General features: G+C 38.6%; 3 protein-coding genes and 3 long non-coding RNA genes across 10 annotated transcripts; 3 read left to right on the top strand and 3 right to left on the bottom strand.

Annotated features, from left to right (window-relative positions):
- Positions 1-1,593: 1,593 nt before the first annotated feature.
- tle2c (TLE family member 2, transcriptional corepressor c) lies at positions 1,594-30,544 on the top strand. Of its 3 annotated transcripts, none has more exons than XM_082173184.1 (14): positions 1,594-1,942; positions 11,307-11,407; positions 11,968-12,031; positions 12,479-12,523; positions 14,460-14,522; positions 15,005-15,079; positions 17,475-17,646; positions 18,710-18,726; positions 19,916-20,065; positions 22,187-22,237; positions 24,268-24,435; positions 26,812-26,922; positions 27,089-27,365; positions 28,458-30,544. In XM_082173184.1, exons 1-12 carry the CDS (start codon positions 1,904-1,906, stop codon positions 26,920-26,922), a joined length of 1,056 nt encoding a protein of 351 aa, XP_082029310.1. In that variant the 5' UTR covers positions 1,594-1,903; the 3' UTR covers positions 27,089-27,365; positions 28,458-30,544. The 3 variants fall into 3 exon arrangements, with proteins under 3 accessions (XP_082029310.1, XP_082029309.1, XP_082029311.1); XM_082173183.1 differs by having other exon boundaries at positions 1,596-1,942; positions 17,469-17,646; XM_082173185.1 differs by having other exon boundaries at positions 1,597-1,942; positions 17,469-17,646; positions 24,283-24,435.
- On the top strand, positions 12,531-14,118 carry LOC309501246. The gene is made up of 2 exons (XR_014206811.1): positions 12,531-13,731; positions 13,808-14,118. It is a non-coding gene; the product is annotated as an uncharacterized lncRNA (long non-coding RNA).
- Positions 30,545-34,176: 3,632 nt separating the features above from the next.
- On the bottom strand, positions 34,177-72,017 carry plpp2a (phospholipid phosphatase 2a). The gene is made up of 6 exons (XM_082173221.1): positions 71,728-72,017; positions 43,768-43,919; positions 40,982-41,244; positions 38,918-38,975; positions 37,174-37,350; positions 34,177-36,439 (listed from the first exon to the last, which is right to left on the bottom strand). Exons 1-6 carry the CDS (start codon positions 71,795-71,797, stop codon positions 36,290-36,292), a joined length of 870 nt encoding a protein of 289 aa, XP_082029347.1. The 5' UTR covers positions 71,798-72,017; the 3' UTR covers positions 34,177-36,289.
- LOC309501243 lies at positions 43,926-51,116 on the top strand. Its single transcript, XR_014206808.1, has 2 exons — positions 43,926-47,803; positions 47,899-51,116. It is a non-coding gene; the product is annotated as an uncharacterized lncRNA (long non-coding RNA).
- Positions 54,259-56,354, bottom strand: LOC309501232. The gene is made up of 2 exons (XR_014206796.1): positions 55,754-56,354; positions 54,259-55,429 (listed from the first exon to the last, which is right to left on the bottom strand). It is a non-coding gene; the product is annotated as an uncharacterized lncRNA (long non-coding RNA).
- A 4,666-nt stretch (positions 72,018-76,683) lies between the features above and the next one.
- Positions 76,684-113,514, bottom strand: LOC309501061 (interleukin-6 receptor subunit beta). 3 transcript variants are annotated; one of them, XM_082173016.1, is made up of 15 exons: positions 113,294-113,508; positions 108,163-108,259; positions 106,925-107,051; positions 102,207-102,385; positions 101,130-101,266; positions 90,200-90,359; positions 85,982-86,064; positions 83,557-83,779; positions 82,789-82,974; positions 82,424-82,522; positions 80,592-80,729; positions 80,365-80,493; positions 80,182-80,272; positions 79,849-79,930; positions 76,684-79,025 (listed from the first exon to the last, which is right to left on the bottom strand). In XM_082173016.1, the coding sequence occupies exons 2-15, from the start codon at positions 108,233-108,235 to the stop codon at positions 78,588-78,590; spliced, it is 2,145 nt and encodes a 714-aa protein (XP_082029142.1). In that variant the 5' UTR covers positions 108,236-108,259; positions 113,294-113,508; the 3' UTR covers positions 76,684-78,587. The 3 variants fall into 3 exon arrangements, 2 of the variants coding, with proteins under 2 accessions (XP_082029142.1, XP_082029143.1); XM_082173017.1 differs by having other exon boundaries at positions 106,925-107,048; XR_014206760.1 differs by lacking the exon at positions 76,684-79,025 and having other exon boundaries at positions 80,369-80,493; positions 113,294-113,514.
- Positions 113,515-121,896: the final 8,382 nt, after the last annotated feature.

Raw genomic sequence — 121,896 nt, 5'->3', positions numbered from 1 at the left:
ATATTCCCAAGAAAATATTTTGTAATTGACAGTCTTTCATTGTAAAAATTACATCCACTCAATATATATTTTTTAAGGAAAATACTTATTCTAATTTAAAATGAATATATGTTTTATTGTATTGTAATGATGTTAATTAATTGTAATTATTTGCCTTTAAGTGTGTTGTGATAAAAGAAAACGAATTATGATTTGCATAATTTAATCTGTGAGTTTAATACTTTATCCAATATATTAAAATATGTATGATGGGTCATTTATAATGGACAGCCTATATGATATGGCCGAGACATTTTATTACATGGCATACGTCATAATGAGTTTGGTCAGTTTATGTCATCACTTCCGTTTTCCATTTCTAAATATTATGTGCATGTGTCGGTTTGCGCATAATACCTCTTTTGTACGGATTGTCAGTGGGGATCATTGTCTCATAATCTCATAAATATTCACATTTGTCAACTCGCCTCTTTCACGCTGATTGGCTTTCCGTCTTAATTATGCGGAGATTGAGAACATAAATGACTGCATTACCCACAATGCAACACTGTCTGGCTACTCAAACGCGCATGCGCTGGAGTCCTGCTTCACGATTGGTTTAGATCAAAGTGCATGTCATGACACAACGTGGGCATTTGGTTCACTTATTGGCCTTGACTTTAATCTTGTTAGCCAATCAGGGTCCAGTCTTGAAAAGAGACGTTAAGGCTGCAATGTTTGTACATTATGTTCTGTGTTATGATAATAGCGGCTTGCGGCTTTGTTCTCTTTCAAATAGTATTTCATTTTAAACAGATGAGTTTATAATAGTATAATAAATGTCAATGGAATTTGGTTTCAACTGTCTTCTCACTTGCGATTGTTACATGTGTATCCTATTTATGTAATCTTCATAAACAAATGTAAGCGGTCGACCTTAAAGGCAGCTTTTGCTCTCCGCACTTAAAGTCAATATCTCTCAGGCTGCACCGCTGAGAAGAGCTGCTGTGCGTTTTCTTTTCTCTTCTGATCTTTCACCCCTTTCTCTCTCCGACTCAGTCTCTCATATATTTATTTTAGATTTTCAGAAATCCAATACACCCCTCGCTGACTGCAGTTTGGCTCGTTGACAGCCGATTCGCGAACGAATCATTCTTTTGAACCGGTTCTTTTTAGTGATTCGGTCGAGCCGATTCTCAGAACTTTCTAAAATTAACTAACCTCTTACAGAATTTCACCATGTTAACAACTTTCCTTAAATAAATAAATAAATAAATAAACAAAACCGTATTAAATCTTCGAAAAATTCATATTACAAACAAAATGTGATTACATTGATTTGCGTGTAAAACGGGGACTGTGGGTAACATTATTAAAGATACTTTCACGGTTTGCTCTAACATAGCCTTCCTAAAACAAGAATTCATTCGGTTAATTTATTTCTACGAGGACAATGGTAACACATACCTCCAAATCCCGTAGTAAAATAAGCATAGTATTTTGGCGGAAACCGTGATTACTATTGTACATTTTAAGGAGACTCAAATGAATCAGTGAATCGTTCAAACGAACCGATTATCTTAGATTATTCAGACCGCGTGTGCGCGCAGGTCAGCGCTGTTTATGTTCCTCTGATCTCCGACGCGCGCTCTGCGTGCACGCGCCCCGCACAGGATGATCTTGTTACATTGTAGCGCGCCGTAACTGTGCGTCATAAAGAGGAAGAGCGTTCGATCCAGGCGAATAGAACGTTTTTAAACTTTTCATCGGATACCTCGAAATTCTAAGGTTACTCGAGAACGCGTGGAGCGCGGGGAGCGGAGGAGAGATCCGGGTTTACGCAGCGCGAGCGCACGGGGGGGGGGGGGCGTTCGGTGTCGGACGGTGATTCCGGATTCGATCCTGACCATCGAGATCCCCGTGGATGACCTCCAGAACCATGTATCCGCACGGAAGACCCCAGGTACCGCAGCCTAATGAACTCCTTTACAGATCGTTTCTAGCGGATCGTTGAGTTGCGCGAGGCGGCCCGTTTTAACGTGCATTATGTTTAGTGTTAGGGTCAGGGTAAAGGTCACGATGAAGAGTTAATTACAGCGTTATGGGTTCAGTTGATGCACGGGCTGAGAAAACAGTTACAGTCACAGAACCTATAAATGAGCCTATTATTAAATATAGCCTACTTTTAGATTGTACATGAATTTGCATCCAGAGTTTTATTTTACTTTTGATATTTGTAATTATTTATTTATGAAGAAGTATTGATATTTTGTATCACACACATATATGTATTTTTACTATACTAATACTATTATTGTTTGTTTTTATGAAACTCTACATTAATCTACTTTCAAGAAACCTTAAGCCTAGAGGAACCAAAACTCAGTTTGGGAAGCCCTCCACCTCAAGCTGACACACATTTAAACACAATTATATAAAGCTCACATGCACAAATATTCATTTGAACAGGGGTAATTCAGCCGTATTCTTGTCTACAGTATTGCCTGTTCAGCAGTCATGGCAATAAAACTCTTTGAATTGAGAGAGAGATGGGCAGATGTTCATGTGCAGAAGAAGAGAAATGATTCAAGGCAGAAATGCTGCAGAATGACATTCATGAACGAGAGATTTGTGAGTTTGCTGTGTGTGGAGGAGGGATGGACAGATGGATGGATGGATGGATGGGTGAATGAATGGTTTGTTCGAGTTATTGCTGCATGTTGCTACATATGGATCCAGGCCACCCCACTCTCTGCTGCAAATGTCATGTTCCATCATCATCACTGGGCAACACGATACCACACACACACACACACACACACACACACACACTGAGCTGCACTTCAAAGCTACCTTTGCTATGATGGCATGTTATTACAGGCCCATGGAGACCCAGTTTCTGTGGTAGCTTGCATTAGCTTTTAAAGTGAGGAGTTTCAGTGTGCATAATGAATGACCTTTAGAGAGTGTGCAAATGTGGTTAGGTTTGTTAGCGTGTGCTGTTTTTATCCGTGTGTTTAGCGGACAGTATGTGGTGATATATTATGACTGTGTGTGCTGTTGCTACAGTGGATGCCTGCTGGGCCGCTGATGATCTGTCTGCTCTCGAAACCCCGTCGGATCTGATACAGGACGCTCATGACTGCTTTACACCTGGGATTAACCTCTGCCTCTGTGATCACATCCACCGTTATTTTAGTATCTTTGAGATACTATTATAGTTTTTATAAATATATGGAATTGATCTGATCCGATCACAAGTGGACAACTGAGAATTGTTTCCTATTTTTTTCCTGATCAAACTGCTTAATACACTTGTTTTAAGCATTACAGATGATTGACAGTTCAATATGCAGGTCTTTGCTGTTGGTAGTTACTCTGTGTTTTAAAGGTAGGGTAGGCAATTTCTGAGAGGCTAGCATTAGCAAGCTAGCTTTGAAAGCATAAGATCCCACCCTCCCTTTAGAGCGTCTCCAAAGCCACGCCTCCTTCAAAACACATGAACACACACAGCAGAGAGCAAACATAAGAGTCACGAGAAACTACCTCATGTCTCAAAGAACATAACATTATAATAATAATGAACATAAACAACTTAAAGAGCGCTGACCTGTACCACCTGACTGCTGCAGATTCATTTCAGCGTTGATGGTGTTGCCACTGAAACACATAAAATTCGCGTCATGAAACGCTCTGATTATAACGTCACAGGTTTCCATCTCTTGCAAATGACAGTAGTTATGGCGTGAATGCAGCATAAGCTGGTTGTTTTGGTTCAGGAGGAGCTGTAAAAGGTCCTGCTGTTTGTTTGTGGCGCTCGGAGACTGGCGTCTGTCTAACTCTGAGCATGAAACGCGCTGATGACGTGTGATGTTTGCGTGAGGTATGGAAATGCATAAGTTGACAGGTAGGAAGGACATCGTATCATTGCATTCGAAGTTCGAACCGAATTCAATGATTGGACGAACATTTTATGTTCCTGCTTCTTCCACACGCGAGATATATACATATAAATACATTTACATCACTGAACTTAGTGATTTACTTTACTTTACTTTACTTTATACTTTATTAGTCCCATCGCTGGAAAATTTGTCTTGGACACCGTGCAAAGTCCGTACATACAAAACAACATACGTTAAAAGCGAATAGAAATAAGTGAAATGAAATACATAAAAACACAATGACAGTTAATACATACAATACAACATACATTAAAAACAAATAGAAAATAAGTGAAGTTAAATACATAGAAGACACAATGGCAGTTCACAATATTTGATCTCTGTTTAACGATTGCTACCAGGAGTCTGTCTCCCAGTGAAAAACTGCTCAGACTACAACTTATACAGTTACAATATAAAAACAATATTTTAGTTTATTGAAAATACTTAGATATGCTAATATATTTATGTATAGGTGTATTTAAAGTGCAGGGAGACTGGATCCCGCCATTCTCAATGTTTCTCGGGAAAGGACGGCGCCGCTGAGCTCTTTTACTTTTGTTGGATTTCATATTTTATTATAATCAATTTCTGGAAAATGAATGAGATTTTTAGAACCGTACTGTTGCACTCTGTTTAGATCATCTGTGATCGGATCACTCTCGAGTGTGACGTTAATACCAGATGTAAGCGGCCTCAGACATTGAAGCAGTGCAGTGTGAATATGTGTGTGAATGACAGATATGCGCATGTAAATGTGTGTGAGGATGCCTGTATCTTTCACCATCTGTGCTGTATTTACTGTTTTATGTTGATGGTGTTAATGATCAGATATGTCTATAACACACTCTTCTAACACTGAACATATATAAAACTGCACACACACCGGGTTTAACATCTCTCAAAGGCCTACCCTGTCGGTTTTACATGCACATTTAAACTATTAATTAGCGTTAACTATGATTTGCTGGTTAATTCATTGAATTAATGATAATTTACTTTTTACATTTATGCTTTTAGCGGATGCTTTTATCCAAAGCAAAACTTACAAAAGAGGACCATTAGCACACTGTAGAAAAATGGATATTTACAGATATTTTCTTAAAGGGCTCATCGGATGCAAAATTCACTTTTATATGGTGTTTGGATATAAATGTGTCTTTGCGATGTGTGGACACACAACCACCGTACAATGAGAAAAATACATTCCTTTTTTTTTTATCCACAAAAAGCCTAAACGCTCTCAATAATCAAGCCGTTTAGATTTTCTGAGCAATATGATGTCATATTGCTCATGCTCCGCCCACGACAGCTGACGGACTGTCCCGTATTAGCATATTTCCCGTATTAGCATATTTCGCCCTCAGCCATTTGTATACTGTCCGCCAAGGCATCACTTTACATGTCTTGTGTCGACGCCCCACGGAAGAGAGGGGGAGGGGGGATGAGCAGTTGCTCATTATCATTTAAAGAGACATGCACTGAAACGGGTCGCTGTGAACAGAGCTGTTTTTGAGGAGGTAAAAAGGGTTTTGTTTTACACAACCATTGAGGAATTTTAACTAAAGTATGTTACACACTTTACATGAAGACCCTAAAGAATCATACCAACTTGTGGAAAATGGGCATCCGATGACCCCTTTAAGCCTAAATCACGTGTTAATGCATAATTCAAAATACGGGTAAAATACCTGTGAAAAATCAATACAGAAAATTCCTTTATATTAACACCGTACCCTATTTTTACAGACGTTTCTAAGAGTTCAGTTCCTCACAATCACATACCTGTACATGGTTGTCAAAAGTACTGGTACTTTGGTACCAAGTCGGTACTGAAATTTAAAACAAATTGATGATACCAGCATTTCTGCAGTACAGGTAATACCAGGAGTATTTGATACCCGCTGATTCTGTGAAGTCCGTCAAAGGTTTCTGTTTACGTGTTTTTGAAGCGTTGATCATTGTAGCCAATCACAGAAGTATCTGTTGAACTCGTGAATGCAATGTCCAATCAGAGGTGTTTGAGTTAGTCAGAATCTGCTCATCCGCGCTCAAAACACCAGTTTTGGTTCACAGCGAGCTTTAGAGCTCTGCACTCTCACGAATCCTTTAATTTTTTACCAACAAAGTGTAAAAACGATGTAAATAAAGCCCTGTGTACACCTGGTATTAAGATGCGTTTCGGTCGATCGGATCACAAGTGGACGACGCTAAATACAGGTGTGAACGGGGTCTAAAATGTTTTAAGCTTGTCCACTTTTGACCACTTCCAGAGGTAGTTGAAAACACATTCGGCCGGATTGCTTTTGTAGTGTAAATGCTCATGTGGTCAAATGTGTTTTAACAGCCACAGAAGACCGTTTACTGAACTAATACGTAACCATTATGTGAAGCGCTCTAGCCAGACGAGATTTAAACTGTCGACTGAAGACCCAAGTTTAGTTTGAAGATGAAAAACGTCCCAAGCACAATGTTCTCTCATCATTCCTGATTTCTAACACACACTCACAGCGTTCGGCTGGTCTTGTGTCTGTCAGAGCAGAAACTAAAGCTGTGTTTTTCAGTCGTCTCCAGGCACGTTCATATGTAAATTGCGTGAGCTTATTTTGTCCATTAGATCGAAAGATATTGAAAAACCCATATATTTACCCGCCCATAGACCCTCTCCTCGAAGAAATCAGGACAGAAGTGTTTGAAAGTGGACAAAATGAAAGTGTTTGAAAGTGGACATGTATGTGTCTCCCTCGTCTACTTGTGATCCGATCGACTGAAACGCATCTTAATACCAGCTGTAAACAGGCCTAAGTGATTCATTGTGAAGTGTAGACAGCTTTGTTTATTATAGATGGAGTTTTCGCATGAGTGTAAATCTCAATGAGTGAGTTGCTAACAACACTAATAACATATTTCCAATATTTACTGAGGAAAGCCCACAAATAGAGATCATTCGAGACATCATTGACCTACAATACATTTTTCACTATTGAGATGTCAAATATCAGAGAGGAACTGTTTGCACAGGATGTGTTTTTGCGTTCAGTCTGCGCTATTATTTGTACGTGTGTGTGAATTCAATGTCAGACAGATGGATTTGGCACTGACTGCAGAACATGCATAAATACGCTGTACATTTAGCTTGCATTTCACAGATGGTAAGAAAATTCCTGATGTATTGCATAAATGTGCATTCATTTTGCATTACTTTTTATTGCTATTTTTTTTAAATAATTAACGGCACCAAATTAGGATCTAAAGTGAACATCCCTGATAAAGTCAGCGGTTGCATGCGTGTGTGTGTGTGTGTTGGTGTCAGTTCTCATCAGAGTAGTATTGTGTATCGAGGCTTTAACAAGCCGCTCATCAGAGCTGATGTACAGTACGGATGCAGTCTTCTGGAATGAGACGATCGCTCCCAACAGATGTGCTTGTTTTTTCCCTCCCGAACTCTTCTGTTTTCGCCAATAGCAGTGATCGGCACAGGAAGCATGGATTGGGAACGCAGCAGGTTCATGTGTCGTTTGCACACACACACACGGCTGTTACTGCTCTTGTGTTTGTGCCACATGTGCTGAATATTTCAGCAGCCTACGGTTATTCACGGCTCTGTGATTCCTCCCCCTCTCCGTGTCTATCTCTGGTCTGAAAGTGCCCTGCACAGTAAACAGTGTGAGATAGATGACTGCGTTCTTTCAGGGCTGGTGTGAGAGGAACAGTGTGTGTGACAATTCATGGCTCTGTCACGCTGTACTCGGCTCTCTGTACAACACCCTCTCTTGTTTCCTGAGCAAAGCCTCTGAGTCCTATTGATATATCTGGTTTATACTATAGGGGTGGTAGTGGCGCAATGGATAAGACACATGCCTTTGGTGTGAGAGACCCGGGTTCGAATCCACTGTGAGACACCAATGTGTCCCTGAGCAAGACACTTAACCCCTAGTTGCTCCAGAGGCGTGCGACCTCTGACATATATAGCAATTGTAAGTCGCTTTGTATAAAAGCGTCAGCTAAATGAATAAATGTAAATGTAAATGTAAATGTAAAATCTGCTCTTCACCATATCCCAGCATGCACTGAATACTGTATATAGAAGTGCCTGCTAACAGACAAACAGACACACAGTTATTTTAATGCAAAAGGTATAGTGCAAGATTACAGAATAATTTGCTTCCATTATCTAACAAACAAAATTGTATTTTATTTAATTTTTTATTCATTTTTATTTTATTTTAATGCAAAAAGCGTAGTACAATTCCATACAGCATTTGTTGGTGTTTGTCTAACAGACAAAATATTTTTTATTTTAATGCAAACGGTATAGTGCAAGAATACAGAATAATTTGCTTTCATTATCTAACAAACTAAATTTAATTAAATTTTAGATTTTTTTTTATTTTAATTTTTTTATATATATATATATAGCCTATATTTTTTTATTATTATTATTATTTATTATTATTTTTTTAATGCAAAAAGCGTAGTACAATTCCACACAGAATCATTTGTTGCCATTATCTAACAGACACATTTTTTTTTTTTTTTATGCTAAAAGCATTGTACAATTCCATACAGCATAATTTGTTGGTGGTAATTTGGTGTTTTTCTAACAGACAAAATTCTATTTTATTTGATTATTTTATTTTAGTAGAAAAAAGTTCCATGCAGAATAATTTGTTGGCATTATCTAACAGATTTATTTTTTTTATTGCAAAAGGTATAGTGCTGTGCAACTCGATACATCATCATTTGTTTGCTGTCTTAAAGACAAAATGTTATTAGTTTATTTAATTGTAGCTTCGAGCTTCATTTATTGGTGTGATCTAACAAACCAGTTTTTATAGTTTGTATAGTTTGTAAGAAGTGCTGTTAGGTGACGGCCTGGCTTCTATCACGGGTCATATCAAGGTCAATATTGAATATGTGCCTGCAGTCAGTCTTGTGTTTTTGATAAAGTTGACAAAATAAAGCGTTTATTGTCAATGGCAGGACAGTAAATGATCTCTTTACCCATGCAGTGAAGCCCCCTTTGTATGGTCAGAGAGTGTGTATCAGAGGATTTGATTGTGTATTCCCACTTACCCTTAAGGTATTTTTAATGTTTAAGTTTATAATTTCACATGATTAATTCTGTCTGGGATGGATTCAGCCACAGGATTTTCCCACAATCCTTTTCTTCTCGTTTTAAACTCTTAATGGCATCACCTGTATTCAATACAGTATGAGAGTGCGGTATCAGAATGTAACTAAAGCATGATAAGCAATCCTGCAATGTTAGTTTAGATTAAGTGTGAGCGGTTGAACTTTATTGTCTGGGTCACAGCTCTGTGGTTGGCTTGTGTCAGTGTGTTCTGATGGTTTAGTCATATGTAATGCATTACTATAATCAGATTAGGTTTTGTTAAGGGCCTGCTCTCTCTCTTCTTCCTGTTAATTGCATGTTCACATGTTCATTGCACCTTCTTTCTTTTGGTTAACACTAGAGATGCACAGATGTGTCAGTTGCCGATATTTATCTGCCTATTTTTAATCAGTTTAAAACCATCGACTATAGCATGAAAAAGCCCAATAAAACAAACCGATGGTTTATAAAATAAGACAGGCACATTCACTCTGTGAACTATTAGAAATTTATGTGTGACAATGTCATTAATTGCTCATTTCCGGTTAAGGCCGTACTAACATAAAGGGACCCCAGTATCTCTATGGATTTCTGGCCATGATTCAATGCTAATTTGCTAACAGATATGTGTTGGGCTTTTTAAAATATTTTTGGGACATTTACCAAAGTATGTCTTTGTTGGTGAAAGTGAAAATACAAAAACTGAATTTAAAATCTTTAAAATTACTATTTATATGAATATGCTAATTAGCCCCGCCTCCACTTACTCCAGCTCACAGATCCACTCGGCCAACTTACTGAGGTAAACGTTGCACAATGATATCGCTCTTTACAACGTTGGACACATAAGGGTAATTAATATGATTAACCTTAGGCTTGACTATGTTACAGCTAATAATGTGTTGCTAATATTACATGAACCATGTTCCCATTGTTCCCATTCGTCACCTCAGAGTCAGACAGCTGCCTTCTAACAATCAACAGAGCGTCAGTGGAGAAAGGCATATAGTTCATCATCATAACATCGTATACATCATACACCCGCTATATTGCTAAATCTACACGATTTTTCATATCAACAGAAAAATATATACCGGGATAACCTGGCATCTCTCGAGACTCCCTGCTAGTTTGCTGTTAATGATATGCTAAAGCCCGCCGGTTCGCTGACCTGATTGGTTACAAGGTAGTTTGTGACGTCAGAAACACCAGCGAATTCAAACCGTGAGACTGTTTTTGATTCACTGCAGTTTTAAGGAGAAAATACTCAGTAATGGTGCTGACTTTGTCTTAAAGCATATTAAAAACACCACATAGACATTAAAAACTTGATTTTCAAGTTTGACATGGTCATTATTGCAGTGATTATTATGTTTGGCAACAGTTCTTCTAACCCTAAACTTTCATTGAAAGTCTTTGGGATGTGCTGGAGGAGACTTTACAGGGGTCTGGACTCTTGCACTGTAAATACAAGATCTTGATGGAAATATATGTTGTGATGTTATCTTCCCCTCCGGCATAGCTCTCAAACTTCATTCAGGCATGTGCACATCAAACATCTTGCCTGAAGATATGCGGAGGGTAAGATGTGCTGGAGGAGACTTTACAAGATATTGACCAAAACTGAATGCACCTCTTGATGGAAATAGCATCACAACATGTATTTCCATCAAGAGGTGCATACATTTGTGGTCCAGATCTTGTTTTGGCAATGCAAGAGTCCAGCACTCTGAAGTCTCCTCCAGCACATCCCAGAGACGTCACTGAATTTAAGCTCTGGACTCAGAGGAGCATCAATTCATGTGTGGAAATGATTCTTCATGCTCCTCCCAACTATTCTTTCACAGTTTGATCCTGATGAATCTTAACATTATCATCCTGGAATATGGCCATGATGTGTCTTCCTACATGGGTGTTTAAGAAATGAAATCTACACACTCCATCAGTTAGGGCTGTTGCCAAACATATAACATGCTAGAATCACTGCAATAATGATCCAATCATAGACTCTTAAACATTTGCCTGTTTAAATCCAAACAGTGACTTGTTATTTTGGCCAGGCAGTGTGTATGCACAGTATCATGTACGGTAAATAAACAGAATTGAAAGTACAATTTGTCATCTATCCTGGCATTGTTCTCCTGAGATTGCCTAACATGATTAATCTATACAGAGTAATTAGCAAAGGTAATCCCATTACGATGTAGAAATGGTAATTAATAGTCTGTTTTGGAGTGACGCCCCTCACACTGCTCATGTGTTTCCAGGCTCAGCTGGTGTCAGGCCACGCCGGCATGAAGTTCACAGTGCTGGAAACACTCGACCACATAAAAGAGGAGTTTCAGCTGTTCCAGGCCCAGTATCACAGGTACACAACACAGGATTCATCACCATATTCACACTAACTCTCCAAATGTGAGGCCAACTGAAGCCTGAAAACAAAGCAAAAGTATAAAGCTCCCCATGTTTGCTTGATGTTTACTTCATTTTCTATAATTGCATGTGCATTTTATTCAGTTATGTTGTGATCTACTTCCTCTCTGAACTGCATTTGGGATCACCTGTGCAAAGCTAATGAGATTATCAAACTGTAATGCTCTAAAATCACTCCAGCGACTAGAGACGCCAGTATTAGCTGATACAGACTATTAGCCAGCCATCCAGTTAGCCTAATCCAGATAGTCTCATTAGGAGCAATTTCAAAAGCTACTAAAAGTCTTTCTTTAGAATAGTGAACATCAATGTACATTACAAATCAGCTTTAAGAATAAAATGTAAGTTTATAGTTGAAAAACAAATATTTAATGTAGAGGTTATGTATTATGTTATGTAGATATTGTGGTGTCCTTAACTGACCAATGAGAGCTGGACGAGAACGTGTCACATGACTTTGAACTCAGATGAACTGAGTCGTTTTCTGTCTTTCAGTCTAAAGCTGGAATGTGAGAAGTTGGCGAGTGAGAAAACAGAGATGCACAGACATTATATCATGGTAAGAGGGATTTCCAACAACATTACCCATAATCCCAAGATGTGATGAGCTAATATAGTGGTTGATTAAGTGGTTAGTTTATGCACAGAAAAGTTTGAATGTCCTTTTTTCCAGATTTTCTTGCTTCACTGAAGCTCAAGATGCTCTTTGCAACATTTCATTCAAAGCATAACAAGATGCTGATAACATCATTTGTAAAAACAGTACAACGCCAAGGTCATGGGTTCAATTCTCAGGGAACGTATAGATAAATGTATAAAGGCAGCTGCCGAATGCATTGATACTAATGATGCTCGACATCAATTAATATGGTCTTTAACTGGGAATATGGGTCATTTCTGGCCTCTGGGAACACATGTACAGCATTGCTGTCATTTAGCGCGATGTGATTGTGATTTATGTCATGTAATTTAAATGTAATTGAGCTGGCTTTGCTTTCTTCCACAGTATTATGAAATGTCTTACGGGCTGAACATTGAAATGCAGAAGCAGGTGAGTGACTGATGTGTCATTTACAGCCTGATTTCATTACAGATCCGCATGATCTCTGTGTAATGAGATTTACAGTACGAGGTGTCCTTGTGTGGGCGAGTGATGGGGTCTGGTCGGCACTAGATCTAACACTAATTGCAGGACCATCATCCCTGAAACCACATGATCAAGGGCTTGGTAGAGATGGAACCGGGTTTTCTTTTTTGAAAGAACTCTCGTTTGCTCACCGAGGCTGCAATTATTTGATCATAAATACAGTAAAAACAGGAATATTGTGAAATATTATTACGATTTAAAATAGCGGTTTTCTATGTGAATATATGTTAAAATGTAATTTATTCCTGTGATCAAAGCTGAATTTTTAGACATCTTCAGTGTCACATGATCCTTCAGAAATTACTCTAATATTACGATTTGCTGCTCAAGAAACATTTCTGATTATTATCAATGTTGAAAACAGTTGCACTGATTTATATTTTTGGTGGAAACCTTGATGTATTTATTCAGGATTCTTTGATGAATAGAAAGTTCAACAGAACAGCATTTTGAATAGAATTTTTGTAACATTATAAATGCATTTACTGTCACTTTTGATCAAGTTAATGCATTGATTCATTTCTTTAAAAAAAAAAATTCTGAACCCAAAATTTAAGGTTTAAGTAAACATGCATCAACATGATTTCAATATGGTTTTAAACGTTTTTAACACTTTAGTGGCTTTTTAACTGTTGGCATTGCCGACAATAAAGAATAAATATCATGTTAGCATAACTATATGTGTGAAATGTATAGATTAAATATATAGTATTAATACTTTTACTTATTGTATATACATATACATATGATATTTTACTGCGGCTTTGAACGTGGCTCATCCAGTCAGATATTTATGTAACATAAAGCTCTAGGTTGTTCTGTTTGCATGTGTTAGTTATTTTGAAGAGGGATGTCTATACATCTGATGTGCATGATTCAGTGTTTTGTTGGGTATTTACTCTGAAGCAGGATTTAATCCTGACTACTTGATATGAGCAAATACACACGCTAGAGTGGGCTAATCCAGATAAGACCCCTGCATCTCCTCGTTTCCAGGCCATCTGTTGGAAATGCCTGGATTTGAGAGTGTATGTGGGTCAGAGTGAGTGGGATCAGCCCTGAATGAAGTGTGTACACATATGAGCTGTGTGTGTGTGTGTGTGTGTGTGTGTGTGTGTGTGTGTGTGTGTGTGTGTGTGTGTGTGTGTGTGTGTGTGTGTGTGTGTGTGTGTGTGTGTGCACGCGCAGTGTATTAAAAGCACCTCGGGTGGTCAGGAAAGTATCTATCTATCTATCTATCTATCTATCTGTCTATCTATCTGTCTATCTATCTATCTATCTATCTATCTATCTATCTATCTATCTATCTATCTATCTATCTATCTATCTATCTATCTATCTATCTATCTATCTATCTATCTGTCTATCTGTCTGTCTACCGTTCTGTCTATCGATAATTTTTTTAAATGATTTTTTCTTTATTTTATTTTATTTTAAATTTAGGTACATATTTTACATTTAGTAAATATGTTATCATTTAATATTCATTCATTTTACTCTCAATAAAATGGCATGCAATTTAAAAATATATATATATTGTTTTACTATTTTAGTTAATAAATTGCAAAATGATGTCAAACTATAACGGACCAGACTTTTTTGAAAAATGTATAAACATTTATTAATTCATCGGTCAAACACATAAAAGATTTATCAACACATAATAAAATAAAATATGTGAAATCATCCTGGACTAACAGCACATATAGAGTGCTGAGTTATCATCTCCTGTAGAAGCTGCTGTTGTGAATTCTATTAAAGCAATAAAGTGCATTTAGCCTGACTCTCTTTAGGATGTTGTCTGTTGTGTGATGGGAGTTTGTTTGTGTTGTTTCTGCAGGCGGAGATTGTAAAGCGGCTCAGTGCTATATGCACTCAGATCATTCCACTGCTGTCCCAAGAGGTGAGCGAACACACACACACACACACACGCGCGCGCTCATCCTCTCCCCCCGCCGGCTATTTACACATGAATTATTTGCAGCAGAGGTGGTCATCAACAGAGAGTTTCCAATCGCCCACCTCTTTCCTGGATCAATATTTCATATTGTTCTTTTATAAGCCACGCTGAGTGGATTTGGCTATTTTGTAATCGTAACGCCCTGTGGGAACACCAAAGCTGCCACAGAGACAACAACAACTCTTTTCAGTTGACCTGCTGTTTGTGGCTCATGCACATCTGCTTTCTTTGTGGTTTTTCACAGTGAAAGGTGTTGTCGTGTAGCAGGTTTTGCATGCTTGATCTTGATCTTGATCTTGATCTTGATCTTGATCTTGATCATCTTGATCTTGATCTTGATCTTGATCTTTAAATATCTTCTCTGGTTTGTGTTTTATTCATGCTTCATGTGTGATGTTGCATTTTGAATCTGTGTGTCTATGCAGCATCAGCATCAAGTTGCACAAGCAGTGGAAAGATCCAAACACGTCAGCATGGCCGAGCTCAATGCTATCATCGGGGTGAGTCCATTTTCCTTTTTGTTCTCCTATTAACTCTTTCTCCGCCAACGTTTTAAAAAAAAGAAAAAAAAGTTGCCAGCCACTGCCAGCATTTTTGATCATCTTCACAAAACTTCATGGCCCCCAGAATATTTTGTTGTGAATATCTGTACACAATATATATCAAAAGAAAAAGAACAGAGCCTCTGCTTTTAAACAAAATAGTTTTATCCTAGCTCCATGCATTCTTTTTTGAATGTGGGTAAGTTTCATAAAAAAGCAACGTTTTGAACAAAAAGCTAAGAAAATCGTGTTTTTGTCGAAGACTACAACATGCATTAGCAAAGCTTTAATCACTTGTTTCTGCTTCTTTTAAGCCTGTGTTTTGATTCGGAGATTCTGTACTCTTTCAGAAGATGTGTAATAGCGCCCCCTACCGTATAACAGTGAAAACACAGGAAGCCGGAAAATTCCATCAATGTCGGGGAAAGAGTTAATCAATCAAGTATCAGTACAGTTGTCTGCCTGACCAATGACATGCCGGCCCTTTACCAGCCTTCATAAAGTAGATTTTCTGATGTGGACATCTTTAGACATTTAGGGCCCTATTTTAACGATCTAAGCGCAGGGAGCAAGTGCACTTAGTGATTCCGAATCCACTTTTGCTAGTTTAATGACGGGAAAAATGGTCTAAAAGTTGGTTGTCCCTATTCTCTTAATGAGTAATGGGTGTGTTTTGGGATTTATGTGCGTTAAACCAATCAGAGTCTCATCTCCCATTCCCTTTAAATGCCAGTTGCGCTCGCGCCATGGCGGATTCGCTATTTATATGACGGGTAAAAGTGCGCAAGCAGAACATCTATGGGACAAGTAGACCATCCATATCTTTATGTACACAGTAATAATCTTTTACATTGTAATCCTTTTATTTTAAATATTTGGCATGTTTGTGTGCTGCTGTGCGTCCCTGTGTGTGTAATAAGCAGAGTGTACGCGCGTTGTGGACCCGCCTATAGGCGCACATTACTAACGCACTCTTTAAATTACAAAAAAAATATTGCGCCATTGACTTTAGACCAGGGTTCAGTTGGTCAATGGCTCTGTCTATTTCTGTTCCTCAACATAGCAACGCTCCAACAATGCGCTAGAACACACCTCGTTTTCAGACCAGCACGCCCATGGCGCAGGACGTGAAAATGATAACTGCGTCAGGCTGAAACTAATAAAAAACACTTGTGTCGCGCTTGCCGCTGCATTGCGCTGGGTGTAAGATATAGGGCCCAAAGGCTTTTATGAAATGTGTATCAGGGGCGTTTCCTCCGAGGAGGCAAGGGAGGCAGTGCCTCTTATAAAAAATTGGATGAGAAAATAATTCATATAACAAATATAAAACAATGCAAATGTTACAAAATGTGACATACATTTTTTCTAAAGTAACACTATCCAACAGTAACCCGCCTTGGTAAAGTTACAGCGGGAGTCCACGTCTATCTTGCCTCCCCTGATCCCAGTGACTTCTAACAGACCCCCTAAAGCGTGCGCTGGGTTTAGTGGGGGGTCATTGAGAGTAAATGGGGGAAAGTGTGGCGTTAATGGGAAAACGAATTAAAAAGTCAACAACTTACCCACTTAGATATCACCGCTTAACGTCACATCAAAATCAAACTTGAAATGGCCTGAAAACATGACGACTGTGGGGTTTTAGCGAGTGATCAAAGTAAAGGTTGATCTTCGTGTGTTTACCGAGCTTGATGACTGATAAACCGAAAATAAGTGTACTATTAAAAAGAACAGCTGAACATCAGTTCACAAATAAAATGTGTTTAAATTGTCACTGCCTTTAGTTATTATTTTGATGAGATTTATAATTGGCTTAAAACAATAGAACATTAATAACTTTGCTAATGTTTATTTACCTGGAAAATGTGACAACAATAACCATAACTGGGACATGAATTTACATTTGATAAAAAAAAAATTTTAAACTGAGGAATTTGCCTCCTCATTTCAGAACACCACTGCACACAACTGATGTGTGTGTGTGTGTGTGTGTGTGTGTGTGTGTGTGTGTGTGTGTGTGTGTGTGTGTGTGTGTGTGTGTGTGTGTGTGTGTGTGTGTGTGTGTGTGTATTTATATTTATATTTATATTTTTATATATATATATATATATATATACACAGTATATCAAGAATGATTTCCTATTATTAACAATGTTGAATGTTGTTGTTTTATTAAATTGTAAATTATAATGTTACAAAAGTTTTCTATTTTAAATAAAAGCATTCTATTCAACAAAGAATTGTGAAAAAGTGAATCATGGATTCCACAAAAATAAAAAACAGGCTGTTCCAAAATGAAAATGTCACGTTTTACATTAGCTTGTCGTTCTCCTCTCCCCTCCCCGTCTAGCAACAGCAGTTCCAGCATCTATCCCATCATGCCCCGGGCTTCCCTCTGACGCCACACCCCTCGGGACTGACCCTGGGAGCGGGTGCCAGCCTCATGGCTCTTCCCGGGGCCTTCCCGTTCCCCCCGCACCTGGCGCCTAAAGATGACATCACTCACCCCGAGCACCTGGACCCCAGAGGTGCGTGAGAATCCTGTCTCATGTAGAAATGCACTGAAGAACAATTTGATGAAATCAGAATAAGAATATTCTGGGTGATTTTCATTAGTGCATTATGATAAAAGTAATGTTTTATTATTATAATAGTAGTAGTTATAGTAGTATTTTTTACTTCATTTTTTTATGCAGAATTACTGTTACAACTATCCCATGAGGCCTCACCACTTTTTTCTTACTATATAATAAGAAATTATGTATAATCAGACATGGACACTGTTTACATGGAGCAAATTTTTCTCCACCTCAAAAAGGATAATTTAGAAAACATTTTGCAGAATAATTCATGTAAAAATTTAAAGGGCTCATCGGATGCAGAATTCACTTTTATATGGTGTTTGCATATAAATGTGTCTTTGCAGTGTGTGGACACACAACCACCATACAATGAGAAAAATACATTCACTCCTTTTTTAATCCTCAAAAAGCCTAAACACTCTGAATAATCAAGCCGTTTGGATTTTCTGAGCAATATGATGTCATATTGCTCATGCTCTGCCCACGATCGCTGACGAACTGTCCCGTATTAGCATATTTTCCACATTAGCATATTTCCCGTATTAGCATATTTCCCATATTAGCATATTTCCTGCATTAGCATATTTCCTGTATTAGCATATTTCCTCCTGTATTAGCATATTTCTGCCCTCAGTCATTTGTATTCTGGGGGGGGGGGGGGCGGTAAAAAGGGTTTTGTTTTACACAACCATTGAGGAATTTTAACTAAAGTATGTTACAAACTTTACATGAAGACCCTAAAGAATCATACCAACTTGTGGAAAATGGGCATCCGATGACCCCTTGAAACCTTCTGGAAAGCCCCACAGACTTCCATTGTACATGCGATACTGTAAATGTGATTTTTGCGTGTGTTTTTGAATGTCCGTTGTAAGCGACAGCATGCCACAGATTTGATCCATAGACATTAGGTTGAAATTAATCTGGAATATTCCTGTAATGTATTGCAAATGTTCAATATAACAGGATCATCTTATCTCAATGAGCCTGTGTCTCTTTATTTCTGTAGATGGAGCCCCAAACAGGGTGAGTATTAAAGCCTGAGTTGTCATCCTCCTCCCATTGGTCCTTCCACTAGTGTGTTTGCATGGTCTTGTTTTCTGTCAGGATTGCACCACTGATTGGATTTCATATGTTGGATTGGATTTTTGTATATATAGCATCTATGAATAGAAGTAAAAATGATTAAATCCATGCGTTAGATGTGATCATCATGGAAGTCGTTTTTTTTATTGTTTTTCATTATTATTATGTTTACCGGTAATTTGCTTCTAGAACTGAGTGTTATAATAGTATATACCATCCAACAGTAAAAACATATTATCAACGGATAATAAAATGGTGGTGTTTTCCATTTTCACAGAAGTCGTGCATAAATGATTATCCATAAACTTACAGATAACATTTTACTTTTCACTTGTCAGGTTACAAAAACAAAAAACAGGCCTAGGATTTTTTTTGCATTTGAGCTTCAAATTAAATATGATTTTTAATGATTTCAATGGTCAAAAAACTGTCTAGGACCAAACAACCCCTTCCATTTATTGTAATTCAGAAAAAATAATGGTTATTCATGCATATATATTATTTATGAAATTGACTAAACTCATGTGATACAGTATAAATATTCAAAATATCCATATATTAATATACGAAATCACTCATAATATCCATAAAAAATGGTTTATGTAAATCTTTTAACAGGTAGAGATTTTGCTATAATGTGTTTATGCAAATGTTTCATATTGTGAGGTATAGGGTCATAAGAAAATCTTATTTCACGCTAATGATATAAATCACAATATACATATTTTTTTGTCGTTTTATTTTATTTGAGCTATTAAAAAATAAGCTAATTACAAACAACAGGACAAATCCAATTTAACAAAAATACGAATTAAACAAGTTACATTTTCCAGGCACAATATGTTTAGTTAACATGTAGTTAGAAATAGTACAGAAATGAATAAAGAATAAAACAGTGCATATATGAATAAAATATAAATGTATTAGTTTTTAATGTATTTTCTGTGTTTAATTCATTCATCAATTTTTGTTTACTTTTTATTTTATTTTATTTTTTTAGTTGATATGTATTGAAATGATGTATTCGTGTGGTCCTGATGAGAAGCAGGGTTGATACGTCACGTTCATGTTAGACTGAGGTTATATTCAGCACATACAGCAGTGTGTGATTACGGTGTGTGTATTTCAGAGTGGCAGTGGCTCTCCGGTGGGCCATCGCTCTGCAGGACTGCGTCTGGGTCTTCCTCCTCCTCCTTCCTCCTCCTCCTCCTCCTCTCACGCTGATGTGGACAGCAAACGGGGCGGCTCAGACCAGACCGGCGCGGGACGAACACGGCGGGTGAGTCGAGCCAAGGCCAAACATGCTACTTCCTCGGTTTGCAGTTTTTTAAGATGCATTTGAGTTCATCCTGAAGTCTGTGTGATTTTCGCTTGTACTTACATATTCAGCTAAATGACATGCCGACTGCGATTGAATATTAATGCTCATCATTTATTCAACGTGATATCATTTTATCCCTGAACACTGACTTGTGCATTCACTCACCAAACCAGAGGAATGTTGCTCTTTTATAGCAACATAAATGCAGGCATAATGCTCTTTTATAGCAACATAAATGCAGGCAAAATGCAGCTTTCAGACACAAATGAGTCAATAGCTGTTGTACAGTAAGAGTGTAGAGTTATTAAGATCTGTAATTCAGTTTTGAAATTTGATGAGAAATGTTTGAATACCAATTGAGATCAGTCTTATTATTATTAAGACTAGTAGTCTAATGCTGGGTACACACCAAAAGATAATCGGGCTGATTTTGGGCCGATTTCCCCCCTTCCGACAATCCTAGCTATGTCCCGATTATCTTGATGGTTCAACAGATTATTTTATCAGATTTTCCCTTGGTGTGAGGTGTGTTAAGAGTGTCCGAACCTGCTCGGAAGAACGTCGGAGCCGCTCCAATCGCGAATCGTAAATATTAAACATGTTTAATATTTACGATCAGAAATCCTGATGTGTGGGGGGAACTCCGAGGACAAACACGCGCACGCTCTGGAGATTATCACGTGAAACGAAACAATATCCAATCAGAAAGCGAGATGATGGAAGACACGGTCATTCTCACACACACACACACACACACACTTGCAGGAAGCTTAATGTTAAGATTTAGTATTCATAAGTGTAAATTTCGAGGAAACAAGCCTTTGTTTTTCATTTTAAGAGCAGAAATTTTACAATACCTAAACACAATATTGGGTTTGAAAAATAAGAAAGCTGCAAAGTGCGTTTCAATCTGTAAACATTTTCAAATTTTTGTTTAACTTTTAAGTTTGTCACTGTTTATGTATATGTCTTTTTATGTTTGTTTATCGGCTTTACTCTTTGTACCCCCCTGACTGTAATTGTATAATTCTTAAAATCAATAAAAAAATTTTTTTTAAAAAATAAAAAAAACGCTGAGTGTTAAGGGTTCAGTGAGGTTCTATAGACTAGAGGGATTAAATAACTTTTTCTAAAGAGACAATAAATCCAATAAAGAATAAATAAAGACAATACAGAATGAATATATTTCTGTATAAAAGGTTATATATAATGGTAGGAACAATGGTTTTTTCACGTGAATTTTCTGTGAAAATCATTCCAAACACTATCGCAATTTCTTCCTGCATATCGTCCGTCATGCTTATTCTGAAGTCTCACGATATTTTGCGAGATTTCCTGTGTTCATAGTCGAGACTCTGGTTGAAAATCTGTTTGTGTGTGGTGTGCTGTCTTTGTCACATCATGGCACACCACACACTTTAGGAGCAAAACGCTTAAATCTAGGATTTTTTGTCCTCATGTTTGTGGTCTGTCACATTTTGAAAATCTTATAAGATGTAAAAAATCTTTTGGTGTGTACCCAGCATTAGTACTATTTAGTACAAGTATTTAGTATTATTTATATTCTAATATAGTTTTTATTCATATTTTGAATTAGCTTTGATTTTTATATTTTCAGTTTTCTTTTTACTTAATTTTTTTTAAAAAAAGAAGTAATTTTTGTAATGTGCGTTTGTCATTGTTATTCTTTTTTGAATTACTATTTATTTTATTTATTTTATTTTGTAGTTAATTGTTTCAGTGCATCAGCTTAAACTTATTTCAGATAGTTGCCAAGTTATTAATCTATGTTTTAAATTGTATTTTATTTTAGCTTTATTTCAGTTAACAAAGATGCTTTTAATAGTTTTAGCTCTATTTTACAATAATAAGGGATTGAAATCTTTGGTATCAAATCTTAGTCACAGTTGTAAAAAATTCTTCTGAAACTCTAGAGACACACGTGAGCACGTCTTAACTCAGGAGAAACATCTAAGAGATTTGAGCAAAGTCTCAATTTGAGACGATTGAGATATTACAGTGATTTTTATTATTAGGAGCTCGTGATTGGGTGGGTCTGATCATGTGTCTTTCCTGCAGGAGAGTGGCGGTAAAAATGAAGACGGTCTCAGACGAGACAGCACTAAAGAGGTGTGAATACACTTACTTTCTTTCTCATTCTTGCAATATACAATGTCTACAATGGATGTCAACGGTGCACCAACATTTTCTCCTAGTAAAGCTGGATATGTAGTAGTGATGCTCCGATTGATCGGCCGCCGATCATGATCGGCCGATATTGGCCAAAAATAGCTTGATCGGCAACCCCCAAAAGCGCCGATCAAAAAAGCCGATCACGTGACGTAAATAACTCGCGCAACTTTTCCGCATGCGCGGCAACACAACAGCAGAGCTTGCTTAACAGTGGCAAAATGAGTTCTCCTATGACGGCAATTCAATGGCAATTATAAACGAGCGCACAACTGATGCTGGCGGGCGCGGTAAATGACATTCGCGAGAGGATAACAGATCTACGCGCGAGGAAACGGGAACTCGCGAGCTCATTCAAACCCTGCGCGGGCGCATGACATCTCTGCCCTCGCGCGCGCGCATGATCATTCCCCACACTCTCGCGCTTGATCTCCTCTCGCCTGCTGATTTTGCTCGCTCGAACACTTTTATTTTTGGCAGTCGAGGGGCGGGACTTACTGTTTTAATAACCTCAAATGTCATTGTCATTATTTTATTTTTTGGATCTGATGTAGTTAGTTCCTCAACTACATCCATTGTAGTCTGCCTGACCCCTCTTTGTTTTGAAAAATTATACTGTGCCTTATTTGGAAAAGGTGGCCTACAGTAGCCTTATGTTATCTTGTTTTCTAACTACAATTAAATAAATATTGGTGGTTCTTCAAGATTTTCTTGACTCTAGCATATTTCCATTCTGTGATCGGCAGTGATCGGCAATCGGCAGATCATGATTTTGGTGATCGGTAATCGGTGATCGGCCCCAAAAATGCTGATCGGAGCATCACTAATATGTAGTTATTCACTCTATTCAGTTGCTGAAGAGCAGCCTCCTGCTGATTGGTCAATGTTAATAAACATTCCGAGGCACGACACGTCATTGGTCACTTCCAGTATTTCTGTGACCTCATCAGAGTTCATGATGTTGATATTTAAAAAAAATGTAAGCCTTTATGAGTTTTTGATTTATGTACCTGGTATCTTTCTTTAGAAACATTAACAAACTTTATTACATCATATAATATTTGATAGATCATTAGTTCAATACTTTAAAAAGTTAGAAATGTCATGACGCTTTGATTCATGTATTTTTGTGCACTTTCTTATTTGAAAGTACAAAAACCATTGATCAAACTGATTTAATGAATTATTAATGACTGTTGTGATACAATGTAACCACGCTCATAAATCATAGATTTGAGTCATAAAGGCTTCGTTTGGCATAGGAATCAGATTTGTTAAAATAGCCCAGATCAGCTGTCGTAAGTTTGCAGCTTTAATCGGTTTTAAATCACTTTATATTAGTTCTTCCTAAATGAAAAAGTACAATTAATTAGTATTGCAAAGTTAGTCATTCATCAAAATAATCTAACCAAGAGTATTATACATGCTTATTGCATCAAATGCCTGCCACATACTATAAATAGAAAACTCCCTTCAATAATTATAATATTATTTTATTATTTTATCTTTAAAACAACATAAACTTTACATTAGCAGAAAAGGATGAGTTCACAGTCTTTTTACCTGGTGAACAGCATCATCAAAAATGTAAATAAAAAATGTAATTAACCAATAAAGTAAAAGTAAAATATATATTTTTTTATATATCAAAAAAGCCTTGGCTCCAAATCTTCTAAAGACTTGCCAAACTTTAACATGAAACTAATAAAATAAAATAAATGATCAGAATTTATGTTTGTTAGTGTAAGCATCTCTAAACTGTTCATACAAGTGGTTTGTATTTAACCAACAATTTAAGAAACCATTTCGGCACATAAATTGCCCTGCATCATTTGTCTGTTTAAGCTTTAAATTATACTATGTCAATATAATCCTATTAAAGGAGTCATATCTAGATGACATTTGCATGAGCAAACAGTTCGTATTGCTTTTGTGTGATGTGATTTGACGTCTGTGATGACATCTCGTAGCGTCTGTGTTTGCAGAAAAGTGTGTCACCCGCTGGAGTCTCTCCCAGGTCGACCGAAGGGAACGGGCTGAACATCTCTCCTGTCCTCCGGAAGAACCCGTCCAGGGAAGCCTCCTCTTCACCGCGATCTCAGCCACGCTCACCTGGACTCTGCAAGAGCCCCACTCAGGTACTGGATCATGACGAATCCTCTCATACTAACACTCAGCATTTCCCACAAGATAGGGGCTGACGGGTTTGATGTTTAACTAGGTCCTTTTTTAATGTAAATTATAGTTTTTCAAGCATATCTATGGCCCTGTGAAAAAGCAAATTTACTGCGGAATGTCATGGAATTTGGTAGAGCCGTACACTTCAAATCAAATTGCGATATGGACTAGTGACTGTGAATATTAAAGGGATAGTTCACTTATTACTTAATAATTGACCGTTCGCAAAGACCCGCCCCCTTTAGTTACTGTTGCTATGTCCGACAAGCCACGCCTCTCTCACGCCACAACATGTTTTCACTCAGTGAAAAATACATCGCAGAGCAGAGAGGACACTGACAACACATTGACAGACAGGACAGACCCGGTTACTTTTGATATGAAACAAAGTGTCAACTTTAAAATTTGGTCATTTTTTAACGAGATTTAAACAATAAAAACCGTTTTGTGGCTCTTTAATGTGTCTGACAGATCACTGTAGAGCCTCAGTTAAAGCTGCTCGTGAACCGATCATCTCTTCCTTCTAGTTCATTTATAGCATCGAATAAACATGAAAGAACATAAGAAGGAATGTTGTTTTAACCACGGAAAGACGTCAGTACACTCAAGTTTTTCAAGTTCTAATCCACCGACGTTAATCTACTAACTCTCCTGACTGCTTTGTCGGACAAAAATGGCGGATTCAGCGGATTATGATTGGTCAGATCGCCTGTCAATCAAACTCCCTGCGAAGGGTCAGTTACTCACCCTCATGTCTTCCAAACACGGAAGACTTTCGTTCATCGTCAGAACACAAATGAAGATCTTTTTGATGAAATCTGAGAGATTTCTGTCCCTCTATTGACAGCTACACAACTACCACTTTGACGCTTCAAAAAGTTAATAAAGAGATCGTAAAACTAATCTAGATGAATTGAGCGGTTTAGTTCAAATTTTCTCTTTAGAGACACGAGTCGCTTTATATGATAAACAGATTGAATTAAGGCTTTAAACTAACCCTTTAAACCACAAAAAGAAGTCTGAAGTCTGTATGTTCTGCATGTCTGTGTGTGTATGAGTGCTGCAGTGCGGTCGACTACACATAATCAAGCACGCGGTGTTTTCAGGACATGAACGCATGAACTTCACCTCCAGAGCCGCTCTGAGAGTCACTTCACATGCATTTCACCGTTTCATTTGAGAAAAAACTATTTTTCAAATACACACAGAAATTCAAAAGGTCTTCACGACAACCCGTCAAAATAAAAGTTCGGTTTAACTTATTAAAAAGACAGAAATGTGTGACTATTGTATTGAATGTACTTCTCAAAATAATAATAATAAATAACAAAACTTATTTTTTTTAAGGAATATCACACAATATCACAATTTGTCATTCGTGTTTTATTTTAAAATGCATTTGTTGTGCAGCTCTTTGTTTGCCAAAATAATGTAAGTAATTGCTCAAATTTAATTAATAAAATTTTAAAAGATTAATTAAATTGTTAAAGTTTCATTCATTTGAATTATCTCTTTTTTGGATAATAAATTTGTATTAAATCATGAAACACAGAATCCAGAAAAATTTTAACAGACAATACAGAATTTCTGATGAAGAAAAAAACTTTTAATAGGGCCCTATTGTTTTTAAATTTTTTGATGTTAATGTTGTATGAATTCCATTGATTAGACTTTTTTTTTTTTGATTAATACAATTTAGTCAAATCATTAAAAACTTAAAATGGAAAACATAGAATTTGGGAAACAGAATTTTTTAAACAACAAAACACATTTCATAGGGCCCTATTATTGTTTAAATTGTTAATAATTTTTACATTGTTAATTGAACATTAAACATTCAATTGATTAGATGTCCTTTTTGATTAATACAATTAATTAAACCATTAAAGATGTAATCCAGAAAAAGTAAGGTAACACTTTACAATACGGTTTCATTGGTTAACATGAACTAATAATTAACTGCACTAGTATTTATTAACATGTGATAATGTTAATTTCAGCATTTACTAATACATTATTAAAATCTAAAGTTGTATTTGTTAACATTGATGCACTGTGATCTAACATGAACAAACAATGAACAGCTTGATTTTTAATAACTAACATTAACAAAGATTAATAAATACTGTAACAAATGTATTGCTCATTGTAAGTTCATGTTAGTTAATACATGAATCAATGTTAACAAATGAGACCTTTTTGTAAAGTGTTGCCAAAATTGAAACAGAAAACAGAATTTGGAAAAATAAAGGGCCCTACATATATAATGTTAGTTCCTCTAAAATAAACAGTAAAGAGAAGTTTGTGGCTCAGCTCTTTTACTCTGTGTGTTTCAGGAGAAAGTGAGATCTCCTTCTCCTTCAGCGTCCCATGAATCACTCTCTCCTGGCTCTCCCGCACCCCTGTCCTCCTCTGCCCGCGGCCCGTCTCCCGTTCTCAAACACTAGGTAAGTCCTGACTCACGCTTACAGTAAACGTGGGCGGCCGGGGGATGGTTTTCCACTCGTCTGTGATCTCATCTCTCTCTCAGCTCCAAATTGTTTTTCCAATTCCTGCAATTCATTTTTAGCGATGAATCTTTATATACACCTTGACGTCTGGTTTCCCTCACAGGACCCACTCCTTCCCATGGAGTGAGACTAGTGAAAGACTGCCGCTACCCCTCCCCAGCCCGCCCTTCCCAGAATGCACAGGGCCAGTCCCAGAATGCACCGGGTCGGCCCCTGAACGCTGGGCCTGGGCATCAGGTGCCTTGTCAGAAGCCCTTCATCCGTCCTCGTGGCCCTCGAGCCGAACTCTGAGCATCTGTTCTTTCACACGCCGGGCGTAATCAGCCAATCAGCTGTCTGACAGCTCTCTCAGCCAATTAGAAAGCAAGCTGAATATTCTGGTGAGCTGCCACTCAAACTTCACAATTACAAACTATATATATATATATATATATATATATATATATATATATATATATATATATATATATATATATATATATATATATATATATATGTGTGTGTGTGTTTGTGTAGTATATATTACTTATCTTTTTATTTATTTCAAATATATATAAATACACATTTTTATATATTACCATATTTTAAATTGTTTTATTTTATAATTGTTTTACTTTTATTTCATATAATATACTTATAGATTAATGTATTTTATTTTATTTTTTACATATTTTAATAATATATACTTTGATGCATTTAAGAATTTAACACTTTTTAGCATTTTTTGTTAATTTGTCCAACAACTTGTCCAAAAAATAAATACATTTGATAAATCTTATTATTACTAATCTTTTTATTTCAAATATATATAAATACAATTTTAAATATTTTTTTAAAACTTTTATATAATATAACATACTTATAGATTTATTTTTTACGTATATTTTTAATAATATATACTTTTTTGGTGCATTTAAGAATTTAAAACTCAAACTTTAACATTTTTTATGGTGTCCAACAACTCATTAAAAAAAGTACTTTTTTTATAAAACTCAAGGGGGGGGGGGTAATCCATCAGGAATTAATGGGATCAATATATGGGATCAATATATATTACTCTTTAATCAAATATTGAAAAGCCAAAAAATATATATATTTAAAAAAAAGTGAACAATTTCAGTACATTTTGATTAAATGCTATTTGGTCGTTATTATGAAATAGAATATAATGCATTTGCTATATGTGCAGTTGTGCACTTTAAGAAATTTGCTTCTTAAAAAATATGTTTACTTGTTGTAACATCCTAAAAATTCCATGTTTATGATTTTAGGTGCTATTAATTTGGATGTTTCCTAAAAGCATGGTAACTGTAAAATATTGCAGAAAATCAAATCGCATAAATCCAACCAGAATCATCACTTGTGTCCGCAGTCTTCCTCTTAACATGCCCAGCCATGCTAAAGTGCACAATAACTTAAGATAATATTCTCTTTCTGTTGTGTAATCCTCCTCTGCTTATTTTGTCTTTCAGCGTGACAGGCACATGGAGTCAAGATACGAGTTTCTCCGTATCATCTCCCACACTGAAATGGACTGAGATGCTTTTACTGCCAATTTTGTCAAAACGAGTTCAACAACAAAGACATGGAAACTTCTAGACAAGTGGACATTAAGGTGTTCCTGTTTTACCACCATTTCACTTTCCCCCCCAAAAGCTTTTAACCGTCAGTACACCCTAAAGTCATTGCATTGTTTCCCCTGACTTTAATAAAACTGTCATTTTGAGTGAATATAGCATTAGTTTCACACAGTGTTCAAAGAGGAATAATGCTGTTTTTGCTTGTAATATACCAGCTTCTGTTGTTCATACATGAAAACTCACTTTATGACACTGAATTAAGCAATAAGGTTTGTGAGGCTGTGCTGTATTGTGAATGTAATATAACATGGTTGAAGGATGTTGTTAGTGTGTTTATATTCACAATACAGCACGACATCGAGTGCCTTATTGCTTTTTAATATGGATAATTAACACGTAATACAGAAATATTATGGACACAAAGTTAGATTAAAATATCATTTTATTAAACAAATGCATTTGTGTCATCCTTCCACTGGGAGACTTAGTTGTTGTCAAGTAAAGATCAATGATATTTTTTAACCCTTATTTAAATGTAACAGCCAGGACATTTCAGACTTTGCATTTTAAAGAAAATCGATTATGCTTTTTCACATTTTCAGCTTTCTTTAGTGTGTAATGGATAAAATGATCGTATTTTATGCTAATGTTGCTGTTCGAGCATGAAAAAGGTCTTCAAAGTTACAAAGTTACTCCCTAAAACGACTCCCTACTGACCTAAAAAGACATTGTAGTCTTGAGTTTTCTTCCGGGAATGAACACGTCACAATATTCCTCATTTAAATAATTCCCGCCCCAAGGTAAAATACGCTAAATAAAGGGGCGTGGCCTGGTTTAGTTAGTTAGTCTATGTCTACATTAATTCGGATACATTTGAAAATGACATTTTCATTTCAAAACGCTCTCCGTCCACACTAGAGTTTTCCAAAAGTTTCACATCCACACTGAAATGTCGGAAAACGCCAAATTAACCGTATTGAGTGAAAAACATAAATACTTTCTTAGATTATACAGACGGACATAATACAGTTCTCATGCTATTCTTCTAGCAGGAACATTTTATTTAGCAAAATATCTCACCATTCACTATAAGCGTCCAGGTCGCTCTCACTCAGCATTATATAAAACGCATATCTAAAACGCAGGACAGCAAATGCGAGTGAATTTTCTGTCATCTTTGCAGGACTCTGATAAGAAGTGTGTACAAAGAAACATATTTTTAAGCAACAGTGTTAAAGTAAAAAGCACATAACAGGCACAATACCAGCATATATACATAGAGATCTATCAGTACAATATGAGCCACATGACTAAAAATGCATTGTTTTCGATTACCTCTGTTATCACAGTCCACACTACAACGTGAAAACGCCGGATCAGTGTGGACGAAAGGCCAAAACGGAGAGAAAAAGATGCGTTTTCTACGTATTAGTGTGGACAAGGCCATCTAGTGTGTTTGATGTTGAAACTCGTGGTTATGGTAAGGGGAAGAACATTTCCAAAAACATGCTTGAAGCGGTTGACCAATCACAACACACTAGTCCAGCCAACCAATCAGAGCACATTGTGCTTTTCAGAAGGAGGGGCTTCAATGAGACAGCCAGGAGCGTTACTGACAGACTTGGAAGAGAGGAGCTGCAACAATGTCAAATATCGGAAAAATTATGTTTTTTGAACATTCAAACATGAAATACTATTCTAGTAGAGCCCAAAAACTAAATCAAGACTTTGTAAAAGGGCGAAATATGGCCTCTTTATAGGACACTGCGTTCAGTCTGTTCATGTACTGCTTGATTTAACCACTAGGTTGTGCTATAATCAAACAAATCAGATCAGGTTTACACTTGAAATTGTTTGCTACATGTGGAACTAGTAATGGGATCTTTACCCCCCAGACAAATATAATGGATTGACTATCTTTTCCAAAATGCCATTGACAAATTGTGAAAAACAAATCAATTAAACATGTGAAAGCTGAAGTGTTGCTCAGTTGACGTCAAACACTGATAGATTTAGTGCTTCTAAAATCATTTAACAGATGAGCAAATGTTTTGGATGAAGTGGCCAAACAGTCTTATCTGACTGATGCAAGACAGCAACATGAAATATCGCCGGTCAAACACGGGTCATACAGCCCAGAATGCTTTGAGAATGAAGCACTGGAAACATTTTGGGTCATGTCCTCATACTGATTCTTGAATATCGGACAGAAGTGCAAAATTAAAGGCTTATGTATCATAGGACTGTTCTGGATTAACATGTTAACATTTGCATTTTGGTAGAACCTGCTTCAGTTTTCTCAAATTCTTCTTGTCAGTCACTCGATGTGTGTCAACAATAAACGTCCATACAAATATTCATGGAGAAATCTAGCATATTTGCTTGAGTTTACGGATTATGCTTCTGTATTACATGCAAGAGACATTTAGTTTTTCTGCTGTTATACTAACAGGATCCTCTTAAAATGAGGGCTGATATCTAAACATGTCTTTCAGGATGAAAGTTGTGATTTAAAATATAGGCTATATATATTTGTGTGTAGGCCTATAGGCTTATATATAATTTATATTTTTTTCTATAAATCATGATTTTGGTGGATTGTGAAATAACATTTCCCACAATACTTAATACAAAACAAAAGGAATATGTTTTTTAGTTCTATAAATATTCAGAAAACAAGACCGGTTCTTAAAAGTCTAAACCTAAAAGTGAAGTAATTACTTAAGCTAATGCTAATGCTAATGCAATTTGTACAACAAAGGAGTTTGTAGGTATAGTGTGTGTGTGTGTGTGTGTGTGTGTGTGTGTGTGTGTGTGTGTGTGTGTGTGTGTGTGTGTGTGTGTGTGTGTGTGTGTGTGTGTGTATATATATATACATATTGAATTTCTGAGGACAGTTAGTATTAGGGATAGGCTACTGAGTGACAAGTGACAACGACACAATTTTGATGAAATAAAGAGAATCTAATTGAATGGTAGCCTACGTTTGTCTTAATGTATAGGCTAGTGATCATCTCTGATTCATTTCAAAGTGGAAATCTTGCTTTAAAAACAAAACGAAAACAATGTGGGGTGTTTTGTCCTATTTCTCAAGAAGAATCAGTGTGATGGGTGGAATCAGTGTGCTTTTGTTGTATCACATGACCTGCAAATAAAGCGTCGTGTCCACGACACATGAATGAAAACAGGCAAACGAGCCTGAAACCATGTCAGACCTATTCATAGACGCAACGTGAAAGAGGATTTAAAACTTACGCATACAATGAACACTTTGCCTTGAGGACATTAAATGTGTATTTAGCGTTTGTTAGAAGTTTCAAGCCAGAGAAACATGCAGTTACTGAAGCTGAAGAGAAGTCAACAGATGCCTTCGCTGTCCTTGAGCACGATTCTGATGAAAACCAGCTGGATATGACTGTGACACTTTCGGCTGCTTAAATTCCCATGAATCCCTTGAATCTCTGTGTTAGATAAGGACGAGTTTTTGGCTGAACGGCATCTGACTGAATTTCACAAAAGTTCATCAAATCAAAGACACATGCAAAAATATGAAATCAAATTCTTAATGTATTTACAGCATGTTCATATGAGTTTTATTATTTGGAAAAGTTGCTTTACTGCACGTATGTTAGTGATTTGAACAAACCCTTAACACTAAGTGAAAGCAGCCAGGAGTAGTATTGATACTTGGCCAAGCAAACCGATAACATGGACGTTAAAATATAGTGTTTTCAACTGATAAGATAAAAGTATTGAAGACATCTGCTGTGTGAACTTTGAGCAGTTTTTAAAACTTTTCATAAGTTTCTGTTTTGAACTTATTTACAGTGAGAGCAGAAAGATGATTTTTAAATTTTTTTATTTTGAACGTTGAAGGTATAAACAAATATAAAACATACCAAGAAAAAAAAAAATTATAAGTGCAACATTCATGCTATACAATCAAAACTTCTTATAAAGTCACTGATACCAATCATTACAAAATAATAATTGGACGAGATAATTGGTTCATATAAAACAAATTTTTTGAGCTCTAAGCATAAGTGGTTTACAATTATTCATTTTCAGGAAAAGAATAAAAAGTTCAGTAGCTTTAATTTAACCAATTAGACTTTTTTTTTCTCCCAATGTGAAAATCAAACTCTTTTGGTTTTGACATGAAGACACTGTGTTCATGAACATTAGTTGATATGCTCTCATGTATTACACGTCCAACCAATTTTGAAAACAACAATGTATTATTCTTATCTGATACACTGTTCAAATGTTTGGGGTCAGTAACATTAATGTAACATTTTTGAAAGAAATAAATACAAATAATAATAATAATAATATATATATATATATATATATATTTATTTATTTTTTCAGCAAGGATGCATATGCAGATATGCAGCACAACTGTTTTCAACATTGATAATAATAGTAAATGTTGATATTGAGCAGCAAATCATCATATTAGAATGATTTCTGAAGGATCATGTGACACTGAAGACTGGAGTAATGATGCTGAAAATTCAGTTTTGCATCACAGGAATACATTACATTTTAACAAATATTCACATAAAAACAGTTCTTTATTTTTTTTATTTTAACAGTTATTAGTTTTTACTGTATTTCTGATCAATAAATGCAGCCTTGGTGAGCATAACTTCTTTCAAAAACATAAAAAAAATATTACTGACCCCAGACTTTTAGACAGTAGTGTATATGCACAAACTTACAACAATCCTGCAAAAATACTCAACATTGCTCTGGGACATTCAACTAAACCATAGTTGCATTTTACATATATAGGCAAAAGTGTAAACATGAGGCACAATCTTCTTCACATTCATTGTGTAAGTCATTATGAGCTCAGTCCTCATTTATTTTAAGGCTGTCTGGTTTTCGGTGACTAAACCAGAGTCACAGAGAGTCTTGTGTTCCTCAGAAGAAAAATGAGGGACACATCATTCATATTCACTAAATATAGAGTCCATAAAAAATTGCAGCATTAGAAGCTCACAGTAGACAGCAGGTTCTGTTGTACAGGGTTTATATGATTGATTGTCAACAAAAAAAAAAAAAAAAAAAAGAACAGGTAAGAGGGGATGAAATTGTTTAAATAAAATAGGAATTGTTTTTCCTCTATAAATAACATGGGTGAGATAAAAGGTAAAAAAAAAAAAGAGATTTCTTCTTTCAACCATTATTAATAACATACCTATGGCAAGCCCTTTTAACATTTAAAAGCTATCCAGAATTACCATTGTAGATATCAACAACGTCTTTCTGACTAGTCGTAATTACATTTTGGATAGTTGGAATTGTCATTCAAGATATCGTAACGTGATAGAGATATCTGTCATTATGTCTAGTGCAAATTATTGTGCATGACGTTGCTCTACAGTCTCTCAAATATTAGCAACATGCAAGGTTTGCCATGCATTTCTATGTTTATGATCATGCTTAAAATTACCGTAGGTTATTGTTGACCTAAGATTTATGCGTGAGAGAGATGCACACTAATTCACTTTAATAAAGATGCTGACATGCATGCTTTTCTTGCCATGGAAGTGCAATAACAATAACTTCCTTAGATGAGAAAAATAGTTCTTAGTTCAGATTAGTTCTTTTTTTTCTTTACAGTAAAAAGCCCTGATAGCCTGTAGGTATTGATTTCAGGTTGAAACAGTATAGCTAACAGCATTAAAAACTCCTTCGCCCTCTGGCTGCTCCGACATGGTGCTAATCAGTGCTAATAACAAGTTAACAGTTAACAGATGCTGTGTGATTTTGATGATTTGAACAACAACACGCTCTGTTCCCGCCTAAAGTGTGATGCGGGCCTAATTTGCATACAAATATCTGCAACGTCATTTCGCCTAGTCAAAACTTAATTTAAGATATCTGAAAAGGAACATGTACAGTAGATATCTTGAATTGAAGTGGATTAAAGATATCTTGAACTGGAGTTATGACTAGTCAGAATCAAATTGTCGATATCTCAAACTAGAATTACAGATATCTACAATTCAGTTGCAGATATCCGTAATTCACATGAACTGAATTGTAAATATCTGTAATGATAAACCCCATACAAATGAATGGCAAAAGTGACGCCATTTGTCCTAGGAAGAATGTCTTTGTGGATATCTGAAATGTTCTTTTTGACTAGGCAAAACTGAATTACAGATATCTGCAACACCCAGTCAAGCTGTTAAATGTAAAAATGGCTTGCCATACATGCCAGAAGCTTATAGATATATACACATCTATGGTGGAAACATTCAGCATGATGATGCACAACATGGCGCAAATCCATTTGAATGGTCAGTTTGTTTTGTTTTTGGTTAGCCCCGCCCCTTAGTGAAACCTCATTGGTTTAGAATCTGCGTACAGCTTTATGATTGGCTGTGATTTTAACACTACGAGCAGCGTTTCACGTCGAGACAGACGGCTGGTAATATACAGCTATTGATATTTTTGTTACCTATTGTGGACAGGTTGGTTAGTAAGATTAATTCCCCCCCCCCCAAAAAAGTATATATAGCCTATATATATATATATATACACATACACACACACACACACACACACATACACACATGTGCCTCGGTTAGCTAGTGGTAATTATAAACGGCGTCCTTATGAGAGATTGCTAAATTGTCATGGATTAAGACTTTAGTAAATAAAACATTAAAATAAAGTAGTATTTTATAAAAATAAAAATAAATCATGCTATGCAGATGTGTCTGGATATAACACCAAATTGTTGTCATGGCTATCATGGTTATAAAAAGCTATAAAGTCCCTAAACCTACCGCCACAGGAAAACATTTCTTTACATAAAAAAATAAAGTCACTATAATCCAGTTATATATATATATATATATATATATATATATATATATATATGAAGAATCCAGATGCAAAAGCCTCTAAGTCCGTCTAACGGTTTTCTTTAATATTAACATTTTTATCAGGCTCTTATGTATAGGTTTCTACCCAAGTACCGACATTTCTGAATGGGCTGAGGCTGGGATTTAGTGAGTTTGAAGGGAAATTATTTGATGAACGTATACTATGTGCGGAGAGCAATTCACTCGATATTATCATCTCATTTTTGACAAAGGTGGCTTTTGCATCGAGGGCTTCATATATATACTTATATATATCATCTAATTACCAATGTGAGAAAGACCTTTTTTTGGCATCTGTTCCATGTTCATACTTTTCTTCCTGGATTTCTTACTCAGGGAACCACAAACTCTTGTCTTCTGATGACTTAGAAAAGTTCACTTTCTTTCCCATGCCGAAAGAATCGCTTCCAACAGCGATGTACATCTAGTCAGTAAATGTCAACCGGTGGTTTTGCGGTTGTCATGGAAACGTCCAGTTCCCCTTGAAAAAGTTCGTCTTTGTGCTCCGATACAATAAAGTCCCTCAGGGTTCATTAGATGTCAGGCGATCTGTGCTCTTGGCGTATACGAGCGTGCATAAAACAAAAAGCGGTATAAACACGATCAGCCGTCTGTAGAGGAGTATAAAATCTAATATTCAGTGTTAGTTCATGCATTCACTTGCTCTCTCTGAAATGTGAGTGTTGTCCTGTGGAAGAGAGCACGGTCAGTGCCAGTGTACAGTGTGTGTGCAGCAGCGTGTGTGTGGCTGTCTGTACGAGACGTGGTGCGGCATCCAGTGGTTTCTGTGTGTCTGCCCTCACAGGTCAAAGGTCAGGCTCATACAGGCCTGCTGTAGGAGTAAAGATTGTTCCTGTCCGTGTCTGCGATCTGAAGGCTGGGTTTGCGTTCGCTGTCTTCGTTTTCAGCGCTTTCGACATCCTGGCAGCGAGGCGGGCGCTCTTTGAAGAAGTCAGAGACGTATCGCACCTGTGACGGAGAGGAGAAACACTTAATGCCACTTGCAAAATAGACCATCGTTCATATTCCACTCTAAATCAAAAAAAAAAAGAAGTGATTTATACACTGCTGTTCGGTAAGATTTTTAATGTTTTTAAAAGAAGTCTCTTATGCTCACCAAGGCTGCATTTATTTTATAAAAAAAAAAAAAAAAGTAATATTGTTAAGTATTATGACAATTTGAAATAACTGTTTTCTATTTGAATATATTTTAAAACGTAATTTATTCCTGTGATCAAAGCTGAGTTTTCAGCATCATTACTCCAGTCTTCAGTGTCACATGATCCTTCAGAAATCATTCTAATATGCTGATTTGATGCTCAAAAAACATTCATTATTATTATCAATCTTGAAAACAGTTAATTTTATCCCTATGGCTGCTGAAAAAAATGAGCATGCTTTCTGTTTTTATGACCATTAACATAATTTTGGGGGAGAAATTTGATTAAAATTACTGTAATATAGAACAGGAAGAAAACAATTCTAATTAAGTGCAAAATTAATTTCACCAAATTTGTCTCTTTTTTTTTTTTGTGCATACATCTAAGTTACTGAAGATTGAGGGAGAGTATTTAAATTGATTTAATTATCATGAAAATGCAAACAAATCCAAGTGGTTCTACAACAGGACATTTTCCTTCATAATTTTCTCTTTTAATTTTGGGGTGAAATATAAGCTGGTTTCATGAGATTACTCCACTCACCGTGAGGACTGCGATCAGCGCCCCTTGCAGAAGACCCACGACCACGTCGCTCCAGTGGTGTTTGTAGTCAGACACACGTGTGTATCCCACATAAATGGCAAAAGCCACCAGGAAGAACTGAATTGTGGGCCGGAGGAGGCGGGCCCACTTGGATGCCATACGTGCCTGGACATACAGCTACACAGGATGAGGAAAAAACAACGACGGATTACACAATATTTTAAAAGAGGATATGGGAAGAAAAATGGAAATTCAACCTTGTGCATTCAGCAGCAGGAAACGAAAAAGTTATTTAAAAGTTATGGGAAAGCACCTTGTCTGAATATGACTTGGCAGCATCTTAACTACAGACACGTCGGAACATGAGTGAAGCAACCAGAAAACTTTAAGTGTTTATTAATTCACCCTCATGTTTGCCCAAGCTCGTATGACTTTCTCTCTTCGGTGGAACACAAAAAGAGAAATTCTGAAGAACAATCATGCTAAGAAGAAAAAAAAAAGTTATGCAGGTGTGAGGATGAGTAAATGATGTCAGAACTTAAAGAGGACCTATTGTGCTTTTTCACATTTTCAATTGTCTTTAGTGTGTAATGTTGAGCATTAAAAAAGCTCTGCCAAGATACAAAGCACAAAGTCACTACAAAGCGAGTTATTCTCTATATCAGTTTCACTGTTTCTGAACTCCTTGAAACGCCTCCATTGTAGTCTTGAGTTTTCTTCCGGGATCGAACACGTCACAACATTCCTCATTTAAATAATTAATACGCAGAATAAAGAGGTGGGGTCTGATTGAGTTAGTTACGCCCCTTTCACACAGAGATTCCAGAAAATACACGGATAAAGTGACCCGGGATTTGACCCGGATTCGTTTGATTTTGGTTCATTCACGCTGCCAGTGATTTTCCGGAATCAGAGAGTGTGTTCACACACAACCCGTAAAAATCCCGTAAAGACACGTGACATCGATGTGACTTGTAATGTCTCAGCAGCGTCTTAAGTTTGCTTATGAGCTGCGATTTCACGCTTGTGCATTTTTTTTCTCTGATTCGATCATAAACTTGCGCATTACGTACCGTTTCACAGCTGGCGAACGATCCCGGCTTCAGCGTCATCACTACGACACGGCATTGTTACGGCTTTTGTTCACACAGCGCGCCTTCCAGGACTGAACACGGCAATGTTACGAGGTCCCCAACCCGGCATCGATGCCGGAATCAATCCCGGGTCGTGTTTGCGTTCACACAGAAGGCGTTCTGGCAATTTCCCGCCAATTTGCCGGGATCATCACGCTGTGTGAAAGGGGCTTTAGAAGTGTGTAGAAAGTCGCAGTTATGGTTAGGGGGTGGGACTTTTCCTAAACATGCTCGAAGCGGTTGACCAATCACGAAACACTGGTCCAGCCGACCAATCAGAGCACATTGTGCTTTTCGGAAGGAGGGGCTTCATAGAGACGGGAACTAAACGATTGGGAAGAGAGGTGCCGCACCAATGTCAAATGCGTGAAAAATTATGTTTTTTTGAACATTCAAATATGAAAACCTATTCTAGTAGAGCCCCAAACAACAAAATCAAGACTGTTTTAAGCATTGCATACTATCTTGATTTAAAGCTTGAGATGTTTGAGGTCATAGTTTATTGTCTCTATGATGTTTCCTGTTGCTCTGAGAGGGTCTCCTTTATCTGTCTACACAAGTCTTCTGTGTCAGCATGATTGTAAAAGAGGAAGACAACTGTGACAACTCACCGCCAGAAACAACATGCAGTACATCCCGAAGGAGGAGTGACCGGAGTAGAAGGACAGCCTGGTGCAACAGAACCGACGGAGGAAGGGCGGATCGGACAGATACAAAACAACAGAGGGAGAGAGGAAAAATAATCATTTTCACAGTTCACGCATCATTCAGAACGAAACGTTCATGGGTCATTCTTCACTTTAGGGCAACTTTTTTGTCAAACTATGTTTCAAGTTGTCAACTGTGTTAAAACATTTATCACATGTCCATAACGGCCTTGACCTTCAAGTGTATTTTGGTATGTGTGATGCCAATGACCTTTTTTATGTTTTGGAGAAAGAGCTTTTGGACTTGCAAGTTCAACAATTAACTTTTAATTTATAAAATAATAAAAAGAAGTGGACTTCTTGATTAAAATGCTAAAATACTGATCAGTTTGCTGCCGTACCATGAGTCCAGCAGGCGTAATGATATGACGCAGCGCCTGAAAATAGTCCCCAGCTCGGTAGACTATAGGGTCGACTATTTTCAGGCGCTGCGTCATATCACTACGCCTGCTGGACTCATGGTACGGCAGCAAAGTTTCTTGATTATTACGCAGGAATGAGAGTATAGTTCCTAGCCATATCAGCCTAGAAAATCGCAACTTTTCATTTCCCGTCGGTCTTAGTACACGATGTAACTACAGAAGAGTCAAGTTTTAAATAGGAAAAATATCGAAACTCTTTGTTCATTTTTTTGAGAGAGATGCTAATGGTCTTGTCCGGTTCAATTCATTATGCTAAGCTATGCTAAAAGTGGGACCCCCAGACCCGGAGATCGGCTGAATGGATTCGAAAACGGTAAGACTCAACTGTTTAACTCTGGGGGAGTTGTAAAATGAGCCTATTTCCAAAAAAAAGTGGAGTATCCCTTTAAATGACATGAAGTAAAAATATTTTGAAGGATTACAAACAGGGACATTAAAACACGCCAAATGCAGGTGTATTTTAGTAGTGGCGTGTAACGCAGTCACTCCTACTAGACACTAGAATTTTATATATTATATATACATTTTTCAATTGTAGTCTTTTAAAAAGGCATCTGAAATAATAAACTAATTGCAATGTAGTGTTGTCAAAAATATAGATTTTTTTTAAATACATATCGACACTGAAATATCTGAAACACTTCCAATACTCATTTTCAGCAGAATAGATAGATGATACCAGCTTTCTCTCTCTCTCATCTCTCCGACAGCGAGTGACACAAACCCGCCTCTCCTCACTCACTCGTTTCATTTGCTCTGGATGAATATTGTTGTAACAGGGCTTGAATCTTGGCGAGGGATTGCACATATTGTGCATAATTTTACTAATTCCCGCAGATTTTGTGCTCAAACACCCAAAGTGCAGCACACAAAGCCTCCTCTCAGGACTAAACTGAGTTCTTTTGCGCTGCTTATTACACTCAAACCGGCATTTTGACATTATTTTGTGTCTTGGTGAGTATTCACGTCGTAAACACAGTTAGTTATGTTTAAAGTAAACATAAACAGTTGAGAAAGAAAACACATGTGTTACAGTGTAATAGGTCTTAAAGTGACGGCAGCCTGATATACCTGCTGCCGAATTATGAGATAATATCAAAAATATCTATATGCAAGTTTTTATAAACAAAATTGTGACAGTGGGTGGTGAGCAAAAAAGTTAACGTCAAGCCCTGATTACAAATAATAATAATAATAAAATATTTCAATATAATATTTTTAATTTAAAAAAGTTCCCCTAATTGACAAAATCGCCCAGATAGAACTGAAATATTTTCTAAACACTGGTCATGCTTTGTGTTGCATAAATGGACTTGGCTTGTAAAAATCTAATCTATTTATATTTCAAGCCTCTTGAGGAAATATGACATTTGAAAACCCCAGTGAGACCTTTGGACTGCAAAGGTCACAGCATAAGAAAGCACAAATGTACTGGACAAACAGGAAGTGAAACAACAGGTGAACAGCAAAAATAAACAAATACAGGAAGTGAGGTTAGCAGTCTAGGACCTCTGACACCGGCCCTTCCCGTTCCCTGCTTCTGTACCTGGATTCTGTCACGTTGCGATGGCTTCCCGTGCAGTTTATCTCCAGCATGTAGCCGTTACACACTTCTGGAGCACAAACCGCCAAGAAGTTGGGCCGCAAGCGTCCGATGGTGTACTTGGCCATATCGGTCAGAGACTGGCTCACACACGCGCCGAACAGAAACGTCCCCACCACTTTGTAGAGCGCCACAGCGTACTGGTTAAAGTCTGAATTGGAGTAAAGCCGTTTGGTGTAGACCAGGTAGGCCTCTCCGGAAATGATCTGCAAGTGAGGAAACAATGAAGCATTTTAGGGCTTAATTCTTCAAAGGGTTATTAGTCAGTTAGACATTCAACCCCAAGTATGAGCAATAGCAAAGCAATGCATGAGTAAATATTGGTACATTTTTTTTTTTTTTTTACTGATTTAAATTTCGTATACATCTATTATGATTATTTTGTCAAGCACTTTGAATCCCCAGTGTGTAACTATCAAATGGTACATAAATAAACTTGCCTTAAGGATCATTCTCAGTAATAAAACTAAATATATGAGTCTGTCGGATGTAGATGACTCATGTTTGTACTCTGATGAATCACACTGAACTAATCACAATGTTCTCTCAGAACATGTGGCCACAATACAAAAACCAACCTGCATCTTTTCATAATCAAATACAGCACCGAAATTTCACAATTACTACTCAAAAGTGCTTCAACAACAAATCCCTTTAGACATGCTTCTAAAACAAACAGTTCACAGAAAAATGTGAACTATGATCTAAAGTCGCATATGTCAAACCCAATAAAAGTAGTTCATATTGAATTGTGTGCTGTATTCTGAATTCTGCTTCTGAATTCCGAATGATAGATTTGTGTGAAGAACAGACAGATATTTAAGTTGTTTTCAAAGAAAATCTTTCCCATGGAAAATCACTTCATGAGAACCACGGTGAATCACTGAGTCGGTGAGTTACAATCATGAAACACATTAGTTTGATTCTTTTGGTCTTCTTTGGGTCCTTTTTGAAGCTTGACAGCCACAGTCACTATCCTCTTTTTCCAACATAACATTCTATGTTTTCTAATGGAAAAACATGCCTCTCGCTTATAAAAATACAATTCACTGCAGTTTCCTTCTGAAATGAACACTAGAGGCAGTAAAACACCAACAACTTTTATTCCTTTTCACACAAATTATGATTACAATTGCAGATTATTGATTAATAAAGACGTATTTTCATGTGGTTCATTGCACAAAACTATGGCATGACCTTAAAACACTTTTACCATAGTGCATGATTTGTAAACTGATCACATAACTAGCTCAATATGTTTGGCTTTTCTGGTGTAGTAAATTTGCTCATTAGCTCATCATAGCAAAGCGGAGGGCTCGGGTATGAGTCCTGTGAAACACGAGTCATGATAAAACAGCTCAAAGACTAAAATTACATGGTTAAAATTCATTTTAGCTCACATTTGCTTTTGTTTACACTATTAGGGGCTGTAAGCACTACTCCGTTTTCAACTAAAAAAAGGAAAAAATGTATGTGTTTTGGCCGTGCATTTACATGACAACAGCGTTTTGAGGGCCTGAAAACGCAAACTTTTGAAAACGGGTTTTATGAGAATGACACCATTATTGTCTCAGTATAAACTACAAAAACGCAAATTTGTGAAAATGGTGTGTGGTAGATTTTTTCTTCTTTCGCACCCGAGTTAAGTCTACCTGGGTCTCGTCTACAATCGTCGTCCCCGTTCAATAATATTTATACTCCTCATCGACGTCGGCTGAGTCCCCTAACCCTAACCTGGTGCGCATAAGTACAACAACACTATTAAAAACAAAACTGTTTTTGGGAAAATCAAATGGACTTTTAGTGCCACACACTAGACATTACACTTTAAAAGTGTCACAAACTGCACAAGAAGCAACGTACAATCATTTACCAGAAAGGATGCCACAGGCACATTTTTGCAATGAGCCTGGGTTGACTTTTGTTATTAGGTGTTTGGTGTTTTAAGCCCCCAACAGCGCCTTCCAGGCAGCGAGGGGATGGGTAGGTTCAAGGTTGAGGGTAGGGTTAGCTGCCTCTAAGGAGCCATTGGGGGCTTAAAACACCATCGAGCTTGTTATGATGTTAGCTAATTCCTTTTCTCACAGAGAAAAAAAAACAAAAAAAAACATACAATATTCTTAGATGTAGAAGACAGATTTTTGGATGAGCTATTTCTGTAAAGGGGATCTATTATGCCCTTTTACAAAGTCTTGATTTTGTTTTTGTCGTCTACTAGAATATGTTTTAATGCTTGAAGATGAAATAATTAATATTGTTGCAGTTCCTCTCTTCCCAGTCTGTCAGTAACGCTCTGTTTAGTTCCTGTCTCTATGAAGCTCCTCCTTCTATAAAAGCACAGTGTGATCTGATTGGTTGGTTGGGCCAGTGTGTTGTGATTGGTCAACTGCTTTAAGCGAGAAATGCCCCGCCCCTTTCCATAACCGCGAGTTTCAACACACTACTAACTAACTCCCTTTAGTCCCTTTATTTTGCGCATTCCTTGGGCGGGAATGATTTAAATGGGGAATATTGTAACATGTTCATTCCCAGAAGAAAACTCAAGACTACAATGGAGGCCTTTCAGGAAGTTCAGAAACACTGAATAACTCCCACTGGACTTTGTAACTTTGCAGACCTTTTTCCAAGTCCAAACAGCAACATTACACACTAAAGAAAGCTGAAAATGTAAAAAGCATCATAGGACTTCTTTAAAGGTTTGCTCAGCTGTCTGATTGGTGGAGACTCACGATAATGATGGAGCAGGAAATGGTAACGGCCGCCATCATTTTGTGAGAGATGGTGTCTTGTCTGTAGGGGTAACGAATGGACTCGTCATCACAGTAAACGCCACGCTGGTACGGCCGGAACATGATGGTCATTATGATGAATGGCATCGCCACTGAAACACAAACAACAGCGTTATTATTGGCCTCAGATGGCTGGCTCAGTAACACACATCAAACAAATCATCTAGCGCATGTCTTGTGTTGAGTTTTCCATGGGAACAACAACCAAAAAATGCTTTTATAACAGGAAACAGATGACATTCAAGTTCATCAGTGCTTCTGCGAATCATGCAGGAAAAAAAATTTCAAATCAACACAGATAGTGTAGAACAGACTTTTCCACATCAAGAGATATTATTGACCAATCATAAATGTCAAACACATGTTGTGGATTCAGTAATGCTGGATAATCTTCCCCTTGCCATCCGGATACAGGAAGTCAGTGGGAATTATCGCCAGGGTCATGGCACCAGATGTCAGTTCAACAGATGCCCACAACAGTATCTTGTAACCAGGAAAAGCACTGATTTATGTCTCCAACATGTGCAACTCCACTATTTTTTTTAATCAAATGTCATGAGAACCAGGAGAGGGAATATTTATAACTCTGGTCGTGTTTCTCATAGCCTGAATATTCCACGCAGCTCTTTTCCCATCGGACAGCAAAGATGCCGATCAGTTTTATCAGGGACCGTCGAGGGAAAATAATCTTTGGATATTGAGGCAGAGTGAAATATATTTGCTTCATCACCAAGTTCATCAACATATTTTCTATTCCCACAGCAACGGTAACTTTCCCAAGATCAGGACCTTGGAGTCCAGTCATATTATATTACTTGAGTCCACACACATGGAAGCAGATGTACACGAGCAAATGACAGATTCAAAGCAGCCTTAGTCAGAACGAGTTTAAAGATGTGCTCCCAAAAGGACTAACGGGTCCAAAATGTGGCGCTTAAAAGTATTTGGACACTTAAAAATGTGTGAATGTCATTGCATTAGATATATCAAACCAAGGAGCATTTATGTTAAGCAAAATGTATTCTTATTCTATTTATTCATATAGCACAACTTTAAACACAAAGATAATTCCAAGTGCTTCACATGGGAATTATATAGCAAAGATGAGAGAAAAAACAAACATGTAAAAAATTAAATTACAAAATTTAAAAAAAGGAATAAAAAAAAGTCAGTTTTAAAATAATTTAAGAACATACAATTAATGAGAAAAAGACAAATTAAATATCTTTATTTAACATATTTTTAACTTAAATGCTCAAACTTAAAGATTTAATTTCAAGTATAAAATATAAAACAATAAATATAGTTACATATTGAAGATGACAAATATTGTAACATTTTAAGTTTGCAAAAAATAAATAAAACTTTCTTTTGACGTTATCTAATGCAACAAAATGAGTGTTCAAAAGTGCCATGGTACTTTCATGATCACTGTGTGTTTGTATCAGAGTGCTTTTTTTTGTGTGTGTGTGTGTGTGTGGCAAATGCATGTTTGGCTTTTAATATATAATAATTATTTACGAAGCATTGTTACTACTGTAGGTCATCCATACATCATATTCTATTTCCAGAAAGAAAAATCCCCAACAAGACATCCTGGGAAAGGTTTAAAATGTGTTGAGTAAGCATGCATTGTTTTCAGACACAAAGAATACAAGTTTTTTCTTGCACAAAAGGAAATGTCCATAAACCCAGATGGGCTGTAAAAGAAAAGAAAAAAAGAAAGAAAAAAAAGGCTTACATTCATTGACACAATGGCACCAGCAACCACACACATTCTCACAATGATTTCGACTGTAAAGCTGTCTTTTAACGGATGCGAGGGGATGACAATGAGCTTTGGGGGTCGTCTGTTGGAAACTCATAAAACTTTAATGAGAACCTTACAGTGTCAATGAAGGCAGAGTCATAAGCTCAGCTACTGTTAACCTCCATGTCATCTGCCTACATCAGCAGCTGCCTTCAAACTTAATGTATGCATGCAAATAATTCCACATTAAATTACACAGAATGAACAAAAAGGGTGGCTAACCACACGCCGATCCACTCAAGACTGGAAAAGTCTACAATTATTATTTTTTTTATATATAAATTGCATCGTGCAAAAAGTGCAAAGTGCATGTGAGTTAAAAACAAATAGAAACCAGCAAGCAAACGTTTCAGCACATTAAATTACACATAAATAAAAATCTGCTATTCTAAAAGAAATTAGACTTCCAAGCTGGCATATATGACATCATTATCTTAAAATTGTATAAAATAAATCAGTAACACTTTACAATAAAGTTCCATTAGTTAATGCATTAAAGGGATAGTTCACCCAAAGATGGAAATTCTGTCATTAATTTCTCACCCTCATGTCGTTCCAAAACCGTAATGCTTTCGTCCATCTTCTGAACACAAATGAAGACCTTTTAGATGAAATCTGAGAGCTTTCTGTCCCTCCATTGACAGCTACGCAAATATTACTTTGATGCTTCAAACAGTTCATAAAGAGATCGTAAAACTAATCCAAATGAATTGAGCGGCTTAGTCCAAATTTTCTGAAGAGACTACAGTTAAAGTTAAAGGGGTAGTTCACCAACAATGAAAAATGCTGAAATTAAGATTAATCAATGCTTTAGAAGTTTTCATTTATAGTTCATACAACTAATGTAGTTATCTAATGTTAACAAACAGAACCTTTTTGTAGAGCGTTGCTAATAAATCAAATAACGGCATGACTGAACAGTTATATCCGATACATAATTTTACATTTCTCTCACTTCCACCAACATAACTAAACTTTTAAAACGTGCGTAACATCCTTCCTAACTTACTATTTGTGAGCAGAGCCATATTCTGACTCAGTCTGATAACATTGTTATGAAAGGGTTGAACCTTTAGTTTTAGAAACGCAGCCCCCGATTTAAATTTAAAGTTAAAGGTTACTTTACACGAGACTTAAATCATGCGTGTGAAGGTTAGACTGTCCTAAAGGAACACACAACCGTCCACTATTACAGGACATTCAGAGCCTTGCGGATCATGAAGGCAGCTTAACAGTCTCTATCAGATCTCTCTCTGTATGTCAGACTGTAAAAACACACAAAACAACCTTCAACCTCAAAGTCTTTTCTCTCCCTTCCTTCTTCCATCATTATCTGTCATTTACAAATCTCCCTCTTCCTTCTTGTTTGAAGAGACCGCATCATTCGGTTTTCCTCAGTTTAAAGACATTCATGTCATCTAGAGCAAAGCCGCCCGCCAATATAGAAGATAACCAAGATGAAGTTCAGGAAACAGGTTTAAAAATAATCATCTTTGCAGCTCCATTTGGTCAAATTAAACACTTTAACGATAACATTTGTGACCCTGGATCACAAAACCAGTCACAAGTCGCACGGGTATATTTGTGGTAATAATCCAACAATACATTGTATGGGTCAAAATTATCAAATTTTCTTTTATGCTAAAGATCATTAGGATATTAAGTAAAGATCATGTTCCATGAAGATATTTTGTAAATTTCCTACCGTAAATATATATTAAAAAATTACTTTTGTGAGTGGATGCAGCACAATCGTGAACATAAATGAACAACTTTAAAGGCGATTTTCTCAATGTTTTGATTTTTTTGCACATCAATGGACAGCTTATTTATTGACCCATCACTGGATCTGTGGTCCAGGGTCACATTTGTGTTTATGTGACAAAATATGCATTTATTTCAGATTATTTTCAAATTTGATTGATAGCAAATCTCAACTTGTTTATATAATCGCATAATTTAAACTATTATCATTCAGGGTTACACTTTATTTCGATAGTCCACTGTAGACATTCTACTAACTATAAGTAACTTTTCAACTACATGTCAACTAACTCTCATTAGAGTATTAGTAGACTGTAGTAGACTGTCAGTAGTCCGGTAGGTTATGGTTAGGTGTTCGGGTGAGTAGAATAAGTTGACTTGTAGTTGGCCAGTAGAATGTCTGTTGGGGGACCAACAAAATAAAGTGTTATTAAGCAGACAGTCTACTAATCCTCAAATGCCAGTTAGTTGACATGTAGTTGCAAAGTTACTTATAGTTAGTAGAATGTCTAAAGTGGACTATCAAAATAAAGTGTTACCTCATTCTGTGATATATTTGGATGTAGTACCTGCATATAAACCGTACTCACATAAAGCAATATATATAGCAAAATCTCAACTGATTGCTTGTATCGTCATAATGTAAAGTATATTTTCGCCCAGCTCTAATCTGCTAAATGCAACTATAAGGCATGAAAATATTAAGATATTCTAAGCACTAACATCATGATTTTCTGTAAAGCTGCTTTGAAACTGTGTGAGCAGCGCTATACAAATAACAAATTTAATGGAAAAGTTCTCAGCTCACAACAAATGTGTCACAGGTCTGTTCTGAAAACCAGTAATAAATAATAGTGACCATGCAGTTATGTATTGCTGGGATAGCAAAACAAATATGCTTATCAACTTTAAGGGTTTGTTTGCTTCCAAATTCAACTCTCACCTGGTAAAAGCTAGACTAAAAGGGTGTGTTCACACTTGTAATTCGGTTCTCTTGATTCAGACCAAAAAAGAAAATAATACTGGTTCGCTTAGCATTCACACGGTCATTTAAGACCGAACCTAAAGATAAGAAACTACAACAAAAACACAACTTTTATGGCGTATATTTTGAGATGAAACTTTTGGATTTCTTTTTTTACACTGTAAACAATACCATATCAGATAACAAACACAGTGTAAAATACTGTGTAATGAAGCAAAATATCTTGAGTTGTGTTTGTGAATGTTATTCTAGTAGACCATATTGCTATGTGTATTTACATTATAAAAAACTGATGATTGTACATTTGAATAAACATGAAGAACAACACGCAGTGATCTCTGCGCAACATATGCACTTCTAGAGCAGCTCTGATATTTAGCATGAAGGGAACGGGAATGAAAGCAATACTTCACTGCCAAATCTATAGGGTCAGTTCTTCCTTTCGCATCCTGACGGTTAATATATATATCGAGGTGTCTTCGATTCACTTCACTTTCGGCTTGTGCTGAATAACCTGAGGGATGTGAAACTCTCTCATGAGAAGATCACTGATGTGGTTTAGAGAACTGAGATGAGCATTTTCCACAGAGCAGATGAAGATCTCAAACTGATCTCCAATAGAGAATTGCAGTCAGATGGCAGAGTTCAAGCGTTGGGGTTTTAATAAGAGTCCATGTGCGGGAACTTTCCGCTGGCAGAGGAGCTGCCAACTCAGAGGAGGCGGATCGCAGCGTTCAGACTCGACAAGCTTCTCACCAGTTCAAGTAGTTAAACTACAAGGCAGTAAAAGTCATTAAAAAAGTTGTGAAGTTACTGTACTATAAAAAAAAGAGTTATCAACATTGAAGCTATTTAAGAGGGCAATAACCTTCTAATTGCTACTATCAGATTGCACAGTTTATTTAAATAATCCATATTTACGTGGCCTAAAAACAATAAACACTAAATACAGTCAAGTAGGGCTGCAAAATGAATCGAAACCAAACCAAAATCGTGATATGGCTTAGTGCAACATCACGTCACAAAGTTGCTTTAACAGGCATTTGGGAACGCAAGATGCACCAACCACCTTCCCATTCTTGTATTAAAAAGCTCTTATGAACAGAAGAGAAGATACCAATTTGATTTAAAGGAACACGCTGGCTTTTGTGGCTTATTCACCGTATCCCGCAGAGTTAGATAAGTCCACACATACCCTTCTCATCTCCGTGTATGCCGTAACTCTGCCTGACGCACCCACAGCTAGCCTAGCTTAGCACAAAGACTGGAGGTTAATGGCTCCAGCTAGCATACTGCTCCCAATAAGTGACAAAATAACGCCAACATTTTCCTATTTACATGTTGTGATTTGTATAGTCACAGCGTGTACAAATAACAGGGTCTCAGGTGCTGTTAGGAAATCACTCCCTTCGCCTTCTGAGAATATAGTTCCCAGTATGTATACAGTTAGAAGATGGCTGTGTCTCATGTGACCTTGTTATTTGTACACGCTGTGACTATACAAATCACAACTTGTAAATAGGAGAATGTTGGTGTTATTTTGTCTCTTATTGGGAGCAGTATGCTAGCTGGAGCCGTTTACCTCCAGTCTTTGTGCTAAGCTAGGCTAGCGGTGGGTGCGTCAGACAGAGTTACGGCACGCACGGAGATGAGAAGGGTATGTGTGGACTTATCTAACTCTGCGGGATACGGTGAATAAGCTAAAGTCCCAAAAAGTCGGCGTGTTCCTTTAAGCACATCAAACATCATAATAATACTTTTTTAGACCATGTAAAACCATCTAAAATATCTTAAAGTATGCAAATGGTACAATGATATATAGCATACTGCCATCTCATGTCACGCTAACACCACAGTACATTTGTAATGCCATTTATTTTTTATTAATTTTATTAATGGTTTCGAAGTTTCCAGCATGTTATATTTGTTGGAGCACACCAGCAGAATGAGGCCATGATGGTAAACAGAACGTGCAAAAGAGCCGGAGCGCTTCAAAAATGTCAACAAATGATGACATTCAGCGTACAGTCGTATCTTTGTAGCATCAGGAAATGTCTGTCTAGTACAGAGAGACAAGCTCAACAGGTGTCTCACTTCGTGTGTGTGTGTGTGTGTGTGTGTGTGTGTGTGTGTGTGTGTGTTTAATGTCACCTAAAATAAACTTGCACCAGATGGGATCTTTTCTGGAATTTTCTCCTAAACTAGTTTGTGAGAGAATTGTGTTCCAGCTTTGACTAAATGTGCTTCAAATATTGACATGACTTTGGTTAAAACCACATGTCCTTGTGTTGCATTCAAATACTGTTAACTGTTTATGCAGTACAGCATTAAATATTAATATAAATTCATATTAAATATGCATTTAACAACAAAACAAAATGCGGAACAGGGACTTATGGAAACGCTGTTGACTGATGACTCAAATTTCATATTTCATCTCATATTTTTTTGGATCAGTTACTAAAAAGAAACGGACTGACCTGCTAAAATGAATTGAACTCGCTTGCTCAGTTGTAAGTGTAAAATACAATTCAAAACCATCAAACATTGTGTAGCTAAAAGCGTTTGCATTCAAGAGTTACAGTGATTTCTGCGCAACATTCGTATCAATAAATCCGATTTGAGGGTTAGGACTGGGTTCATTTCTCTCTGGTTTTAGGGCTAGGTTATGGTAAGCGTTAGGATAGTTTGATGGGAATATTGATCCAGGAACACATCCCACTGAACAAACTGTGCCAGATGACATGTATAAAACACGCCTCACATGTCTTTTCAGTGAGAACATGCTGCTATGATTTTGGGATCTAACATGCTTTACATTAAGTGGATGATGTTTTAGATCGGTTTTAACTTTCCTTAGTTGTGTTAGATGACCTTCAACATACAACACTCATTAAAGAACTACTGAAGGATTACATATAAGCACATCACTTTAGTGTAAAACATATTCATATTAACTATACAGTGTATAGTATTAGTAAGATGTTTTAATGTTTTTGAAAGGAGCCTCTTATGCTCGCCAAGCCTGCATTTATTTGATCAGAAATACATTTAAAATAACTGTTTACTATTGTAATATATTGTAAAATGTCATTTATTCCTGTGATCAAAGCTGGATTTGCAGAATCTTCAGTGTCACATGATCCTTCAGAAATCATTCTAATAATGCTGATTTGCTGCACAAGAAACATTTATGATTATTATCAATGCTGAAAATGCTACTTCATATTTTTATAGAAATATTTTGTAACAGTATAAATGTCTTTACTGTCACTTTTGGTCAATTTAATGCATCCTTGCTGAATAAAAGTATTAATTTCTGTACAAAAACAAACAAAAAAAATCTTACTTGCGACAAACTTTTGAATGTTAGTGTACAATGGGACCCTGAGGTTGCAATGCCAAGCATTTCTGTAAATAGTTTCTGGCCCAAAAAGTTCTTGTTTGTTATTTCTGCATGTCTATTAATGGAAACCCTCCATCCAACTCCTGTCGGGGATTTTTATCAAAACACTCTCAAACTGTTAATAAATGAATCCAAATGCCACTCAAAAGAAACGCCTCCATAATCACAAGAAAGCTTGAGAACAGCTTGTTTCTTATCCATCGCGATGGTTTGTCCGAAAGCAAGGTCATGGAGGCGTTGAGTTTCTGCCAATCCCGACATCTCAGATTTCGGACTCACGCACAGCTCTGGCCTTATAGTGGATCGACTGCATGGCAGGCATATTTTGAAGTTATTACAGTGCCGAGTGATCGGGAGCTGCGCCAAAGGATCGTTTGTCTTTGCGCTCGCATTGGATCCCGACTCACGGAATAAGAAGAGCTATTGTCTCCGGGGGCCTGTCGCAATGTCATCTGGCTCTCGCGTTTCAATCAGGATGAAACTGGATAAAATAAACAGGCAAGAATTCACAATTGGACACAGTTTGCTATCCTTGTGGCCTTTGACTCTATGTTCTGTGTTTCCCATGGCCAGAGAAATTTGAAATTATACATGTTATTGGTCTTCTCAAACTCAGCAATGCCAAAATACACATCATATCACAATAATGTCAGTGTTTAACACCAGCCAAGAGGAGAAACTTAAAAAGACAGCTGGGTCAGGTCTCAGATTTTACAGAAAAATCTCACTTTGTTTCACAATCACAGAATGTGGGCCGCATTCAGCCAAAAAAATTAAGATTTGGTTTTACAGTGACGGAAAACGAAGCGCATAAGCGAGAGAGAAAGTGCTGCTGCCGCTCTGGAAAGATAAAGTGACACGACAACATTTGAAGAGGAATGTTGGCTGAGACAGAGGTGATAAAAATCTTTTGTGGGAGATTGCAAAAGATGATGAGCCATGACTGAAAAAACCTCTTGCATCAGCTTCTAACTTGCTTAGAGAAGTGACATTTATTTACTCATCATTTTGGCGTGACTTAGTTTAATAAACTTGAATAAACCATTTTTGTTCGGCTAAACATCGATCATGTGACACTGAAGACTGGAGTAATGATGCTGAAAATTAGCTTTGATCACAGGAATAAATTCATATTCAATATTACTGTTTTACTAGCCTGGAAAGCCAGACCTAAATCTGAAAGATTAATGGTATGGCATCGACTAATGAAAATCGGCCAGCTCGAGCGGCGGGACCAAGCATGCATTTGAAAATCTCACTGCACGCAATTGGATAACACTACGACCAATCACAACAAGCCCCATACGCTTAGCTACCAGCGGAGCTAACTGGTAGATTAGACTCTTGCTGTATCCGGTCGGCAAAACAGCAAAAACGCCCTTCTTGCAAAGGAACGATTCGAGCGCCGTCTTCTGTTCCTCTTTTTAGAGAAAAAGCCAAGTCTAACTCGTTCATTGTAGCGGCCAAAGCCGTTTCAAACAACTGGTGTTCATCCATAGCCATCTTGCAATGTTTACTAATGACTTCAACGTCACAGCGCTGTCGTCTTCTGTTTAGCTCGCCTCTGGCCCGCCTATATCAGATAACCCGATGTGATTGGTGCAGCTCGGATACAAGGGCATATTTAATGAGCATCATTACTCGACGCCAGAGTAAACTCGCTGAGCAAATTCAACTTGTGCTCTCGCGAGAACTCTGGATTTCCAGGGTAATTTTACTGTATTTTTGCTCAAAGAAATGCAGCTTCGGTGAGCAGAAGAGACTTCTTTGAAAAACATTTTTAAAATCCTACCGACCCTAAACGTTTAAGCAGTAGTGTATGTCAGGTACTACTATATATTCACTATAGAAAATCTTAAAAATGATACTAATTTCCATGACTACTGTAAATAACAATTTCAAACCAGATATTTACTGGTTTTTCTATGATAATCTCTACCCTGAATCTCAAACCACTGAGTTACGAGCTCGTCGTGTGCATGTGAAATCTAGATGTCTCTCTAGACTGGAATCAGTGTCATTTTCACACGAAACTGCTGACACTGACCACAGAGAATATCATACAGCCTCTGCATAATATCAAAACAAACGTGATGGCGGAACGCACATCCAATAGATCACACACTTACAGAGGAAAATGCGAGTGTTGTCTGACCACGCAAAACTCGTTCACATTTCAAGGGTGTGAAGGGTGGTTTCTAGGGTGTTGCTAAGGTGTTTTTTTGTTGTTGCATATTTTAAATGCAGTTGCTAGGGAACTGCTACAAAGTTCTGGGTGGTTGCTACACAGTTTAAAAAAAAAGTCTTAGTACACTCTAAAAAATGCTGGGTTGTTTCAACCCATGTTTGGGTCAATATATGGACAAACCCAACCATTGGTTTAATTTTTTTTTTATTACATTTTGAACCTAACAGTTGTCCATATTTAACCCAAACATGGGTTGAAAAAACCCCCAAAATTTTAGAGTGTAATTTTGAGTCTTGTTTTTCATTACAACTATCAAAAATTAAGATGCATTTACTCAAGAAGCAATGAGCAATGTATCCAAATTCAGTGTGTTTTTGCTTAAAACAAGAACAAATATCTCCCAAAAAATAATATTGGTTTCCTTTTAAATTAGGTTTATTTTTCTGACCCCATTGGCACATATTTTCTCTTGTTTTAAGCATTTAGTGACTTTTTTCAGAAAACAAGCATATTTCCCAGAGGCTAGCATATTTTTCTAACTGTTTTCAATGGGAGCGCCGTGTTTTTAAAACGGCGGAAACGTGATGAGGCACTGAGCGTCGATTTCATGCTGTACGCTCAGTTTTTTCCAGTTGCTGAGTGTTAAATAATGTTCAGCTCTGGGCAAAATGCAATGCTCATCACTGTCACTTTTTACCCAGCCATCCAATCATAGTGAAGGAGAGGCGGGACAAAAACCACTCCGACCAACCACCACATCCTACTTGTACAACATAACAAACGACAGCAACAAGCTCATGTCTTCATCCAAAACTAGTGCGTTACATTGTGTCGACATTTTTATTTTCAGAAACAAACTATTTGCAAAATTAGATACTAGTAACAGTTCCGCGGATATTCCGTAAATATCTTAAGTCTGATCTCTTAGTACAGCAACAGCACAACTTTTCTCAATAAAATGTGTGATTTGAGGGATCATTCTAATACTTGATCCGGGACTAAATATTGCCCAGGATTGACATGTGACGTACAGTAAAATGAAAAAACGAAGGACTTCCTTTTTCATTGAAAGACAACAGCAAGAGATGACGGGAGAAAGAGTTCTCCAAAAGAATGAACCAACTAATTCAGAGGAAATTATAGAAAAAGACAGAACAGAACATACTTTGAACAGAAAGTATGATAATAACATGAAAACACATCATCCACTCTAGTCTAAGTGGTTTCTGTGACTTTCAAACATGGGGCCGGTTTCACAAAGATAGACTTTGACCATGGCTTAGATATAGTAGATAGTCAGACTTCAGATAGACATCTAAATCAGACCGTTGCACAAAGCACTTAAGACTCTGACTATCTTAAGTAGGACTACACTGCAATGCATTCTGGGTAAATTAAGACACTTTTCAAAACCAAAAACATGGCGGATCGAGTAAGCGCATTCAACCGCTCAGTGCAGTTTACCCCGGCGGAACATATGTGTTTGTTGGAGGAGTATAACAGTTACAAGGACATTTTACTTGGTAAATTTAGCGGAGAATGTAGTAACAAGAAGAAATGTTTAAACTATGAGCCATTTTCCCTTTTCTTTTGGCTGTTTGTAATGTAACTGATTGTTACTGCTGGTTGCCAAGGTAACAGAGTCTTAGACCTAAGTTAGCCTGGGGGGAAGGTGTCTAATGTTTTTGGTCTTAATTAAGTCAGTCTTTATTTTTGTGAAACAGTCTAACTTGCATTAGACTAGTCTATGAGCGAATTTTAGACTTGTCTAACACTACAGACCGGTCTAAAATAGCTTTGTGAAACCGGCCCATGAACGTCCAGCAGTGAATCCAAGTGTTTCTGGGAGGGGAGAAAAAAGGCTCTCAGAAAAGTGTGGGAAAATCAACCCAACTCTTTTTTCTTTTTTTTGTAACACTAATAAATTAGTGTTTAATAGACACATATAAACGGTACAAATATAAGTTTAAGTGTCACCATATGGGACCTTTAAGTCAGTTCACTCAGATTGATAAGGCCATATCAAATGTGCTGCCCTCAGCATCACAAGTACTGTAAGATGATGAAACATCAGGAGTCGACGAGTATGTATAAAAATAACATTAGAGGAACTCTTTAGCCAGAAATAAATGAATGCACCGGTCAAGTGCAGACTGTGAGGAAGCACACTGAAAAGATGATGTCCTCACAACATTTAACAGAAAAGCAGAAGGAAGAGCAGAGATCAACACTCTTATCATATTCTATAGAAACTCTGATGATGTCAATCAGACTTGATCTCGAGTGGTCGAGGCTTTTCTGCTGGTTATTCAGTGCCAATGTATATAGTCTATTGCTATTTTTATTAGTAAAAAAAAAAAAAAAAAAAAACAGACACAAACTTACATTAAATAAAGACCACGAGACATATCTAGAAACCATACAAAAAAAATGCATCTGAGGAAAATATGAGGCCAGTTCCTTTCGTGCTTAAAGGGATACTTTACCGTTTTTTCATATTAAACTATGTTATTCCCTTAACTAAGACGAGTTGACATACCTCTCTCGTCTCAGTGCGTGCACTAAATCCCTCTGTCTTGCGGCGAAACTTTGTTAGCCCAGTTCATTTAATATGGGCCAAGCAGAGAAGCTACCAAACACCTCCACGTTTTCCCTATTTAAATACAGTTACTCGCGAAGTGTAACTCGACCTAGAACGGTGACACAAAACAAAACGTTGCGCTTTTCTAAGCGTGTAAAATGGATAACTATTTTGTATGGCGGAATACCATAGCAAGTGCTTGTAAGCACTTCGACTTGGCGCAGTAATATCTTCACTAGAGGGAGCGGGGGCCGGTGAGAGGATTTTTCCACGAGTGAAGATATTACTGCGCCAAGTCGAAGTGCTTACAAGCACTTGCTATGGTATTCCGCCATACAAAATAGTTATCCATTTTACACGCTTAGAAAAGCGCAACGTTTTGTTTTGTGTCACCGTTCTAGGTCGAGTTACACTTCGCGAGTAACTGTATTTAAATAGGGAAAACGTGGAGGTGTTTGGTAGCTTCTCTGCTTGGCCCATATTAAATGAACTGGGCTAACAAAGTTTCGCCGCAAGACAGAGGGATTTAGTGCACGCACTGAGACGATAGAGGTATGTATCAACTCGTCTTAGTTAAGGGAATAACATAGTTGAATATGAAAAAACGGTAAAGTATCCCTTTAAGTTTATGCATGTTTTACTACACAGAAATTGTGTCTTTATTTAGCATATATTGGATCCACAAGGTTTTATTCACGTGTGCATGCTTTGAACCTTCCCACTTTTGAGAAAATGCACAAATCGTAAGCACTTCTCAGTGAACTTTAGAAGCTAAGAGGGTAAATCAGTGCATCACTCCTCCTTAAAGGTTGAGTGACTGACAAACACTCTTCAAAGATTCTGCACCAATGAGAGAGGAGGATTTTAAAAGGGGTCCCTAAACAACAAACATCTTTCAGTGGCCCTGGGTGAATATTTGCTGTTTTGCAGCTGTTGTCGTTTAGGAGGAAGTAGACAAGCTGGTCAGAAGACCGTGAGGCTGTGACCCCGAGATGGACACTTCAGCACAGGTTAAAGGGTAACTCTCACTCTCACTGAATAACTCACTGTCTCTGTGTCCGCCGGCATTTTGACAGTCAAAAATAGTCGATCTCCGAATGTGAATGAACTGACTCTGAATTTTAGTATTGCTTCTTATATATGAGGATCCTTTTTCAAATACAAGGTCAATATTGATTTTCACTAACGACAAAACAACAAATTATCCGTGAATTTATATGGAACTAAGCTTTAGGAGCTTTCCATCTTTACTCTCCTCCCTGTTACGTTGCATTCGGAGATCGACTATTTTTGACTGTCAAAATGCCGGCGGACGGAAACACAGTGAGTTGTTCAAAACCTTTCTTTATAGTAAACTCTGTGTACACAAACAATGTCATCAATGCTGGAGTTCATGTGTAGAGCCCCTGGTGATACCCAAGCGGGAAGGAAGTCGACCGGAAGTTGAAGCCGGCCGCGTGCCACCATCTTGTAGCAGAACTTCACCTGCTGTTAGCATCCCATTGACTCCCATTCATTTTGGCGTCACTTTGACAGCGAATAGTTTTACATCTGAGGCGTTTGAAGACTCCATTTGTCCATTATTTATTTCTAAAGAAACACGACAATGTATAAAATGCTCCATTACCTTGTAGCTTACGTTATGGCCCCGTAAAAACAGTTTTTGTAAAAGTAGGCTAACGATTGCGTCATAACCACGCGACTCTCTGTCGCACAGTAGAGAGATTACCGTATTGACGGGAGGAGAAGCTCGCGGGCAATCGGGGAGACGTGGAGGCAAAATGACAAAGTAATTAATCAGAATACCTAGCAAAAGTTCCTCCTGCTCCTAGCTCATGGACACCTCCTACTCACGATCTCCGTCTCTGCAAGATTCGGAAGGGAATGATTCAGATTTCTCAATGCCACAGCCACTAGAAGACAGACGGGTTGCTCACGTCACATCTACGTCGTCAAGCTCAGTTTGAGTCTGCGCGTCAGGAACGGAAGTCCTAAAAAATCACTGAAAATGGGCTTCACTTGTCTCAATTGAGTTCCAATGAGATGACTCTGTCCATTTCTTATACTGTCTATGGTGATACTTCCAGCACAGTTTCGTGTTGTGTCGAGCCGCATTAGTGTTTTAAAAATAGCGATTTAGATGCTATCACCAGTTGTCCCATTAAAAAGGCAATTTGACCGAAAACGAAAATACGGTCAAACTTAAAAGTGGCGTTTCCATTCTAATTATACTTTTAAACGAAAGTTTGTCTCGGGTAGATTAACAAAAAGACCCTAGGTTGCATTTTGGCGAGAGTTATACGCTTTAATGTTGAAATATTAAACGTCTGCTGATTAAAAGAGAGAGGACTGAATGAAATATGCTAACAGAGGAAATTGTTCAGGATTACAGCAGAAGGACTTAAAGAAAACATTTAATAGAAATCACGTTCACAAATAGCAATCATTGAATGTATATTTAATTATAGCTAATTAAATATATAGACCTACTATCATTCAAAAATTTGAGATCAGTACGATTTGTTTTATGTTTTTGACAGAAGTCTCTTCTGCACACCAATGTTGAAAACAGTTGTGCTGCTTAATATTTTTGTTTTCAAGATTCTTTGATGAATAGAAAGTTCAAACGCATTTATTTGAAACATACATTTTGGGAACATTATAAATGTGTTTCAGCTAATTTTCAGGTTTTCCAATGAGGATTAAGCTGTGCCTTTTCCATTCCTTGGAAAAGGCACAGATAAAAAATAAAATAATTCAATTTATTACATTTCCACATTGGTAATATTAAGTTCCACAGCTCTTCATCAGACCATAATTAACACATCAAAAAGCAAAACATTATATAACCACAAATTCTTTCAAATTAAACCACATGACTCAATTTAAGATCCACCTTGGAAAAGAAAAAGAAAAAAAGTTCCAATTTAAACAAAAAAAGGCATTAACAGCCTGATGATGTCATAAGAAGATCCTTTCAGAGTCCTTTAGAACACCAGAAGCACACCAGCGCTTTAAAGAACCCCGAAACCAGAACACTGATCTGAGGAGCCAGCCATAAATCATCGAGATCCTCTCTGAGATCATTCAGGTGTACGGTATTCTATCGCTCCGTTCCAGAACCAGCTCAGTGTTCTTGCTATGACGTATTAAACCTGGTGTTTACGTAGGTTGCTCACTAGGTTTTGGATGTACAAGTTCCACACAAACATGTTCCACTCAAATGATCCTTTCAGTTCTTGATGTGTGTGTGTGTGTGTGTGTGTGTGTGTGTGTGTGTGTGTGTGTGTGTGTGTGTGTGTGTGTGTATGTGTGTGAGTGAGTAAAAGTGTGTGAGTAATACTCAGAGGTATGTGCTCATAGAAATGGCAGTTAAACCTGAAACATCTAATCCACACAGACGAGACCACCTCCCTTTTCTTTCTTTCTTTCTTTCTTTCTTTCTTTCTTTCTTTCTTTCTTTCTTTCTTTCTTTCTTTCTTTCTTTCTTTCTTTCTTTCTTTCTTTCTTTCTTTCTTTCTTTCTTTCTTTCTCCTCTTTCTTTCTCTTATCTCCAAATATCTCTTCTCCTGCTCTCGTTCTGTCGGTCCTGTGGTTTGAGGTTTTGTTTCATGCATTGTGAGTGTTCAGCAGAGTGAGGACAGCCCTGATAATCTGATTCATTCATTCCTCAGTCCACTAAACCTGACACAGCTTAAGCTGGTAAAGCAGTTTTCTCGTATAGGGAGTATGTCATATTAGGGAGATACTACCACATCATAAAATTAAAATAAATAACTATCAAGATGCAGTATTTTATAATAATTAACTTTTGATTAACATTTGGGTTTACCGTTCAAAGGTTTATGGTCAGTACGATTTTTGTTTTGAAGAAGAAATGTATGCTTTACTTCAGCGAGGATGCATTAAATTGATCAAAAGAACCAGACAATTATGTTACAAAAGATTTCTATTTCAAATAAATGTTTTCTATCATCAAAGAATCCTAAAAAATGAAAAATGTATCAATGGTTTCCACAAAAATATGAAGCAACAACTTTTTTAACATTCATAATAATCAGAAATGTTTGTGAAGCAAATCAGAATATATTAGAATGATTTCTGAAGGATCATGTGACACATGATTGGAGTAATGATGTAATGATGAGTAATCACTGGAATAAATTACATTTTACAATATATTAAAATTGAAAAGTTATTTTAGATTGTAATAATTCACAATATTACTGTTTTTACTGTTTTTTGATCAAATAAATGCAGGTGAGAATAAGAGGCTTCTTTGAAAAAAAATCTTACCAACCCCAAACTTTTTTACAGTAAACAGTGGAAGCTTGGAGACCTTGTACTTCACACATGCCAAGTCAACATGAATTTAAAACTGACTATTTACCCGTTCTCACTGTGAATGATTTATTATCAGTGCATGTCATTGCATAAAAAAAAAAAAAGGATTTGCACTGATGCACACTTCGTAGCCTAAATAGAGAAATACTACGCCATCCAGACACCTTTGGCAGTTTGGCATGATATTTTTCAACATACTATGATCCGGAAATCCTACTTTCGCTTACTTAATATAGTATAGATAGTTTGCAAATTGGGATGAAGCCAGTGAGAATAACTGCATCACATGAAAAAACAGAAAAGCTTCCAGCATTTCCAATTATTTTAGCCATTTGTTGCTCATTTGTGCCCACAAACATAAACATAGTGAGGAAATTTAGTCAGATCTGAGAGACTTAAAAAGCATCCGTGCACAGATGTAGGGAAGTGAAAATTGAAGCCTGACTTAAAAGAAAAGGAAGGAAAGCATCTGATAAGAATTAAATACGGAGCCTTTAAGCGTTTAGCACAACAGATCCTCTGAAAATCAGAGGATTCTGGTTAAATCAGTTTGGCATGTTATCTGATGTTATCTGGCCTAGGCCGTCCCAAACTAATTCAGAGAGAAGAGAACAAAAGAACAAAACACTCCAAATCAAATGTCAAGAGCTCGGTCTCACAACGCAGCCTCATCAATATAAAAGAAAACTAAATATCTCATGCAATATTAGGCTGACAACTTGTACTGAACCATCACAAACAGACCCTCCTCACAGTTACTCACATATCTGAGGCAAACAAAAGAGTTTTGGAAGCACGCAAACTTTCTCAGATCCAGATCACGTTTCAAGGATTTGAAGAAAATTTTGTTTTTTTAACTATTGAAAGGATAGTTCACCCAAAAATAAAAAAGTTACACTTTATTTCCATAGTCTACTTTAGACATTCAACTAACTTTGCAACTAAATGTCAACTAACTCAACTCAGCATACTTCATATTGTGTTCCACAAAAGAAAGTCACACAGATTTGGAACAGCATGAGGATGAGGTAATGACTAAATGTATTTTTTCCGTAATTTTCTTCCATTTAAACTCTATAGTCCGGTTAGGTCGAGGAAATCCTGTAATTAACATTCTTCAAGGTGGTCAAGTTTGAGAATTCTATACTTGAAGTAGCCGGAGCATTTCCAATAAGTCGGTAGGAATCATGGGACATACAGGAAGAGGATATACAGAACAGCAGAGTTTCTTAACCTCCTGCATCCTGTGGAGGACCTTATGAGCAAAACACAAACATGAACTCACGAATTCTTCTAAAACTGCTGATGCATAAAAGGAAAGAGGAAATCAAGTCCTAGAGATGAAGTTTCACTGCCATGGATCCCTGTACACCTTAAAAATTAAGGTTCTTCATTGGCAGTGACGGAGAACCTTAAACATCCATGGAATCTTTCCATTTCACAAAAGGTTCTTTATAGTTAGATTTTTAAAATGTTCTTCACACTAAGAAAAAGTGGTTCTTAAAATAACTGTTCACTGATACTCCCTTTTCCACCAAAGCAGTGCTGGTGCCGGTTCGGAGCCGGTGCCCACTCGCAAACCAGTTCTTTGTGTTTCGACAGCCAAAGAACCGGTTCTCGGCCAGGAAAATTGGTTCCAAAGCGGCACCAACTCTTTGCTGGACTAGAACCGTTCTTTTACCACGTCATGCTTACGTCGGGGGCTGGGGGCTGGGTTATTGTCGAACTTCTTCTCGAACGTAACCTCCGTCTATAGTAATCCAGACGAGCAGCACAAATGTGTTATAAACGTCTTCTTCCGACCCCAATATAGGATCGCAAAGCCAGGAGAAACATTTGCAGAAAGACGATGTAGTCCGCCATTGTAATTGTTACGCTTGGAAGTTGGCGCAAGCGTTTCTGGGAAAGCTAAGACGTATGGCAACGTACACAGTGACGTAACGACGTCGTTCGCTGGGCTCTCTTAGTCAGTGGAAAATCAAACAGGTTCTGAGAAGGTTCGCAAGTTGAACCAACTTTGAACCAGCACCAGTTCCGAACCAGTTCTTTTTGGGGGGAAAAGGGGTATGAAAGGTTCTTTGAGGAACCAAAAATGGTTCTTCTATGCTATGGCATCACTGTGAAAACCCCTTTTGGAATTGGAACTTTCATTTTTAAAAGGATAGTTCACCCTAAAATGAAAATTAAAGGGATACTTCACCGATTAGCATTAAGCTTTGTATCAGTAGAAACCCGGAAGTATTTTGGAGTGACCGTGCTTCCCTCCCTCATGTCCCCCTGAGACGAGAGATTTCTGTATTGTGTGTCTGGAAAAAAACCTCAGATGACGCAAAAATCGTCATTTAGCTCATCAGAGGCTCTTTTGTCCAGAGGCGAGAGACTACAGCCAGTAGGAGGAGCTCGTTCCGCATGTGTTCAACCCGCCCACAGGGGGATCTCACGATAAAACACCGTCTTTTCAGTTTCCAGTCGACTAGTAGCCTAGCTGTATAATTTCTCCCGACACTGCCCTCTGTAACCGGTAGGCGTGGCTTGGGAGTGTCCTCGTAGGGCAGCGAAGCAAGTGCATTCTGGGAGTTGTAGTCTTTCATCCACATGAGCCAAAAATACATTTTCTGGCTTGTCTCAGTCTAGAAGGCACCAACTTCTAAAATAATTTCTCATTTCTACTACAAGAATGACCCAATTTAAATACACATTCATCTTTCCAGCGGTGAAATATCCCTTTAAGCTAATTTACTCACCCCATTTGCCTTTCTTTCTTTTATGGACCACAAAAGGAGAATAAAAATAAAATAAAATGCATCGCTCGCATTCGTCCACATAGTGGCAGTGAATAGCGAGCAGCATCAAGCTTTTTTAAAAAGAAGCAAAAGTTAATTCGTTCCTTGTGACTGTAATTCGTTCCTTGTGACTCAAAACCACACAAGCTGTGAGGAATCAAGCTTAACAAAAACCCGACATTAAATAAAACCCATGTACCTTCTTCTCTGAGCTGAGGTGAATATATCCGTTGTGTTTGTCGTAAGTTATCGCGTTCACATCTGTCAACTGTCAATCCTGCTGTCATCAGACAAGCGAGTTCCGGTCCGGTGATATTTGGCTCAGTGAAGAAAGTACACAGATACTTTTTTTGCTTTTGTTATTCTTTATCTCTCATAACTTTTGCTTTTTCTGGACGGAGTGAACTGCGGCGCTAATAGACCTTATAGTCCAGCCCCTTTTCAGCGCTGTGCTCGTTGTGTTCTGCATGTCTTCCGGTTTGTATTTCCACAGCACGAAGGAAAGATCTTACGGATTTATGAATGAACAGCTCGTTTTAAAATCTTCCCGGTCATCTGACATTTGTTATGACATCTGCTTCAAACATTACAGTGCTCATGATACCTTTCCTTAACTCTACAATAAGTAAATTCAATTCACCAGCTGTCGTGCAGCCGTACAGAGAAGACCAATGTACAAGATCAAGAATTTCATTAAATAATAGGCCTACATTAAATTTCAGATTGTTTTTCACCAAATCTTATACCCCAGAACACTTGTAATATACGGCACATGTCGCATGGGATCATTCTGTGATACTTTTGCATCTTTTATAAAAAGCTTGATGCTGGTCGCTATTCACTGCCATTATATGGACTTTTTTTATTCACCTTTTGTGAAGAAGGATAAAAGAAAGATACGGCATTAGAACAACACCACGGAGCTTAAATAATGACTTAATTTTGATTCTAGGGTGAACTATCCGTTTAAGAGTGAGGCTTTAATAGAACATTCAGCATTTCAAATCTCACATTTTCACTACCAGTTTCAGTATGAAGAGCTTTGAAACGTTTGTACATGTGTATGAAGTTCTGAGGGGTGTGGACATCTGAGGATTTGCTCAAATGTCACAAACAATGCAACCTGCCAATCCCAACACTGCAGAGATTTTCCAATACCAAACCCTTCAAAGGTCTACCAATGAGCCGTGAAAGGATCTAGAAAGGCAGGATATTAAACAGGCAGTGAATCATAATCGTGGAACATTAGCTCCAGAGCTGGACTATAATGCAATTTCAGAGCCAAAAGTGAACAACATCCTTTGAAAATACAGAGACAATCTGAAAGAAGAAAGTGGCACTCACATCTTCTATATCAGCAATTATATCAACAACCGCTATTATTTTCTCCTCAAATGCTTCTCTATACAGATCCAGATGGACTTGACTGGTGTCCGTGAGAATCATTAATGAATCGAGGACATTGATATTCAGTTGCTAAGCCAAGTGAAAAGAGTTCAGCCTCAAATTCCTTTTGGCTCAGAAGATCTACATTGCATGATTTAAGGAAAAAATTGCAATGCAAAATTGCATAAAAAAATAATATATTTTTGATAAAATTGTCTATAAAAAAAGGTGTGTGTGGGGGGAAGTTTAAAAAAAATCTATAATAATATTTACAATAATAATCAAATTGATTAATCGTGATCAATCACATCTAATATAAAAGTTTGTAAAAATATTTTTTTTTATATATATATATAAATTATTATTAGTGCTGTCAAATCGACGAATCATGATTAATCACATCTGACAAAACAAGTATATATATATATATATATATATATATATATATATATATTATTTTGAGACAATATTTCACAGTAGAAATTGTATTGAAGAAAAAAATTATAAATAATTGTATTTTATAGTACAATAAAAATACAATACCAATATTATGAATTTCTTCATCATCATTTTCAAATGTTAAACCATCAAGCTTTTTTGGGGGTGGAAAATTGAAGGGTTTATAACCACTTCTTGGTTGATGGTTGGCGCATGTTGTGACTCAAACGCATGTCATAAGCGACCCACAGATCTGCAAACTCAGAGCAGATGCAGAGTTCATGTGGAGCAACATTTACTATCAACTGAGATGCTGAAAACACAGGCTCAAGTGTAAAAGAACACAGTGCCATGATCCATTCTGAAACATGCAGCGCATTTATTCAATTAAATCACAGACTTTGCAAGTTGATAACTGCAATTTCATTTTTATGTTAATTAACCATGCAGCCCTTCTCAGTGTATGAGCATCAAACTCCACATTAATTCACCCTTTCTGGCCTGTCGGCCATCAGGTCAGTGCAAGTCACACGCTATTCTCTACTGTTAACACCGGATAGGGATTGACAGTAGAATACTGAATACAGTAGAATACAGAAAAGTTGACAGTATTCTCTACTGTCAACACCGGATAGGGATTGCTCTCAAATCATCTATATTTACGTGTCTGTCCAGACAAAGGCAAATATTTGTACACGTGTATGATGGTTTGAGAGCAATCCCTATCTGGTGTTGACAGTAGAGAATAGCGTGTGACTTGCACTGACCTGATTCTACAGCAAGCCTTGACACGCAGCGTCGCAACACTTTTACAGAAGCAAACAGTGCAGCAAGAATGTGCAGACAAACACATGCATGAGATTTATAATTTTGACCCACTTTGTTTGAGTTTCTCTTTCCTGACAGCGTACACTATCATCTTCCCGCTGAATGGCACAGGTGTGGTTTACCTGTAGGCCACGCCCACACTGTATGGAAATATCATTCACAGTAGCCACGTTTCCATTACCCTTCAAATTGTGCAAATTTAAATTGCGAATTGAAAATACGCCCAATGGAAACATGTTGATTTTGTAAAAATGCTTATATCGCCCAAAAAGTTTTTACGCTCGCATGAGGTGGTTTTTCAGGCAATTCGAAAAAGGAATATTTCGCAAATTGCAATGGAGACAGTTTTTTTTTTTAGCATTTACAGGTCACCGGCGTACGTTAAAGTCGATCATTCTTTAAAGATGACGCGGTGTTTTTGGACAGAAGACGAGACATTCTTTATTAAACTCATAAAAGACAAAAGTATTACGGGAATACTGGATTCTAAACAACAAAGAAATGCCACAATTTATCAAGACCTTGAAGCAGAAATGAGGGAGAAACACCTCATAAGAAGCAGCTCCCAGTATAAGGGGTTTTCCTTGCCATTAATGTTTGGATACACGCCTACGTCTCCTTCCATTAAAGGGGTGGTTGATTATGATTTCACTTTTCTAACTTTAGTTAGTGTGTAATGTTGCTGTTTGAGCATAAACAACATCTGCAAAGTTACAATCAAAGTTCAAAGCAAAGGGAGATATTTGCTTTTAAAGAAATTGCTTTTTAAGGAGTACAACAAACGGCTGGTAGAGATTACACGACATTCTTCCCGGGTTACTAACATCACCAACCCTAGAATTTACATAAACCCCGCCCCCTGAACACGATTTATAGATTATCAAGACAGAATATGATAATCAATGATTAGAAGATAACTACACATAAGCTACATAAATTCACCAACTAACCATTCAGAAATGTCCTGTTGCTTCTACATGTTGTCACTTCTTCTTGAGTCTCTCCATCATTGTCTGAATCTGGTTTGAACATAAAAGGCTAAAAGTTTTTGAAATTTTCAGTGCATGTCTGTGTGAGGTAAAAGGACACAAGCTCTTGAAGCTCCGCCCCCTGTGCCGGGAGCAGCAGCTCATTTGCATTTAAAGGAACAGACACAAAACGGTGCGGTTTTGCTCACCCTCAAAAAATGACAATTTTAACATGCTATATAAAAATATCTGTGGGGTATTTTGAGCTAAAACTTCACATACACACTCTGGGGACATTTTACATAAGACTTATTTTACATTTTGTGAAAAGGGCACTATACCACCCCTTTAAAAATAATGGCTAGTGCGGTGGCTGCGATATACGTAAGCCTACCAACATCCATCGCCATGATTTTTTAAATGACTTATCGCGAGAGAAAAAAATTATGTTTCAGTCGCATAACATCGGTTAATGGAAACGCCGGCAATCGTTTTTTATCGACATTTAGAAAATATCGCAACAGTTTTGGGCAAATTTTTAATGGAAACACGGCTACTGTCAATCTCTGTTGTCTATAGAAGAAATTGGCTTTGTTTAAAGTTTTTTTTTTTTAAGTAAGATTTAACCCATAATGTTTCATTTCATTGTTGTTCATTCAAATAACCAAGACCAAAATTCAGTTTCAGAAGTAAAAAATCTCATTTATTTTCTCTGCAAGGGGAATTTTAAATTTTTTTAGATAAGTTATGAACCATTAAAAACAAACATTCTGTAAACATGGTTGTTAATCAATGGTATACGCTTTTTGTTGAAGCAGTCAGACCGCATTATTACAACATTTTTTACAATAATCTTGTTTAACAGCGGAAGTGATGATAAAAACGATAACCAATATATTGCCATATAAATCTAAATTCAATTTTAGATGGTCATGAAGGTGTAACTTCATTTTGAATGCGCTTCTCCTGTAACAACGTGTTAAAACACGGGTGTACAAAGAATTCTTTTATGAAAGTGTTTTCATTCTAATTTTTTGTGTAGCCTATAAGACAAACTTGCGTTGCACATTTTTCACTTAACTGCATTTTCCTTTTCAAAGTGATTTCAATCATATTTCAAGCAACTCAAAACCATCATGTCGAACACTGCGCATCTGGAGTGTTTCAGCTGAAGGAAATAATCCATTATTTATTGGCTTTAGAATATCAGACATATTAAAAATTTACATATCGGCCGATACTGTAGTGCATCCCTAAAATTTTGTAATGATGTGATTCATTGGTTGGTTGGTTTCATTGTTTAAAGCTCTTTTAACAAAAACTTTAAAAACAAAATCTTATGGGAAAAACACTTCTAGAACCAAGGCAAAAGAAAATGATAAAGTGGGTGAGCACTGTCACACTCTATTCCAAGTTTTTTGAAGCAGTTTGTTAGCTTTGTGTGAGGAATAGACTATTATTCACTGAAAATCTTCCCCCTCCATCATAGTCAAACCTATCATAAGTCATATGTACCACGTTTACAGTGCCTGTATAGTTCTTTTTTGAATGTAAATGATGACAGGATTGGTATTTTCGGGTGAACTATTGCTTTAAATGAAAACAGATCCCACTACACCAATACTGGCACAGATTTACTGATTTTGAGACTCATCAGTCTTCATCTGTGAGAGACTCTGCTGTGTCAGCAGCAGTTAATGAACACTTCTTGGATGTAAATCTGACTCACGCTAAGTGAACCAAGTAAAATTAAATACTCCTCATCACATTCAAAGCACTCTATGGTCTTGCCCCCAACTATCCTTCTGATCTCATACATACCTACTCCCCAGTTCACACACTTAGATCCTCCGATACCGTCTGTTGACGATCCGTAGGCACAAACTATCATCGTTCGGTGGAAGGGCTTTTTTGTACCGCTTCTATTCCCCAACACATCTTTCATCATTACATGATTTCAAAACCCACCTTAAAACATAATATTTGATCTCTATTGACCAGAGGTGGACAAAGTACACAACTTCCTTACTTGAGTGAAAGTACAGATACTACTGGTCAAATATTACTCCGTTACAAGTAAAAGTTGTAAAGACCGATTTTTACTTAAGTAAGAGCACAGAAGTACTTGTTTTTAAAAGTACTTAAGTATCAAAAGTAAATGTCAATGCATTGTTTTATTATTGTTGCATTGTTGTGTGTAACTTACACTTACAGTACCTTATGTCCTGTCCTCATATCAATATCACATTTATTTCTAGAACACCGTTCCAGTAGTGGGATTGAATGTGAGATTGAATAAGTGCACTCAATAACGTCCACCATGGTTTCGGACCAACATCATCCCCTGACTGACATTACTACTTTCTACTCAAGGACCTTGACAGAATTGTAGTGGAGTACGATATTTGTCTTTCAAATGTATTGAAGTTAAAGTAAAAAGTTTCCAGAAAAAAAAATACTCAAGTAAAGTACAGATACTCAAAAAGTGTACTTAAGTACAGTACTGAAGTAAATGTACTTTGTTACTGTCCACCTCTGCTATTGACTCTATGATCAGATTTGTATGGATATGTAACTTATCTATTATGTTATCCATCTCAGTTTATTTGTATCGTTTCTATGTCATGTTTATTTGTACTTTATTGTAAAGCGACCTTGAGTTTTCTGAAAGGCGCTGTATAAAATAAACGTATTATTATTAAAACTGATTCACTCTATGCTGAGTCATCTGGACAGGTCTACTAGACCACACAGAGGAACTGAAGCATAAAACTGTCTTTTGGCATTGTTCACTTCAACTATAATTATGCATGGAGACACTCCTAAAGGTCAGCATTGTTACTGTAATGGATGATATAGCCTATATGCTTCAGTAGAGGAGCGCATCAGATAATGCTTGCACATTTCATATTACAGGTGTTATTATGTGCTGCCTCAAATAATAGTTAGTGGTGAAATACAAAGCAGAATCTCACATCAAAGTTACAGTGGCACAGAAACCATATGAAAAGCAGGAAGAGTAAAGGGAACATGTCACCAACAGTTATTATGATTGCTGCATCTGAACTAATAATTATGGGAATGAAGAGTATCAGTCCTTTTGTAACATAAGATTGATTCATTCAAATAAAGCACTGCATGTGTGAACAAGCTCCGAAGTTATAAAAAGTACCACGGTGCAAAGATTTATACATAATTTCTTTATCAGATGGTAAAACTATGGATTGATGGGGACCAAAAGTCTGAGACTTCATTTTTGGGGGGAAAATATACTACACAATATCACGTTTTTGATATATAGTGAATGATTCTGCTCTATTTGAAGGTTATTGAGCAAATGCAAACCAGTGACATTGATCATGTGACTCTTTGTATGGATGGTCAGATGTTCTTCCAATGATGCTCAACATCTCAAATCATGCTGGAGAACATGATCATCAGGTTTTGTTCATGTCATAATTTAGTTGTAATGAAAATGTTAGTATTTAATTAGAAAAGAACGTATTATCATATTATTGTATGATGGTATTAACACGGTACTGCAAGGTAAATACCACCAAACAAAACACACACACAAAAAAACAGTATTATATAGGATGTAAATCATTATGTACATTATTGAGGGAGACACAATATTCAGAATTATTTTCAATGTCAGATTTCTACTTTACGTTTGGTCCCCCCAATCTTGAGAATTTGGTTACATCCTGGGTATGTTCCCATAGTTTTGCTTTAAGTGGCATGAAATACATTATTATCACTGTAAGTTAAACACCAGACACTTCAGGTTTTAAATTGCTCAACATTTACCTTGTATAAACCAGCCACTTAAATAAAGGTAAATTAGAAAGATGAAGTCCTAAGCTCATAAAAAAGAAAATAATGTATTAGTCATTGACACATTTAAAATGCAATTAAAAATGCAATTCATAGCAAATAATTATTCTATTATGAATATGTTTTTAATTTCTGGAAACAAAGTCATTCTCTATTTTTGACCTTTCAATTAAAAAGGAATTTTTTTTTTAGGTCAATTTGAGTAGCCATGAGAATTTGCAATATATACACTTTATTTATCGTGATTTGGGAATGTTTTGATTAAGTAAATGTAAATAAGTGTAGAAAACAGTGTGAACTTTTTCAAAAATGCATGAAACCCAAATTAAAACTAATATTATATATTAATAACTGGGCACTGGGCATATTGTATTAACAAATGGGACATAAAACTTTTTATGTCAGACAATGGTCATGTCACTGACAGAGATTTAATGTGTAGTGTGAGGTGTGCTTGTATCCTATGGGAAAAAAAACCTGAAGTTAAAGGTGGCAGGTGAACTTTGGTGAACTCAGGCTGGATTTCACAATCTTCGGCTTAGAACATACAGAAATGCATATGTAATAAAAGATCCGACTTACCCACGAGCACACACACAACATCCATCAGCACAATAAACAGCTTGTTCTTCTTCAGCTCTGTGTCTGACATGACTGTGATCTGTTGAGCTCTTCTGGGCTTTATGGAAACTGAAGCGACTCGTATGATATTCGATGCGCGCGTTCTTCCGGGTGTTCTGTGTCACCTGCGGTAAAGGTGAGCTGATGATGTAACGCGTCCTCGCTCACGCTGGCAAATTTCACGGACGTGAGTTTCACGCGAGTGAACAAACGCTTGAAAAGTGAAGACTGAACCGCAAACTGTTGAACTGACTTTACTCGCCCAGGTACACGCCCACTGCTGACGTCAATCTGTGTTCTCTCTCTCTCTCACACACACACACACACACACACACACACACTGGAGTTGAAGAGTGAAATATAGCCTAATAGAAGATTAACTCGTTCAGACTAGTGTAGCCAGTGTAACGGTGTGTTGGCACACACAAATATAGCCTAATATTGATCATATTTCTTGTGTCATATTACTTCAAGAAAATGTATAGGCTACTGGCTCGTGGAGATTAGGCTAATATTTTGTAAATGGTAAATTATGGGTTTTTTTTCGCAAACAAAAGCACTCGCGTTGCTTCATAAAATTGAGGTTAAACCACATGGATTACTATTTTTAAGGCAATGTAGGCGATTTGTTCCAAAAAAATTTTTTTTATAACGCTAGTTGAAAGTCTCTTCACATCCTGATAGCAATCAAAGTTAAGTGATCTAAATGTGTGTGTATATATATATATATACATCTCGTCTAAGAACATAAAATGTTCGTCGTCCAGTCATTGTATTCAGTCCTACCTGCCTGTCAAGGTATGTATTTCCATACCTCCGCGCACCTGCTCACGCAATTATCACCCATCATCAGCGCGTTTCATGCTCAGTTTTAGACAGACGGACGTCAGTCTCCGAGTGACGAAACAGCAGCAACTTTTACAGTTCCTCCTGAACCAAAACAACCAGCTTCATCTGCGTTCACGCCATAACTACTGTCATTTGCAAGAGATTGGAAACATTGTGACGATATAATCAGAGCGTTTTATGACTCAAATTTATGCGTTTCAGTGGCAACACCATCAACACTGAAATGAATCTGCAGCAGTCAGGTGGTACAGGTCAGCGCTCTTTAAGTTGTTTATGTTAATTATTATTGCAATGTTATGTGCTTTGAGACATGAAGTAGTTGAATGCCGTCTCTCGTGACTCTTTTGTTTACTCACTGTTGTACGTGTTCATGTGTTTTGAAACTTTTGAAGGAGTCGTGTCTTTGGAGACGCTCTGAAGGGAGAACAGGATCTCATGCTTTCAAAGCTAGCTCGCTAGCCTCTCAGAAAATTGCCTACCCTGCCTTTAATGATGTCTTTACTACCTTTCTGGGGCTTGAAAGTGGTAGTTGTGTAGGCTGTCAATGGAGGGACTGAAAGCTCTCAGATTTCATTAAAAATATCTTAATTTTATGAAGCAATACAAGTGCTTTGTTTGCGCAGAAACAACAATTTACCACTTTATTTACAAAATATGAATCTCCAATGGTCATTCACTAGAGCACCACGATGCATGCGTGTTGTGTTAATGCGAGAAGAGATGTTGTTGCGTGAACGTATGTTGGAGATTAATATTTTGTAAATAAAGTGGTAAATTATGTTTTTTTGCGCTAACAAAACACTTGCACCGTTACATAAAATTGAGGTTACACCACTGGAGTCACATGGATCACTTTAATGATGTCTTTACTACCTTTCTGGGACTTGAAAGTGGTAGTTGCATAGCAATGGAGGGACAGAAAGCTCTCAGATTTCATCTTAAAATAATTTTTCATTTGTGTTCTGAAGATGAACGAAGGTCTTACGGGTTTGAAACGACATGAGGGTGAGTAATTAATGACAGAATTTTTATTTTTGGGTGAACTATCCCTTGATGTAGTTTATGGTTCATAGTATTTTTTTTTCTTCTGTTAATTACATGGTATTTGTGTAACCCCGATTTATTTTACATACCATCTATGGATGCCTTTCACAGCAGCTCGCACTGCTTTTTTGCCTCCTGAGTAGTTATTTATGCTACTTCAACAGGAAAAGATGTGCAAACTTGTCTCACACAATTCAAAATACATACAAAAGATTGTTTACATATCCATCTTATTTTAGGTCTTAAGTAAATTAACCCTATTAATCACTTCGCTCTTTTATGAATCTTATTCCTTTGTCCCTAGGATGTTTTGTCAAGTTGTGCTATTGCTCTGATAACAAGAGGGAAGTTAAATACAAAAATACCCAAAGTTAACAAAATGTCTACACAGAGAGAAAAAGCTAACATGCACTTTTTACTTTTTAATTTCTCCATACATGAAACATGTACACAGAGCAGTCAAAGTGCAAAGGAAATAGCTATGATCAATCCCCACACCCAAGAAATATCAATAAATATAACCAAAGTCCAATGTATGCTGGCATTTCCAAGCGCTCAACACACTCAGCACATGTATAGTCTATGTATATGCACATATTTCCTCAAATTGAGTGTTTACTTTCAAATATTAACCTTGTGACTTGAGATAACAATAACACAAGGTGATTTTCTGTTACCTTTTTTAGTCTAATAACAATAACATGTGCTTTATCAGAATATATACATACCTAGCATTGAGAACATTACTACAGGAATGACAAATTGTGTGCTAAGCATTAATCCATTACTTTTTGAGCCACATTTGCAGGCTGACAAATTCCCGAAGGACTGGTGGAATGCAAGGAGTATGCACAGTTCTGGCAGGTCAGCGTGAATATCCATCTATTGTCAACAATAGCACATTTCATCCACGGTAAATATTGCTGCACCAGCTCTGGCACACGGCCGATCTGTGCTCTTGTCACCGAAGATCAGCTCTGTGGAGCCGGATGTGTGTGTGACACTGCCCTGGCCCGTCTGTCCAAACAAAGAGGGACTTTGTCGGGAATTCCAGTCGCAGGAAAGATGGACCAGCGGTGGTGAACTCTGGCCTAAAGCCACAACATTCCCAACAAAATGTTCCCAATGCTCGCAACCCTCTCGCTGTCTTTTCCTCTTCCGTAGTCTGGTTTATCTTCAGATACAGCTCACAAAAATGAACTTTTAACATTACTTTACAAGGGGATTGCTTAATTCTATTCATTTGTAAATTAAACAATACCTGACACTTTATTAGGTACACCTGTTCAACTTTTCGTTAACGCAAATATCTAATCAGCCAATCACATGGCAGACACTTAATACATTTACTGTAGACATGGTCAAAATGTCTAAGCATCGGAATGAGGAAGAAAGGTGATTAAAGTGACTTTGAACGTGGCCTGGTTGTTGGTGCCAGACAGGACTATCAGAGTATTTCAGAAACTGCTGATCTATTGGGATTTTCATGCACAACCATCTCTAGGGTTTACAGAGAATGATCTGAAAAAGAGAAAATATCCAGTGAGTGGCAGTTTTGGTTCGAGCTGAAAGAAAGGCAACAGTAGCTCAAATAGCCACAAATTACAACCAAGGTCTGCAGAAGAGCATCTCTGAACACACAAACACGTCCAGCCTTGAAGCAGAAGAGCTCTAGCAGCAGAAGACACACACCGGTGTCACTCCTGTCAGCTGAGAACAGAAACTGAGGCTACAATTCACACGGGCTCACCGCATTTTGTACAATAGAAGACTGGAAAAACATTTCCTGGTCTGATGAGTCTCAATTTCTGTTGCGACATACAGATGGTAGGGTCAGATAGGTGCAAACAACATTAAAGCATGGATCCATCCTGCCTTGTATCAGTGGTTCAAACTGCTGCTGGTGTAATGATGTGTTATATATTTTCTTGCCAAACTTTGGGCTTTTAGTATAACACGCCATGTCACAAAGCTCAAATCATATCAAACTGCTTTCTTGAACCTGACAATGAGTTCGATGCTCAAATAGCCTGCGTGATGCTATCATATGGACCAGATGTTTCCAGCACCTCACCTTGTTTAATCTATGCCATGAAGAATTAATGCAAGTGGGGGTCCAGCCCAGTCAGCAAGGTGTACATAATAAAGTGCCCGGTGAGTGTGTATATGTATATATATATATATATATATATATATATATATATTCAGATCAGGTGGGTTGTGTTGTTTTTCTCAGCTTAACAGGTTACCAGTCCATCTGGTTAGCAGTTTACGTCCATATATATGGCTAATGACTGGATTAAGATTAGCTCTAGATTATTTGACTAGTTAAATCCAGTCGTGTTACCAGATCCTGTCAGATTTTATTTGTTTTCTCTGGATTGTTCTATCTGATATCCAAAACCAGTTAGATTGAGTTCTGTCTGATAACCAAAATAATTTTTTTATTTCAAAAACCAGTAAACAAATCTTGTTCTAATATCCAAAACCAATAAACACTGAGTTCTGTCCGATATCCCCAAAAAATCAGTCCCCTCTGATATATATTCAGTCATTAATCCAAGTAAATTCACTCTCATTACATGTACAAGGCAATTTACATTTACATCACAAAAAAAAAAAAAAATACATCTGCTTATAAATGTATATTATTTTAATTTATCTAAAAAGAGTGATTTATGGTCCTCCAATGAATGTCCAATTTGCCCATGAGCACTTTGAGTATATGTATGTATGTATGTATGTATGTATATAAACAGTTATCGAGTTTTGTTTGATTTCCAAAACCAGTTATTGAGTTTCGTCTTATATCCAAAACCAGATAGTTTGTCAAATTTCCAAAACCAAATAGATTTGTTCCGTCTGATATCCAAAACCTGTTTAGTTTGATTTCCAAAACCAGTTAGAATTGATTTCTGACTGATATCCAAAACTAGTTAATGTATTTTGTCTGATATCCAAAACAGTCATAAACTAACTCATCTAATCAGCCAAAAGGCCAGATGAAGGCAGGACAGAGTAAAGCAGGAGACGACAGGTTTAATGCAAGCAGCAGAGCTACAGTTAAGACCATTAGAAATACACAATGCACAATAATACACAGAAAAATAAGTTAAACAGGTCTGTATAATTCCAAGATGTGTCCGTGATGTAACCAGTCCCACGAAGGGGAAAGTGTTGTCCCATCTGGGTCTGTTTGTCCTTGACTTTGTCAACAGAAAAAAAACACTATTTACAAAATGTAACAGTAAACCAAATATCACAAGATGAAAGTAACATAATGTGAATACTTTAAGTTTTCAAAGCGCCATAAGATAATACAAATGAGAAAAGCGATACGCTGTTAACAGCACTGTTTTATCTTAAAAACAGAAAATAATTTGAATACGTTTCCATGCAACGAAAGCAATTTTCCCACCTGGCACATTTTTTCATGAAGTTTATAACTGATATCAGTGGTTTATGCACCTTTTTTTTCCTTCTTGAGATGAAAGTGGTTTAGTGAGAGGTATCGCATGTGGAAATGACTAGTCCTTGACCTAGACGAGATCTGACAGGAGAAGCTTGGATAAAAAGTTCCTGCTAGGTCACAGTGTCAGGTACCCTGGAAATCCAGAGTTCTCGCGAGAGCACAAGTTGAATTTGCTCAGCGAGTTTACTCTGGCGTTGAGTAATGATGTTCATTAAATATGCCCTTGTATCCGAGCTGCACCAATCACATCGGGTTATCTGATATAGGCGGGCCAGAGGCGAGCTAAACAGAAGACGACAGCGCTAGTGGTGGCGCAATCACGACAGTAGGCGCGTTTCCATTACAGATTTGGGCAAAACTCTTGAGATTTTTTTTCTTCTTCTAAATGTCGACAAAGAACTATTGAGAAATGATGGCGTTTCCATTAACCGATGTTATGCGACTAAAACTTCACTGTTTCCTCTCGCGATAAGTCATGGAAACAGACGTTGGTAGGTGTATGTATATCCCAGCCACTGCAATGGCCGTTATTATTAATCAAAGGAGACGTATGTGTGTTATCCAATCATTGATGGCAAGGAAAGACCCTTAAGCCTATAATTGAGAGCGGCACATATGAGGTGTTTCTGGGTGTTTCTCACTCATTTCTGCTTCGAGGTCTTGATTGTGGCATTTATTTGAGGTTTAGAATCCAGTATTCCTGTAATTCTTCTGTCTTTTATGAATTTAATAAAGAACTCTGTCTCGTATTCTGTCCAAACACACCGCGTCATCTACGTCAGGTGACCTGTATAAATGCGCAAAAACTGTTTCCATTGCAGTTTTGCGAAATATTTCTTTTTCGAATTGCCTGAAAAACCACCTCATGCGAGCGTAAAAACTTTTTTGCGATAAATGGGAGTTCTTGCGAAATTGATGTTTTTCCATTGGGCGTATTTTCAATTCGCAATTTCAATTTGCGCAATTTGAAGGGTAATGGAAACACGGCTAGTGATTGGTCGAAGTGTCATCCAATTGCGTGCAGTGAGATTTTCAAACGCATGCTTTGTACCGCCCCTCGAGTTGGGCGATTTTCATTACTCAATGCCAGACCCTTAATCTTTCGGATTTGGGTCTGGATTTCCAGGCTAAGTGTCTGGCAGAACAATGAGCACTGAGCAGACCCAATCTCTTAAACCTGCCAATGAAACTTCTGTAAATTCAGTGCAACTGTAATTAACTGAGGCTGTCTACACCGAACAGTTTGCTTGCAGACCAGTTATCAGATTCCATTGCATCCGGTTTTACGTCCCAACCAGCCTTATGCCGTTTCAAACTATCCTGTTACTTCCCAAGCCTGTGTATATCTGTCAATCAGAATGCACACAAAGATGGTGTTTGATATGAGGGCACATGTTTTGGCGGACTGGCTGGAGAGAGTGGGATTGTGAAACTCCAGTCACGTAGGACTCGTCGTTTACGCTGTGACGTTGGTGTCCTCCGGTAAACCTGCAGTTCTGTATGCGTCTACGGTTGTAACAAACGGTGCGTAGCTCTGGGACACATGGATGTAGCCGCTTAAATCTACTGGATTCCTTTCACAGCTGAAGAGTGAATCAAACAAGAGATCGGCCGATGAGGGCTCCAAGTCTTCTGTAAATCCAGCAGGAAGGACTTGGTCTGGTTTGGTGTAGCTCTGGTTTAGGAGATGTTTCGGGAATGCTTGAGTTGGTGCCGGTTTGGGGTCCAGATACGTTGCAGTGCCGTTGGTCTTGGTTTCGGCCTCATTGTCGTCATGTCGAACAGTGTGGTAGGATAATACCTGAATTGGGTCGTAGTCTTTCTCAGCATAACCCTGATAGCTTGTAGCTTGACCGATAGAGATGATGGAGCTCATGGTGGATGTTAGCTTATGCTGTTGAACATAGAAGAGAAAACTTCATGAATCTGGTCTTGCTGTAGTTTGAATATATATATATATATTTGAAAGGAGTCTCTTATGCTCACCAAGGCTGCGTTTATTTGATCAAAAATACAATAAAAACAGTAATATTGTGGAAATATAATTACAATTTAAAGAACTGTTTTCTATGTGAATATATGTTCAAATGTAATTTATTCCTGTGATCAAAGCTGAATTTTCAGCATCATTACTCCAGTCTTCAGTGTCACATGATCCTTCAGAAATATTTCTAATATGCTTTTTACCATTAATTAACTTTCTTAATTATTTCATACTCCAAGCTTATAATAAGAATAATATTCTATAAAAAAAAAAATATATATAAAAAAATTCTGTTCACAAGTTGTATTTACCAGGATTTCACTTCATTCATGTTTCATATTTCATGTTGTGGATGATTTTCTCTGACACTGTTGTCTACTACTTGGTAACCAAGTATACCAACTTTTGACAAAACTTTATTAAAAATTGTTAGTATTAGTGGAAACTGATTATACAAAAAAAAATTTCGTCTTCAGAATTTTTTGGTATATGTTTTCGAAATATACTTAAAAAAATATCGAAATATACTTAAATCAAGATATATTTACTTGAGAAGCAAAATGATGAAACTACATGTTTTTAGGCCACACCTTTGGACATTAATATGGAAGGAATTTTCTTCCAAGACTGTAGCAAGAGATACAATTAATTCGCCAAAAATTAGTTTAAAGATTATATTGATACCAAGAGGTGTATATATTTCCTATATAACTATAACTAGGGTTGTGTTTACCTGACATGGTTTAGTGTGAGACCAGACGGACAGGCTGCTTTTTGAGGGGTCTGGTACGGTCGGACACAGACACTGTTTAATCCTAAAAAACAAACATTAATACAGAGACAATAAGTGCTGCGTGCTAGTATGTTATCATATTAAATAAACACTGACATTTGTATTTAAATAAAAGAACATACTGCATTGCAAAGTGTTTTTAATATGCTATCTCCATTTATTTGAGGTTGTTCATATTGAGATGTATAAATATTGGACCATGTTTATTAATGCTCTCCTTGAATGAATACAGATTTAATAACTGAATCATGATTTATGTATAAGTTCTATTACCTCACTCTCAAGCATAATGGGATTATTAGTATCAGAAAACTCAGTAGTAGTGAGCACAGCAGTATGGGGATCACTTGTACATCCTCAAGCCCTTTGGACACACAAAAACAGGTTTAAAGATAACATTGTGTTTATGCAGGCATGCGTGAATGTATCAAAAATTCAAGCCAAATGGTGTCATACCCACAGCCACCATGTGCCACGGCCCAGCGGCGCCCCCTACTGCAGTGTGAGCCATTACACAGATGTTATAGGTTCCTGCTGTTAGTCCAGTCAGAGATATCTGTTCAGCACGAGTGCAAACCTTCTCACCTTCAGATACAGACACAAACTCACAAATTAAAAGTTCTGCTCTGAAATAGTTCTGATATAGCTTTTCTATATTTTGCAAAGAAGAGTGAGCGTCTTACTTTTGCCATTTATACTGTACAGAACAGTGTAATTCTGGATGAAGCCATGAAGTTTCTCTAGAGGAACCGGTTCCCATTTCAGAATAATGACGCTGCTGCTCGTCCTCAGCACTGTCATCTTTGGGCCGACAGAGGGCGCTGATACACAGGAACACATCAGTCAAAGCATTCACACTGGCAGCAATGATTTCGATGTGCCTTTGCTTACACTTACAGACTTACTTTAAAGGGATAGTTCACTTTGAAATTAATTTTTGGTATGTTTTAGCTTACCTCAGGGGCATCAAGATGTAGGTGTCTTTTTTTCCGCAGTAGTTTCAATTTTGATATTTTTAGGTCAAACCGTTCTTGTCTGTCAGTCATATAATGCAGGTCTATGGTCACGGTCTCAAAACACAAGCACAGAGTCCAAATTAAAACAATTCCCCGTCGTCCAAATTAAACAATTCCCCATCGTAAGTACACATTGATGGCCTAAGACACGAAACGAGCGGTTTGTGTGAGAAAACGAACAGTATTTATATCGTTTTTACCTCTTATACGCAGACATGTCCAAGTGATCTGATCTGACGTGTGCGCAGACTGGTGCATAGATATGTACACTAGATGTCGCCTTAAAGACATTCGTTCCAATGAACTGCCGTAGACAAGGCGACATCTAGTGTGTGTCTATGCATCAGCATCAGTATCTATGCACCAGTCTGCGCACACGTCAGATCAGATCACTTGATCTGATATTTAAATACCGGTATTGCCATGAGCTGGACTGATGAGTACAACAAATTGATGAGTAGCTGCACTGTTTTATTATTATATTGCGTAGCTGTCAACGGAGATACATAAAAACTCTCAGATTTCATATAAAAATGTGTTCCGAAGATGAGTGAAAGTTTTACGGGTTTGGAACAACATGAGGGTGAGAAATAAATGACAGAATTTTCATTTTTGTGTGAACTATCCCTTTAAGGGCGAATGGGGCATGTTGTCACAGTATATGAAATATGACATTCTATATAAAATTCTACATAATATACTTGTATATGTATATATATATATATATATATATATATATATATACACACACACTTGCATATATAATAATATTATTTATATAATATTATTTATATATATATATATATATATATATATATAAATAATATTATTATATATGCAAGTATATATATTTATATTATATTATATTATATTATTTATATTTATATATATATATATAATATAATTATATATATATATATATACTTGCATATATAATAATAATATTTATATATATATATAAATAATATTATTATATATGCAAGTATATATATATATATTTATATTATATTATATTTTATATATATATATATATATATATGTGTATGTGTGTGTGTGTGTGTGTGTGTGTGTGTGTGTGTGTGTGTGTGTGTGTGTGTGTGTGTGTGTGTGTGTGTGTGTGTGTGTGTGTGTGTGTGTGTGTGTGTGTGTGTGTGTGTGTGTGTGTGTGTGTATATATATATATATATATATATATATATATATATATATATATAATATACTTTTATATACATAAATATAAATCTTCCACAACACGAGTAATGGCTTTTCATCTAAATGTAAATAGTAATAAAATTCTGTATTTGGACTTGACTCAAAACATTACAGTTATACATCCTTCTAGCCCCATTCTTCTCTAAAGTTCATGTTTCTGTGTGTTTTTGTTTTGTTTTGTTTTTTTGGCATGGCATATGACAGGAAAAGAGCTGACAAATACACTATTGCAGTACTCCCACACCTTCAGTTCCAATAAATGAACATTTTTCAGTGTAATATCTGACCTCCTTCCCGTGTGAAGGCAATGACAGACTTGGCACTTCCTGCTCGTCGCCCATACAGTTTTACGACTGACAGATTATATGGAACTTCTGGCAGAAGACCTGAAACACACACACATAGACATGGACTAAAACTATACCGTTAGAGTTATTTGATTAAACTATGATTATATGACGGCAGTATGTTTTTTTTCATCTAAGGACGAAAAAGAAGGAAAACTTAACACTTCTTATGAAAGGTGAAGATAAAATGAAGTCAATAAAGAAATATATTAATGCCACCAGTAACTTGAACAGGCCACTGTCATATCGACCAGCAAAAACAAACAAAAAATGATTTATTATGAAGTATAAGTGATTGATCAGACCTGTGAGATTAAAACTTGCAGTTTTATTCACTTGTTCCCAGTGCAGACTAGCTGGTCCACTGCCAGGCACAGAACTCCACTGCAGCACAAAGCCGCTCTCTGATTGGTTCAGTGCAGCTGTCCATTCCACCTTCAGACGAGTGTCGTCCAATGGGGTGACGCTGATACTCTGAGGGGGAGGGAGTTCTTCCAGGGCAGGAAATGGGAGATAAGTTTGGGATAAATGAACTTAAGGTTTCTGATAATGATGTTGTTTAATGAAGGCTTGTGCAGAATTTCCCATATAATCATCACTATTTCATTAGACGTCCACAAGGAAGTTGCTTTGAGATTTTTGCAGGATGTCATGAATAAAGTAGAAGAATTTTTTTGCAAAAAATTAAATAAATAAAAAGTTTGTATATTAAATAAAAATGTTGCGGTACTTATTCTCATTTGATTATTTTCTCTTTTAATTTTTTTATTCGAGTTAAATGCAAAAGACTCAAAACAGTAAAACTGATAAATATTATATTATATTATATTATATAGAAAAGATCATTTAAAATTCATTGAATTCATCAAATATGATATATGTACACCTGTGATGCACATTAAATTCTACATTAATGTAGCAAGTTGCATAAAGACCAGCTAGGGCCAACTAGCGACCATAAATGACCACCGGTTTGGACCAGCTAGAAACCATGTAAACCAGTCCAGTGGTTATTAGCTGTTCATTTCCACTGAAACTCCCAAACACGCTGAAGCATCACATCAGTGATTTACCTGCATCTGTGTGCGCGGGTATGTAGAGGTGAGCTGGAGGTGACGTCCCGGCAGAGTTGGTGGCCGTCAGGTTACAGTGACAGGGATCGGTTGAGACGGCGAGGACGCAGGAGCTTCTGGATGCGTTTAATGCGCCGCAGGTCCACTGAGATGAATCCAGCTCACTGCGACAGGACGCTGAGTAACTCAGCACAACACCATTGACCTCAGGCCAGGAGACAGGCTGAAACACACACACAAAACCCAAAGATATGAATTATTATAAAGAATTAGTCATGCTTTAAAGCAGGTCATTGAAGTAAGATGCATATGCAGGCAGATAGTGTATTTACAAGATCTACCAGCAGGGTAGGGTCATGAAAAGCTGACAAACATTTACCCCTTTATCACAGTCGCAGCTACAGAGCAAGTATGGACTTGCTAATGCTAAGACACACTGCTGTAAGCATGTAAGTTATGCTACTGCTACTACTGTACCAGATCTAGGCAGGTGGAGCTGGGGGAGGTGGAGGGTTTCAGAGAAACTGCATGCAGGAAACAATAAACCAGACTATTTAAATGCTGAGCAAGCAATCTCATTGGCTGCAGGATCAGCAGAGGCCAATCAGCTTGTGCCATGCAGTAATGATGTGATTGCATGCAGATTGCATGTAAAGGATGTAAAAGATTGCATGTATCAGCCTGCGCCCCCTAGAGTTTCATGACTGAACAAGATATTTATAATACTTATCAATTCATTGTTACACCTTTGGAAAGTATAATGTATTTAAAACACATAACAAGCAACCAATTTCTGCAAAGAATCTGCAAATATTATAAATTAATTATGAAAAGATAGTACATTCTAACATAATAAATACCTTTATAATGCATTACACATAAAGGCTTTATGTTAAGTGTTACCAACATATGAAATGAAAGTTTGAAATGAAACTGACAGCCCTAAAAAGTCATCTATAATCTTGTTAAAAAATAGATATAATAAACTTTCCACCCACTTTTTCCAGTTTGATAATCCCTGATTTAGGTAATAAGGATTTCCTTCGTTTATTTTGTTTGTCAGAACAGATTTAGCCCTGCTTTAGTTTGACTATAAAGCAATGCAAATGACAAACATGTAAAGGAGTAAACATGCATGACACACTTCTCTCTTTAATTAGCACTGGGTTCTGTGTTAATTTCCTGTTCCAAATGTTTCTCTGCAACAAAATGAGCCATATCACCTCACACCAGAACATATTAATCACAGCAGCTGTGAGCCTGGAATCATTCTGAGGTTATTATCCTTCAAAATGTTATTGCAAGCAGAGAAAGACGATAGACAAAACCGCTTATTAAAACCTATTAAGTTGAACTGAGGCCTCATTAATTATTATTCCATACAACTCAACGAGTAGATGAGGGTACGGACAAGTCAGGGACTAGATATTCTTGTAGAAGGATGATACTTTACATTGGACCCCATTGACTTTCAATGTATGTTCAAAAAGACATTCAAATTTTCTGATTATCTTTTTTGTGTGTCAAACAGTCATACAGGTGAGGTGTGACCAACATGAGGGTGAGTAAATGATGACAGTTGTCAGAGTTGTCATTTTTAACAGGAATATCAATTTTGGGTGAACTATCTCTTTAAAAAAAAGTTAGCGTGAGCAGCAGTCTGGTATAGAATACTCTACAGATTGTCTAATCACTAAATCAGCCGCTAAATGTGCTAAATTCAGCCATATCACTTGATCTGTGGTCGTGGAGGCAGGATGTGGTCGTACTGTTTGTCAGATTTAAGCTGACAGGAAAATCTGAAAGAGTGTTATTAAAACAGGAAGTGCCTTGATGCATAGGAAGTGAGTATAAATAAGTATTTTATTTCTGTCGCTGATCTGCTTTACATCTCTATATTAATGCTGTTGATTTGTTTTTGTCTGTATGCCAGGTGGGAACATATAAACATATATTAAATATTAATGATCATGTCATTGTTAAGTTTAAATACATTTTCCAATAAATTCATCCAGAATGGTCCATCTCACAAAAAAAAAAAAATCTATTTTTTACATCTCAGATGCCTCTCGATGACATCAAATAGTGATGTTTCTCCTGCGAAAAAGACCCCCAGTAATTTGAAATGTCTCAGATATCATTAACTGTGCTCAAATTGTGCCAAGATAAAGTCTGCAATCAAAGTCAGAGATCTCAATAACATCCCGCTGGATGTCAACAGACTCATTTGTGTCTGTTTTTAATTCTCATTTCAAGGAATTATAGGTGAATCATCTTTACAAAAAGCTACTGCAAAATAACTGAGAACTACAACAATGCTCTATAAAACAGATGCCAATTTTTCTGTGGGCTCAGTGCTTTAGCAATTATACTTTGAATCACTTGCTCATGTTTGAAAACAGATTTCTATAGAACAAAAGCAAACCTTCCAGAGCAGGGTGAGGCGTCTCTTTCCAGCTTCTTCTGCAGGTTGGATGTGTCTCCAGAGCCGAGGAGCTGCAGACGGGGCTGAGGAAAGATCATTCCTATTACTCGTATTCATCCATATGACCACATTTAACCACACTACTTAACGCAAATGACTCAAACTGATGTCTCTCTTGGTCAGCAAACACTGAAACTGATCGTAACGAGTAGTCTAGAATTGCTTTGAACAAGTGTCTGTTTGGTGGGATTTGAAAATGCACGCTCATTTGAGAGATTCAAGCCAGAAAGTGCCCCTGTTATGCTTTTTTTAATGGTCTCCTACAATAGGCGTACATGCATCCAAGGTCCAAAAACACTTTCATTTTCTAATAATATTGTAAGGCTGGAGAAACTGGAAGAACTGGAAGAGAGAGCTACTCTCTGAGAGAACAAAGGAAATTAACATTTGAACTCTCTTGCTATATTACCATCCCCATTCGAGACACGATCACACTTGAGTTGACCACCTCCCAATTTACACATCATTCTCTTCACCCATCCCTACCTGAATTCACCCAAAAATCTATATGGTTTAATATGAACAATTATCATACAGTATTACACATGTTTGGTATCATTTGAAATGTCTCAGTGCGACTGGTACAAAGGTCTCATTCCCAGAGAAGTAAACCAAAAGGTTAATAAAATATTTAAGAGTTTAGAGAAATTCGCACACATAGGAGGGTGTGTCTTCCAGGCAAATGGCATCCTGTTCTCAAAGGTGTAAACTCAACGCAAATTCTTCCCCCCAGTAAGTCTGGGACGGTGATTAATACAAATTCCCATTGTTAGCATATGTTTCCATGTGAAAGAAGTTTCTGTCTATATAATGAAAGGCAACCAGAGGATCAGGGGATTCTTTACCTCAGATCAGCCCGTGATGCAGAGAGTCGCCGAGACTCTCAGCATCATGTATTTCCTAATGTCGGGTTCGCATCTCTTCTCTTTATTCCAGAGCATTTGATGTTTTGTATTGATTATCTTTGAACCGATTATGTAATTGGCATGATACATTTACCTGACAATAATAAATAATTGTAAACATTTGATTTTATTCTAATCGGCTCTGACATTATTTTCAGTAAAGAGTTGAAAAGAATAGTCAAACATTCGCTCACATTTAATGATGCACAGATATCATTAAAACCTTTTCATTTTTGGAGTCAGATGAAATAACGAGAAAATACATGAGAAAACGTATTTCGTTTAATCAAATTACTTTGCCACGAGGAAAGACAGTAACGCGTAAAGACCTTCACCCGCTGACCGGATGCCTCCATTGGGCCGATCGAGCCGGGCCTTACAATATACATTGCAGCATTAGCTCTTTTCTCACAGTGTTCTCACATATGCTAACTAATGCTGTAGACAATAAGAAATATGCAATAGGGTTATTTATTGACCTAAGTAAAGCATTTGACACAATAAACTATGATATATTAATTAATAAGCTAGAACAGTATGGGATTAGGGGGGTAGCACTACAGCGGGTTACCAGTTATTTAAAAAATAGAAAACAATGTGTGAAAATAGGAGATTATCAGTCGAGTTGTCAAGAAATTGTGTGTGGCTTACCACAAGGTTCCATTCTGGGCCCAAAATTGTTTAATATGTATATAAACGATATTTGTAAAACATCTCAAATACGTAGATTAATCTTGTTTGCAGACGATACAAATATTTTCGCATCTGGAGACGATTTACAACAACTGTGTCAAATTGTTACCTTGGAACTCAAACGTGTTAATAAGTGGTTCAAACAAAATAAATTATCACTAAATCTGAGTAAAAGTAAAATGATGATATTTGGTAACGGTAATTCCAATGCTCAGGAAGTAATTCAGATAGAGGGTGTTGTTATAGAGCGGGTGCATGAAATCAAATTCCTTGGAGTTATTATAGATGATAGAATTACTTGGAACTCTCATATTAAACATATAATCACTAAAATATCAAGAAGTATTTCAGTAATTGCAAAAGTAAAGCATATTTTAAACATTAAAGCTCTGCATACTTTATACTGTTCTCTGATCTTGCCCTATTTACATTATTGTTCTGTGGTATGGGGTAGTACTTATAAAAGCACATTAAAACCAATAGTAATGCTGCAAAAAAGAGTTATTCAATTAATTCATAAAGTTGGGTTTTTGGACCACACAAACTCATTATTTTAAAAATCAAAGATCATGAAGTTTTATGACATTGTTGAGTTCCAATCAGTACAGATGCTATTCAAAGCAAGGCACAAATTGTTACCAAGCAAAATACAAAGAAGGTTCCAAGAACGTACTGGTTGTTATGAATTACGTGATGAATTAAACTTTAGGACGCAGAAACATAGTACAACTTTGAAAAGTTTTAGCCCTACAGTTAATGGGGTACAATTGTGGAATAACTTGGAGATGGAGATGAAACGATGTCCAAACATAAACCTGTTTAAATATGAATACAAACAAAAGATTTTTGAAAAGTATAGAGAAGAAGAAATGATTTGCCACTAGGGGTATTTCTACCATGATCAGATACTGCAAGTGTATATAATCCATTTTATGTTTTGTTTTTCTTGTTTTTTAGTTTTTTTGCTGTTGTTTCCTTGTTGTTGTTTTGTTGCTTTTGCACTATGTTCCTTTGTACTATTGTAAAATGAGAATTTTTTATTGTATTCATTTTGGGGGTGGGCGCTTATAAGCTCTTTTGCTTCGGCCCACTCCTTTCGAGCAGAATGGTTACTGCCTCATAAACTAAACTAAACTAAACTAAACTAAACTAAACTAAACTAAACTAAACTAAACTAAACTAAACTAAACTAAACTAAACTAAACTAAACTAAACTAAACTAAACTAAACTAAACTAAACAGTGTCTAAACGGTCCTCATCCTTTGGAAGAGCAGCAAAGTGGATTTGCATTCACAGCACAGAAAACAGCGTCTTCTCCACGTGTTGACTACACAAACCAAACTCTTCCAGTCTCAGCTTCAACTACAGTGTCTGAGGGTCAAAGAAGACCTTGTTTGCAGGCAAACAATGAAGAGAGACCATAGGCTGGCATTATGCAAATTTGTTACAAACCTATATAGGTTCATGCATGAAGTGAGACTGGCCACTCGTCTCGGCAGTTCAGATTCAGAATCAGGTCATTCTTTTGAAAGAATTTGTTGTTCGCTTTGATCTTTACATTTTGCTTTGATCAGACATTTACAGTACAGCTACAGTATATTATACACACTACAATACATGAAAGGTAATACTGAAAAAAGCGTAACAGGGGCACTTTAACAAGGGAAATAGTGCTGTAGGGATGACATATTTGTGTAGGTCAAAACCCAGAAATGAGTTAGTATTTTAGCACTTCTGGCTCAAGTCAAGTCAATTGTTTGTTTGTTTTTTAATGGGTTTTGAGTTCAATGCCTGAGGTCACCGTGATCTTGCCAAGTAAGACATGTTTTTGGATCAGCAAATTTTGTTGATCCTGGAACAACATTCCTGTCTGAAAATGTAGTCCTAGCCCCATAACTTCCCTAAATCAGAGGGAAACAATAGGTGAACTGTAAACTTGTCCCTCAACAAAGATGTTGATCCAGGATCATGTTGTACTTGGTGAAATCACGTTCACCGGCAGACAAAAGGTTTGTGGTTACCCCAAACTCAAATTAATTTCACGTTTTATTCTACAACATAAAATACATCACAATACCCCTTGTGATAAAAAAAAAAAAGCTTTTACTTGTTTTGAAAAAGGCAGTTGCTACCAAGTGTCTAAATGAGACGTGGTTGATTTCAATCACGAGATAAATGAGATGTTGGTGATTAATTAAACATCATCGCACTGACTGAAGCGAACTCATCTTCTCTCTTGTTTGCTTTCACAGCCTCATTGTGTTTATAAATCGCGCTCTTGCAAACTCTCCTTACTCAAACTTTCAGGTGGCATTTAAGTCTGTGGTGTAGTGTAGTTCGTTTATAGCCTAAGTTTAGCTTTTTACTTCCGCCGATTGTATTTAGGCTTCAAAAGTTAATTTGTCAAGATTATCATGATGAACAAAACTTGTAAGAATCATAACCTTTCGCTTATTTTATACAATCATCCAAAAGCCAATGGAAAAATCCTATGGGGTCTCTGTTGTGGGAACCTACGGAAATACGTCATCCCTGCAGCGCTCTATGTCCGAGTTTTACCTTTCTCCGGTGTGTTGGTGTCTATAGAGGTCCATGAGCTCCAGTGAGCGTCTGCTCGATCGTCCTGAGCTCTCAGTCTCACTGTGTACTTGGATCCAGGGTGTAAGTCACAGAGCTCCAGTGTCTCATTGGAATACGCTCGTTCAGTCTTTGATCGAGTCTACAGGATCATAGGAGAGAGTTTCATTATAACAACCACCAAATATAAGTCTAATCTTATATTTGGTGTAATCAAATAACAGTTTTGTTAACCTTTGTGAAAAAGTAGACTTTAGCAACTTTTAAAGGCCAATCCACACACACACACAGCAAAATCCCCAGTGTTTATATAATCCACACTCAGAGTGTTATAAGTAACAATACAGATTGTATCAAAACAGCTTCACAGTATTAAATTAAAATAATACAACAAAGTTTGTTTCAAGAGGAATTTATTGATTGATAAAATTAAATTAAATATCCCCAAAATATCCCCAACTGAGCAAGCCAAAGGCAACAGTGGCAAGGAACCGAAAAACTCCATCAAGGGACCTAATGGTGTCCTAAAACTCCATCAGGTGACCTAATGGAGAAAAAAAAACCTTGGGAGAACCCAGGCTTAGTCGGGGGCCAGTTCTCCTCTGGCATTTATGAGCTAGAGGCCGGATTGTAGTTTGAACTGTAAGATTATATGAATGCCTGGCTGAAGAGATGCGACTTTAATCTAGTTTTAAACTGGGAGAGCGAGTCTGAGCAACGAACAGTATCAGGAAGACTATTCCAGAGTTTTGGAGCCAAATGTGAAAATGCTCTCCCTCCTTTGGTGGTTCTGGATATCCTAGGTATGACCAAAAGCCTTGAATTTAGTGATCTTAAAGAGCGCGATGGATTATAGGGTGATAGAAGATCCGTTAAATAGACTGGAGCTAAGCCGTTTAGGGCTTTATAAGTCAGTAGCAATACCTTGTAATTAATACGGAAGTTTATAGGTAACCAATGCAGTGATGATAAAATCGGTGTTATATGATCATATTTTCTTGATCTCGTAAGAACTCTAGCGGCGGCATTTTGGACTAACTGTAGCTTGTTTATTGAGGATGCAGGACAACCAGCTAATAAAGCATTACAGTAATCCAGTCTCGAGGTCATGAATGCATGAACTAACTTTTCTGCATCAGAAACTGATAGCATATTACGTAGCTTAGCAATGTTTCTAAGGTGGAAAAAGGCTGTTTTTGTAACATATGAAATATGATTTTCAAAAGACAGGTTGCAATCGAGTATAACACCCAGGTCTTTTACTGTAGAGGATAAAGTAACAGGACATCCTATGATGTTAAAGTTGTATTGTGCGAGGTTTTGTGGGCGGTTTTTTGAACCGATAAGTATTACCTCTGTCTTGTCTGGATTTAATAAAAGAAAATTACGCGTCATCCAATCTTTTATATCTTTAACACACTCTGTCAATTTAGAAAATTTAGCGTTTTCATCCGGCCGTGATGAAATATATATTTGAGTGTCATCAGCATAACAATGGACACTAATTCCATGTTTCCTTATAATATTTCCAAGTGGCATCATATATATGGAAAATAACAGAGGGCCTAATACAGATCCCTGCGGCCCTCCATAGTTTACTGGAGTTATGGTCGATTTTTCTCCATTTAAATAGACAAAATGGTAGCGGTCAGATAGGTATGATTTGAACCAGCTTAATGCTTGTCCTTGAACACCAGTATAATTTTGTAGTCGATCTAAGAGTAATGTATGATCTATAGTATCGAACGCAGCACTAAGATCAAGTAAAACTAGTATTGAGATACAGCCTTGGTCAGAAGCTAAAAGTAAATCATTTGTGATTTTAACGAGCGCAGTTTCAGTGCTATGATGCGGTCTGAATCCAGACTGAAACTTTTCATAGATATAATTTTATTGCAAGAAAGAGCCCAGTTGAGCAGACACCACTTTTTCTAATATTTTAGACATAAATGGAAGTTCTCTTACGAGAGGTACTCTCGTACTGCGTAAATCTTACGCTAGGGGAAAATCTCTTTTCCGCGAGATACTGAAGCCAAAAAATTATCCTTAATTTTGAAATAATGTAAAACGCGTTGCGGCAGCATGCAGACACAGGCGAGACGGCTTGTGCGCCTATTGGCTGCCCTGCGGCAACTGCAGCAGCCTATCGATAAGGCCCACTCGTGACGTCAGCTCCAATGGGGGCGCTTCGCGCCCAATACGTCACGTCCCGCCAGAATGGGCGTGGTCTAGGGCTATAAACATAGCTTCGAGAGGCTAGCTCACTGATTTTTCATCTCTTCAGCGAAGCTCTCGCATCGCTGGATCCGGAGAGAAGCCGCGCCGTCTGAAAAAGCCTTTCAGCGGGACAAGTCGACACTCTGAAGCCGCTGGCCGCGCCGCCTTCAGTCGCCTTCCTGCTGCGCTATCCGGCGTTATATCCTTTCTCTGCTACTGTGTTTTGTGTATGTGTGTGTGCTCGCCGCCGCGACACACACTCTCATTGCACTAAAAGAGCCGGGCGTCTTTTTCAAGACGCCCCTTTCCTGAGGATCACGCAGCTCTTGCGCTCGCTGACGGCGACCGCCCTCACTGCGAGCCAGTTACTGCCTGGTGACTCTGAGGACTCACCTGGCATCCTTCTCCGAGACTGCTCCTCCGCCCCCCCCAACCCGCAAAGCTCGCCGGTGCGCCCGCTTGCCTTGCCTGCTTGGGGGATGATACCTGCTCTCCCTCTGTTCGAGCCGCGCAAACCGCGCCGTTCACAGGGGATGTCAGGAGCGGACGGTCACGGGGCTAGCTTTCTCTCTCCCTCTGTTCGAGCCGCGCAAACTGCGCCGTTCACAAGGGAGGCTGGAAGCGGACGATCGGGGTTAGTTTTTCTTTACGTTACAAGAAAGCTACCCTGCCCTTGCGCCCCATTCACGCGTCACTCACCGGCGAAAAGACAACTCAGTTCCCTGATTAGGCGACTGGAAATATCAATATTGCAGCAAACGAGCCTGTTGTAACACGCACGCTTGCAAGCAAACGCCGAAGAAAACATGTTGACGCTCTTTTATATGCTCATGCATCTATACACCTTTGTGTTCCCCCCCTGTGGCTCAGTGGCGGAATCTTAGGTCTAACGGCAGATATATTATGCCGCCAATGCTTCGCTCTGTCAGTTCCCTGAAAGGCGACTGCAGATGTGCATTTTGCAGCCAACGAGCGCGCTGTACAACCCGCTCGCCTGCACCCAAACACCGTTTCTATGGTTCCCGTGCGTCACTGGCGAAAGGAGAAAAGGGTGTTTTTAGCCCCGCTGCGGCCGGGCCGACCTCCACTCCTGACACATTTCTCATTCCCCTCTTAAGTTCAGGTGACTGGAAATGTCAATATTGCAGTGAGCGAGCCTGTTGTTTTGCACGCACGCCTGCAAACAAACGCCAGCATGTTGACGCTCTTTGATAATACTCGCGTTACTGAATGTCTATGTGTCTTCCTCTGTGGTCCAGTGGTAGATCGTCAGATTTTCACGCGAGAGACCCGCGATCGAATCCCGGGTCTACCGGCAAAACACACTTTTTGCCGTCAATTCTCGCTCTGGCAGTTCCCTGAAAAGGCGACTGCAGATGTGTATTTTGCAGCCAACGAGCGCGTGGTACAACCCGTTCGCCTGCACCCAAACTCTGTTTCTATGGTTTCCGCCTCTGAAGTTCAGACGACTGGAAATGTCAATATTGCAGTGAACAAGCCTGCTGTAATACACGCACGCCTGCAAACAAACGCCAGCATGTTGACGCTTTCTGTTTCTATGGCAACTTCTCGCTCGTTCAGTTCCAGTAAATGCGACTGTTCCAGTGTATTCTGCAGTAAACAAGTCGGCGAAATAGCCCGCTTGCCTGCACACAAACGCCGCTTTTACGGCTACCCAGATAAATCCCATAAGAGTGTATTTTCTGGTGTCCCGGCCACGGCCGATGGTGTTACGAATGTAGACGAAATTCCTACACACAAACACAGCCCGTCACACAGGGCTCGCGCACATGAAATCGACCCAGGTCGATTGCGCATTAAACGTGGTAAATGTGCCCACTGCCCAGTGCCCACAAACACTACGTTCCGCATATCTCAAGGTTTCTGTAAAAACAAAACCAACGTGCATTCGCTCTGCTCAGGCGGACAATGCTCTCAGTGTTGTAAATGTGCCCGCTATCCCGCGCCCACATTCACACATAGACATGACAGGTCCTACGGGACTCGCCCAGCCCTCCCCTCTCGGTTGACCACCGCAAAGGAGTCGAGCGCGGGCAATCTGCCCGCTGTTATCAGCGCGCCCCCTGCCTCGAAGCGCGACGCTTATGTTACAGCACACCGAAGCCCCTCTGTCGCTGAGCGACCAGAGCGCGCTCCGCATTCAGCCCCTAGCCATTCGTGCAGATATATGGGCAAGGCTACCCGGGGGTTTTGAAGTGGGTGCTAGACATTATAGAAAGAGGCTATTCGCTACAGTTTCGCCGACGCCCTCGCCGCTATGTGACGCGCGTCGAAGCTACGGTAAAAACAGAAGTAGCACCACCTACTTCGAGCCGAAATTTTGAAACTGTTGAGCAAAGGGGCCATAGAGCCTTTATCTCAAGCTCAGAGTGAAGGAGGGCTATACAGCAGATACTTCCTGGTACTGAAAAAAGACGGGGGTCTCAGACCCATACTAGATCTAAGGCAACTGAACAGAGTGCTTGCGAAGCAACAGTTCGGAATGCTCACGACCAGAAAAACCCTCACGCACATTCGCCGAGGAGATTGGTTTGTGTCAATAGATCTGAAAGACGCATATTTTCAAATACAAATAGCGTCACGTCACAGGCGACGTTTGAGATTCGCCTTCGAGGGCCAGGCATATCAGTGCTCAGTCCTACCGTTCGGCTTGTCTCTAGCCGCTCGCACCCCTCAGACTACAGGGCATGCGAGTATTGAACTACTTGGACGATTGGCTGATTCTAGCTCAATCTCACTCTGTGCTCATAGAGCACAGGACCATTTTGCTCGATCACCTCGAGAATCTGGGTCAATTGGGCGAAGAGTTCTCTGTCTCCCAGACAGATAATATCTTTTCTGGGCACAGAACTGGACTCGCTGTCTATGATAGCGCGACTGTCACCAGAGCGCGTACTAGACATTCAGCGCGCAGCGAGCTCTTTCCGCTGCGGCGCATCTGTCCCGCTCAAGAAATTTCAGAGGATGCTAGGTCTCATGGCCTCAGCATCATCAGTACTTCAGTTGGGCTTGCTTCGCATGCGCCCGCTACAGTTCTGGCTGAAAGCGCGAGTACCGCGCCGAGCGTGGGCTTCCGGTCTGCTTCGTCTCAAGGTCAATCAGAAATGCATCGCAGCTCTGAAACCTGGGAAAGCAAACGACTTGTACCAATCAGGTGTTAGCCTGGGGACTTCCTCGAGTGTGAAGGTAGTGTCTACGGACGCCTCCACCTTGGGATGGGGAGCACTGCTCAAGGGCAGACCGTTCTTCGGCCAATGGTCAGAACGGGAGAAGCTTCTACACATAAACTGCCTCGAAATGTTGGCAGTAGACAACGCACTGACGCGTTTTTGTCCCTAAATACGAGGACACCACGTCCTGGTCCGCTCGGACAACATGTCAGTGGTGTCCTACATAAATCGCCAGGGCGGCCTCAGGTCCCGAAACCTGCACAGGCTGACAGAACGCCTCCTGGTGTGGGCTCAGCGCAACCTGCTCTCGCCGAGAGCAGCGCATGTGCCAGGGCTCCTGAACGTAGGACCGGACAGACTGTCCAGAAACAATGTTCCGACAGGCGAATGGCCTCTACACCCACAGACAGTCCAGCTGCTGTGGAAGAAATTCGGCAGAGCGGAAGTAGACCTGTTCGCGTCTCAAGAAAACGCTCACTGTCTGGAATTTTTCTCCAAGAGCAGGGACGCGCTGGCTCACGTATGGCCCCGCCGCCCGCTCTATGCCTTTCCTCCCGTCTTTCTCCTGCCTCAGGTGATAGAACGGATCAGAGAAGGATGCTCAGTGCTACTCGTAGCGCCGTTCTGGAAAAACCAACCCTGGTTCCCAGTTCTGATGCAGCTAGCAAGCACTGCCCCATGGCCAGTGCCAGTGAGGAGGGACCTCCTCTCTCAGGCCAAGGGCTCGTTTTGGCATCCGCGCCCAGAGCTGTGGTCCCTTCATGTTTGGGCCATCAACGGGTACCCGCTGACCTCCCCAAGCGGAGTGTTAAACACGATCACGCAGGCTAGAGCTCCGTCTATGCGACGTCTCTATTCCTCGAAATGGTCAGTGTTCTCCAGCTGATGCACAGCTCGTGGCGTGTCGCCCCTAGACTGTGGGGTAACGGAGGTTCTCTCCTTCCTACAAGAGCTGTTGGACAAGGGCAGGACCCCTTCCACGCTCAAAGTGTATGTGGCGGCCATAGCAGCGTTCTCAAAAACAACGCTGGGTCAGTCAGTAGGAAGGAACGATTTAGTCATCGTCTTCCTTAGAGGAGCTAAGAGACTGAATCCTCCCAGGCCTCCCTCAGTCCCTGTATGGAACCTTTCTACAGTGCTGGAAGCCATGAAAGGTGACCCATTCGAGCCTTTACAGACGATTGATCTTAAACACCTGTCTTTCAAGACAGTGTTTCTTCTGGCTCTCGCTTCAGTGAAGCGCACAGGGGACTTACACGCGCTCTCAGTAAGCGCGACGTGTATGGAGTTTGGGCCTAATGACTCAAGAGTTATACTCAAACCTAAGCACGGTTATGTTCCAAAATCCCTCAACACACCGTTTAGGGCGCAGGTCATTCCCTGTCAGCCTTACCGGTCTCTGACGAGGAAGGAGACGCAAGCTTCCTTTGCCCAGTCAGAGCATTAAGAGCTTATGTGTCTTGCACGTCTGTTTTCAGACAGACAGAGCAGCTCTTTGTTTTCACTCTACGGACGTTCTAAGGGACTTGCCGTGTCGAAACAGAGCCTATCCAGTTGGATAGTTGATGCTATAGCGCTGGCTTATACCTCTAAGGGCTTACAGTGCCCATTTGGAGTCAGAGCACACTCCACGAGAGGCGTGGCCTCGTCGTGGGCTTGGTCTAGTGGGATTGCCTTGCAAGATATCTGTATGGCGGCAGGCTGGGCCTCCCCGTCTACATTTATAAGGTTTTATAACCTAGAGGTTCCCGCCTTGCAGGCTAAGCTGCTTTCGGTCTAAAATCGGTACTGTCTGCCCTGATGTGTTCGGGCCAGAATACTGAAACTGCTTGAGCAAATGCTCGCTGTTGGATCGCGCAGCTCTATGGGCAGTGTGTAAGACCCACTATATTCGTCAGTCCAGGCCGGGGGTCGCCCTGACTGTACGACACATCATCAGTATAACTGCTCCTTATAAGATGTTATATTATTACAGGAATGATGCTATTCTAGCCACTCTTTCCTGGGCTCTCTGTGAGTCCATTATGATCATGTACTATATGAGCCCGGGCACTTGCCCTTGGGACTTTGGTGCTGGATCTTAGCATGCACGGCGTTTTACACTGTTTCCCCTAGCGTAAGATTTACGCAGTACGAGAGTACCTCTCGTAAGAGAACGTACTCGGTTACTAACGTAACCTCGGTTCTCTCTAGAGAGGAAACGAGTACTGCGTATCTTGCCGTGCCTGCACACGCTCTGGTTCGCTTCGGCGATGAAAAACCAGTGAGCTAGCCTCTCGAAGCTATGTTTATAGCCCTAGACCACGCCCATTCTGGCGGGACGTGACGTATTGGGCGCGAAGCGCCCCCATTGGAGCTGACGTCACGAGTGGGCCTTATCGATAGGCTGCTGCAGTTGCCGCAGGGCAGCCAATAGGCGCACAAGCCGTCTCGCCTGTGTCTGCATGCTGCCGCAACGCGTTTTACATTATTTCAAAATTAAGGATAATTTTTTGGCTTCAGTATCTCGCGGAAAAGAGATTTTCCCCTAGCGTAAGATTTACGCAGTACTCGTTTCCTCTCTAGAGAGAACCGAGGTTACGTTAGTAACCGAGTACGATTTGAAATGGGTCTATAATTTGCTAGATTATTAAGCAGATCAACTCTGAACATTAGAAAACAAGCGACTAAAAAGTCACATAAAAACAGCAGAAATAAAAAAATAGTAAGAATAAAGGAAATTAACAAGAAAATTAACCTAATTATTTATTCATGCAGCAATGCATGATGGGAGCCATTAATGAGTTACACAGAATGTAGGGGTGGCACGGTTCACAAAACCCACGGTTCGGTTCGTATCACGGTTTTAGGGTCACGGTTTTCGGTTCTGTACGGTTCTTGTTGTTGTTTTTTCTTTTAATCTTTAACACTCCAAAAATGTACTTCAGCATATGATATATAGCTGAATTATCTAATTATTAATTTATTTATTTCATAAATGGGGTGTGTTTGCAAAACGCAGCTTCTCATTTCCCGTGGGCTGTGTCGGACAGTTATTTGTCACCACTTTTTGCCAGGGTTGATATTATGTCCCAGCACGGATGTACCAATACAAATAAATAAAACATTTCCAGTTAACTAGCAAAGTATTCGTTTCGTTCGTTTGTTAAATAAGAAGCAATCTAGCGCTGAAATGTGTTTTTTTTAATCAAGTGATCAAAGTGCTCGTTGCCGTTGCGATCAGTGGCGCTGATACAGTGTTCTCGTGGCTCGCGCACACACCGCAGCGGCCGCACATTCTTCACTCAGACGCGCGCTTCAGTCCGTTGAGGAGACTCTAGGCTACTCTATTCGTTCCGATGAAATCACAAAACAAAATTCATACAAATCTGTCCCTGCTTGATATACAACCGCTGATAAACATAATCGGTTTTGATGAAAAAGAAAAATATATACGAGTGCAGATTAGAACTCAGAACCTTTGACACGCTTGGCAAGTTCTGCCACTGGACCATTAAAGTACATACCGGTACGTGGAACAGTCGATCTATGTAGCCTATTTATTCACGTGAAAAAAACAACATATAGCTTGGTGGAGTTGATCTCATTAAATGTCTAAGTAAACCCAGTGTACTATTTAAATCGATTGCTGGACATTGTAATGTTATTCTACATTTGTCTGATTTATGATTTAGCATTGTATTAGCAGTAGCACGGGCACAAGGCTACATTGCGCATGCGTCGAACCGTGCGAACCGCTCGACGCACACACGCACCGAACCGAGACAAGCGAACCGAACGGTTCGGATGTTTTTTCATGTACCGTGCCACCCCTAACAGAATGTACTGCAACATGCTTTATAATTGTCACCATTGTTGAGATTTACAAACTGATCTTGATGTCTATGTGTCTAAATGAAAAAAAAAAAAAAACACAAAAAACCAAAAGCTTTTGGTTTCAGAACAACTTGAAACATTGAAAATGCTGAAACATATATTATGCTATGCAAGGCTAGTGCTGTTATAATCAACAAAGTAAACCTAACCTAAACCTAAATGAGTTCAGTGATTCAGGCCAAAAATGATTGTTAAAACACCATCAGATCACTTTTTCTCTTTGTTCATCTGGCTGTTATAACTGAATTACATCAGCCAAACTAAATCTGAAGTTAAAAATGTAAGGGTCAAGAGCCCAACTAAAGCACACACTGATTACCATAATGGTGTGATTTTCTCCTTCAGTGATTCTGCTTGTTAACATCAGGTGTCTTCAATAATGCTCAATCATCACATCAATTAATCACTTAATTATCTCATTAACTTCAACACTGCTTCATTGTTACTTATAACACTCTGAGAGTGTGGATTATATAAACACTGAGCAGTGTTAATTTAACACTGGGGATTTTGCTGTGCAGACAATCACCAGATTAAAGCATGTCACTTCTCAGACAATCCACAACCTGTCAAACGCCAAGACCAGTGGCACAGACCAGTGACAACAGATGCCGACAGGGGTAACAACACACTGATTCTGTCACGACTAGGCAGATGAAGCAGACAGACGTATGTCGATTTCACACGATAACAAGATTTAATGTAACAAGCAGATGAACAGAATCTAACAGCATGTAAACATAGACATGAAGACACGAACAATAACCGACAAGGGACTGAACTGAACGGGGAGAATATATACACAGGGTAAACGAGGGAACTAACTAGACACAGGTAGATGAAGGTTAACTAATCAGGGACTAACAAGAACAGGTGTAGACAAGACAGAACATAATTGTGACAGATCAGACAAAACCCTGACTGTTGGCGTCTGTTGTTGCAGTGTGAATTGGGCTTAAAATAGTACTTCTTATGGACATAATACTTTAAAAGAATATACATTACATTGTATGAATTTTGAATTACATTGTGAGAATACAAACTTGTATGTCATGCATTTAAATATATTTTTAATTGCATTTATTTGTAGTGATGAAGTTGCAGTCTAGTACATTAAAAAATGTTATTTAAAAGTAATTTTAAGTAACACTACAACTAAAATGATCATCTTTACATGTGATTTAGTATGTTAGTCAACACATCAAAATAAGTGTGCTCCTTTAAAGCATGACAATATGTTTGAATATAATGATTTTAAATGTAGCCTACTGTAATACTTTGACATTGTTGCAAAGTGTACTTTTTAAAAGTGTACTTAAAGGGTAACTCTCACCAAAATGCAACCTAGGGTCTTTTTGTTAATCTACCCGAGATTTACATTTTTATTTTTTCTATCAGTCAAAATTACTCCCTTTTACGTTGCATTTGGAGATCGACTACTTTTGACTGTCAAAATGACATCTTCTGAAGTCTTTGTGCGTGAAATAGGCCAAAATATGATTCATTATTAGAGTCAAATAAGTGTGTGTTTGGGATGATATGAGGATGAGTAAATGATGACAGAATTAAAAAAAATTTGGTGAACTATCACTCTTATATTTTTGCTCATTATAGACATATGTATATACCTGGTCATGTGTCGTGAACTCCACTTGGAGCCGTATGTGGTTTTTCACATCCTTGGGAAATCTCTCAGTTCCCCAGACCACATGCAAACATCTAGCTGATGACTTGAGATGTTTTATCTGTGGGGGAGGAAGTTTCACTGCAGTAGAGAGAGAGAAAACAGGAGAATAGGAGAGAAAACACTCTTTATTGACAGGTTTTTGTTTCCTGTGGTCAGAAATGCCCTTGGCACTGAATACAGGTGCAAAGAATGATGAATACTGACTGTAAACATAACAATTGATGGAAATGAGTCATTTGCATAATGCGTTCTAATGACATTTTTGGAGACATGTGTCACCATCATATGAAAGGAATAAACAATGTGTGCATGTGCGCTTTTGTTCTCTTTATTCATTGCTTGTTGTTTGCGTTGTCACGACCAACATTGACCTGTCACAATGGCGGAATTGAATACTAGCATAATGCTAATTGCGCTGTATGCCTTAAAAAAAATTGCATATGAAATTGTGTGGATGACTGGATATGGATAAGTCATGAACATTTAATACATTAGCATGCTAGTTATCTAGAATATATACACTACCATTGAAAAGTTTGGGGTCGGTAAAGCTGCATTTATTTGATTAAAAATACAGTAAAAACAGTGATATTGTGAAATATTATTAAATGTAAAAATAACTGTTTTCTACTTGAATATATCTTAAAATGTCGAAAAAAAAATTCTTAAAATGGATTTTTGATGAACAGAAAGTTCAAAAGAACAGCATTTATTTGAAACTGATATTTTTGTAATATTATAAATGTCTTTACTGTCACTTTTGATCAATTTAATGCATCCTTGCTGAAAGGTGTTTATTTCCTACTGACTGACCCCAAACTTTTCACCAGTAGTGTAGGTTGTCTGGGCATTATATGCATAATGGAAGTTATTAGGCACAATATACACCCTAAATATACAGTAGTAAGTTGTAAGAGTTGTATAGTGGTATGCTATGTCCAAAGTGTTCATACCTCCAGTTTCAAAGCTACAGTCAGCACAGAGATGCACATTAATGTTGTTCAGTGAAGTGTTGTACCTGACTTGAGACCGATGAAGAAGTATGGCGGTGAGCGTATGGATCCAGTGTGTGTGTCCGCCAGCACGTCCGCGCGGAAACAGTGTAACTCTGACTTGATGTGCTGAACGGCGCAATTAGAGCCTCTGGTATCACAGACACCCACAACATTGAAGTTTTCGTTGCTATCACAATTGGTTCTGTTCAGAATAACACAAGAATATTCACAATCACTTACATGCTTGCATATTAAGAGCCGGCTGTGTACTGGTGATTTAAAGGGGTCTTATTATGCTTTTTAACATGTTCAGCTTTTTTTTGTGTGTGTAACGTTGCTGTTTGAGCATGAAAAAGGAGCATTCATTATTTGATATTTATTATTGGTTATTCACTGTCACGTGGGCACAGGTGATCACTCCCGTTTTCTTTATTATTTCCTTTTGGCGGATTGTTTGATGCTGTGTTTGGAAGGGGCGAGTTGCGGGAGCCAACTTTCTGTTGACCAATAGTATTGCGTTGGTTTAATCATGTCTGCATATGTCAAGCTGAAAATAAAAGTAAAATCAAGATAAGATCGCCAGTCTATTGTTTTGTTAATGATATGACGACCGAGTGCGAGCGAGTCACGAGCCATCCCGCTACATAGCCTCTATGTGGCTATTGGATGCCTGAACAAGCACAAAGTCACTTCAGCGGGAGTTATTCTCTATATCAGTGTCACTGTTTCTGAACTCCCTGAAACACTTCCTTTGTAGTATTGAGTTTTCTTCCAGGAACGAATTATGTAAATAATTCCCGCCCAAGGCAAACGCAAAATAAAGGGGCGGGGCCTGGTTGCGGTAAGGTACGGGTAAGTTATGGTAAGGGGCGGGACATTTCCGAAAACAGGCTCAAAGTGGTTGACCAATCACAACTCACTCATCCAGCCGACCAATCAGAGCACAGTGTGCTTTTCAGAAGGAGGGGCTTCATAGAGACTGGAACTAAACTGAATGTTACTGACAGACTGGGAAAGAGGTCCTGCAATAGTTTAAAATATGTGAAAAACAATGTGTTTTTGAAAATTCAATCATTAAAACCTATTCTAGTAGAGTGCAAAACAAAATCAACACTTTGTAAAAGGGCATAATACCAAAAAAACAACAACCCAGAAACCAAAACATTGATCCTGTAGTAAACCTGTAATGAAACACCAAGAACTTGTTTCATCTATATAGCAAATGAAGAAAACTGTACAGCAAATAAAAGTGCTTTTAAAACCATTGCAATGAGTGAATATAAAAACAGTTTCTTATCGTTTTTCTATCCACTCAAAACAACACTGACATATCCTCAACCACGATCATTAACCACTTTCAGATCAAGATAACAAGTTTGTAAAGCCCCTACAAATATGTAAATTAAATTCAAAAGAAAACACGAATTAAATGTGAAGGGACTTTTCAACGCATGAGACTTGAATAAAGGATCTTTAACACGATCGTGAAACATTAATGATCTTAATGATCAGTTTCAATGATCGGCACAGTGACGCCAATCAAAACCAGGAAGAGCATGTGATAAGAAATCTAAGTACTGTGGTGGTACTATAGTATCACATGTTAAAGGGATAGTTCACTCAAAAATGAAAGTTCTGTCATCGCCCTCAAGTTCCAAACCTGTATGAATTTCTTTCTTACGCTGAACACAAAGGAAGATATTCTGATGTATGTTGGTAACCGAACAGAAGCCCCATTGACTTCCATAATAGTTTATTCCATACTATGGAAGTCAAGAGTGCCCGTCAACTGTCTTCATCAAAAATATCTTATTTTGTGTTCAGCAGAAGAAAGAAATTCATACAGGTTTGAAACAACCTGGGGGTGAGTAATGATGACAGAATTTTCACCGTTTTTTCATATTAAACTATGTTATTCCCTTAACTAAGACGAGTTGATACATACCTCTCTCATCTCAGAGCGTGCACTCAATCGCTCTGGCGCGCGGTGACACTCTGATAGCACTTAGCTTAGCCCAGTATATTCAATGGTATCTGACAGCAATGAATTTAAAAGTGACCAAACACATCAACGTTTTCCCTATTTAAAAACAGTTACACGAGTAGTTATACGACCAAGTATGGTGACACAAAATAAATGTGGCGCTTTTCTAAGCGGGTTAAAAAGGATAACTATAATGTATGGCGGAATATCACTTTTGGGAGTACTTCGACTCGGCGCAGTAAAAAGTCACGCCTGATCCTCTTCCTCTCACTTCTGTCAATAGTGGGAAGAGGATCAGGCATGACTTTTGTGTTTGGTCACTTCTAAAATCATTGTTGTTAGATACCATTGAATATACTGGGCTAAGCTAAGTGCTATCCGAGTGTCACCGCGCACCAGAGCGATTAAGTGCACGCTCTGAGATGAGAGAGGTATGTATCAACTCGTCTTAGTTAAAGGAATAACATAGTTTAATATGAAAAAACGGTGGAGTATCCCTTTAATACCAAAATACTTGCAATGTCATGCTACTGAATGATATCATATTCACAGTCATGTGACAAAGAAAGGACACCCTTTTGAATTCTATGGTTTTACGCATCAGGACATAATAAAAAATCCTGGTCCTTGGTAGTCAGGCGCTGCTAATCAAATGTCTTTAATTCGTTACATTTATATAGTGCTTTTCTGGGTACTCAAAGCGCTTTACATGAAAGGAGGAATCTCCTCAGCCACCACCAATGTGCAGCATCGCCCTGGATGATGCGGCGGCAGCCATATTGCGCCAGAATGCCCACCACACACCAGCTTAATGGTGGAGAGGAGACAGTGATGAAGACAATCAGTATATCTTTGATTAATTGATCATTAGCAAGCATGATCAACTCTATAGAAGCAGAAGTTTTGGCATTTCGTTGGTCTAGTGTGTGTTAACACAATGACAAGGAGGAAAGACATCAGCGATGATCTTAGAGAAGCAAAATGTTGCTGCCATCAGGGTTACAAGGCCATTTCCAAACAATTTGAAGTCCATTTTTTTACAGTAGTGGTTGACTGTAAAATAGTCAACCACTTTTACAGTAAGGAAGTGGAAAACATTCAAGACATTTCCCAGCAAATTCACCCCAAGATCAGACCGTGCAATGCTCAGAGAAACTGCAGAAGACCCAAGAACTACACCTCAGACTCTACAGGCCTCAGTTATCATGTTAAAGTACAGACCTCAACCTGATTAAAATGCTGTGGCGCGACCTTTAGAGAGATGTGCATAAACAAATGCCCACAACCCTCAATGAACTGAAGCAACATTGTAAAGAAGAGCGGGCCAAAATTCCTCCAAAACAATGTGAGAGACTAATGCAGTGATATAGAAAATGATTACTTCAAGTTATTGCTGCTAAAAGTGGCTCTACAAGCAACTGAATCATAGAGTGTACTTAGTTTGTCACACATTGCTTCTCCATTTTGGCTTTTATTTTTGTTCAATAAATAATGACAGTGTAATATGACATTGTGTTGTTGTATTTATCATTTTAAGACCTGCTGACGACCAGATGATATTTTGTTATATCCTGATACGTAAAACAATAGAATTCAACTGAGTGTACTTTCCTTTTTTTACATGTATATCATGATATTAATTACTTACCTTTAGGTACTTTAAAGGAGCTGTATGTAAGAAATGTATTTCAATTAATCATAAAATGGCCCTGATATGTCACTAGACATTAAGAAATCATGTTCATTTCAAATACTTATATCACTGACAACAGTAGTCCGGCCAGGATATTGTCATTTAAAAGTGAAGTTGCAGCCCTCAACTGATGTTGATGTTGTCATGTTGTGTTTTGGCCTGATGCTCCACCCTCCACCTATCTACCAATCACAAAGTCTGCTCTAGTTACCACAGCTACACTAGAGGATGGATACCCGACCCGAGCCCGACGGGACCCGTCGGTACCCGACGGGCCGGGCCGGGTTCGGACAGATATTTAGAAATTATGTTCGGGTTCGGGTCGGGCTCGGTCACATCAGCGCGATAAGGCATTGAACATTTTAAATTTAAAACAGCTTATTATGTAGGTACGTTAGCCAATGTGCCTGATGCTTTCACTTGATGCAAACGTTCATTTTTTGTGATTAAAATGCATGTAAAATTGTACCATAACATCTGTCTTCCTGTGTGCGCAAATTTCAAATTTGTTTATGTAGCCGTGACAACCAAACACGTGCATGCGCGCCCATGTTAAGTGCGCTTGTTTCTCCGTGCGCGCTGATGCACTCATCCTGTTGACATTTCCGAATGCCTTCCTTCAGTTGCTTAATAAAAGCGGGCTTTCCACACAAACAAACGTACATGTGTCATTAGTATGAGAAAAAAAATGGGATTTTAACTGTCGGTCTCGGGTCGGGCTCGGACATAAATATCTTTATGCCTGTCGGGCTCGGGTCGGGTTCGGTTACTGCTCTGTCGGACGCGGGCCGGGCTCGGACAGAAAAATTCGGCCCGATCCGCACTCTAAGCTACACACAGCCTACGTTCCTGCTGGATCCTGCAGCCTATCTGGCAACCTCGAGTCAGGGGGAGGGGGAGGGGATACACCGCTCTACAGTAATTTGAAAGTGATTGCAGTACCAGTTTTGGCCACAATCTTACATACGGCTCCTTTAACGAATACCATGTTACTGGTGGTATGATACCGGTCCATAAACATGCTAATACATTTTAGATCGTTTTGTTGTTGTGAAATGTCTTACATGTTAATCTGCAGTTTGTAGCTGCTGGCGTTCAGGTGGTGGTCGCTCGTTTCCCAGTAACAGGTGATGTTGCTGTACCGCAGAATCACACACTGTGTGATGGCCAGCGTCAAAGAAGCTGCTGCTGCTGAGAGAGTTATCACATGTTTAATGGTGTTTCTGAACACAAAGAAAGTGTCTCTGGGCTTATCCAATTGCATAAAATAACAACATATAAAACGTGTCAACTTGCCGCACCCTGGCATCATGACAAGTAAACACCCTCGGACCTGAGAATATAGTTCAAAATCTTTCCATTAAAATATTTTTTAATATTTACTGAGCATGTCTGTAATTGGATCTTTTGGTTGAAACTTTATAGCTACTGGGATCGAGCCCTCAGTGTGACAACTAGCCCCGGTCTGACCGATTAAACCCATTTTGACACAAAAAATAGCAGGTGAGCATCAACCTCTGCAGCAGTCTGTGTGTGTTTGTGTGTGTGTGTGTGTGAATTGAACTCACACGCAGCCACAAAACAAGCAGCCGTACGGATCAGATTTCAGCTAAAGGGCAAGAAATAATCCAGTGCTGGGAATCATGAAGAAACTGAGCGGGACACACACACTGAATGATGATGTCACAACCACAAACATGTGCTTCATTTTTACTGCCATTTCGCAACATGGTTGTGCCGTTGTTTTGGGTAATGGGTCGCTCAATACTTGTAATACAGTGTCAGGTATGAGAGAACATGTGAGAATAACCAGTGGTGTTCAACCAGCATCATATTTGCATATAGCTTTGAAAGATCTTCAGCAAATAAAAATGTAAAATACCGGTCCGTTCTTCAATCAAAACTTGCGTATGACTAACAAAATGACTATGAACTACTGTTATGATGCTTTTCAGTCACTATATGAAGTCACTGTATTAAAAAAAAAAAAAGCCATGTGACGATTCTACAGAAATTCAGTTGTTTTCTAGTGAAAAAATAAGTATAATAAACTGGAAGAGGATGACACTGAATTTTTTGGGTGCCAATTCATTCAGTTACAACTCACCGTGGGACTGTCCCACCACGGTAAACTGTGGTTAAACGTCTAACTCGAGCACATCAGAGATAGTTCATCCCCTCCAACCTGTCAATTACACAAGCCCAGATCTTTAACCACTACACTAAACCTTTGTCACGGCCAAGACGCTCATTTTAACTTAGTAGAAAGTAAATTTACATTTATTATTATAGAAACTCTAACCTGTGTTCAAGAACTTGTTCATTACGTACATCCAGAGCAGGAGTCCAGCTTGAGTAGGCTTCCTTCGGCTCATTTCTGACGTGAAGACTGTCCACTGCTGTGAAAGTAAGATCACGACATCTCAGTTGAATGTGAAGTGATTCACAAATCAAGTAAGCAGAGGCTCAGAGGTCTGGCCGAAAGTCAAGTCAAGTCAAGTCAAGTCAAGTCTATTTGTATAGCGCTTTTCACAATACAGATTGTATCAAAGCAGCTTCACAGTATTAAATTTAAATAATACAACAAAGTTTGTTTCAAGAGGAATTTATTGATTGATAAAATTAAATTAAATATCCCCAAAATATCCCCAACTGAGCAAGCCAAAGGCAACAGTGGCAAGGAACCGAAAAACTCCATCAAGTGACCTAATGGTGTCCTAAAACTCCATCAGGTGACCTAATGGAGAAAAAAAAAACTTGGGAGAACCCAGGCTCAGTCGGTGGCCAGTTCTCCTCTGGCATTTATGAGCTAGAGGCCGGATTGTAGTTTGAACTGTAAGATTATATGAATGCCTGGCTGAATATTTCCAAGTGGCATCATATATATTGAGAATAACAGAGGGCCTAACACAGATCCCTGCGGCACTCCATAGTTTACTGGAGTTATGATAGATTTTTCTCCATTTAAATAGACAAAATGGTAGCGGTCAGATAGGTATGATTTGAACCAGCTTAATGCTTGTCCTTGAACACCAGTATAATTTTGTAGTCGATCTAAGAGTAATGTGTGATCTATAGTATCGAGCGCAGCACTAAGATCAAGTAAAACTAGTATTGAGATACAGCCTTGGTCAGAAGCTAAAAGTAAATCATTTGTGATTTTAACGAGCGCAGTTTCAGTGCTATGATGCGGTCTGAATCCAGACTGAAACTTTTCATAGATATCATTTTGTTGCAAGAAAGATCCCAGTTGAGCGGACACCACTTTTTCTAATATTTTAGACATAAATGGAAGATTTGAAATGGGTCTATAATTTGCTAGGTTATTATGATCTAATTGTGGTTTCTTAATGAGAGGTTTTATAACTGCCAGTTTAAATGTTCTTGGAACATGACCTAAAGATAAAGACGAGTTGATAATATTGAGGAGAGGCTCTTCCACTACAGGTAACACTTCTTTCAGTAGTTTAGTTGGTATAGGGTCTAATAAACATGTTGTTGTTTTAGATGAAGTGATACGTTTATTTAACTCTTTTTGTTCTATAGTTGTAAAGCACTGTAATTGTTCTTGCAGGGTGATAATTGAAGCTGAATTATAAGGCGCGATTGAAGATTGAACGTTTACAATTGTGGTTCTGATGCTTTCTATTTTCTCAGTGAAGAAGTTTATGAAATCATTACTACTGAACTGTAACGGGATATTTTGTTCGGGTGACGTCTGTTTATTTGTTAGTCTAGCCACGGTGTTAAATAAAAACCTTGGATTGTTTTGGTTGTTTTCTATTAGTTTGCGGAGGTGCTCAGCCCTGGCCGCTTTTAGGGCCTTTTTATGACGTGACATACTGTCTTTCCACGCGATTCTAAAGACCTCTAAATTAGTTTGTTTCCATTTACGCTCTAAAATACGGGTTTCTCTCTTTAAAACATGCGTAGTGTTGTTGTACCATGGTGCTTTAATTTTCTCTCTGACCTTTTTTAATTGAATAGGTGCAACCACATCCAATGTTCTAGAGAGAATGGTGCTCATAGTGCTAGTTAGTTCTTCTAGTTCATCTGTTTGTTTGGGTTCAGGCAGCAGCTGAGACAGATTAGATAAGCAATTTGAGAAATTATCTATGGTGGATGGGAGGATTGTTCTGCCTGGTTGATAACGCGACGCCGCATGACATATTACAGCAGTACGTAATATGCAAGTTACCATGTAGTGATCAGTGACATCATCACTTTGTGGAATGATATCTATATCGGTTGGATCGGTTCCATGTGATATAATTAAATCGAGTGTATGATTAAGACGATGTGTTGGTCCGGTGACGTTTTGCTTGACCCCAAATGAATTTAATAAATCTGTAAACGCAGCCCCTAACGCATCATTTGGATTATCTACGTGTATGTTAAAATCTCCAACAATTAATGCTTTATCGACATTGACTAATAGGTCTGAGAGAAAATCTGCAAACTCTTTTAGGAAATCAGTGTAAGGCCCTGGCGGTCTATATACGGTAGCCAAGGCTAGAGATAATAGGGATGTTTTTCTAACATCTAAGAGCGTAACATTTAGTACAAGTACTTCAAATGAAATAAACTTATAACCCTTTTTCTGAGTAACATTTAGAATATCTCTATAGATGGTTGCAACACCGCCGCCACGACCAATCAGACGGGGCTCATGCTTATAACAGTATCCAGATGGAGTAGACTCATTTAGACCGAAATAATCATTTGGTTTAAGCCAGGTTTCAGTAAGGCAAAGTATATTCGAAGCTATTATCTGTGACTAATTCATTTACAATAACTGCCTTAGGTGTGAGTGATCTAATGTTTAGAAGACCTAGCTTTAGAAATAGTTTTTGTTTACTAATAGCAACATTTTCTGTTTTAATAACAATTAGATTTTTCCTAGATTCTGCAGTAGATTTATTATTTGATCTCACTAAACGAGGAATAGACACGGTTTCTATGCAATGTTCTACACTAGTATTTATATCAGTTAAATTGGTGCAGCAGAGACTATGATTTGGACTTTTGGTTACTAGTCAAAGGGTATTTAACATTTTGGAGATGTTATCCGACAGAAGATCCGCTCCGAATCTGCTTGGGTGTAAGCCATCAGCACGGAAAAGCCTAAGACGCTCCCAAAACAGATTCCAATTATTTACAAAGAGCAGTTTCTGCTCATTGCACCATGACATTAACCATTCATTTAGCGCAAATAATCTGCTGAACTTATCATGCCCTAGTCGGTACGTGGGAAGCGGTCCTGACACAATGATCGTTGTTTCAGGCGATGTGCTGCGTACTGTATCGATCAGATTCCTGAAGTCTTTCTTCAGAACCTCCATCTGGCGCAGCCTGATGTCGTTCACTCCCGCGTGCAGGACCACAGTTCCGACGCGCTCGTCACCGTTCAGGATCTCGGGAACGCGAGCAGCGATTTCAGAAACACGAGCACCAGGAAAGCAGTGACTTTGCACCTTACTTTTACCTAACGTAGCGTGTACGTGCCGAACGATGGAATCGCCGATGATCACAGCATCTCGTTCTGTTTCGCGAAGAGGGAAGAAGCGGTTTTGTGTGGATAACTCGAAAACCGGGAGGGTCGGAGAGAGTCTTGGTCTAAACCTGACTCGCGTCTTCCGCTGCGGAACCACTCAGGCTTCGTGGTGGCGTGTTGGAGCCGGAGTGAACGAGACCATGGCTGATTGCGACCGATGCTGAGGAACGCACGGAGTAGACGCGGTCGGAGTCAGCGGGTTAGTAACGTTAAACACTGATTTGTGTGCATCGGCACGTGATGTTTCAAGAGCCAAACACCGGTCTCTCAGCTCGGCCTGTCTCAATAAAAGGTCGTGGATCTGTTTCTCAACAGCTTCCAGCTCAGACTGCAGTGCGTGCAGCTCAAATGTGTCCTCACCTGCACCAAACGGTAGACTACTTACATCTGATATATTCACCATTTTAACAGATGGACAGTGAGTTAGCAACGAAGCTACCAGTGATGCTATCAATATTAATACTAATTTATGACTGAAGTCTTGGATATAATCCGTTTTTTTTTTTTTTTTTTGTGGTAGGGGTGTAGAGTAGACGCACGATAGGCGAAAAAAAAATTTTTGTTTGTAAGTGAGTGTGGAGAAGACGCGTTCAGCCGTGATCCACGGACGTAACCTTTAAGAGTATCCGGCGTTGGATCACTAATAGGCTTGAGACGCGTCTGCTCAACAGTCCGCGTTGTAACTATGAGGTTTGAGCAGTAGTGCTTCTCAGTGAGGAAAAGTAGAAAATGTTCGTTGTAAGTGAGTTTAAAGAGAAAAATCAAGAATTATAAATCAAAGCGACAGAGCTCCAAAAACAACAACGCGTTCAGACGCGACGCATGCGCATTCGAAAAAAGGTTGGACAACTATTTTTTATGTTTTTGAAAGAAACCCTTTATGCTCATCAAGGCTGCATTTATTTGATTTTGTGCATACATAAAAGGAATAATAAGAATAAGTCAAATTACATGATGAGTGGATTCAGAAAAGTATATTTTTAGGGGCTAAAAAAATAAAAAAATAAAATAAACAAACAAATAATTAAATATTAATATTATTATTGTTATTATTAATATTAATATGATAATAATTATAATTATTTAAAATGTGTAATAAATAAATACACACGTAAAAGCAATAATAATAAGTCCATGTTTGAATCCAGCAAAGTATATTTTTAGAGGGTAAAAAGTTTAATAAAATAATACATTAATAATATAAAAATATATTAATACATTATTTAAAATATGCAAATAAATAAATACATACATACATACATAAAAGCAATTATAATTAAAAGAATAAGTCAAATTACCAGATGAATGGATTCAGAAAAGTATATTTTTTAGAGGCTAAAAAAGAGGAAAAAAGAACAAATAATAAAATATTAATATGGTAATTTTATTATTCTTGTTATTAATATTGGTATTAATAATAATAATACATTTTTTAAATATTAAGAAGAAGTCCAATCAAATCCAGAAAAGTATATATTTAGAGGGTAAAAGGTAAAGCAAAATAAAAAATAAAACATTATACGTTATTTAAAATATGCTAATAAATAAATCTATCTATCTATCTATCTATCTATCTATCTATCTATCTATCTATCTATCTATCTATCTATCTATCTAAGCAATAAGAAGAATGGAAAGAAGAAGAAGGGAAAGAAGAAGAAGAATGCGCATCGACAGCACTTTTTACAGGTAAAACGGACAGGCAAATCATAAAAAACAAGTACTATAACACTCTTTTTTTCTAGTCGTTCAGTCAAAAACAGATTCACATTTGGCATGAAAGCGCAAATGAAGCAACTTAAATGGCTTTTATGGCGGATTTCCCAAACAAAGCGAAAGCAAGAATAACATCGTAAAGTCGCCATGAGCGCGAGTTTACCTGTGCTGGATGAAGATGAAGAAGCTGGATGAAGATGAAGAAGCTGGAGAAGATGAAGAAGCGGAGAAGAGTTGAATGCAGAATCCAACATTTACAGTCTGCCCTATAAGTGTCCGGTGATGACGGCAGGGGGGTCTTTTGTGTGCCGATAGACGCTGATGTGACGCCAGACACGCGTGTTAGCGCCGGGAGGAAGAAGTTCGGGAGGAAGAAGTTCGTGAGTTGAGTGGTTGGGGATTAGCTTCTGTGAAACAGGCTATATCATCATTACAACTAATGGAGTTGGCTATTCATCTGGATAATATCGTTCTGTAATGGGCGGCGCTATAGGGAGGGGCTAGCATGCAGGTGCTGCTTCAGTAGTACCCCCAAGAAAGCACCCAGATAGCACCCCCAAAAATCATGTCTGATATCAATTATATTCAGGCTGTAGGCTATGGAAGCCCAGAACCGCATGGTGAGTAAAATAAAATAAAACGTATCTTGTTATTTCGAGATTAAGTCGTTATTTCAACAAAATATCTCGTTATTTCGACATAATAAGTCGTTATTTCGACATAATATCTCGTTATTTCGACATAATATCTCGTTATCTGCATTAAGCCACATTAAGCGTTCTTAAAATGGTTTTCTATGGGACACGTTGCGTTCATATTCTGCATGGGCTCATTAGCCTACTTATGATTTTAGTATCATAATGATTAATAAATGCACGCACAATTATCCGTGAACTTGATAAATGTTGCAGATATGTTTTACTCTGCACAAACAAATGCCTTTCAACGTAGGCTATGCAAAATTCAGAATGAGGCTAAATGAATGTGCAGCAATTTGTACAAATAGAGAGTCTGTGCCTATATGTGCTGTAGCCATTAAATAAGTGCATTTAGTTTCATATTTGTTAAACTATGTTATTTATTTTTATTTCAGCCTGAAATATAAATGGTAAAAAATATCAAACATTTATTTTCATGTTTCTTATGCAAATAATACAATAGCTAAGACAAAAATGGGTCTATTTTAATAATAATGATGACAATAATAAAACATTTATGTAAATATTTTATTGGCCTATAAAAATGTAAAACATGAATTTCAATAATGCATCAAACAATAATATAAAATAAAAAGAACATTTAATTTGTTCATGCATCAAATAATACTAGTAACAATAATGTCTAGTGTGTGAGCTTTGTTGTGTATGTGGTTTTTATGTTCTGCAGAGCAGGAACCTGCTGAAAATCAGTTTTATACTGAGCCAGGCCCGATTGTCCTTAATCTTTTCCTGTTTTAAAAATATAAATAAATAAATAAAATAAATACAATGATGGTCTGATCCTATTTATTAATTTTTTTCAGTGGTTATGCATCAATTATTATTATTTTTTTTATATATATTTTTTTTAAATAGGCCTACAACAAAAACAAATCTAATATTTAAATGCAACTGTATGATTAAACTATGACAGAGCTACAGTGTGTTATGTTTATCTTTTCCTTCCAATGACTCACAAAGCCATTCAAATACACAGATAGGAAATGCTCATTACACACTGAGATTGTTAACATGAGAATGATTGGAACATTTAATGCAATCATGTTTTTCAGTGCATTTTGAACTTCAGAACATTAGTGTGATCATAGTTTTGGGAGTCTTTCTGTTGGAAAAAGCCATAATAGTTTAAGATATTTGACAATTACAATAAAGGAAAAACTGCAATAGTTTATAAGGAGTCTTATACTTATAAAAAGAAAATTGAGTGAAAATGGTGACTAAAATCAAGTGAAATCTAATCCTCCTACGACACAGCTGATAGAGGTTATAACTCATCTTCTTAAAGGATATCTGTACGAGATCAGATGTGGTTTCGAGCGGTTTATATTGCTCATAGAGAGAGAGGAGGGGGGGGGGGGGGGTGGGGGGGGCATGTTTGTTTTCAATTACATCAGATGGAAAACATTCATGTAATTGCAAATCCCACTCAACACCACAACCTCAAAGCACTTGCGTGGAGATACAAGTGATGATGAGGAAATATTTCTCATATAGACTGAACACACAAATAGGTGCATTTGGTCATTATCAAGAGTCGCCAGAGTTACAAATGCTTGCCATCCTTGAAAAATGCTAAAGGATGCATGTAATAATTGTGCAAAGCAAACATTTTAGATTTCTGGAAGAAAATCATTTATTTCAAATGACCTAAATTTGCTGATTTCGAGAGGTTTTTTCAAACATGCTGAACTGAAAAACTGAAGTTTGGCTGCTTAATTGGAATTAGGAACAACAGAATAAAGGCTAAATGACAAACAAAGTGCAATATGTTTAAACAAGCTGCTTCAAATCTCGTCTTAACCAAATATTTGCTTAAAAATGGATACTGACATATTTTAACAAGAATCATTCATGCAGTAATGCTTATTTGAAGACTTTCATTTTGTTTTCTGCGTGGCATTGTGTTATAACTGTTTTTGCAATTTGTATTTGTCACAAGAAGTGATAAAAAAAACAGTAAAAGTACATGAACAACAATAAGTCAGAGAAATAAACTGTATAAATGGAGATCACAGATTCAGATGAGTAAAATAATTTTTGTGAAACCCTTAGTCTGTCATAAACGGATGTTAAATAATCACTCCTGCTCAGAGGAAGCTCACATTTAAGTTCTCAACTCCCCTAAAGTCCCATTAGAACAGGATATTGGAACACGTTACGTACAGTATGCTGCGGATTCTCATTCAATAACGTTGCAAATGAGTGTTTCACCTCCCCTCGGAGTTCTGCAAAATACCAATATAACATAGCATACGTAAATTGTGGTTTGTGGCACAACAAGGAGAAATAACACAATTATTGATCTTCAAACACAACAGTACCTTTAACTTAGTAACAGTTTAATATTACAGTGCGAAGCTGATCCAACTAGAAATAAACGGGTTATGTTTGCATTAGAATAGCTTACGTCATAAAGGCAAGGCAAGTTTATTTATATAGCACATTTCATACACTATATGGCAATTCAAAGTGCTTTACATAGAAAGGAATGCAAATAATCACAAAATAAAAGCAAGGAAAATGATAACAGTTATTCAAACTGCTTTAGAAAGGAATTAAAATGACCCTTCGCAGGGAGTTTGATTGACAGGCGATCTGACCAATCATAATTCGCCATCCGCCGAATCCGCGGTTGAAACAACATTCCTTCTTATGTTCATTCATGTTTATTTGATGCTATAAATTAACTAGAAGGAAGCGAGATGAATTAACTAGAAGGAAGCGAGATGAATTAACTAGAAGGAGAGCTTTGACTGAGGCTCTACAGCGATCTGTCAGACACATTAAAGAGCCACAAAACGGTATTTATTGTTTAAATGTCTTTAAAAAAATGACCAAATTTGAAAGGTGTCCTGGTCTGTCCTGTCTGTCAGTGTGTTGTGTCCTCTCTGCTCCGCAATGTATTTTTCACTGTGTGAGAACGTACTCGGTTACTAACGTAACCTCGGTTCTCTCTAGAGAGGAAACGAGTACTGCGTAAATCTTACGCTAGGGGAAAATCTCTTTTCCGCGAGATACTGAAGCCAAAAAATTATCCTTAATTTTGAAATAATGTAAAACGCGTTGGGGCAGCATGCAGACACAGGCGAGACGGCTTGTGCGCCTATTGGCTGCCCTGCGGCAACTGCAGCAGCCTATCGATAAGGCCCACTCGTGACGTCAGCTCCAATGGGGGCGCTTCGCGCCCAATACGTCACGTCCCGCCAGAATGGGCGTGGTCTAGGGCTATAAACATAGCTTCGAGAGGCTAGCTCACTGGTTTTTCATCGCCGAAGCGAACCAGAGCGTGTGCAGGCACGGCAAGATACGCAGTACTCGTTTCCTCTCTAGAGAGAACCGAGGTTACGTTAGTAACCGAGTACGTTCTCTTACGAGAGGTACTCTCGTACTGCGTAAATCTTACGCTAGGGGAAACAGTGTAAAACGCCGTGCATGCTAAGATCCAGCACCAAAGTCCCAAGGGCAAGTGCCCGGGCTCATATAGTACATGATCATAATGGACTCACAGAGAGCCCAGGAAAGAGTGGCTAGAATAGCATCATTCCTGTAATAATATAACATCTTATAAGGAGCAGTTATACTGATGATGTGTCGTACAGTCAGGGCGACCCCCGGCCTGGACTGACGAATATAGTGGGTCTTACACACTGCCCATAGAGCTGCGCGATTCAACAGCGAGCATTTGCTCAAGCAGTTTCAGTATTCTGGCCCGAACACATCAGGGCAGACAGTACCGATTTTAGACCGAAAGCAGCTTAGCCTGCAAGGCGGGAACCTCTAGGTTATAAAACCTTATAAATGTAGACGGGGAGGCCCAGCCTGCCGCCATACAGATATCTTGCAAGGCAATCCCACTAGACCAAGCCCACGACGAGGCCACGCCTCTCGTGGAGTGTGCTCTGACTCCAAATGGGCACTGTAAGCCCTTAGAGGTATAAGCCAGCGCTATAGCATCAACTATCCAACTGGATAGGCTCTGTTTCGACACGGCAAGTCCCTTAGAACGTCCGTAGAGTGAAAACAAAGAGCTGCTCTGTCTGTCTGAAAACAGACGTGCGAGACACATAAGCTCTTAATGCTCTGACTGGGCAAAGGAAGCTTGCGTCTCCTTCCTCGTCAGAGACCGGTAAGGCTGACAGGGAATGACCTGCGCCCTAAACGGTGTGTTGAGGGATTTTGGAACATAACCTTGCTTAGGTTTGAGTATAACTCTTGAGTCATTAGGCCCAAACTCCATACACGTCGCGCTTACTGAGAGCGCGTGTAAGTCCCCTGTGCGCTTCACTGAAGCGAGAGCCAGAAGAAACACTGTCTTGAAAGACAGGTGTTTAAGATCAATCGTCTGTAAAGGCTCGAATGGGTCACCTTTCATGGCTTCCAGCACTGTAGAAAGGTTCCATACAGGGACTGAGGGAGGCCTGGGAGGATTCAGTCTCTTAGCTCCTCTAAGGAAGACGATGACTAAATCGTTCCTTCCTACTGACTGACCCAGCGTTGTTTTTGAGAACGCTGCTATGGCCGCCACATACACTTTGAGCGTGGAAGGGGTCCTGCCCTTGTCCAACAGCTCTTGTAGGAAGGAGAGAACCTCCGTCACCCCACAGTCTAGGGGCGACACGCCACAAGCTGTGCATCAGCTGGAGAACACTGACCATTTCGAGGAATAGAGACGTCGCATAGACGGAGCTCTAGCCTGCGTGATCGTGTTTAACACTCCGCTTGGGGAGGTCAGCGGGTACCCGTTGATGGCCCAAACATGAAGGGACCACAGCTCTGGGCGCGGATGCCAAAACGAGCCCTTGGCCTGAGAGAGGAGGTCCCTCCTCACTGGCACTGGCCATGGGGCAGTGCTTGCTAGCTGCATCAGAACTGGGAACCAGGGTTGGTTTTTCCAGAACGGCGCTACGAGTAGCACTGAGCATCCTTCTCTGATCCGTTCTATCACCTGAGGCAGGAGAAAGACGGGAGGAAAGGCATAGAGCGGGCGGCGGGGCCATACGTGAGCCAGCGCGTCCCTGCTCTTGGAGAAAAATTCCAGACAGTGAGCGTTTTCTTGAGACGCGAACAGGTCTACTTCCGCTCTGCCGAATCTCTTCCACAGCAGCTGGACTGTCTGTGGGTGTAGAGGCCATTCGCCTGTCGGAACATTGTTTCTGGACAGTCTGTCCGGTCCTACGTTCAGGAGCCCTGGCACATGCGCTGCTCTCGGCGAGAGCAGGTTGCGCTGAGCCCACACCAGGAGGCGTTCTGTCAGCCTGTGCAGGTTTCGGGACCTGAGGCCGCCCTGGCGATTTATGTAGGACACCACTGACATGTTGTCCGAGCGGACCAGGACGTGGTGTCCTCGTATTTAGGGACAAAAACGCGTCAGTGTGTTGTCTACTGCCAACATTTCGAGGCAGTTTATGTGTAGAAGCTTCTCCCGTTCTGACCATTGGCCGAAGAACGGTCTGCCCTTGAGCAGTGCTCCCCATCCCAAGGTGGAGGCGTCCGTAGACACTACCTTCACACTCGAGGAAGTCCCCAGGCTAACACCTGATTGGTACAAGTCGTTTGCTTTCCCAGGTTTCAGAGCTGCGATGCATTTCTGATTGACCTTGAGACGAAGCAGACCGGAAGCCCACGCTCGGCGCGGTACTCGCGCTTTCAGCCAGAACTGTAGCGGGCGCATGCGAAGCAAGCCCAACTGAAGTACTGATGATGCTGAGGCCATGAGACCTAGCATCCTCTGAAATTTCTTGAGCGGGACAGATGCGCCGCAGCGGAAAGAGCTCGCTTCGCGCTGAATGTCTAGTACGCGCTCTGGTGACAGTCGCGCTATCATAGACAGCGAGTCCAGTTCTGTGCCCAGAAAAGATATTATCTGTCTGGGAGACAGAGAACTCTTCGCCCAATTGACCCAGATTCTCGAGGTGATCGAGCAAAATGGTCCTGTGCTCTATGAGCACCGAGTGAGATTGAGCTAGAATCAGCCAATCGTCCAAGTAGTTCAATACTCGCATGCCCTGTAGTCTGAGGGGTGCGAGCGGCTAGAGACAAGCCGAACGGTAGGACTGAGCACTGATATGCCTGGCCCTCGAAGGCGAATCTCAAACGTCGCCTGTGACGTGACGCTATTTGTATTTGAAAATATGCGTCTTTCAGATCTATTGACACAAACCAATCTCCTCGGCGAATGTGCGTGAGGGTTTTTCTGGTCGTGAGCATTCCGAACTGTTGCTTCGCAAGCACTCTGTTCAGTTGCCTTAGATCTAGTATGGGTCTGAGACCCCCGTCTTTTTTCAGTACCAGGAAGTATCTGCTGTATAGCCCTCCTTCACTCTGAGCTTGAGATAAAGGCTCTATGGCCCCTTTGCTCAACAGTTTCAAAATTTCGGCTCAAAGTAGGTGGTGCTACTTCTGTTTTTACCGTAGCTTCGACGCGCGTCACATAGCGGCGAGGGCGTCGGCGAAACTGTAGCGAATAGCCTCTTTCTATAATGTCTAGCACCCACTTCAAAACCCCCGGGTAGCCTTGCCCATGCATCTGCACGAATGGCTAGGGGCTGAATGCGGAGCGCGCTCTGGTCGCTCAGCGACAGAGGGGCTTCGGTGTGCTGTAACATAAGCGTCGCGCTTCGAGGCAGGGGGCGCGCTGATAACGGCGGGCAGATTGCCCGCGCTCGACTCCTTTGCGGTGGTCAACCGAGAGGGGAGGGCTGGGCGAGTCCCGTAGGACCTGTCATGTCTATGTGTGAATGTGGGCGCGGGATAGCGGGCACATTTACAACACTGAGAGCATTGTTCGCCTGAGCAGAGCGAATGCACGTTGGTTTTGTTTTTACAGAAACCTTGAGATATGCGGAACGTAGTGTTTGTGGGCACTGGGCAGTGGGCACATTTACCACGTTTAATGCGCAATCGACCTGGGTCGATTTCATGTGCGCGAGCCCTGTGTGACGGGCTGTGTTTGTGTGTAGGAATTTCGTCTACATTCGTAACACCATCGGCCGTGGCCGGGACACCAGAAAATACACTCTTATGGGATTTATCTGGGTAGCCGTAAAAGCGGCGTTTGTGTGCAGGCAAGCGGGCTATTTCGCCGACTTGTTTACTGCAGAATACACTGGAACAGTCGCATTTACTGGAACTGAACGAGCGAGAAGTTGCCATAGAAACAGAAAGCGTCAACATGCTGGCGTTTGTTTGCAGGCGTGCGTGTATTACAGCAGGCTTGTTCACTGCAATATTGACATTTCCAGTCGTCTGAACTTCAGAGGCGGAAACCATAGAAACAGAGTTTCTATGGTTTGCGCGGTTTGCGCGGCTCGAACAGAGGGAGAGAGAAAACTAGCCCCGTGACCGTCCGCTCCTGACATCCCCTGTGAACGGCGCGGTTTGCGCGGCTCGAACAGAGGGAGAGCAGGTATCATCCCCCAAGCAGGCAAGGCAAGCGGGCGCACCGGCGAGCTTTGCGGGTTGGGGGGGGCGGAGGAGCAGTCTCGGAGAAGGATGCCAGGTGAGTCCTCAGAGTCACCAGGCAGTAACTGGCTCGCAGTGAGGGCGGTCGCCGTCAGCGAGCGCGAGCGCGAGAGCTGCGTGATCCTCAGGAAAGGGGCGTCTTGAAAAAGACGCCCGGCTCTTTTAGTGCAATGAGAGTGTGTGTCGCGGCGGCGAGCACACACACATACACAAAACACAGTAGCAGAGAAAGGATATAACGCCGGATAGCGCAGCAGGAAGGCGACTGAAGGCGGCGCGGCCAGCGGCTTCAGAGTGTCGACTCGTCCCGCTGAAAGGCTTTTTCAGACGGCGCGGCTTCTCTCCGGGTCCAGCGATGCGAGAGCTTCGCTGAAGAGATGAAAAATCAGTGAGCTAGCCTCTCGAAGCTATGTTTATAGCCCTAGACCACGCCCATTCTGGCGGGACGTGACGTATTGGGCGCGAAGCGCCCCCATTGGAGCTGACGTCACGAGTGGGCCTTATCGATAGGCTGCTGCAGTTGCCGCAGGGCAGCCAATAGGCGCACAAGCCGTCTCGCCTGTGTCTGCATGCTGCCGCAACGCGT

Source organism: Leuciscus leuciscus (assembly GCF_965113295.1).
Source record: "Leuciscus leuciscus genome assembly, chromosome: 6".
Taxonomy (NCBI): Eukaryota; Metazoa; Chordata; class Actinopteri; order Cypriniformes; family Leuciscidae; genus Leuciscus; species Leuciscus leuciscus.
Note: the sequence above shows the minus strand (reverse complement) of the source record. Positions and strands in the feature narration are given on the sequence as shown.

Bases quoted from the DNA above. Each gene is read 5' to 3' on its own strand.
- plpp2a (XM_082173221.1), bottom strand. From the start codon at position 71,797: ATGTCAGACACAGAGCTGAAGAAGAACAAGCTGTTTATTGTGCTGATG. The intron at 43,920-71,727 runs GTAAGTCGGATC...TTTGTGTTTCAG, and splicing joins TGTTGTGTGTGTGCTCGTGG to TGGCGATGCCATTCATCATA. The intron at 36,440-37,173 runs GTGAGTGGAGTA...TCTCCGTCACAG, and splicing joins CGCTGATCGCAGTCCTCACG to GTGCGATACGTCTCTGACTT.
- tle2c (XM_082173183.1), top strand. From the start codon at position 1,904: ATGACCTCCAGAACCATGTATCCGCACGGAAGACCCCAG. The intron at 12,524-14,459 runs GTGAGTGACTGA...TTGTTTCTGCAG, and splicing joins ACATTGAAATGCAGAAGCAG to GCGGAGATTGTAAAGCGGCT. The intron at 22,238-24,267 runs GTGTGAATACAC...GACATCTCGTAG, and splicing joins GACGAGACAGCACTAAAGAG to CGTCTGTGTTTGCAGAAAAG.
- LOC309501061 (XM_082173016.1), bottom strand. From the start codon at position 108,235: ATGAGCCGAAGGAAGCCTACTCAAGCTGGACTCCTGCTCTGGATGTAC. The intron at 80,730-82,423 runs GTCAGATATTAC...CCTGTGTATCAG, and splicing joins TGCCTTCACACGGGAAGGAG to CGCCCTCTGTCGGCCCAAAG. The intron at 79,026-79,848 runs GTAAACACAACC...TATGTTCAACAG, and splicing joins CTCACACTAAACCATGTCAG to CATAAGCTAACATCCACCAT.